The sequence below is a fragment of the Dendrobium catenatum genome, unplaced genomic scaffold (genome assembly GCF_001605985.2).
Source record: "Dendrobium catenatum unplaced genomic scaffold, ASM160598v2 fragScaff_scaffold_898, whole genome shotgun sequence".
Classification (NCBI taxonomy): domain Eukaryota; kingdom Viridiplantae; phylum Streptophyta; class Magnoliopsida; order Asparagales; family Orchidaceae; genus Dendrobium; species Dendrobium catenatum.
The window spans coordinates 666,147-780,342 of record NW_021319360.1 but is presented as its reverse complement, the minus strand read 5'-3'; the positions used below and the strand labels follow the sequence as shown (position 1 = coordinate 780,342).

Here is a 114,196-nt window from a genome sequence, read left to right as displayed (position 1 = left end):
AAAGCTAAATAGGAATTTTATTTAATGCCTGAAAGAAAACATGATCTCATTCAATCATATAATAAAGGGACCATATTGGATCATATTAGATGAATCAATGAAAAAATTGGAAGATAATAGAATGAGACTAAAATAGCCCATGTATTCCTAATGAATCGCAACATGCAGTAAGTTCTCCACTAAATAACAATCAAACAAATCTCAGTTGCAACCAAACAGCTTTCGAGTTATACTATCAAGGCAAAGAAACACACATTACTAGAACCATTGCAATTCAAAATCAGCTAAAGAAACACACACTTCCAACTTATAATAAGTGCAAGCATCACAAGTACATTACTAGAACCATTGCAATTCAAAATCATAACAACATAAGTTTAGAAATACATGAAATATTCATTACAATCCATACAACTCAAAGCATCAGAATAAAAACTACAGCTTATCAACAAAAGAAACATAAGCTTACAGAAGACTATCATGCATTGGATGAATCGTCATTGCCACCCTGAATATAAAATGAAATTAATGAGATATTAATAATCAATAAATATACAATTAATATTAAATTATTATTTTTTTCATACCATATCAGATCCTCCATGTGGTGGTTGATTCATTTGAAACTATTGCACAATTTGTTGCATCTCATCACGAAATGCACTGAACTCCTCTCGTAGACTTGTTATTTGACCAAAGTTACTAGCACTTCCACCACCTGCTTCATTTGTACTTTGAGGAAAGTATTGAGTTGGAGTAACACCAAATCCTTGTGTACGAACTCGCCCTGAATGTTCTGGACCCATTACTATGCTAAAAACTCTCTTGTTAGCTTCAATGTTTCCTTCTTCAGGTGTCAACCCTTCCTCAGCTAGAAGATTACATGCTTGTGTCTAAATTACAATAACATATAATTAAATCATTTGAAAAACTAATTATGAAAAATAATTTAGAATCACTATTTAAATTTACCCATCGTTGAATAGCATCTTCAGATGACCAGGTCCCATCTCTCTAAATACATGCAATCATACAACCCCAAAAATTTCAGCAAATGTGTAATCCATAATATGGGATAGAGCAAGAAATTCCTCAACATAACAACTAATTAACTGACCAGTTCAAGCAAATGCAATAGAACATTCACCAATTTATGTGAAGGTTTTCATGAAGCCCTACTACATAAGAATGAATTAAGAATGAATTCATCCAATAACTATCAACTCCATTGATATATTAAAGAACAATATATAAAGTGCAATATATTAAAGACTTATATTTACAAGCAACAAGAAATATTACAACCCTTTTTTCTAATTGCTAGAGAGATCATCAAAATCATAAAGGAGATTGAGCTTCCAGAATTGTTGTATAGACATTAACATTTGTATTATAAAATGGTGGCCAACCTTTTTTTTTTTTGGTGCAATCATGGATGAATTAAGAATTACAATTAAAATTTGACGAAGAAAGAGAGTTGTCTTACCTGAAGAACAGCGATGCTAAGAAGACATTGTCACATCCGCCCAAACTTCCCACTCCAAAACTAAGGCTCAGTCCCTAGCATACAAGCATTAAGGTCGTCCGTTTGTATAGATTTCTCTTTAGATATATCTCTAAGAAGCTAATTCAATCTTATTTATAGGCAATAAAATCAGACATATATTTCTCCTCTGAGAGATATTTGAATAGCATTTTTTTTATAAATAAAATTTACTGAATGCATACATCAAAATTAAATCCCAATAAATGCATATTTAAAAAAATAAATCATATACTCTAAGCAAGTTTTCATTTCAGAACAAATTATCAAAATTTAACCAAAGGAGAAAAAAAAGTTGAAGCTTCAACTATTAGGTCAATAAATTAAAATGATATAGTTGGTAGACGATTTTCAGTTCAATAAGATGATTTTAGTCAATAGGTTAGACGGCCAACGGCTAAGCTTCATTTGTGATTACCAAAACCCTAAGAAATACAAATGAAGAATATGAAGAAAAGGGAGAAGAATATGAAGAAAAAGAATGAGAAGAAAAAGAGAAGAAGAGGATGAAGGGGAAGAGACTCACAACGATGAGGATCGAAGGGCCGGCCGGCCAATATTCGCAAGAGGAGAAGATTTTGGTCGCAGCTCTCCGGATTCTATCTCTATCGCGCGAGCACAGAGAGAAGAGAGGAATTAGGGCTTCGGGTGTCTTAAAGGCACGGCTTGGCTTTGCCGGCGGTTTTAACCGGTGCAAGTTGCACCGGTTTTAACCGATGCAATTGTATTTCAAATATGATGCAAATAAGGGGTTTCAGCAGCAGTTTGTAAACCGCTGCAAAAAAATGATGCGATAGGGCATGTTTTTTGGTAGTGGCTATACACGTGTACATATATATCTTTATAAATACACTAGTACCTCCATGTAAGAATGACACAAGAGAATTATAGATGTTGCATTAAATACCCTGTAGCTTTCTTGATTTTCTCTTTTCTACTCTGTCTTCATGGTATCAGAGCAGGAAGATTCCAACAACAGGTAAATCCCTGAAAACTTCCCATGGCCCAATCCTCTTCATCTCAAATCGGCAATCTGCCATCAGATCCATCAGCAGAAACCTACATAATTCCTGCATCTCTGAAATTTGTTATTTCAAATATTAAAACCATAGTCCCCACCCAATTATCCAACGATAATTACTCCATATGGAGATCATAGGTTACTAAGTTACTTAGAGCTAGCATATTTGCTGCATTCATTGATCCCGTAACTCCACCACCCCACCTCCAGCAAACATCAGATGGCACGACCAGCACAAATCCTAAATACACAGAATGTGTTCTCATAGATCAGAACCTAGCTACAACCCTTTTCTCCACCATAACCCCCGCTATCCTCCCATATGTTCTTCACCTAGATTCCTCTTCAGCTATTTGGACAACCGTTGAATGACAGTTACAATCTTCCAACAGGTCAATAGTTATTCAACTCAAAAATGAACTCCATAATGTATCCATGAAGTAACACACAATGGTTGAATATCTCACTGAAATCAAGACCCTGGTATACAAAATAACAGCAACAAGAGCTACTATTGACAAGGAAAATATTATACTCTACACACTAAATGGTGTACCACCAGCATACCAATCATTCAAAAGTTCCATTCGCACCATGGTACATCCCCTCAGCCTAGATGACTTGTACTCATTTCTGATTAGTGAAGAAATTAACCTATAAGCCGAAGCAGCTAAACATTACACTCCTCTAGACCAGAACACATTCTACTCAACCAGAGGCAGAGGAAGAATAGGTAGAGGCCGCTTCACACTTCAAACTTCCCATCCCAGCACCCAACCGGCAACAATATGTCAAATTTGTAACAAGAAAGGCCATTCTGCCACAACTTGCTGGCATAGATTCAACATCAACTATACCCCTCCACCACAACAATTCACTACAGCTCTAGCAACCAACAATGATAACCCCAACCCGGATTGGTTCCTAGATTCTGGAGCAACCTCCCACCTCACTAATGGCATTAATAGTCTCACACTTGGTGACCCGATACCATACAACGGTACATACAACATCATGATTGGACATGGAAGCACACTCCCCATAGCTCATACGGGCGCGGGACTTCTTACCACACCCTCTAGTAAGCTTCAATTACCCCAACGTCTTCATATCCCAACATTATCTCACAATCTTTCTTTCTATTTACCATCTAACCAAAGACAATAACAACACCATTTTATTTGATGCTTTGGGTTTTATTGTTATGGATCTCACGATAAACAAAACATTACTCAAGGGCCCAAGTCGTAACGAGCTCTATCCGATCCCAGCTCCTCCACACATCACTCAACCATCAGCCTTCTCAGCCATCATAAGTCATTAAGCTGCAGCCATCTGGCACAATAGACTAGGGCATCCCTACACCTACACCATGAAAATCATCTCCAACACCAACAGACAGCTCAACATACCCACCTTATCATTTTTTTTCAGTATGCAAGTTCTCTAAAGGCGACAAACTCAAAATTTCAAGTTCTCTTTCCCATTTTAAAATGCCATTAGAACTTATTCATTTGGATGTATGGGGTCCCTTCCCAATCACTTATCATCAAAGCTTTTGTTATTATGTTACTTTTATATACAACTTTTGTTGTTTTACATGGATTTTCCCAATGATATGTAAATCAGAAGTCCCCTCCATTTTTATTACATTCAAAATTATGATAGAAAAATAAGTTCCCCACCACATCAAACATTTCAAGTCGGATAGAGACATAGAATATGTTAACGGAACACTACAAACATACCTACACAAACATGGCATTATACATCAGCTTTCATGCCCTTACACTTCCCAACAAAATGACATTGTAAAACGTAAACTCCGCCATGTTATTGAAACTACAAGAACCCTATTAAATACAACATCTGTACCATACTCATATTGGCTCGATGCAGTCATAAATGCATCTTATTTAATCAATAGGCTCTCATCTCATACAAACTAAAACAAATCCCCATAACATATCCTATACAACAAAACCTCAGATTATTCCATCATAAGAACTTTTGGATCTGCTTGCTTCCCATGGATCCCTCCCCACAACAGACACAAATTGGCTCCTAGAGACACTTCATGTATCATTCTAGGATACTCAAGCTCCCACAAAGGATACAAATTCCTTAACCCAACCACCAATCGCATAACCATCTCCAGACATGTAATCTTTCATGAGACCACATTCTCATTTGTACAACCAACAACATCACCACCACCTAATGCAACCACTCCATCCAACCCACTGCTCCTCACACCCACAACCCAAACCAATACTATCCCCTCAACACACATTCATTCCACCCTCATATTAAACCCCTCGCCTCAAAACCCATACCAACAACTTCTTCATCAGCACCTACTCCTTAACGCCATCTTCCTCCACTCACCACCCATCAACTATAACTCTCCCCAATCCCATACAAACCATACGACCCACAACCACCTCCAACCAACCCATGGCCACAAGATTAAAATAGGTTGCCTCAAACAAAAAATAATCCTCAACCTACTTCACAAGTATTCCCAAAATTAACCTTCTCAACCTCCATACCCAACCACATATACTGAGGCATCCAAACATCACCATTGGAGGCAAGCAATAGCAACCGAATTTCTTGCACTACAACAACATGCAACTTGGACTCTAGTCCCACCCCCACAAAATACACCCATACTTAGTTGCAAGTGGACATAAAAAACTAAACTCCATTCCAAGGGATCCATAGCCAAATACAAAGCACGATTGGTAGCTCAGGGGCACAAGCAAGAATATGGAATTAACTACCTAGAGAAATTTAGCCTAGTAGCCAAATTCCAAACCACCCGGATGTTACTCACTATTGCATTTAACAAACAATGGGAAGTCCGCCAACTAGATGTGGCCAATGCTTTTTTATACGGTAAATTAAAATACACCATTTACATGAAACAACCCCAAGGATACGAGGACTCCCAACACTCGAACTACATCTGCCGTCTTCACAAGGTGATATATGATCTCAAACATGCCTCAAGACATTGGTTCACCACATTTTCAGCATTTCTCCAATAAATAGGCTTCCACCCAAGCAAAGTTGACCCATCACTATTCATACTCCTCAAGATGACTCCCAGATTTATCAACTCATATACGTCAACGACATCTTACTCATATGTAATAACAATACTCTTATCTCTAACATCATCTTGCATCTACATCAAATATTTACCATGAAACATTTAGGTACAACCAACAACTTTCTTTGCATTAACATCACCACTCATAACCGCTCCCTCTTCCTATCCCAAACTCACTACGCCACATCCATTCTCACCACAGCAGGTCTCCACCAATGCAAATCTTAATTCAATCCCTCTTGTACCAAACCCCCACCAAATATACCACTTGACCCCCTCCTCAACAATCCCTAAACCTACAAACAACTAACAGAATCCCTTCAATACCTCACCATCACCAGACCGGACATAGCCTACCATGTCTACCTATTCTGTCAACACATACATAACCTACAACCATATCATGCATACCTCCTCAAACAATTACTCAGGTACATCAAAGACCACTGAACTACGACATCCCGATCTCCCGTGGACCACTGCAACTCCACTCATATTCAGATGCAGACTGGGAAAGTGATAAAGACACTAAAAAATCCACCTTGGGATACTGTTCCTTTCTCAGTAACACATTGATATCATGGAGTGTCAAAAAATAATATACTGTATAAGTTGTCCACAAACAAGCAAAGAAGCTTGTAATGAATGCAAATATTTGCAAGCAAATGAAGAAGATTTATTGGGGCACGATAGTCCACCTACATGAAATAGCAAATAACCTAAAATAAAATGTTATGACTCAACTGTAAGTAAAACCAGGGAATCAATAGTAAAAGTTGTGGGCCACTGATAAGACGAGGCATCAAATTTGTGATGTCAGGCTGTCACACTAGATAAATCAGCTCACTTGCGAGCGACGGGTTGAAGGTTCATGATGAGCCGTTTTGCAAGCTAAAATAGAATCTCACGGGTTGAATATATAAGAAAATGACAGCGACGTGCAGAACATGAAATTAGATAAACTACATTTTTGATACGCAATAAGTATAGTACCACGTCATGCCATCGGATCCACAATATTCATACAAGTGGACAGAAGGCGTCGAACGTGCACTACAACATACAAAATGCATACAAAATTATACAACCGCAGGGCCCCGATGCAAATATTCACCACAGGTCTATAAAGTACCTTTGGATGAAGAAAACCATGGCTGTCGACTGTGATCCTTTTGTTAGGTTGGGTTGACTACCTCCTTTGACTAAATAGACTAGAGACCATGATGGCTCTGGATGACGAAACCATGGAATCCTAATCGGGTTCATCATCATTCCCCCACCTTTCTCTTTAAGTACGAGGTGATGAATTTTTAATTTTAAATATTAAATTTCAATTACCAAATCATGTTGCTACTATACACCAGATACTATGTACCTCTACGTATCTGTTTTGACAACTAGCCTTAATCAAAAGTTATCTCTTGCTATTGGGAGGAGTAATTAACCATAGGGGCTTGCGCCTGTAAGAAACCTGAACTCAAATCATAAAGTCCTCGCAAAATCGGGGTGAAATCTTTTGGTAGTATCTTATTTAAAACTCAATATGCCTTCTGAAAATTTGCCTCGGATCCTACTCATTGAAACTCTCCTTGAGGACCCAAAAGAAAAGAAAAGGACTCTGATAGGCCGGGAAGCAAATTTTCATAGCCCACAATATAGCAGGATGGACATTAAATTATGTTCTTCTACGAGAAGAGGAGTTTGAGCAACCTTTACAATTTTACTTTATTAGGAGCCACTGAATTTAAATCTTTTAACTACATCAGAAATTTTTTTTTTATGAACAAGAGAATCAGTTAGCAGGATGTCAATCGCTGCCTTACCTCCATGCAAAAGTATTATAAAAAGAAAGATAAAAAGATATTATTTATGGTGATTCAATTGCAAGTTCAGAAGTTGGTTTTCATGTGTGGTACAGAGCACAAACATCACCTTTACTGAAAATGAAATGCCACAAAGAAGCAGATACTTCTACTCTAGTTTTAAACGCAAACCAGATCGTTGACAGTGGTTATGAAATTATATTTGAGGTTTCAATTCAATAAGAAAAAATATGGAACGAACAAAATTACACACAGAGAATAAATGGCTTAATAAATAAACATTTCTTTTACACCATGCTTCAGAGAAGAAAAATCATGGGGCATTTTTACAAGGGGAACCTTAAATCTGAAAAATAAAAGAACTGAACAAGCAAGCTCATAGTAACATGTATTCAACATGAAGATCTAAATCTTCTAACAAATACAGGTCCTGGTTCCTTCATGTGCTCTAATTTTCATTTTCCCTGACACAAAATGGTGGAAGAGAAGAGAGAACGCGCAGCTGCAAACATTTCAGAAAAAAAATTAGTATTTAGATGTCAGAGAAATTGAAAAAATGATGTTAAGAAATGAATCTTCTCTAGAATTGCAATGAGGACATTACCAAGTATTTATAAATATAAGATAAAACTATTGCTGGAAATAATCAATGTACCTTGTTCATAATGTGTCCCATCCGCATTGAAAGCAAAATTTTCTGAATCATGGCTATCTTCTTTGCCATTATTAATCTTAGCTCCTCTACTTCTGTTTCCAAATTTTAAAAACTTCTTAATCCCTTTTGTTACATCCATGATGGAATGAGTAGAGGCATCAACAGCTACAAAAGGTCTCTCTACACTTCCCCATTTCTTCCTTGCTCGAACAGTCTTACCTTCTAAATTTTGATTTATGTCGTGTGAGTCCCTTGTTGCTTGGTCTAAGCATAGAGAATCCATTGATGAATCAAAATCAGATGCCTTGTGCACGTCAAAAAGAAACTTTTCCATATGAGAATTCCTTGATTTCTGACTTTCATCAATATGACCGTTACTTTGAAATCTATGATATGCAGGATTCCAGGATTCTTCACTTATAGGTGCTTCAGAAGCCACAGAGATTCTCAGTTTAGTTGTTGGACCTGTACCATAGCTCTTCCTAAGTAATGGCTTTGGTGCACCATTCCTTGGAGGATTAGTATTCATTGGTGGTGTTAACGCATCAGGATCATAATTGAGATGCATAAAGTTTTTTGGCTCACCAAGACTCACAGAGTTTTTTCGCAAGGACTGTGACCTTCTGGCCTTGATATCCTTGACAATACTAAACCTGTCATTAGAGCTATGGCTTCGAGCAATGCTCTTTTGCAGGGTGGTCTCATTTCTGATTCCAGTTGATGCCTTAGTGTTTTCTTTTCTCAAGGAGGCTGAGTTGGAAGGTCTGATAGCAGAATTATTTGTGGCTGTTGCTGAGCTCCGAGAAGTGGAAGAACTATTACTACTGCTTGAGGAAAGCTTTCGTGAATTGCTCTGTCTACAATGATCATTCATGGGTTCTGTTTCCTATTAGAAAAAACTAGTTATTAGTAGAATGTGTAGTTGAGTAAGATCTTTGATATCTAAGATTACAGCACTTGAAATCACAACAGAAGGACAAAATACAAAGGCAGAAGTCCTCAACTTCCCATAATTGTCAATAAAGAAACAAAGTTGAGATAGTTTAGTACCTTTCCCTTGCTCATCATCGTGGAAGAAGTGCTATCTAGACTCTCCATCATTGCTCTCATCTCTGCTTTCTTCTCAGCTCCTCTAGCTCTCCATTCCTCTCTCAACTTCACTTCTCTTTTCCTCATGTAGATATCATAGAATTGGCCTCTCTGGTCCCCCAAAACATCTGTATTGACTTGATCGATCAACATACTCCCATAATTCAAAGAAGCCATCTCTTCACCGCACAGCTTGAGCTTGTATATTGCGACAAGCCTCTCGAGCTCCTCAGCCCTCATAAAAAGCTCATGCTTCAGTTCCTGTGCTCCTGTCAACGGTCTTGGTGAAATTAACTCCATCAATTTCTTTTCAGAGTATTGATAGTTCTATGGCTAGAAGAATTTGAATAAATAGAAGAATAAGAAGAATAAGAAGAAGAGGAAGAAGAGAAGAAAGGATTTGGTTTCGTTGCTTCAGCTTCAGCTAATACCGTTGCAACTACCATGGATGATGCAGGGTTTATTAAGAGCAGAAGAGCAAACGTGTGCTCGGTCGAAGAATTCGTTTTCCAACCCAACTTAATTATTAAGACTTGACTATTTCCAACAAGAACAGTCTTCTGGAATTCGTCCGCCTCCACTTGAGAACTTCGGGGTGGAAATTGGCTTCGTTGACTTGTATATGCAATTTGCACCCTTATAACCCATCATATTAGGATTCCTAAAAGCATATATCAATATTTATATTATTAATTAATGATAATAAACTCAAATTAGATATAAATAAGTTTTTTTTTTTATTATTTAAATTTTTATTAATTTAAATATTTTTAAATGCTTCATATATATAGTGTGATATATTTTAGTGAAAATACTCAAGATGATATTTTTTACACTGTCAATATACAAAACGATAGAAAGCAAGGAAGAGGAGGATGTCCTACCCAATAAAATTGTGATCAATTTGAGATGATATTGATGCAGGGCTCGACAGTGTCATGGATAGTGACAACGATAGGATAGGCATTTAAGCCTTTAAAGTTACTTTGAGATAGGTGCAACACATAAATAACTAGTAATGCCCTCTTCTCAAAGCACATCTGAGAGTTTTATGATGTTTTGTATTAGATATTGGAGTAATGCATTTTTTTTATTGATTTGAATGAATATGTTATAAGATACATGATTTGAATTTGATAGTTTAAATAATACTTTCAAAAATAAAATTTAGTCTAATTAAATGAATTATATATCAAATAATCATAGAAAATATGTGCAACTAATATAATTAAATAATTTTAACAAATGTTTTAGTTCTAATTAACATGCCCTTAGGGAGCTCCACTTGGAGAATTTATCCTTGATACTCAATGTAGAGAAACTAAAATGTGGATATAATTTGGTATGAAAAACGTGACACTTAAAAAGGATACTATTTTGAATTTGTTCATAGATAATTTGGATAAAATGAGAATCAAGAATAACTTATTTTGTCCATGAGTAAAAGACTAAATTCATAGATAAAATTGTGAAATTAACATTGTGAAAAAAATTAGAGGGGACTAAGGTGAATGTCAAATCTGATGCATACGAATTACTTACTATAGACTTGCCTATAATAACTTATAAGTAGTAAAATTAGAATGCACAAAGCAAACATGAAGGAGAGTATAGGTGAGGCAACAAGAGGTAGAGTTGCTTTCATCAACTAAGTGCAAACAAAAAGATTAAGGGTGCATCGACTCTAAAATAAGAGAAGTTCATGTTGGTGTGGAATAACTTCTATGTTGAAAAAATAATGTAGTAGCCCAAGTTACTCGATAGAAAATTATTAGGCAAGAAGAGTTACAAGAAAATTTGTAGGACATTGAGCCAAGTATATATGATATTAATGATGTTGTTGGGAAATAAGTAAAACTTATTCAAATATAAAGAGCAAAAATAGTAAAAAAAGAAAAAGAAGATTAAGACACTAATTTGGGTGATTTGTCTTATGAAGCGTAGGGTTAAACCATAATAATGTTCTAAGACATTAAAGAAAAAGAATTCTTGATGCTTAGTTGAAAAAGATAAAATTATCAACTGACATTTCATTGAGAATTAGTCATATAATGGCAAGTTTGACTACATGATAGTCAACTATCATCTATAGGTGAAAGCTTTTATCAATCTACAAAGCTTTTTTTACTTGTTAATAGAGTCATCAAAGTTATGTTTGCATGTTATGAAAAACTCATTTGCATCCAATCAATTTTTTAGTGTAGTTGGGTGGAGGGGGAAAATTTCACATGGTCCATTCTACATTAAATCATCATATTCATCTCACATGGCTTGATGCCATTTATGATCTTTGAGTGCTTTAATTATGATAGTAGGTTCATAGTGTAATAACTCAAAAATACGAAATGTGTTAAAAAATTAATTAAAATTGAATTTATGTTTAAACTAGCTAGCACTTTGGCACTATGCTGGTGAGCATTGCAGTGCTAGGTTTGAGAGCACAACGACGCTAGAAACTGTTGTTGCAGTGTTATTGTCTCTGTTCTATAGTAACTCTGAACTTTACATGCAGTGCTACGACGCTAGGTCACTAACAATGTTTTTCTAATATATATTACTATAAATATCCCTCCACCCCTCTCCCTCACCCATTTGGTTGGCTTGTGCGAGAAGAAGGAAAGGGAGAGGGAGAGGGAGAGGAAGGAAGAGAGGAGGAGAGAGAAAGTCCATATCTAGTCATTTTTATCTATTGTTTCTTTACTGAAGATTCTTCTAAGCATTATAAGTAATTATTCTCTTACTTTTGTTTTCGATAATCTTGATTTCTACAAATTTATCTCTCATAAATATGCTAAAAATGTATTATCTCTTGATTTTATAAGCTTTCACCTCATAACATTTGATATGTTAGAGATTTGATCATTCTAAATGATTTGATATGATTTTATTATATTTTTATCAGTTAAATACATGTATATGAATTTTGGAGTAAAATGAGTAGGAAAAAAAAAACATATAAAAATGGGTTGAAATGGTGTATTGTGATTAGCATGATAAAGTTGAAATGTTATATGGGATGAAATAATTGATGTGATATGTATGAAATGATGTATTGAAATGATATTGATGTGCTAAATGATGTCTGATCAACAATAAGAGTGCAGATGAATCTATTGACATCTCAACGATAAGAGTATATATAATATTGATGATATCTGATACATGATAAGAGTACTACTAGTATTGATATATTATAATTAATACTATTAGTATTGATATACATGATAAGAGTACTGTCATTGCTCATATATACTAATATTGACCATTAATACTAATTACTAATTGATTGCTCATTACTATTATTGATATTGTAGCTTATACTATATTGATATTGTGACTAGCACTGACACTGATTACTAGTATTAGTATGAATCATTATTACTAATATTATTACTGATGATATAATATATTGAGATGTGATATGATAGTACATATAACCCACATATATATATATATACAAATTTTATTACTTTACAGCATATTATTTCTCTTTTTATTATATTGATTTCAGTTATAAGATTTTAGTTATTATTGTGATTTAATGCTCATTACATAGTTTTACATGTTTCTAGGAAAGGGTAAAGGCCCTGCGATGTGAGACTCATGACAGCTTGTTTAGTTTTCTTTCTTTTTGACAATAGTAGTTCATTTTATAGTCATGATGTATTTATAATGATATAACTAATTTTTTGTATCATGATTATTGTATACATGACATTTTTGGGTTTGTAATTATTATGCATACTAATGAATATAAATGCAATCATATTTCTTTCTTTTGTGTATATAAAATACAAAATTTCTAGATTAAAGAAAAAAAAGTAAGCTAGATCCAATTCTTTCATTATATATTCTGGGTATGACAAATTGATATCAGAGCAATGATTATTGGAATAATTAAGATGTGACTAGAGATTATGAGCATAATAAAAATAAAAATATGTTTTACAATTTACATTCATGAATATTTGTTACATATATCTTTTCTTACATATCACATTTTAATATTTGATTAGTTATTCAGGCACATGAAAGAGAATCCAAATGAGAAAGAACATCCCATTGATAAGAATGCTGTGGAACCTTTAATAAGAATCCAATTTTATTACACCCGAGGGTGTATTAAAATTGGTTGATAATTGCTTTGTTAATCAGTAAAAACTTAGCCAAACAGTCCGAACAGAAACCTCCTCGAGTTATATAATGGGTGAAGGGAGTAAGAAAAAGATTATGAAAGTCTCTGTTCCACAGTGTGTTTAGTGTGGAAGAAAGAATGCATGTCGATATTATTGAGTGATCGGGCAATGTTTCAGGTGTGGTGGCCTTGGCCATAAGATGATGCATTGCATGGTATGTGGACCTAGGCAAAGGGTTATTCAGATTGGTGAAAGAACTATGAGATGTACTGCTCCATCTCAGTAGGAGTACATGATAGTTTTGTTAGTGTGCACAAGCATTTAACTGGTATGATTGCATTATTTGATAATTTTCAAGTTTTTTATGTAATGTTAGATCCAATTTTGATGTGATTTCTGATTTGTAGTTATTTGAATATCGAATAGTCATGAAATTTTATTTTAAGTATGTTCTCTCTTTCATACTGATATATAAATGTCGATGACAATATTTTTTTAAAGATGGGGATATTGTAATAACCCGACAAAAAGAAATGTGTTAAAAAAAATTAATTTTTATTTAAACTAGCCCTTCGACTTATACTAATGAGTGTTGTGGCTCTAGATTTGAGAGAACAATGGAGTTAGAAACTGTCGTTGTGGCATTAGCGTCTCTGCTCTATAGAAACTCTAAATTTGACATGCAGCATTGTTGTGTTGGGTTTAAGAGCTATTGTGCTAGGCCACTAATAATATTGTTTAATATATTTTATTTTAAATATCCCTCCACTGTCTCTCCCACACTCATTCGGCTAGCTTGCACTAGAAGAAAGAAAGGGAGAGGGAGATGGAGGAAGAGAGAACGATGAGAGAGAGAGTCCATTTCTAGTCATTTTTGTCAGATGTTTTCTTTAACAAAAATGGTTCTAAGCAGTATAATTAGCTATCCTCTCTCTTTTATTTTTGATGATTTTGATTTCTACAAATTTATCTCTCCTAAATCTGCTAAACTGTATCATCTCTTTATTTTATAAGCTTTTACATTATAACTTTTGATATATTATATATTTAACCATTCTGAATAAATTGATATGATTTTATAATATTTTTATCAGTTAAATATGTGTATAATAATTTTTTAGAAAACTGAGTAGGAAAAAGGCATATTGAAAATGGGTTGAAATGATATATTGTGATTAACATGATAATATTGAAGTGTGATACAAGTGATACGTATGGAGATGATGTACTAAAATGATAATATTGTGCTAATTAATGTCTGATCAATGATAAGAGTACGAATGGTCATGCTAATACCTCAATGATAAGAGTAGATGTAATATTAATGATATCTGATATATGATGAAAGTATTGCCAGTATTGATATACCTGGTAAGAGTACTACCAAAATTGATGTATTATGAATAGTACTTCCAATATTGATATATGCTGATTATTGACTATTTATACTGATTTCTAATCGATTACTCATTACTATTATTGATATTATAGCTTACACTACTGATATTGTGACTAATATTGATATTGATTACTATTATTGGTATGGATCACTATTACTTATACCAATAGTATTGATGATATATGATATATCACTAGCACTAATGATATCTAGTATATGATAATGATGTACCATTATTCATGATATAATATATTAAGATGTGATGTGATGGTACAAATAACTGGCATAGATATTGATTATTTATATAATTTATAGTATATTATTTCTCATTTCATTACATTCAGGTGTAAGATTTTAATTATTGCTGGGCTTTTATGCTCATTGCATTATTTTATATGTTTTCAGGAAAGGGTAAGGACCTTGCGATGTGAGACTCTATATAGCATGTTTAGTTTTCTTTCTTTTCACACATGTAGTTCATTTTATAATGGTGATGTATTTATAATGATATAGCTAGTTTTTGTATCATGAGTATTATATATATGACATTTTTGAGGTTTTAATAATTGTACATATTAATGAATATAAATTCAATCATGCTTCTTTCCACTGTGTGTATGAATTATGAAATCTCTAGATTAAAGAAAAGAAAGTAAGATAGATCAAATGTTTCAATATAGATTCTAGGGCGTGACACATGATTACATAGTTGATTTAATTTAGTTGCAAATGTGTGTTTTAAGATTGATTTTTGAATGTTAGTTTGGGGTCAAATGTTACTGAGATGGATATTGTCAGGGTGGGAAAGGATTTAGATAGGGGTGTTATTGTTGTGGAAAAAGACTTTGGGGAGTTTATGGAGGAAATTGGAATTTTATTATGCGAAATTTGATTTGGTGGTTGTAGAATGTGGACTAATTGAGGGGACAATATAGATGGAGAATATGAAGATGGACTATTAAAAGTACAAGATAGAAATGGTGCGATGACGCCATGCATGAGGAGATTATGTTTTCATGAATGTCATGAGATAAGGATATAGACACAGAGAAGGTTGGACTCATTAAATTATACAAGGAGACATATTTTTGATATGGTAGTGTTGAGGTAAAGATAAACACTTTAGGTGAGGGAGTAAATAATGATGATATGATATTTTTAATGAGATTCAAGTTTATTTATGATGCAAGAGAAACCATGGGCAATAGAGATAGCCAAACACTCAAAGTTTGGAGTACTTAGGAAGCATGTTGTAGAGCTTTCGTGTAGAGAAAGGAGATGAAAGATGACAGTGATCAAATAATTTACAAAGTGGAATGTTGTGGCAAGATGAAAGATGAGAGTGATCAAATAGTTTACAAAGTAGAATGTTGTGGCAAAAATATGAGTCTAACAAGAAATTGTAGACTATTATGTTGGTAGATGCCACTAATTATTATTATGAGAAGTTATGAATTGACATAAATTTAACATATGGGGCTATGATAATTGGGTTTGAATTACATTGATATAAATTTAACTATGAGTTAGTGGGAGGGTTTTAAAGTTATTAGAAATATTAGATTACTATATTAATACTATCAAAATATATTTAATATTTATTAAAATTTTATAGTATCAATTCTTATAACATATATGAGAAATATTTTTATGTATTATACTTTATTTATAGTTCTATTTTCTTGCTTTGTATAGAGAAATTTGTAATAAAATTATGTGTTAGTTTTTTTTCTAAAGTAACCATTACCATTTTGAATTAGTCAAAAGAATGGTTCAAGTGTTTCTCCATTAGGGCAAGATTGTGGAAACCATTTTGGACCACATTATAATAACCTATCATTTGATTTTATAAAACATTATGTGATTGACAGTATGTAGTGAATCAAGGAAAAAAACTTAAATTTATGAGACCCTAAGCTTTAATCTCAAGATTTATTTGGGATGGCTTTATTATTGTTTTTAAAGTAGCTTTCTAATACAAAATTTTTAATTTTGTATTAGAAATCTGCTTACAATAAAAAAAATGTCCCAAACGAAACCTCAATCTTTAAATAAACCATCTGTTTAGAGATCGGATAGGATTTATAAGTACTCTAAATCAGCCACAAATGATTCAAAAAAATGGTGAATGATATAAACATCAATGGCCATAGGCATATTAGTTTCGACTTTTTTATATCTGATTGATCATGGAATTTTGAAACATGCCTAAGGTTGGATTCATAATTTGCATAATGATCATTCAAATAAAGATGTAGAATTTTATAATATTTCTAACGCTTTCTAACTTACTTTTTTTTCTATTATATTTTATATTTTTTATCGCTTTCTAACTTACTTTTTCTATTATTTTTATTTTTTATTTTTTATTTTTTTTTAACTTACTTTATTTGGCATAATTTTATGGATTTAGGGTCATGGATTGAAGCTCTTACATTTGATAATTTCTTAAATTCTTATTGATGGCAGTCATAAAGACTATCATAAAATACATCAAGCCTTGAAAAGAAAGTGAGCTAAGGCTTTGTTTGGGAGAACATTGACCGTTACGTTTTTATTGCTTTCAGAAAAAATTGTACTAAAAAATTGTTATAGAAAGTAATAAAAAGATTGTTCCAAACAAAGCCTAAATAGATAATCTTAGTCTTATTTGTTCTAATACCTTGAATTAAACATAGATGTTGCTTCAACATTTCTACTTCTTTAATTTTATTTATACTCATTGATTTGTTTTCTATTCTCTAGTCTCCTGTAATCTCTACTTCCATGCATTCTTTGGTATTTTTTTTCTTTCAGCTAAATAAAATTAAGACTTCATTTGGTGTGACTTTCTTAATGCTTTATAAAGTATTTTTTTAGTATAAAATTTTATAGTTCAAAAAATTTTTACTTAAAAACTGATTTAGAAAGCAGGAAAAGAACCATCTTAAACCAAGCCTAAATAAATTTATTATTATTATTATTATTGCTTAATACTTATTCCTTAGCATGCCTACGTAGAAAGAAGTAGGGGTGTCAATTTCGGGTCACGGGTCGGGTTCGGGCCGAACTCGGAACTGACCCAGGTTCAAACGGGTCGACCCTAACCCGACCCGGGTAGATAAACAAGTCGGAAATCTGAATTCAGATCCGACCCAGTGGGTTGCCGGGTTGACCCGACCCGAAATGTGCGGACGCAGTCCGGCTAGAGCGGGCGCGCGCTGGAGCGCGCAGGCGGGTGTGTGGGTGTGCGGCGAGCGCGGGTGTGCGGGTGTCCGCGCGGGCAGCCTCGGTAGTGGGGCACCGGCACTGCAGGACACAGCGCTGTCGCTGGCAGCTTTTGCAACGCAGCAGCTTGACGGGCAGCACGTGCGCGTGCTGTGACAAGGCGGGCAGATTCGCGGGCCAAGCCTGAGCCAGCCCCGGCAGTTTCAAGTTAACGGGTTCGCGTTTGACTCCAAGGCAATCGACCTGTCGGATAACTCCAACCTCGACTTATTTTTCAACGGTCGAATCGAGAACTCGACACTCGAGAAGGCCCGTTTAGATCGGGTGAGTCGCAGACTCATGTTTCGGATCAAGGCCGCGTCGGTATTTTCGCTGTCTGGTCAAATATTGACACCCCTAAAAAAGAGAGACCAATAAAACAAATTGCAAGGACATACCGTCCATTAAAAGTAACTATTAAAATTCAGCATACAGTTGCCATTAATCATGTGCAAATTCAGCCACTGTCATCATAGTTCATTCCATCTGTTAAGAACATTCAGGAATTCTCAGCCCATCAGGTCAAAGAAGGCATGTAAATATAACAAGAGAGAAATATAAGGAAAAGGAGTAATAATTACAAAAATAGACGGGATTACGAGTCAGTTTTCTTATTGTTTGGCTCATTTTGATAGAGCCTGGCAATTTCTCAGTCCCAGCCAATAATGATAGGTTCCAAAGTCAAATGAATTGACTTTTCCAAATAATTACAAGAAGCAGCTTTATAAAAACTCTAATACTTATCATTTAGCTTTCTTTTTTAGATAATTTTTTTTTATTCTTAAAATAATTTTTTAATAAAAAAATTATTTTTTTATTAAAAAGTTACTTTAAAAAGTGATAAGAAAGTCGTCCCAAATAAAATCTTAGACTTCTTTTCTTACTGCTTGTTAAGCAGCTTTAAGAAGCAGTAAGAAAATTATCCTAAACAAAACCTTAAGCTTTATTTGATATAGCTTTTGATTACTAATTTTTTGTTGTTAAAAAAAAAAAAACTTTTTAAAATACTGTTTTAGAAAGCAATAAAAAAATGATTAAAAATGAAATCATAAATTTTGTTTGAGATGCCAAATTTGCCGTTTGTTGAATAGCAGAAGCGGAATTAGGTGCCTCGTTTGAAGTAGTTTTCAGCTAATTAACAACTTATAACTAAAAAATTGAGTGCGATGTCTCTGTCAGTTCTTAAATAATTTCATGTCCCATCGCATACCAAATTAACGTTATGCTGAACTTCGGTAAGCGATATGTTTGGTTATGATCAACAACTTAACAGCCCTTGTTTACTTACAAACCTGTCGCACCTACAAGTACGACTTCTTTGGAAAGTAATGGGGTTTCAATGCAGGTAAGGCTTCTCAACTTATGGGGAAAAAGGGCTTTTGCAACACTTTCTATCAGCTATTGTGTTAATCATCACAAAAAGACTTGAAGCAGTTTAAAATTGGTGTAAACCCACCGTTGCTTAGTTTGGTTGGTGAGCGAGTATAGTTGGGAACACTTCAACTCGTGCTCAATTCCCCTCGGTTTAAAATTTGTGTAAACCCACCGTTGCTTAGTTTGGTTGGTGAGCGAGTATAGTTGAGAACACCTCAACTCGTTCTCGATTCACCTCGAGTAGCAGTGCCTCTTAAGTGGCCCAATCAAGTGCGGATTAGGAGGTTTCTGAGGTGAGTGCCTCTTCTAGGTCAGTCGAGAATTAGTCACGCCACCAAGCGCCCTTTCAGGAGTGGCAGCAGGTTGATACCCGTTGCCAAAAAAAAAAATTTGTTGTAAGACTACTATTGTGGCCACTATCCGCATCAAACATCTTTCGCAATGGTTTTGCTATCAATGAGAAAGAAAAATTGCATTGCTAATTTTTGCAGCATTTTATACTGCCGCATATTTGAAAAGATTGGCGGTTTAACTAGTTGCAATTTTAAGCTTTGCGTAGAAAGGTTTTTTTTATTGCTTTTTGAAACAACTTTTTAGTATAAAAATTAAAATTTTCGTATTAAAAGTTGTTTTAAGAAACAGTAAAAAAATTCTTTCAAATGAAACCTTAATCTTATAATAAATTCATGGCAATTTATCCTCTTCTCTTCACATTTGACAATTAATTACGGTGAACAAAAAAAGCTTAAACTAACTTATAATTTTTTATATGTAACTAATTTAGTCTTTAAGCATCATATCATATTTTTTTTAAAATTTAATTTCTGAACTATATAAATATCATTGTACAATTTTAAGGGAGGACTATTTTGGACAAAATTTTAAGCTTTACCAAAGTTCAACATATAGTTAATATTGGCGTGCGATGGACATGAAATTATTCAAGAAAAAAGAAAGACGTGGCACTAAATTTTTTAGTATTATGGTGCTAATTAGTTGGGAACTACTTCGGCTGAGAACCCTAATTCGGCATCGGTTGATACAAATTATATTAAAATAGGCTTTAAAATTAATAATATAAATTTTCACTTGTTAAATTTAGAATTGTTCATGAATCACATAAAATTATATTGAGAATATTAAGAGAAAAAAGAGCAAAAAAGAGAAAATATTTCGGGGTGAAAATTTATGAGATTTCTCTAAAATAAATTTGAGTGTAGTTAAAATTTGAGTGTTACAGAATTGGCAACCTGTATCATTATAAGAAAAAAAAAATAATACAAGTATTGTGTAGCCCAATTAAAATATCTGACTTGTAGAAGTCGTTTGCTGGAGAAATTATTTTGTACGGAGACCGGACGAAGAACGTCGTCCGGAGACCAACTAAAATGTGTCACGTCAGCAGTATCGAGCAGTACTGAGCACAGTGGTGATGTGCCGCATTATGATTGGTCTCCGGACGACGTTCAGCATCCGCACATATTAATTAATCCTTTTGCGTAGCTAACAAGAAGATGTTGGCTTGGCATGCATAAGTGGACATATAGTTAATCAATAGTTTCCTATATGAAAGAAGTTGTCCACTTAAATAGTCTTATAGGTCAATTTAATAGGTCTTTTTTTTTTCAAAACAAAAACTATATTAAACCAAAATAGAATTACAAGAAGCTATGAAGCAAAAGAAAAACAGTGGAAGAAAATACAAAAAGAAACAATCAGAAGGCTCAGTAATTGGCCGAGGCTCCCAGCTTCCCCGAAGCCACGCACAGACCCTCCAAATTGGTGAAGAATGCCGCGAAGAAAAGAATCTAACTGACCAGCCAAGGCAACAAAAGATCAACACCAAAGGTTGCCATGAGCCATGACAACGAAGAAACGAGCCCCAGCCACATCATAGCCCATCACATCCACGACCAACGAAAAACTCGACCGAATCAGCAAGAAAAAAAACCAACCAGAGAGAAAAACATGGGGCAAAACAACTAACGACCCCGTCTTCCCCTCCCACAAGACGTCCCACGAGAACCGACAAAGATCGGTCGGTCACGAACCAATTTAAAATCATGTCCAGGATCTGAACCTCCACAATGCTCCGATGAGGAATCAAACTCAGCTTTCGACGAATAGTGAAGCCAATCAAGATGAAACCGCACATCCACCCCAGAATTATCACCCATATGATACACCATAGCTTGGGGTTCGATTAAGTTCACAGGCACTTCCACAAAAGAATTAGGAATAACCAAACCTTCACCCGAATCAACATCACTTCTAACAACATCACCACCAACAAAAGCCTCACAAGACACCAACTCAACATTAGGCAAAGGAGAACCAACAGAGTTCACACCACAAGGAACACCCTTATTCTTCACAGATATAGGATCCCCTCCCCCCATAACAGCAGGGACACAAGGAGAAAAACGAGTGCAACCCGAGGGGGCATCAGCATTAACCAAATTCAAATCTACCAACGAATTAACAGTCGCAGAAACGGGTAATATCACATCAGAAAAAGCACCGGTCTCCACACCAACATTATCATGAGAACCAACAGCCAAATCGGGAAAAACCCCAAAAACAGAAACACCACGGGCTAAACCAGAGTCCAAAGTGACATTGTTAACCCCCAAACTATCATCAACACCCCCAACAACATGATCAACAATACTTGAATTAATAGCAATAATAGACACCTCCTGACCATCCGGAGAAACACATACAGGATTAACACACCCAACGACAGGGACGGAGTCATCACAGATCGTAGGACAAGAGGGGTCGATTAGAGCTAGAGAAACAGAGTTCACTTTGGGATCAGAAATAGAAGCCACCGGCGGTTGAGCCGAATCCACAACCTGCCTCAAAAGAGGGAATAACTTAATACATTACGACTTCTTATGACCCATGGCTTTACAATGAGGACAGAAACTAGGCACTCCTTCGAAAACCACTTTCTGAATATACCCTAGATTATCCGGACCTAACCAAACAGAATCAGTGTAGGTTTTGAAAATGTCAATTTCTCGTTTGGGATAGATTTTTGTCACCATATTTTCTTGCTTTCAAGTCATTTTTATGAAAGAAAGTTGTTGTTGGAAGAAGAAAAAAATTATCACAAACAAAACCTTTATTGAGTGCCGTTTTTGGTGATAAATGTTTAGGCAATCAAATCAAACATATTTTGAATGCTCTACATTTAAGCTTAGCTTGAGACGGTCTTCTTAATGCTTCTTAAAGCAGCTTTTTAGTAAAAAAATTAAAATTTTTGTACTAAAAAATTACTTTAAGAAGCAGTAAGAAGTGAGAGTTATTTTGATTTAATTTTGTTTTAGTTTAAGGTGTACTTTCTCTATGCTCTTTCTATGTATAGCCTTTTAGTCTATAAATAAGTGTTAAAAGGCTTGCAATAGAGACTTCTAACGAAGCAATAAGATTAGATTTATGTTTTCTATCTCTCAGGATATCTCTCTCTTTATCTCTCAATCCAAGAAGAACAAGAAGCTCTCCTCCTCAGAAATCCCTATGAACTGGTATGAGAGATTGGTGGAGTTGGAGGAAGGTTCTTGTTATCAAGAGAGCATGGATGTTGGATCGATCTGACGGGCAGCACATGATATCGGACTGATTTTTGTTCTCTATCTCTCGCGATACTCCCTCCCTCTCTCTCTCTCTCTCTCTCTCTCTCTCTCTCTCTCTCTCTCTCAATCCAAGAAGAACAAGTAGCTCCCCTCTTCAAAAAATCCCAACAAAAAGCCATCCCAAATGAAGCCTTAATTATCATCTTCTTTTTCATAAGAACCACTATTATTTTCAAATACCAAAAAATTGAATAAAATTTTTCAAAAAATAATTCTAGGACTCGATTAGTTTTTATTTTCTTACGCATTTAGACAAAATGGCCATTTTGCCAAAATGATTTCAAGTATAACAATTACACCTATATCGAAGGCCAATTGACAAACACAAACTGATCAAAGTGGATTAATGCAAAATGGGCCACACTTTTCTCGTATTGCTTCTAGTGCTTCGGTGATTAGGATGGCCTTCCCCTTTTATATGAACCATCTTGATATATAAAAATCAAAGTTCATTAATGCTAAACTTTTATACTTAACTTTAATTCACCTTCATTGTTTTCCATTGATTAATGTTGACTCTCAATTTCACTTTGACATTGATTGGCAGCTGATATATATTATCGCCTGATGCATATTATTACCAATGCCCACCATCAGGCAAAATTAGCACAAACTTCAACATCTTTGAACTCCCACCACCAACATAGGTGTGTCATAACACCATGACCTTGGCATTCAAGATGACAATGTGACCCATAAGGTTCATTAGGATTAAACCCATTTATCAAGGATCACGGAAATACATAATAATTAACCTTTTATCTGAGGTACTTGGCTCCAAGGGTCATCGCCCCTAACCTCGCTCCATAATGACTAGTCATGTCAATGGTTAGCACCCAAATTTGACATCACAATCTTATCCCATTGCACGTATTTATCATAGATGGTACACAAGAAAATAAGAAGCAATGAAATAAGTATCCACAACGACAAAATAAATTAGTCCAATTGAAAGTAATTTCAAGTTGTTAGTACAACCCTAAAGATATTTTAATTGTTTTCTTTATTGATGATCACCCTTGTTAGTTGCTAGCCATTGTTATTGACTTCTCTTTACCCATGTTGTGTTGACTTGAAACTTAAAGAGAGAATAACTACAAGAAATATTTAGTGGAAGCCCAATGCGCAAAATGTAACAAGTATAAATATCATGGAATTCATAAAAAAATTTGTTATATGACATTAAAAATGTGATGGTTAGATAACAAGATTAAGATAAAATTATGGTCACCAAGGACCTCAAATTAGGGTCCTTGTGGCATTGAACCTATCAGTATAAGAATGATATCAACATGATTATTAACTCGATCAGCCATTTCTTTGTAGGTAGCTTTCTTATAAGTTCATGTATTGGGATTTATTAACCTCCTATAAAGCTTCGTTTGAGATGACTTTTTTACTGCTTCTTAGAGCAGTTTTTTAGTACAAGATTTTAAAGTTTGTACTAAAAAGTTGTTTTAAAAAAACAGTAAGAAAGTTCGTCCCAAATGAAGCCTAAGATATTCAAAGCCCAAATTGAAGCCAAGGCCACTTCAACATATATATATATATATATATATATATCATAAACATCAAATTATCCAAATTGCAAAATTGAATTCTCATAGAAAGGAGATGGCAAAGATAAATTTAATGTTAGCTCTGCAGACCTCATAAAAATATGACTCCCTTTACTATTAAATTTTCATATCTTGAGCTTTATCCCAACAACTTTGAGTTCCAATAAAAAAGAAAAAAAAATTGCATCATAATATTCAATAAAAAATGTATTCAAAATGAGCTTTAAAATTTTGTAAATTATTTTGAGATGAATACAATATATAAATAATTTATATCACATTATTTTTAAGTAAAATTTTAAATTTTAAGTTTATTCTAATAAAAAATTTAACTGGACATCCGGACTAGGGCTGCAAACGAACCGAGCCGAGCCGAGTATGTGAGTGTTCATGTTTGTGTTCATTTAATATCAGCTTATTTAAGTTTGGTTCATGTTTGTTCGAGCTTTATTGTTTGTGTTCATGTTTGGTTCATTTAAATTAACGAGTGTTCATGTTCGGTTCATGTTCTTTCATTTAGTGCTTATCGAGCTTGTTCGCGAACATATTTAATGAATTTTTTTTAACTATCAAACAAATACGTTCATGAACATATCTATGAACAAACACATTTATAATAAAAGCAATTGTCTATGTAACAAATGTAATGATTATTTATATTTATTAATATTATAGTCAAATATTAATTATTTTTATCTAGCTTATTCACGAGTTCAAAATCAAACACGAATCAAGCTTTTATCGAGCTTCTTATCAAGCTTAATGTCGAGCTTGTTCACGAACTTCAAATGATATTGTTCGCGAACATAAATGAGCCAAACACATTAGTGTTCAAGTTTGTTTATTTAAGAATCGAGTATTTAAAATATTGTTCAAGTATGTTTGTTTAGCTAATTAAGTGATCACAAACGAGCTTTAATCGAACCGAACAACGAGTAGCTCGTCGAACGTTTGGTTCGCTTGCAGCCCTAATCCTGACAGATATTTTTTTCTATTAAAAACCCGAAGAGAGTTTTTTATTATTGCGTAGTGCTACAATGTCCTGTCAAATCTACTAAAAGGAACCAACATTCACTCAGGACAATATGTTGGAAGCTTATCAAATATTATAAATGGGCCAGCCTGCATTGTGCTTGTCATGGACATTTCTAGTAAATGGGCTGGGTGAGGAAGCCGTATATGACAATTTGTGAAGGGCCATAAAAAATTCTCTGTTGTTATTTCTTACAATATTCTACTGGAAATTATGGAAGCTAAAAGATTAGTTTAGCAAAAGAAGTAAATGAGATCCACTTGCAGAAATTTTTTAGTTGATTCATCATTTTTTTAGAATATTAGGAAAATTTAAGCATAAATTCATATGCTACATATATTATATTTTAAATTCATAATTATATGAATTAAATAGAAGCTCCCAGTCATTTAGGAGTGTCAAAAATAGATGAAATGATGCAGCTCTTCCTGGTCTGTTGGTTGGATGCTTCGGCTAACCACCAAGATGTTTTGGGTTCGAGTTATGAGTATGTGATGTGTGTGAACCTGGGCATTGTCCTTTAATCCAGTCGATCCAAATTGATCCCATTTAATAAATTGGTAAATAAGGAAACTTGAAATTGACTCGCTAATAACCCGAATGACTTGAATCGGACTCGAAAACCCATTTTGATTTTTTAGAAGAATTGGTATGCTATCAATTAAGAATTTACTTGTAATAAATTAAAACTAAGAATAACATACCAACAAGTAAAAGAATTTAGGAAGAAAAATGTAAAATAGGTTTCTATCAAGTTATTATTAACTTCACGAGTCAACCAAAACCTAGCCCGCTAATTAAAATGGTCAGAATTCCAAACTAGACTCATTTATTAAATAGGTCAAGTCGAAACTAGATTTTTAAATTCAAGTTAGTGTTGGGTTATAAAGTTGATTCATTTATTGATGCCCCTACCGGCCTACCCTACAATCAATTATCATTAAAAAAAAAATCTTTAATATTGATTTGAAATAAGATTGAATGATAGATGGACTCACCTATCTAACATAGTTTGTAATCCATTTTCTAAATAGAAAGAATTAGGTTAGGCTATTAAGCATTTGAATTTAATTTGAGATTAGTTAACTCATTTAAGTTAAATTTATGAATATCATATTAACTTTCATTGTGTATTATCTTAAAAAGAATTTTAAAATTTTGTAATTAATCGTGTAAAATTTTAGCTACCCAACAAACTATGTTTTACACGATGAATTAATATATTTTTAATCTAACCACAAGGCAACCTCATCCTCTATAAAAAGTGAGGGCCCAAGGGTTTTTCTAAAACCTTGATTATATATCTCACTATTTCTTCTCCAGCTTTGCCCTCCTCTGCTACTCTTCTCATCTCTCGTCTTCTTACAATTCCGCTATGGTGAATTCTGCAGATTTGTCGCTTCTTATTTCATAGTAGAAGTCATGGATGGAGTCATGTTTCAGTGTACTTTCTTTTCATATATTCTCTTTCCATTTTCTCTGCGGATCTGCAACTAATCCAAGATTTATACCTTTCTCTTCTCTCCCCTTTACCTCTCGATAGATCTATGACTACCAAACTTCAAAAATTTTCTTCTTTTCAATGAGTTAAAATCTCGATCTTAGGTTAGCAGCCGGAGGGAGAAGCAATAAGATAGGTTTTCTTATCTCCTCTTAACCTATTCATTGTTGACAATGTAGAATTTTCTATTTTATCTTTTACAAATTTCTACATTTCATACACTCTTCTAGATTCTCCAATCTATCATTTTTCTTAAGAGAAGAAAGCTCGGATCGGAGAGGGCAGATTCCTTGCATTAAAAGTAGCCACCAAAAATGGAGTATGAATCGAGCCTTGGAGGGTCTTTCTAGTTCTTTTTAGTTTAAATTCGAAATATATTTGTTTTCTAAAGGCCAACAACTAGATGATGATCATGGTTTAATATAAAATCTTCTTATTTGCTCCATCCTTAAAGTTTTAGTTTGATTAGTTTTCTTCTCTTTTATTTTTTTCTCTTATGTATCCACCATATGATTATGTCTTCTTTGTTAACGGCGCGGCTAATGATTCCTAATGTATGTGTGAATCTACATATCTTATCTAACAACCTATTTGTGATCAATGATTCTGTATATTTGAATATTTTAGAACTCCTCTTCAGAAGAAAATATATAGAAACTTGTGTGTGTAGGTCCATAGGTCAAGCTAAGGCAATATTAAATTTTTCCTATAAAATACTTTTCATGCAATTTTGGTGTTTATTTGTCTGTGAAATTGTTACATAGTATTTGATTCTCTGAGCTACCTTTAGCTAAGTTTTATAATTCGAAGTAAATATTTTTTAGATTTTTACTTCCACATTATATTCTTTATAGGTTAATTTCCATGTAAAATTACACCAATCTCAAGGAAATACCACCTTCTCCTCTCAAGAAGAAAATCATCTTACCACTCATAACACTCACGCAAACCATTCACTGATATCTCACCTCACCACCTCAAAGTCATGTTGAATTTTTCCTTGTAAGGAATTTCATCTCATCAATCATTAGCGGTCACCTAACCTTTCAAAAATGCCTCAAATATTAGCTTAAAATAATCGTGCTCTATTCATCTCTAGAAAGAGGACAATACAATCACCTCCATTTATTTTGGTTATTATCTTACTTCAACAGCATCGATGATTCTTGTAATAGTTTACTTTCGCATGCTCTACATTGATGACTTCCCTAAGTGGAGGGATACAAGGACGTAGTTCACATTGTATAAGATAGTATCTTCTTTGACTAGTTCATCTCACATTAGGTTGAATCTCGGAATTTTATCATTCTTAGAATTAATTTCTAAGAGATCGTCCATCCTAAGAAGGCTTCATTATTAACACACTTAATTATGAGGTTTTTATTGAAACTCCATCCATGACTCCAAATAAATTATCAAATATTTGATATAACCCTTTACTTATATAGCTAGCATCCTTTTCTCATCTTTAGATCTCCAATTTTGTTCACTCATTTTTTTTTTCAATTTGGTTCACTCTTGCTCCTCTTTTCCTCCTAGAAGTTTGCTAGGAGCCTCTCCCTCTCCAACCTTTGGCCACGACAATCACTCTTCCTCTTCGAATTGTCCTTTTTAAATTTGAGATATTACATGCATGTTAGCATTTGTTGGGTTCATCTCTAAACTATATGTTATAATAAATGAGGCCTAACTCTGATACCAATTATGATAACCTACAGTACATTCTGCAAGTTATTTTTGATTTGGCCCAGTCCATCTTATCTTAAAGTAAATCTCAAGGTTTTATTTTTCTTAGTGTAAATTTCAAGAGGTCACACATTTAAAAAATGCTCCATTAGAAGCATTTTTAATAGTAACTTTTTAATGAAACTACACATGTTAACCTTAAGTGCTTCACATATCATCACATATTTTGCCTAATCCTTTATTTATATAACAAATAATCATACTTCATTTCTTTCTAAAATATGTATTCTAATTAGAAACATATTAGGATCTGCTCTTGAGCCTCAACACTGGTGATCATTCCTTGCTTTTTTGAATTTTAAGTATTAAGAAGGAAAGGTAACCTCGAATAACTCATATTTATTATCAGTGAAATTTGTTTCAACCATTCTAGATAATGTGATTTTTTTTCTTTTTCAAAATCATCTAAAAATATAATTATTTTATATCACATGCTCGCTTTTATACTAATATGTAGGGTATTGTTCAAAATTAAGATGATCGAAATCTCTCTCATATATTTAAGCCATTTAAAAATCTCTATATTTTAAAATGATTATTATATTATCATATAATAAGAGTACTTCCAACTGAAATTTCTTATCATTAAATTGATCATTATATTTCCAATAATTATGCTTTTCAATAAGTGTAATGATGTTAAATAGGTTGTACAATTTTGATATTTCATTTATAGATAATAACATCAAATAAGTGAAAAATAAAAATTATCCTGAGGAGAAAAATCTAACATAATACACTTGGAAATGATGGGTTGTTTTCATTTTCACAAGTAATTTGAGTATAAATTTTCTAAATGTGTATTCTATTTTGCTAAGATATTCGAATATATTTTGTATTATGATGGAGCTATTTTCAAGAGAGGATTGAACAAAAGAAATGAGAGGGCACATACTCTAAATATTAAGATATATAAGACACTTGGAAATGATGGGGACATCAACAGCGATTTCGACACATGTACCTCCAGGAGATGCCGGAGATCGACGGCCACGATCATGATCTGTATTTTCATCATTTTATGTAGTAATTTATTTTTATTTTATGTTTTTTCGTTTTTGCCCTTATGGGTATTTGGTAGCTATTGTAGCCCAAGGGGCATTTTAGTTTACTTTCTTTGTCATTTTGAGGCCTATTTATATGGCAATTTTCTCATGTAATAGTTTAGTTTTTTATGAATGAAAATTTGATATTTCATGTTCTCTTTGTGAGTGCAAACCTCCACGATCTCTTAGTGAGTTCGTAGGAGAAGCTAGATCTCTTTGTGAGTTCTAGGTTTTCTTGTTCTACAAATTTTCGTTCTTTATTTCTCGTGTTCGATTCGTCGTCGTGGAGATTGGATTGAAGCAATTGTGGAGAGTGGAATGGGAAGAGATGCATGAGGTTTGAATCCCCTTTGAATTACTCAAAGCTTTCTCCCCAATTCTCTGGCCGCCGCCTTCCTCTTCCCCAAGCCCCTTGCCGTCGGCCACCACCACCTGAAAATTTGTCCAAGCCGCCGCTCCCTCTTCCCCAATTTTCTTTCCCCACCACTCCACCCGTCGGCCCCTCTTAGAGTTTTGAATTTGAAATTCAAAACTCTCATGAAGCTTTGATACTTTACTAATTTAGCTCCTTAATTTGAGGTCTCCAAATTAATTAGATTTCAATTTGAATTTGAATTCAAATTGGTCTTAATTAATACCCTCTTATTAAGAAACTTCCCTAGCTTAAAAACCTGAAATATATTTCAGATTTTTTATTTAAAGCTTTGTTATCCAAGTGGTCCCCACCTACTTAAGTTAAACATTTTCTCCCTCTCTATGCTTGGCCGGCCTTCACCTTATTGTTTTCTATTTAATTGCCACATCACCACCTTTAAATGCCTCCTCTCACATAATTAATTCCATATTTCTTCAGTTTTAATTTTCAGATTTCAAAATATGAAAACTGAAATGGCTTCCCTCTCTCCTCAGGTAGTTCCCTCATCCCACTCTCACGGCTTTCCTGCATACCTAGGCAATTAATGTTATTTCCTAATACTAGAGTTGAGAATTAGGAAATATGAGCCCGTGGCTCTTTGCTGGAAATTCTTCTCAAAGCCTTCACTCCCTCTCAATCTAGTGAGCTCCTCTCCCACCTGTCTCCCTCCTCTTTATTTCTTTCCTTTTTTTTTATTTCCAATCATCTCCCCAAATCAATAATATATTTTGTATTACGATGGAGCTATTTTCAAGAGATGCTTGAACGAAAGAAATGAGAGGGCAGATACTCCCTCTAGAATATTAAGATATATTTATATATCATATTTTTTTTACTTGCTTAAATATAATTTTCAAGAAAATTTTCAAACTATGTGCCTCTAGAATTTTAGACTTTAGAATTATAAATATCTATAAAACAATATTTATGATTTTTTTTAACTAATGAATTTGTTCATGATGTATGGGCACAAACACATGAATAGTTGATTGGGTGCATGAAATAAAATATGCCTTGGGGTTAATTAATGCTTAGGTTTTCTTTGATATAGATTATCCATTAGATACGCAAGTATATATGTCGATCAAGTAATAAAGTGATTGAGAGAGTGTCGATCCCACGAAAAAGTGTTCTGCTATGTTGGAATCAAACTTTTTATTACATATGCAAGGTTTATTCTACTAAACAAAAATAAAGGGTTTTGAATTTCTCTCAATTTCAGAAAATGCAAAAGATGATAAATTATCAATATATAAAATACCTTTAAAATAACAAAGTTTTTCTAATGAGACTCTTAATTATTGATGTGGATCAAAGCATATGCGTTCCTAAATATCTGTGGAGCTTATAAGGGTGAGAGGTTTATGACCTTCCTACAATACTAATATCTCCATAGAACATAGAAGGTTTAACATCTTATGTTTAGGCATGCCAACATTTCATTCCAATACTCTTAATTATTCGATATTCCTCTATGGAGGTAGTATATTACACTAGATATCAACTACATATATGGTCATTGTATGCATTAAATTAAGAACGAGAGATATTTAAAATATTAATGATTCATTTAAGGCACAAGAGTCTATATTAGTAATTGCATTGTACTCGTATCATTAGCTCAAAACTCAAAAATTAGCAAGACATATAAAAACAAAAAACAAATGCATCCTCATTTCAATCATAGAAGAAAACATACAGTAGAAACAATAAGAAAAAAAAATCACAAAAATAATACAAATGAACTTCTCCACACCCCTTCCTCCTCCAATGGTAGGATTGCTTACACAAGATAGACTAAGATGTCTAATGAAAGTATCTTGCATTTCTTTAGCTTCTCTTAGACTTCATTTTAAGGGGCACTAAAGAACTATACTGAAAAATACATGACTCTACTGAAAGTGACAAAAAAACTATTTATAGTAAGTGCAACAATGACTTCAAGCATGTCGACACTTGAAATGGTGGCGCTGCAACATTTTAAGATGAATTAGTGCATCGATGCTATTGGGCTTGCTCTGTTGCGGCGCTGCACTAATTCAACGCATATATTGGCTGAATTGGTGTGTTTCTCAGCTGATTTGGTATGACTCCATCTTTCATCAACCTCTCTGCCTCGACGCTGCTAAAGTTGAGCACTATGACGCTTGAATGAGCAATATAATGTTGCGGCGTTTTAATGTTTAGTGCTCCGACGCTCAAATTCCTAAGACTCATGTGCTGCTGTGTCCAAGACACTGACCTTGACACGCTTGGGCATTAAATTAATTTTCATTTTTCTCGGGTCTCTAGTGCTGCAATTTCCTGATCTGGCCCCGATGCCTGTAGACGATTTGACGCCGATAGTTAGAGCGTTGCGTTGCTAGTTCAACACTTGTAAACTTTTTCTTCTTTTTTTGAGTATTTCTTGCATCGCATTTTTACTGAATTTAAAGATAAAAAACAGTATGAAGTTTACGCTTAACATTATCCTCATCAATTTTTTTCTCTATCAATTGTTAATTTTATTACACGTGTATTAATACAACTTAGCTAATAATAATTATATTATATCAGTAAATATTCTCAAAAAATTTATAATATAATATTATCTATAAATATATAATATTTTAACTATTCTTATCTAATAATTTAATTAAATTATTTAATAGTACAATTCTATTAAAGAATAGCATGAAACACTAGATTAAAAGAAACATGTAATAAATATAATCACATTTACACAAAATATATCAGGATTGTTTTTATTTCATAATAAATCCCGTAGAAAATAATTCGGGAGACCCTCATTATTATTTTTGAATAAAATTTGACTAATTATATTTTAATCATGATCTTAAGACTATCAAAATTATTTTAAGATAAATATAATAAATAAAAAATTTAATTACATATTCTCAAAATAATTTAAATTAAAGTTTCTTCTAACCAAAATATGATTAGATTTCTGACCCTTTTCCTTTTCCTACTCTATTTTAATCAAAGCAAATGGCGTCTCATAGGCCGCCCTGCACCAATTTATCTCTGTCAGAGGAGAAATCATGAATTTTCAGCAGAAGAGCAAAGAGCATTTAAAGAGATTCATCCACTAATATAGAAGATCAGATCTTCACCAGAACAATACATACAAAGCACTGAGCTTTAGCTAAATCAAGAAGAAAGGGGATAATTTTACAACAACCAGCTTAAAACAAAAGACATTCATCGAAGAAGAGACCTTCCACTCCCAGATTCACATCAATCCGCCCCCAAAGCTCTGATTCCCGTCATTATTACGGTTGGCCGGAGTTTGGTGTCCATGGCGGCGGCGGTGGTTATTGCCACCGCCGCCAGATCCAGAGGAAGGGCGACGGTGGCGCTTCAGCTGGGAGAGCTCGATCTGTGTCTTCATAAAGAAATGCATGCGCTGTTCCTCCAGTTCCCTCGAGAACTCCATCCGCTGACGCTCCATCTCCATTGATTGTTGCAGCTTCGAGCTCTCCACCCTCTGGTACACCTCCGCAAACCTCAGAATCGCCCGTGTGAGCTCCCGCATCTTCTCCGCGGGCAGCGCTTTCCGCCCTCCATTTGCCGCAGGGGGTAAGCTGTCGGAGGTAGACGAAGGCGAGGCCGCCGGAGTTGAAACCTTCCGTTTCGCAGACAAATTCGTCCTTTGCTTTTTGGGGATGGTGGCGGGAGAAGGCGACGGTTTCAGTGTTGGGCCGAGGAGAAGATCAAGGCGGTGGAAGAAGGGCCAAGACGAAGTCCCTATCTTCGATCTCTCCACCTTGTACTTCTTCTTCAAGGTATCGATGCGATTTTTGCACTGCGCGTCGGTTTTAGGGGTTTTGGAGTAATCGTCGCGGCTGCTCACGACATCGGCTACCTCTTGCCATTGCTTCTGCCGGAGGTTTCCGCGGCTGAGTTCGATGTATCGCTCGCCCCACGCATCGATGAGCACTGAGGTCGCGCCTTCGCTCCAGCAATCGTCGCGGCCGCCGCCGCCGCCAGCAGACCCCAGCGGGGGCTGGATGGGGAGGGCGAGGGTGAGGATTTGATGGGGAGAGGACGAGGCAACGGTGACTGGATTTGACGGCTGGGAGTTTGTCGGCGGGGTGGAGGATGGCCGTGCGATAGAGATGGGGAGCGGTAAAGGCAAGGGGGATGAAGAAGAAGGGGAAGGAGAGCGGGACGATACGTCGTACTCGTCGTCCATGGACGGCGCCGAACAGATCCTGCGGACGATCTTTTAGGGATTTGTGATCGGCGGCGGTATTATGGGGTGGATCGGGAAGAAAGGGGAGAAAAAATCGGCCGACGGCCTCTTGGGGATTGACGGGGCATCACCGAAGAAAAAGATATTTATTAATATATTTTAGCATGTTTTTTAGTTTTAGCTATTTTATATTTTATATTTTATTTTATAAATGGAAACTGTGGTGATGGAGTAGGGGAGTCACTATTTGACAAAACCTAAAAATTCAACTCGAATCCCACATGAAAAATTTGGATTTGGGATCTAATTTTTGACCCATTTCGAATTTCAGATAGGGTTCGGGTTGACTCGAAAACCTGATAATGACTTCAACTTAAACTCGACTTGGTTTTGACCCGATTTCAAACTAATTTACGGGATTTGGCCGAAGAAGCGCACGAAATGAAGAAAGGCAACTTCATAGCGAGCGAACTCCTATCGTTGCTTCCGATCAAAATGTTGTAACTTCTCATCCGATCGTAAGGGAATGTCGTCCGTGACGCCGAGTTGAAAAGCAAAGCAGCCGGCGACTCACGAACCCTGTTGGCACTTGGCGGGTCAGGTTCGAGTCAACCCAAACCCAATGCGGGTTGGGTTCGGGTCCAAAAACACCGACGGGTCAGGTCAAATAGTATTGGGTCAGTTCCGGGTTGGACCCAAACTAGACCTATGATCCAATTTTGACAGCTCTATGATTGAGGTTAACGACGTAGGAGGACGACTCGTAGAGGGAGAAATTATTTTGTACGGCATCCAAATGAGAAAATCATTTGGATATGTGAGTATAGATATTTTGTGCATATTTGTATATAGTATATATCAAATTAATGTAAATATTGTGTACATATAATATGTACACTCGCAATCTAGTTTATTCTTAACGTTCAGATGCCACATGGAATAATTTCTCAGAAAGAGGAGTTCAGAACTTATCTATTGGGAATTTATATTTTTTCAATATTCTTAAATCAATATGCCATCATTTTTACTTTTTTCTTTTTTTTTTTACTTTTAGGCCAATTAAATAAAATTCACACATATCATACAACTATTTAGTTGATGATCAAAACTCTCAACCAACAAACTAATGAGTGTTGTAATGTTGTGTGTTTTTATTTCATTTTAAGATGGAATATTTTCTAAGCAAAGAACCTCAAATCATATTGATTATACAAACTTATTATATATAAATATTAATTTTATATTTTTCAAAATACCAATATTTAGATAAATATATCTTTTTTTAGTGAGAGAAATAACTGAAACTCTATTTCATATCAAATTATTATTATGGTAACGATAATGCGCTGTGAATCTAACTGTAATTAATTTATTGACTAAATGTGGTACTGAATTGAATAATTAATTTAAATAGGTCTTTGTAAGTCTGTAAATAGTCCCAATTAGGGAGTGGAGATATAAGAAAAATAAATGAATATTTCCCATCTTATATTTTCTCTTTTTATTCTGTGAGTTTAGAGTAGTTCAAAATGATCTAAAGTAGGATCACGTTCCCATCATTGCTATTATTCTTAATAATTTCATTTTATTACCCCTGTTGATTTTTCATCAGATTTCACTCTATTCTCAACATAATCCCATCCAAGTAACTCCGCATTAGGAGTGTAAACAAGTAGAGCTGAGCTTAAGTCCCTCTTGATTTGAGCTTGATTAGCTAATAGAGTCCGAGCTTTATTTTACGAGTTCAAGTCGGCTGATCATACAACTTGTTTATTTAAAAAAAAAAAGATTATAATTCAAACAATTATTTTAATAAATTAATAATTATTATTATTATAAATTAGAAGAAAAATTAATAAACAATCACGTATCTAAAAAAGTAAGATATTATATTTAAATATTTTAAACATTTTTATATTAATATTTTTTAAACAAGCCGACTCGTGAGTGGACGAGTCAAATCAGTGCTAGCACAAATTTATAACGTTAGTTTATCGAATTCTACTCACAAGTCATTTATCGAGTCGAACTTGAGTTAGCTTCCACTTCTGCTAATCCTCCTCCCACAACCAGAGAATTTATTATGTGCGGACACCGAACTATGCAGAGGCGAATCAGAACACGCCACGTTACACAGTACATAACTGTACACTGCAAATGGGTGATGTGACGAGTTTTGATTCGCCTTCGAACAGCATCCGTCTGCGCACAAAATAATTTCACCCACAAACCTGCTATATTATTTCGCTCAACCAAGCTCCGCTCCCACATCCATAGTTATGTGATTTCATCGAGCCTTTTTTATACCGTTCCATTCTCGCAACCCAGATTCTTCGCGCCTTCCATCTCAAATTTTCGGCTTAAAAGATCGCTGACTCTATCTCCAATCAACATCACCCAAGGCATTGCTGCCACCTCTAATCACAGCTTCTTCTGGCATTCTTCAATATTACTATTGTCGATTAAGGCTTTGTTTGAGATAGTTTTCTTATTACTTCATAAAATAGCTTTGTAGTATAAAAATTTTTAAAAAAAAAAACTAAAAAACTGCTTTAAAAACAATAAGAAAATCATTGCTTCGTAAAATAGAGTTTTAGTATAAAAATTATATTTTTATACTAAAAAGCTGCTTTCTGAAGCATTAAGAAAGCCGTCACAAAGGAAGCCTAAGACCGCCATCTCCATCCCATCGCATTTAGATGAATCAAGGAACTGATTTCCTTGATCCAATCACAACATCTTTTGCCCTCTTCTATTTACAAATATCACCAATTCCATGCCACCTCCAGCTGTGTCTTGCGCACCATCTTGCAACTCTTCCAATACATTAAATCACTTAGGCTTCGTTTGGGACGGCTTTCTTACTGCTTCTTAAAATGATTTTATAGTACAAATTTTTTAATTTTTGTAATAAAAAGCTGCTTTAAGAAGCAGGAAGAAAATTGTCCCAAATAAAACCTTAGTCATCCAATATAACAACATAAATCTTTGCATCCACGCTCAGGAACTGTAGCCATCAACCAGGATCCAATGAACTCAACGTCGTAGCCACCACAATCCAGATTTTGTTAAGAGGTTAGTGGAAAGCTTAGAAAGGGAAAAAAATTATGAGTCTAATCCACTTCGAAAATTTACTATATAGCAAAAGATACACGAATTCTTTCATTTCTCACAATTGAAGAGGAGATGATTATTCAAGAACAAACTTCAATTTTTTTCTGAAGAAGTATTATAAAAATCTAGCTTCCATAAGCGGACAATTAAAACCAACAGTAGGTTTAGATCTTAGCAAGAGTTTGAAGAACATGATGGTTGATGGTGATGGTCATCGCTGGTGATCATAGGTAGCGATGAGCTTCGACGATAAGAGCTGGTGGTTATTGTCAACAGTGATAGCAAGAAAATGCTAGAAAACTCTTTAATTCTCACGGCTCTTGGACTTCTCTTTCTATAAAGAATGAAAATATATCTATAGGCTTTTTGACATGAGAACTTTGATTAATTTAGTCATAATCCACCATCGTACGGTTCATATGATTATCTGAATTGTAAATGTTTGCTTAACAATTGCCTTAATGATGTCAGAAGTAAGTGATTTTGGGCTCATTGGATTTTTTCTTGTCGAACCGTTCGATTCTACTATATGTATGTCAAATTTAATAATTATTTGATCATATAATTAATGTCTGAAGTTTTCAATTAGACGGCTCTAAAGAGTTAGTTGACTTTAACTGAATAGGTTTTGTATAAGATCTAAGTCATGGTTAGAGAGTCGGTGACTTTGGTGCTATCAAGTTTACACATGGGTGTAAAGTCGTGCAACACTTGAAATGAAAGGCGTGCATGGGCACATGCTATAACCAATGGGTATGAAATATGAATATTAGACCGGTGATGAAAACCCTAAACATCATTATAGAACTTAGACACATCAAAGTTTTGTTTGGGACGATTTTCTTACTGCTTTCTAAATCAACTTTTTAGTACATAAATTTTAAGTTCAAAAAAAATTCATGCAAAAAAACTATTTTAAAAAACAGTAAAAAAGCAATCCCAAATGAAACGTAAATCAATGAAAGACATCAAGAAGTTGGCTTAGAATGATGGGCTTATTTTGTAAGGCTATTGAAATCCAATGTATTGCATCTTACATAACCATGAGGTGTTAAGCGACATTAAGGTTTCGTTTGGGATGACTTTCTTACTGTTTTTAAAGTAACTTTCTAGTACAAAAATTTCTAAAATTAGAAATTTTTGTACTAGAAAGTTGCTTTAAAAAACAGTAAAAAAATTATCCCAAACGAAGTCCAAGTAATTTAAGGTTCTTATGAATAGAACTAGGACATCATCAAGTAACCTAAGTTGGTGTAGGGACCTGCCACCGAAGTTTAGGAAAATTTATCTATATGGAATACATAGTGGTAATTTTAATAATGTGCCACATCTTCTCTAGCCCATCTAGATGTTGAAGGCTTGTAGCTGAGAGAACGGCCACCAAGTTTAGAGCCCAGTGACAACCAAGACAGAAGGAGAGTTGACATATCATATAAGATATGAAAAGAATGTAATTATATGTTACTTCTATAATATCACATCGCCAAAAGGAGAAGGGAGGCATGACACTTTCAATCCAGGTAGACAAAAAGATGTTAGCTAAGCTGGCCCAGAGCCTTAGTTGGATAAATTATGCTCCTTCTGCTTTACTTGCAATGAATCTTTTTTTTCATATTTTTTTTGAATGTGAGTTTTTCTTCTCTGTGTTGCTCCGCCTTCTCCCTCAATGTCAAAACTTCCTCCTACGTCCTAATGTTTCTCAGACGTTTGAATACATTGGTGGCTTGCCGGGTGAAAAAAAACATAAAAAATGGAACAATGCTCATTTTGAATGCTATCATTTACCAAATTTGCTGGGAGCACAACAATAGGAAATTTGGTGGTTTGGCGGTCTGTGCAACAACTCTGGCAAAATTTATTGGGAAAGTTGTGAGATATAAACTATTAAGATGGGAAGATGTGGCATATGTGAAGGAGAAACTTTTTCCTGAGCTTGGCTGACGTTCTTTGCTCAGCTGTTGGTACAGAAAGTGGTCGTCTTCCTTATTATATCTCTGGGATGGCTGCTATCCGCTTGAGCTTGTTGTTTCAGATTTATGAACTGATTTATGTTGCCTTCTTGGGGACGGACAGGTCTGGCTGGTACTTTTTTTGGTTGGTTTTGGGTCTTGGACAATAATGATAACCTGTGTACTCCAGCCCCTTGAACAATCTTTGGGCAACCAGGAGTCCAAGCCGACTTTTCTGCCTTTTTCCTTGATCACGGTGTTTTGGTTATAGATTTTTTTGCTTTGAGGTTGTTCTTCTTCTTTAAGATGATTAAAAAAAAGTTTATTATTCTTCTTAATTTTTTCTTATAGATTTTTCTCACTCTCTCTTGCACATGTAATTCTTTTTTTATTATATTTAAAGGCAAATGCCAAATTTTAAAAAAAAAAAAAAAAAAAAAAAAAAAAACTGGCTAGAAGCCATCAACAAGGTGACAAGGAGTCGTTGGTCGAGAATCGAGATAGCGAGTTATCATAAAGATGATGTGCAGAACTGACCAGGGGCTATGTCTAGAAAGGAGTAAAAAAGAAGAACCTAACTAGCAAGGTGTTTAGTAGGATCCATATATTTTTTTATCATGAATATCATAGGCTCACCATCAAGATTAGATAGCTCTTTTTTCGAATTAGCAAGGGCATCTGCTTCAGCATTACAACAAATATGATAACATAATTATGATAGCATCAGATATATAACTCATTAGTGATAGAAAAGGAGATCAAGTTTGAGGACTCTGCAAACACTTATAACTAGATCAATGATCAATTGAGAATCATCAAACATTTTGGTTCTTTTGAACTAAGGATTAATTCAAAACTGATTATCAAAGCAGCATACTCTACGTCATTATTTATGTGTTGCTCTACTAAACAAAATCAAATTTATTTTTTGAATGGATTCAACTAGTGTTTGAATAGATTACAAGTATTTGATTTGTCCTTGAAATTGAGGACTATTATATTACAATAATCAACCTTCAGGATGACACCTAGTGAGATGAATGGAGATCGGACGAATGGTGATGTTCGGAGGTCAGGCGGAAATCCTGCTTTAGTTGGCAATCGGGTGAAAATCCGACGTTCGGCAAAAATCTGACATCAGTCGACAGTTGAGCGGAAGTCTGGCATCAGTCGGCTGTCGGGTGGAAGCCTAGCATCAATCGGTTTTCAGGTGGAAGACCGGCATCGGTCGATTGCCGGGTGGAAGTCCGACATTGATCGGTTGTCGAGTGGAAGTCCGGTGGTGGTCGAGGAGGAGTCTGGTGGCAAAAGAACTCTTCTCCTTCTTTTCTTTGCTTGGTCCCCATTCTATGAGGAATGAGGGGTCTATTTATATATTTCTGATAGTGGCATGGTAAATACATAAGAGAAAGATCAAGGATAAATTGAGATTAGTTTGAATGGACGGCCAATGTTTATTCCCTTGATCATGGACCATTTATTGGTCATTTGAATGTCTTAATGATATCAAAATTTAATGATATTGGGCTCGCTGGATTCTTCTCATCGAGCCGCTCAATTTTACTATAAGTATGTCACCTTTGAAAATCGATTGGTCATCCAATTTATGGTTTGAACTATCAAAATGAACTTCGGGTCTTCGATTTGGGCTCAGTTTGAGTCGGATTTGGTGTCGATGGGCTCGTACTTTCGAGATGTTTAGTTCGACTGTAAGTTTGTTGAAATTAGAGTTCATATCGTCCCAGATTTAATTTCAAAAATTTCCAATTTGATTTTGCCTCAAGATTCGTGCCCGAGCATGATAATTTTTTGATGATATATCAACAATGAAGAAAAAAAAATTCATGTAGCCGACCTCATATAATTGGATAACGGCTTTATATTATTGTCATTTTTTGTTTTAGAGTGTGTTATCAAGATTAATCAACTTTGTTGATAGATATTAACTGTCCTTAGAGTTATTTTAATAATATATAAACATCTCAGTCAAATTATTTCATTTTTAGCATTAGCCTTTTGACTATGATGCGATTACAATCGATTTGCTATTCGATTCATAGGGGAATTTAAGAGTTACAACTATTATTCATATATTTTACTTGTTTATTTGCTTTGAACTTAATAAATATTCTCAATTACCTTTCCATTACATTAGCAGTAGCTCATTGGTTCAATACTACAACTATTAAATATATTTTCAAAAACATGACATCACAACCGGATATGTTGATGATGCATTGATGCTAAAGGAAACAAAAAGGATGGAACTAGTTAATCTTTATTATTGATGTGGGTATTGTTTATGAATAGTAAAGTTCTCTAATTAGCGGATCGAGTTGTGACTTTTTCGATGATGGAAACATTCCGTCCTGCATGATTTGCATTTGATGCCCTCAACTACCGAAAAACAAAAACAAAATAAGTTTTCTAATTAAGATAGTAACTGAAAGGCAAGTTCTCCAATCCCAACCATCCAAAGTGAGCTTGATAGTTGGGATTGAAGAACTTTATTATCCAATTAATATGACATTTGAAGAGAATCTAAATCCTCAAAATAACGTTCACTAACTAATGAGTTAAATTGGGTCTATTTCTTTCCTTTTTAAAAAAAAAATTGGGTCTATTTCTCTTTTCATTTGAAGCTAAATTTAGGATATTTTTGGGACACCTTTTTCTTTGCTTTGCTTTTCAGACAGTAATTAGAATTTCATTTGGCTACTCATTACTTTTAAGAAATTTCTGCAATGAAAAGTTGTTTTTTGCAATCAAAGTAGCTAAATTATTTTCCTCATAGCAAATTAGCAATCAACTTTATAAAACACTGTAGCCATTCCGAACATGTCATTAGTTTATTATGCATCCAATGCACAACTACTTAAATATCAATGGGTAAATATCACTTTGATCTTTGAGGCTTGCATATGATATTTTTTGTTTCATCAATGTAAAATTATTAGCATAATTGATAATTCATCATGATAAAAATGCTTCTATATTTTCTTCTATTTTCTCTTATGATTATGTTGCAAAAATTGTATTTTTTTTACATGTTTCTTCAATGATGAAAATCATCTTTAATGTGAGTTTGTTGTAAATAGAGAACATATCACCAAAATAGTAGAATATAACTGCTAATTGAAGCCAGTAACAGTCTTTTTTAGTTCTCTTAGGGTTCATTTGGTACACCTTTATTATTGCTTTCTAAAGTAATTTTTTAATACTAAAATTTCAAATTCAACAAAATTTTTTACACTATAAAATTACTTTAGAAAGTAATAAAAAAATTATCTCAAACAAAATCTTCGTTACTATCAAAAACACTAACCTCTTTTGATAAGGGGGTCCGCTAACACAATAATCAAAACCACATCAAATGCCACCATTTTAAGACTACCTTATTGATGATGATGGATTTTCCATCTAAGTTTGAATGACTTGTTGACCCCCCTAATCAATGAATTTTTATTTGGTCTGGTGTCCTGACGTAGCTCTACATTCGGATACCAGTAAAATGGTGCCACGTGCCCTTACTCTTTACCGTGCGGCCCGATGACCAACCCGGACCCGGGATTGTTATGCATTGGTTGATCTGTGCAAACGGGGGTGTTGCTAGATATTGCTCGGTATTGCTAGGTATTGGTCTTGATAGAGCAGTATTTCTCGTTATTGTCAAGCAATACCTAGTAATACTGAGCAATACCTAGTAATACGCGAATATAGCAATACCAGGTTCTAGTCCGGGTTGGATCGTCGGGCCGCGCGGTAAAGAGTAAGAGCACGTGGCGATATGTTATTGGCCTCCAGATGTAGAGCTACGTCCAGTATCTGGATTTGCAAGAATGAATCCCTTTGACTTCGATATCTCTGAATCATTTCTATCTAGCCAAATGATTCTAAGGAATCCCTTCAAGTTCTTCTAATCAATAGCTCCAGTGAAGTTGCCGATGAAAAGGGACGACATAAAAAAGAAACCATGTGCATATCACAGGAAGCTAAGAACATAATTAGATTTTAGCCTTTTGGGCACATGCTTGGATCTTAATTCATTAAATGCGTTCACACCACAACTGCATTGAGGTTTCATTTGAGCTAGCTTTAGATCTCTATTCTTTTTCTATTTAAAAAAAAAATTTAACAAAAAATTAATTTTACAAAACATAACAAAACCATCCTAAAGAAAATCTAAGATAAAGAACTTACATAGATTTACAAGTTATAAGGAACTATGAAATAGAAGGCTTATAATTTATCTTAGGACTAAAACTGACCCGACCCCACGTAGTGGGATAAAGGCTTGATGTTGTTGTTGTTGTTGTACTAAAACTGACGTATAAATAAGGAAGATTTAGCCGTACAATTATATGCCATTCAAATTTCATTAAAAGTTATCACATTAGTTAAATTAACAAGAGAACTAATGTTAAAATATTGTAGAAACTGTCATTTATCCTCAAGGATTAGTTTGTAAATTACTATTATGCACAAACGACACAGACACAAGATGTCAATTATTAAAAATATAAGACTCAAGATTATAATTTTTATATTTTAAAAATAATGCATAAAATTTAAATAAGTATAATATTAAAAAAAATAAAAAAAATATCATTTAATTAAAATTTGAGGTTAAAATGATTAATATCAAGATGTTTAGAGTCGAGCGTGATGCCATGTATCAAACATAGAGAGAGAAGGAAACAATGCTGTCAAGAATCAAGCATCAATGTTATACAATATCGGCCGTCGATGTCAAGAGGGCGTCTGTCTTTGATGTTGAGAGGACATTGATCGTCAATGTTAAGACGATGTCATACAAACATGAGCTATCAAGTAATGAGTGTAGAAATTGTTCGCACCAAGTATTAATGTCAAGATAGTGTTAGATTTTGATGTTGAGATGATTTTGAAATATTGATGATATAATAACGTTGGACATCGATGTTGAGATAACATCAGACATTGTTGTGAAACCAAAGTCATGACCCGCCAAAGAAAAAATGAAAATGAGAATATTCAATGAATGAGATATTGAATGCAGCTAATTTGATTTAGTGTTGTGAAACAAAAAATAAGAAATTTAATTTAATATTTCAAATAAATAAAAATTTTAAATACAAGAAATAATATTTAAGACACGTATGTCCAATTTGTATTTAATATTTTTAATCGGACATTTTTTCGGCATGCCCGACACATCAAATGCATGTCGCAAAACATGACATAGATCTAAGATAGAGATTCTTTTTTTGTGAATGTATTTTCACCAATCATCTATCTTTAGTAATCATAGAGCTAGCATCTTCTAGACTAAAGATCACATACAAACCTACATTGATATATTGATGTAGTTATGTTTCAGATAAAGATTATTTTCCTGTGAAAAGAATGGTTTCAACTCATAAAATCTGTTGTTCAATTTGTGTGTTTCGTATCAATTTTGTAGCACAGGGATGCCAGAAAGTAAATAATCAAATCCTTTTTAATATTGTGACGATGCAACACACCTGTAGCAGGGATTCTCAGGACATCAAAGGTTTGAACCAAAAGTGAACGGAGCTCCTTTCCCAACAAAATCAGAATTCAGATTAACGTACACAAGGCTCCCTTTTAGGGCATCTCCAATGGAACTCCAAACGCTTGAATGGTGTCACTCGTCAGCTCCAGCCGAACGGTAAAACTTCCGCTATTTAGCTGCGGATGAACAGGGGGACGCCAATATTGGCGTTGTACTGTTCATCTCCGTCATTTTTATGTCTCTACCGAACTTGCCGCGCGAAAGAAGAGACGACCGTTACCTGCAAAAGGGGGAAAAATGGAGTTCGATTGGAGATGAATCACGGCATTTTTTAGTTTCACGGCATTTTTGGAGTGCAAAATGAGATTTTCGATTGGATATGCTCTTATGTGATTCGAACCTGCAAGCAACAAGCTGCTGTTCCAAGACCTGCCCTCTAAACATTTCAACCCAGCATTTGGTAAATACACAGCTTAGAAATGAGATATATATATATATGAGAAGACACCAAAAAATTTGAGATTCAGGGCAGTGTAAGAAATGTGAATCAGAGACCTACAAAGTTTGAAGGGCAAATATCAGATTAAATGACACTATAATACGTTTCTTAATATTCTATTAGCGAGTGTATAGTAATTAAATTGTTCGTCAAAGTAAAAAAGCTGGGTATAGTCAAAAGACTGGGTTATCGAAACATACATCATTATCAAAACCTTCATCGGAATTAACCAACTAAATCACTTATAAGAATCTTGTCTCCATCTCCTTGTAGAGGATTGGGTTTTATACAGAAATTGAGAAGCTCTGCAAAAGGATTCAGGACAACAAGCAAACTATATTTTTAACAGCTTATGTTAAATATTTTAAGAAACATGACAAACCAAAAGTTTGATAACAGTTAATGCAATATGTTTCCAAAATTACCTCACCTGATCTAGTAGAGAACTGTGATTAACTCAACCTGTAGCCTGCATATTATAAGGAAAAAAAAAACCTCAGAAACTTGAGGTGAAATATTTGTCAATAACGCTGATCTTACTGATAAATAAAAAAATAAAGGGATTTTTACATACATAACATCAAAAACTATTGAAAATACATATTTAATACATAAACTTCTATATTTACTAATATACCACCTAAAATCTCATTTTCCTTCTATCCTACAACTCCATTGAAGCGATAAGATACTTGTATTCACTGTGAAAGAATGCCATTGATGGAGAAGATAGTCGTTGATAGTGATTTTTGACAAAAGGTTTAAACGGAATGTTAGAATTGATTAAAAGAAGGGTTTTATGTAGTATATTAGTAAATATAGAAGTTTAGGTGTTAAATATGTATTTTCAATAGTCTTAGGTGTTATGTATGTAAAAATCCCAAAAAAAATAAAATAACCGTGATCTTACAAATATTACCTGACCCAGCTGACACCCTTGATGGGGATCTGGAGGAACCTGTCCGCTTGCCAAGGATACTGTGGGAGACTTTGGTTCTGCATCAATCGCAAGTTTGGCATCTCTTTTCCACCTCTTAAGGTAATACCGGAACGGTAGCTCTTTTATGTTTCTGACATCAAGCACCTTTATTACATGGCCGCAATGAATCCCTGTGAATTCAAACTTCTTGCAACTACAAGCAACTGAGAAATCAGTAGAGTCTAAACGAACATAATATTCCTTGGCATTGTCACCAACTGTAATCCTGTATTCTGTTACTCTTCCATACTCTCCAGAATTATATAACATACAATCCATGAATACGTCAAACTCCTTCCTGAACATTTCAAATACTGCAGGTGTATACATGCTCGCTGCTTGCCTCAACATCTTTGAAGGAGGTATCCTAGGAAAAGATTGGCTTGCATGGAAATCAGCCTGAAGTTCTGCATAACGACACTCAGATACTACTTTCTCATAATTCTTGAAGAAGGATGGAAGATCATGTTGTGGAGTTAAATACTTTTTTAGCTCGCTGCTTAAGCTTTCATTTTGAAGTGTGCTCTTTATATCAGCACAAAAAGTTTGCCGCCCATAAGCCAAAGCCCAATTCTCTCTGCACTCAAATAATTTTGAAATCCACTCATTGCTTCTAAGATCATACTTCTCCAGGAGAGATCTCCATCCTAGCACCAACTGATCCTCATCCTCAGAACTGTAGATGCATCTACTAAAATCTTTTGCAAAAGTTTTTGAACTTTGGAAAACATGACTAAGGTGCTTCATGGAACTGTGATAAATTTGCCATACACAAAGGCGATGCATTGTTTCTGGCCACACTGTAGCCAATGCACTACTTATTGCAACAGATTCATCTGTCAGAATAGTCTTTGGTAGTTTCCCATGCATTGCAATCCCAAAAGTGTTCAATAGCCATTTAAAAGATTCTACCGTCTCATCATACAGAAATGCTGCCCCAAAGAGGGTAATTTGCTTATGGTGATTCACACCAAGAAAAAGTACGAAAGGTCTACAGTGTCCATTAAATTTATATGTGGTATCCAAGCAAACCACATCACCAAAGTAGTTGAAATCCTCTAGTGACTTTGAATCAGCCCAGAAAATGTTTGTAAGCTTATCATCCTCATCGAGCTGAATGGCGTAGAAAAATGCTGTATTTTGTAGTTGCATGCTTTGGAGATATTTTAGAAGAGCTTCAGCATCACCAGACTGCATGGACTTCATTCTTTTTGAGCGAAGACAAGCATTATAATCTGATGGTAGAATGTACACATCTGGTCTAGTGATAGTGGGCTCACCAGAAGATCTTAGAGCAGCCACAGCATCATCTGATAAGTCTGCATCAGTGGATTGAAACTCAGATGTGACCCTCTGTGATCTCAACAAGTGTTTTGATGAAGGAGGAGCAGGTTGATGGTTATGTTCTGCAATGAATTTTGTAATACGATACCTTCCACTTGGCATAAGTTTGATTTTCATGCGTGCAAGACAACCAATTCTTGTTTCTGGCCGTGGACGCTTTGCTTCATTTCCTGCTTTCCTCTCCTGGCGAAAACCTTCCCGGGAGCACACCAATGTCCTCGATCTCGTAGTTTTATCCGAAACTCTTTTGTCCAGCCAGCCTTTTCTCACACTGAACCCTGCCATTCCAGCATAGTTGTTGTAGAATTCATATGCCTTATTCTCATTTTCAAACTCCATACCAAGTTTTGGCACCATGTCTGCACCGAAAGCATCTTCCCCAGAAGCATCAAGGTAAGTTACTTTTTTTAGCGTCTTCTGTATCATCATACTAAAAAATGAGGGGCTATATCAAAAAGAAGCTAAAACTGCATAGCTGGCTATGAAGTAATAAGAAATGAAGATAGTCAACTGACAGATGCCAGAACGAGAGAAACTGTATATGTTTTTCTCAAAGCATGTTAAATAAGAACCAAAAATTCCATCTTCTAAACCACAACTGAAGTGGGTCCTTACGATCAACAGGAAAAAATAAGAATAAAAAAATAGAACACAACACTAAAATATTTAGTACCTTTCTCCATGCAAGGCCACATGCATTGCATAAAGTCCTCGGCCCCTCTGGGCCACGGCGCATATGCGGCGTGGACCTAGCACCAACTCCACAATGAATACACCTAAACATTCAAAATAAGATGATTAATCTTCAATCTATAGGATGTAATGTATTCAAATAAACTCTACAATCTAAAAATTTAAATACCAAAATAAACTCGGTAAAATCTTGATGCAATAGAGCACTCAATAAGAATGCTACTCCATAGAAGGGTAATGTAAGTTATAGAATATGGTAGAAAAAGTTAGCACATAATGTATCGGTTATATTCATGGTGTATCAAAAGTTCATGCAGGAAAAAGTGTAGGAACGTGAAGCTTCTTTGAACTGAAAGACAGTTTCTATTTAGTGGATACAACTTTAATTTGCAAAGCCTCGAACAAGTAACTCTTTTTCCTCTTGGTGAGAGTGTGAGACTTTAAATATGACACTAAAATCAAACAAATATTTCATATGGTGAATCCACGAAACGCTGCATATTTAAACTTTAAACAACACAAACTGTGTATGCCCTTCACCACCTTATATCAGTTAGTTATGACAGCTTCGATAGCAAGAATGTTTACAGTATAAGGATGGTTTAAGTGAATATTACCAGCAATCATAAACCAGACTTTTGATGAACACTGACAAATTGAATGTGATTCAAGTTGGCATACAGACATGGAAGGCTTGCACCACCTAATTATAACATACCATCGTCATTTAAGACAGAAATATATATATATATATATCTGTGTGTGTGAAAAGAGGGGGGGGGGGGGGGGGGGGGGGGGGGGGGGGGGGGGGGCACAAACAAGAATGACTGGTAATCAAAATCTAAAATCAATAGGAAACATCAATGAAAGAAATCAATGGTATAAAAAAGAGCAGTTTTCTGAAGATAAAGAAGACATAGAACTACTAAAATCATATCAAATGGCTTGATACATGTATCACACAAGCCACGATTTCATGATTAATAATTTTAATTTGGAATACAAAAGAGTTTATTCTCACAAGTGACCAGATACTAAATAAACTGGGGCATCTACAAAATATTAAAAAACTAGAATAAAAATAAAGTGACAGTACCAAACATGATAAATTACCCGTGAAATGTACTGAGCTCCATCTACATTGTCTAAAAAACTGTTACCCAAATGCTACATTGGCATTAAACTGATTTCAGCAAGTTAAATTCCACTCCACATTGTTGATCTATAGAATAAATTTCAACAAACTTGTAGTTCTTTTCTTGTTCTCTCTCCACTGAACTCTCAATTTGCCATCACAGACTTGCTGACACAAAATCACTAGCACTGAGATTTATGACAAAGAAAGCTAATTAATCAAGCCAAAAGTTGGAGCTTTCCTATAGAATTTTTAGTTATAGACAACATACTGGCCAAGATTCTATGCCCTATAATTTATCTTGTTAAGCAATTCAAATGGCGAATCCTGTTGGCCCCGATTATTTAGCCTATAATATAGTCTGATAAACTGTTTGCGGGAAGTATCATGGCGCATTAGAAGAAGCCTAGTTCCAAATCTTCAAATCAATGGTCAAGGTTAAGAGTTTTTATTGTTAATTATTTGTTTTGTCATGTTAAGGCCTGCCTTCCTCATCTTAATTTTGTCAGTTTGTTTTCTTTTTAGGAGGGGATGTCTGCAAATGTTTATTTTGAATATAAGTGTGATTGTATCACTGTTAATAGGTTTAAATGTTCATGAACTGATGGCTACTATCACAAAAAAAAGAACCTTATTAATTGAGGATGGAATAAAATTTTTATTAGAAAAAATGCACCTCACTTTCATGCAGGAGCAAATATAATGAACCATAAAGCAAAACAAAGAAAAAGAAGTATTATAAAAGAGACATCAAAAGTCATATAGTTGGGCTTACCAAGCCTATATCCACGACTACACAAAGTGATGGAGTTTTATCATTTCAGCATACAGCACAAATTTTGATCTGAATGATTACTCAAGTCTTTTATACCTCTTGTTCTCTAGATTTTTTTTTTTCCTTAAGCATAAGGCAGCAATGACAAAGGGAATCCAACAACAACATTATCAAGCCTTTATCCCACTATATAGGGTTGGCTACATAAATCATTTTTCTCTGTTGTATCCTATTATGAATCATATTCTCATTTACATCTAATAAAAAAAATGTCATTTCTAATATTTTCTAATCAAGTCTTTTTAAGTCAACCTCTATCTTTCTTAACATTGGTCAAATCTAATACATCTACTCTTCTAACCAGGTTATCAGAAAGGGCCAACGTTTTATGACCAAAAATCATCCAAGGTGACTCTCTCTAATCTTATCTACCACTAGAGTTACTCCAACCTTTCATGTATATACTCGTTTCGCATTTTGCCCCTAAGAGTGAAACCACTCATCCACCTAGGCATCCTCATCTCTGTAACACTTAATTTTATGCTTCTCTTTTAATGGCCAACATTGTGTCATAAAGCATTGTCGTTGCCATGTCTCAAGCCCTGGATGAGAAAAGTTGATGGTTGCATTAGGTAGTCGATAATCAGCGTAAAACTTGTCTAATAATCATGACGTGAATGCTAAGAGAATCTAAGGAAAATAAATCAGGTATTTAATATTATATAAGTATATAACTATACGTGTATATATATAATCATTCTTCCATTTTCTTCTTGTAGCCACAAGACAGAAGCTCTTTCTCTTCAGATTAAACCCAATCACGACCAAGCAATGATGCAGAATTGCTAGGCCATGCAACTTTTACATGTTTATTTGTCCATATCTTGATTTATGGATTGAAGTGGCTTTCCCATATCCTGATTTATGGATTAGAGAGTTGATTCTTTATCTTTGGGAGGTGGAAATTCGAATGGCTTCGGATGGGTAAATTTGGCTAGCTCATATGTTTGGTTGGGTAGTGGGTTCTTGAAGCTATTCTTTTTATTGTTATGAATTGTTAAGCTCTGTCTCTTCAGATTAAACCCAATCACGACCTCAAAATGATGCAGAAATGTTAGGCAATGCATCTTTGGCATTATCTATTTGTCGATATCTTCATTTAAGGATTAAATTAGTGATTTTCTATCTTTGGGAGGTGGAAATTGGTATGGCTTCGGCAGCGGAAATTTGGCAAGCTCATGTGGTTGGTTGGGCAGTGGATTCTTGAAGCTATTCTTTTGCGATTTTTGAATTGTTGCTGGTTTTTTCCATTTGGGCAGTCCTTAAAGTGGCTTCCAGAATTGGCTTATATTGCAGAGAGTTTTTTTGGTCCAATGTATTTCCAGAATTTACATATCCTCCTTTCTCTATATTTATTTTTTTTTGGGAATTTTCTCTATATTTCTCCATCAAACCTCTCAACAAATATATAACTTACATAGTAGACCTACCCGACATGAATCCAAACTAATTTTGAAAACATTGTTATCACATCGTAACCTATGCTTAATTACTCTCTCCCATAATTTTAATGTATGACACATTAACTTAATTCAAAGATAATTTGTACACTCTTATGCATTATCTTTATTTTTAAAAATAGAAACCAACACACTAAAACTATGATAATTGGGAAAGATATAAAAAGGCACATAAGGAGTATAAGAAAGCAATATGCGATGTAAAGATTTTAGCTTTTAATAAATTATATAATAAATTAGATACTAAGGAGGGTGAAAGATATATGCATAAGTTAAACATACAAAAAGGTAGGAGTAGTAAGGATTTAGTGCAAGTGAAGTGCATTAAGGATAAAAATCAAAAAGTATTTTTATTTGAAGAAAATATTCAACAAAGGTAAATGAGATATTTTGCTAAATTTTCCAATGAAGATTGTGAGATACGATTGACTTTAGTGACCTTAACATCCTAAATGAAAATAAAGATTTTTGTTTTCATCGGCGTATTAGTAAAATTGAAGTTAGAGAGGCTTTAAAGAAAATGAATATGGAGAAGCTGTTAGACCTGATGATATTCCAATAGATGTGTGGAAATGCTCATGAGATGAAGGAATTTATTGGCTTACTAAATTTTTTAATATTATTTTGAAGACTAAAAAGATGCTAGATGAGTGGAGAATAAATGTGTTGATTACTTTTTTTAAGAATAAAGGTGATGCACAAGATTGTGCGAAATATAGAGGAATTAAGTTAATGTGTCATACTTTAAAACTTTGGGAGAGAGTTATGGAACATAGCTTACGACGTGATACTAATGTTTCTCAAAATCAATTTGGATTCATGTCAGGTAAGTCTACTATAGAAATTATACATTTATTGAGAGGTTTGATGGAGAAGCATAGAGAGAATAAGGAGGGTCTTCATATGATATTTATTGGTTCAAAGAAAGCATATGATGAAGTTCCAAGAGAAGTGCTATGAAAAGTTCTAGAAAAGAAAAGAGTCAATAATGTTTATATTAAAGTCATTACTCATTAGGAATATGTATGCAAGTGTTGTTACTTGTGTTCAAAAACAAGGTGGTTTGATCAAGTATTTTCCTATTTTTGTTGGATTACATCAAGGATCAACCTTAAGTCCATATCATTTTGCTTTAGTCATGGATGTTCTCATTAGACATTTGAAAGAGGTTGTACATTGGTGTAAGCTTTTTGCTGATGATATACTTCTTGTTCATAAAAATAGAGAGGGAGTTGAAGGTAAACTTGAATTATGGAAGTCAACCTTATAATCTAAAGGTTTTCGTTTAAGTAGATCTAAAATTGAATATATGTAGTGTAATTTTAATAGTAACAGATCTAGTGGAGGGTTTGTGACTTTGGACGATCAAGTTATTAATAAGAGCACACGTTTTAGATATATTGGGTATATTGTTCAGAGTAATGGTGAAATAGATGGGGATATTATTAACAAAATTCAAGTTGGATGGTTGAAGTGGAGGAATGCATCAGGCTTGTTGTGTGAGAGAAAAGTTCTCATCAAACTAAAGGGAAAATTTTATAAGATGGTGGTGAGACTTGCAATGATTTATGGTGCAGAATATTAGCCATTAAAAGAGAAGCATAATATCAAGTTAAGTGTTGCAGAGACGAGGATGAACAGGTGGATGAGTGGCTTTACTCTTAGAGATAAAATATGAAATAATCGTATACGTGAAAAGGTTGGAGCAGCTCCAGTGGGAGATAAGATAAGAGAGAGTCGCTTTATATGGTTTGGTCACATAAAACGGCTGCCTTCCGATGACGCAGTTAGGAAGGTATATTATTAGATTTGTGGCTTATGTTAAGAAAGATAAAGGTAGACCTAAAAAAACTTGGTTAAAAAATATTAGAAATGACATTTCATTATTTGATTTCAATGAGAATTTGACTCTTAACAGGACAATAAAGAAAAAAGATTCATGTAGTAGACCCCATGGAGTCTGATAAAGGCTTGTTGTTGTTGTTGTATTTAGGGTGCTAAGACACTGAACTCAATTGTATTATCACAATCTTCATTAAAATTTTATCAAAATATCTTAGCTAGATATGTTGAATATCTTCTTCTAAGAAAAACACTTTTGATCTTCATCTTTAATGCACATCACTTGAACTAAATTTTTACTTCTCATATTTCTTTGCTTGGCTAACTTAAATATACATCTTTCACCCTATTTAGTATCTAATCTAATATATAAATCACTAAAAACTAAATCCTTTGCATCACATATTATTTTCTTAGAGTTCCTATGGGCCCCTTTATTTTTTTTTCAATTTTCTGAGTTTTGCATCGAAATTAATTTTTATGAAAAAGCTTCTTATTATTTTTCTTTTATTGCACAAATTGATTCCACCACCTATTTTTACTATTAATTTTTTCTTTTGATTCTCCAAACACATATATTACAAGATTATTAATATCACTAGCTACTTTTTCCCACATAATATTAGCTTTCTCATGAATCCGAATCTTAAAATCTTAAATCTTACTCTCAAAAATATTTTTATTATCGTTTTTTAAAAACTCTCATCTATTCATAAGATGAAATTTTGCCTTTTTTTTACCCCTTCATCTTAAAGTCTAAAACTAATAAATAATGCTATGTACATAAATTTTTTACTTGAAATAACTTTATAATCTTTACAATATAAATGAATTTCTTTTTATTAAAAAAATAATAATTAATTTGAGTTTTACTCTTCATTCTTAGAAGTAATGAGATGCTCTTCTCTTTTATTAAATGAAATATTAGCAATTATAAAATCATTAGCTATAGCAAAATCGAACATGATCAAGCTACATTCATTAGTCACTCAAGCCCATAGCCACTATGAATGCTTTTAAAATCTTTTATCATTTTACTAACATATCTATTTAAATCTCCTTTAATAAAAACTCCTTCAAAATGTATCCTTAGTATTAATTTGTCTAATTCATTGCAAATTTTCTTTTTGAGCACATATAAAGTTACTTGGATAGCATAAGCACTTGTAATATTAATAATATTAGTGTCAACAACAATCTTTCAAGCTATAATTTTACTCCAATTCTATTAATTTTTACATCTTATCCTTTAAATTCTTATTTATAATCACACCTACGCCTTTTCTAGTATGACTCCTACATGAATACCAAAGTTTAAATTTAAAACTATTAATCTCCTTAACCTTTTTCACAGCCCATTTAGTTTCCTGTATACACAGAATATTTCTCTTTCTATCAATATATATATATATTCCATTAATTTACCTATAAGAATACATATATCTCAAGTTTCTTTCCCAATTCTAATTTCATATACTAGCTTCTTTGCCCACATCCGTTCATGAGGTTAGAACCCTTGCTTAACACTGTAATCAAGCATTGATGCAGTAGTCCTTACACACTTTATGTTGACAAGCCTAGTGTTAACACAATATCTTAAATGATTCATATAATGACTGTTTGATAAGTTTTATGTTGGCTGTCAATTAATTAATACAAACCTCTACTTTTCTCATCCAAAGCTAGAGACCTAGCAATAATAGTGTTGTCTAAGTCACTAAGATTATGATTTTGGAATTCAAAAATCTCCGACACTCATCACTTAGTGAATCTTCATAATAATTGTTGTTATAACGAGTTACTTTCTCTCCTCCCTCATCCTCAATTTGAGCTACAAATGTAAAGATGTTAGGTGTGAGTGCAAAGTGCACAATGTATCTTAGATTCAAGGATATGTGCTTAATTCCAATTCTTGGTTCTATTTTTTTTTTTTAAACTTAGGTGTAGAAAATAACAAAATGTGATTTATTGTATATATTAGAATTTTTAAATCACCAAAACTGTGCACATCATACAAATAGCTTAGAGACACGCAGTTAAGGCATATGCCTCATCAACCCAAGGTGAGGCATACGCCTCATGGCCTTTTTTTTAATATTGCACTAAAACAAAACTTGAGGTGCACCTCTTATTATGCAATTTTAAATAGTAGAACAAACTAGTTTATGATTGTCAAATATAATGCATCTACAATCAATAATTAATCTAATAAAGCATTATAATTTTTCATCCATTAAAAGTGGAGAAACAAATCATATCAATATGGACATCATCATATCATGAATATTAATATACTCTATTTTTTCCCATCCTCAGGGAATAAATAAGCTTACGTTTACCAACGGAGTACTAAAATTTAAAGGATATGTTCGTGCTCAAGTTGATAGTATGCGTTTTGGTTAGACTTAATAATAAATACATATAGCACGTCTGATAAGAATGACTAGCAGGATTTTGATGTTATGCCGATATGCTCAAATAAATATGTTAACAATAAAATGAACTGGCATGCACAATTTAAGTTTTATAAACTATGAAGTAAGTTTATGCAAATGTCAGAACTTTAATAAAGCTATCTAGATCCTAATTATATTACATGGTTAGTAGAATATTTAACTTCCTAAAAAATGCTCAGTAGAAATAAAAACAGTTTTTTATAAAAAATAGGCTTCAAACCATTCCAGTGGCAATTCCCAAAACATAATTGTATACATTATACAATATTTGCTAATTGACATAAAACTAAATCTGTTTTTCAATCAAATTGAAGACAAATACCTTAATTTCAGAGCAATATCGAATGTTTGACATGAAATTAATGGTTTTGAGGGGATACCTAAAACAGATTAAAGGATCTACGAAGGATGGATTTCCTTATAGACGAACTAGCCAGCTTGTTTGAAAATAAACAGATTGCACCTTAATACTCTTGCTCCTCTTTTTTCCTCAATTTTCACTCCTTGTTTTCTTAATAAGAAACGCTTGCCTACATTCATCTAAACTGTTTGACCCCTGTATACACTTTGGGAATTGGGATAGTTGCATAATAGAAGAGAAGAACCAATTACATGATATAATATTTGAATTTTGTGTTGGATGGTTATCATGAGGTCTAAGAGTTTTTCAATTGGATTGAAGATTATTTTTGGTCCGTTAAGAGGTGAATTTGTATTCGAATTGAAGGGTAAGAAGAGAACAAACTTTAGGAAGTCTAAACGATAATGAAATGAGCGTCTAAGCACCAATCTCTATCTTGCACTAATATCCATGTCAAGGCTCAAAGAGCTTACCATCTGCTATGAAAAGTATGCTAAAGTAAAAATGCACCTTAAATGGTGGGCTATCGAGAAAGCCTTATTAACAGTGAAATGCATGTTGGAGCTATAATGTCTCCACTAGCCTTGATAGGTGAGGAAACATGCTAGCGTATACCAAAATTAAGTGAGAGTGTTTGGCTCCTTAACCCCAATATTCAACAACAGGTCACCTGAATCCACAAAGTCCATCCTACTACGTCATAAAAAAATAACTGTCACAAGAAATATGCATATCAATTCCGTTGAGCTTGACACAATTGAGACACCATCCATGTAATGCACACTTTTTAGGTCAAGATTCTCCCGGAAACTTAGGATCATCTCAATGTGAATGAACTTCCCGAGATATTAAGCTTTTGACTCATTGACAATCATGTTATTTGTAATATCTGTCATCAAATCTACATAATTTTTTGTAACTAATCATCAATTTTAAATTAATTAGTACTTATGAATCTTAGAATGTCGAATGGAGTAGAAAGCAACCAAAGGTTTGGATTAAAAAGGTGAAAATCCAAGTTTGGATTTTTATTTTGTGGTCGCCGTGGCATAGGGTATACGTCGACCCAATACTAAGCTCTCTAATTTATGGAAAGAATAGGCAAGTGAGGCGGCGCAGGGAAGCGTTGCTGCGGCATTGGGTCTCAGATGAGTATATTCTTGGAGCATCTAGAAGATTCTTTGGAGTGCTGCGAAGCCGAAAAAGTTGGCCCCTGTGGCGCTAGGACAAAATAGTGAAAAATTTAATATTAAAATATCTCAACTCACTTGCTCATTTCACTTACCATCCTAGCCTTGTCAGAGAAGAAAGGAGGAGGAGAAGAGAGAAAAAGGAAGGGAGAGATTTCGGAGGCCAAATTCAATGATTTGTTCGTCAGGCTAGTTCAGAAAATTGTAGAGCTGGAGGTAGACTCCTAAACCCCTGTCTGATTTCAATTACAGTAAGTTTATAAAAAAGTATGAACAAAAATGTTCTTTTCTCAAATTTTACAAAAAAATTCACCGTATTATTTTTTATATGTTATTGTGTTCCTTATTATGAACATTTTGAATGCATGAAATTGAGTTTTCGATGATTGATTTTTTCTCATATAAAATTTTTAGCATATTATGGAATGGAGGATTTTCTGAAAAATACAATAGTTATATAAAAAAGTTAAAATGTTCATGTGAATATTCCTTAGAAGTTATAAAAAAAAAAGTTCAATGAGTATCTTGTTTTACAAATATTGAGACTTTTACTGAAATTTTTTGCAACATCTAAATATTGCATTGAATGTTTAATTTAATTACTGTTACATTGCATTTGTATTCTACATTATGTGGCATTAGAGAGGTTCTGTTCTAAAACAAGGAAAAGTGCACTCTTTGTTATGTTGTAAGAGCCCTACATATACTCTTATGCCCCATCTGTTTGATGCAGATGTGGGAGAGATAATGCCCCACTTGTCAAAAGTAGGTGTGGGAGATTAAATAACACTAAAAGTGAATCGTCTGGACTCTGGCACATCTTCCTAATACATATATGGGAGAAAATATGACCCCACTTACTAAATGCAGGTGTGGGAGGTAAAAAATGGACATAAGTGAAAGTGGAGATATAAAGAAGCATCGGGACATGTTCATATTAAGCATTGTATTTCATATGTTAATAACTTAATGAATTAAGTTCAAGAAATATTCAAAGAGATTTACAGTAAACTCTGAGTTCATGTATGAATTACGTCGGAAAAATGAAAGTGAAAGTGAAATACAAGTAAACTCCTGAAAAATAAGTATTATGTACGGCATCTAGAAACTTCTGTGAAAATGACTATGTGATTAAGAAAGTAAGAGTTAGCCCCAAGATTAGGTATACATGCTAGAATATGGTAAATCCTTGTTTTTCTTATGCTTTATGTATTTTGAAAGTCTTTCTGTTTTTCTTTGATTAACTGCTTTTAACATATATGAACTGAGTTTTGATATCTAAGAGGGGTGAAGGAGGAGTCTACTAAGTAATTAAGCTTACTTTGTTCTTTTAGGGGCTGTTTGGTTGCCTGAATTAGGAGTGTAAAGTAAAACAATTACATGTATTTACTAAATTTGGTTGTTTGGTTAAATTTGAGCGGAACAAAAGAAAATCATCCGAAGTATTAGGCGTGTATTAGAGAGTCTGTTTTGCGTGAATTAGAAACCCGCTCATATTGAGCGGGTTATAAATTCATCGGAAGAAAACTTGGCATCGTCGCCAGTGCTGTTCGACTTCATTGCATGAGAGGCTTCTTCGGCTCCTTCGTTCTTGTTCGACTTCGCTCCGATCTCTCATCCATGGAGAAGCCGGATCAAACAGAAACCGATCATCTCATCCCCCTCCTCTGCGGCCTCCGCCATGCTTTCCTTTCTTCGCTGACCGCAGTCTCCAATCCTCCACCTGTCGCTACAGCTGCCTCTCACTACTTTCCCCCTCCTCCCTTCTCTTCGTCGCTGTCACTGTATCCTTCCTCGGCACAGTCGCAGCCACGGTTCTGTACAAATCCCTCCCAAGGACCGATTTTGCCGCTCTGTATGTTCTGATCGATCTTTCTCCATGGCGGAAATCTCCAGGCTCCACGAGATCCTTAGCAAGACGAGGCCCCCAAGGTTTTCTCTGAAGTTGCTCTCTGGTGCTGCGCGGCCAGGCCTGAAATCAATCCTTTCTATACTGGAAGAGGGCATCAGAGTCGCCAATCAAGGTAGTTTGGTCTTGCAGAGCTGGAGTCGGCCACAGATCGAAGCCGTCATCTTGGTGGCCGAGGTGATCGTTGCCGCAAGGCTTTCCATCTCAGGTGTGGCTTCGCCAATGTTACCTGAAATATTTGGTTCTAAGCTTAGTGAAATTTACTAAAGGTATTTTCATTAGCTTTTGAACAGTTGAGCAACAGGATTTGTTGCTTGTAGCGATCGCCCAGAAATCTTTAGAGCTATGCCTTTGTTCTCTGGAGAAGTTTTCATTTGATGGAGGTGATTTCAGTTTGCAGGTTTGAGGCTTACTTCTATATGTTTCAATTTACGTTATTCTGTTTTTTCTTAGAATTCTATAGTCTATCATTGTTCAGACATGACAACTCCTTTCTTAAACCAGAGTCGGCCATCTGCTTATAGATTATATTCCATTCACGCAAAGCATTGCTACGGATCAATCTCCGCCAAACTTCCATTTATGTATGTTTCCAGGGAGGTATTAATGGCTTTGTGGTGGCATAATATGCTCGAAATCAAACTCATACAAGTATTTTGGAGCTAGAGCATACCTTCTAAGATATGTAGCAATTTGCTTATATTTACGGTACTACGAATAATGGGTTTTTATTTATCTTTTTATTTTTTAATTGTACATTTTCATTAATGGTGTTTACATGTTATAATTGAGAATCATGTTATTTATTGATTGCTAATAGAAAATAATTATTTTTATCGCTAAATTAAACAAAGAAATCGGTTTGAAAATTTAGTATTTCTACAATTTTTTTTGTAAAAAAATTACTTGAAATAATATAAATTTAAAAATTAAAAAAGAATTGAAAATTAAAATTTCTCTCCATTACATGTATATTTTTGTCTATTGCAGCTGTTTCTTAAAGAATTACTATTTTAAATTAATTAGGTAAGCGAATTTTGAAATAATTTTCTTGTTAAAAAATAATGACAAAAAACTATCTTATAGCCCTAGCCATGATTATATTGAATAAGTAATACAACCACACCAATATTTTCATGTCATACATTGAACAAAGTGATAATAACTGCAAGTGCAATGGTGTTCACCGATGGTAGTTCTCTTCCCTGTAAAAAATAATTAAAAAAAGTTAATTTTACTTTACTCTGGATATACCTAACCAAACAAGGGAAACAAATCTCCTGCGTTTCTTTTGTAGACAACCAAACAGAGCAAAGCATTCGAAATGCATTACATTTACTTTACACTGCATTTACTTTACACTGCATTTCTTTTTCAGGCAACCAAACAGCCCCTTAATGTTTCAAGAAAAGGTAAAAGTCATGTCGAGTAGATCAGTTGTAAAGGCAAGGTTTTGCAATTCGAATTTCTAAGTTAAGAGTTTCTAATACAACATTTAATTATTTAATGTATAGATTTCTATGATATGGATTATTGTAATTACGTTTTTAGAAAATTTAATAGCTCTAATTATTGTTATTAGTAGATGAGGTAATTAATTATACGTTTAAGTAAATCAAATTCTTTCATTACTTAGAGCATTACATTATTCATCTAAATAACTATTCACACTAAGCTCCCATGCCATTTCACGTTTAGTCAAGTCATACAGCCCAATGGTCATAGCAAAAGTACCCTAACTCGTAGAAATATGATACTCTATGATCCTAAATAACAAAAGCGTGAGATCCTAACAAGATGCAGTCAAACACATACAAATTTCTCAAAACGGGAAGCAAGATATTATAAATAGAATTATTGCATAACATTTTCATGATGAGGGTAAATTCATGTACATCCATTCAATTACTAAATAAGTAATTGTGACTTTTTAAATTGATAGTATCATACATCTCAGTGAGATAATTAACTACAGAGGCTTCAGCTGATGAAGAGTCTTGATCACAAAGACATAAAGCCCTAAAAACAAGGTGAAATATCAAAAAATTTAATACTTTCAACGTGTCTACTAAAAGCCACAAATCTTTTAACTACAACACTCTTAATTTAGAGCATGAGCATGAAAGAGCCCACAACATACGAAACAAAAAATTTATGAACTTGATCTCATTCAGTCTAGATCATCTTTTGCAGGATATATCATGTGTTGAATGCATGATCAAGTCATCGTTAAATACATAAATCTATTACTCCTATATTTTATAAAAGAGTATGAATAATTTTGATCATGCATTTGAAGTTTATGGACTTCAAAATTATTTATTACTTATTAGTAGACCATGCTTTCTCATCTTGAGAGGAGCAGCATGGAAAACAAGTATGTATAATTATGTTTTTTTTTTTCTATTGTTACATATAGACTCAAGCAAATCCATAAATAAGACAAATATTCTGAAATTTATTGGTTGCATAAAACAAATTGAGTATCCTACAAGGTGGTCTTACAATCTCCTTATAGTTGTGATAAGAAGCATCCATTTTTCGTAATAACTAACAGTAATGATGAAGCATATATAAGACGAGGGCACAAAAACAACAAAAGCGGGAACAAATAAGTCCCATATATCTTTATTGTTAGTTAACGGATTTTAAGAAAGCTCAGAATCGGGGACATTAGAAACGAGAATCCAGGAAGCCATGTATGTTAATTGTTCAACAAATAGTGAGTTGAAGCAGAAGAGAGAATGAAGGTAACGAGGTCCTTTACAACAAGCACAGCTGCAGCATTCATAATACATAGAATGGTTGATGGTGCTGACATTGGGAAATGGGAACTAATGAAAAATAGGCAAAGTAAAGATCATCTACTCTAGTTTTATTTTCCAATGCATTTTTGTTAAAAGAGCCTGAGAACATCGAGTGAAAGCTTATTACCTACGAAGGTCCTCTGGCCCTTCATCTCCGCCGGCCTCAAGTTGTTCGTTATCATCCTCAAATTGCAACAACAGCGAGCCGCCGATAGCGGCGCTTTCCCCTGGCATGTGCATGCCGTATTTTCACCGCGAAACTCGCGTACTCATGAGATAGGGCTTTTCATTTCTCCTTTTCCTCCCACACTCTCTTATTTTCTTCAGATCGGAATCTACGAGAATCTACTTCTTCACCAATTAACTATGTAAGAAGTGATCAAATACTTCGCAGAAGAGGGCGATTCCTGCTATGTCTAAAAACATCGGCCCGAAAGCTCGTAAAACCCTAGTTTCGTTCCTCCGCCGCTAGTGAGCGAGGGCAGCAGAAGGTTACCAGATAGGAGACTGATCCGATATGGTGAAACCGAAACCATAGCTGAAGCTTATACGCCGCCAAAGCCATAGAATTTTTTTTATACTCCATTTTTTACTTCATTTCGAGTAATTTAGTTGAGAAATGCCTAACATATTTTATGAATTCACTAATATGACTCGCTTAAAACTTAAGATATCTGATTTAATTATTATTAAGTATTACAAGTATTTTTGGTTGTAAGAAAGCCAATCAAATAAACATTTAGTGGTGTTGTAACCAATAAACAACAATAGTAATATCAAATATTTATACTTTTATGTGAGGTCAGCCAAATGAATTATTTTTCTCCATTATGTCTCATTAAGTATCAAATTCTCATTTAAATCTCATTAAAGAAAAAAAAAAGATCACTTCTAATATTTTATAATCAAGTCTTTATAGGTCTACCTCTACCGTTCTTAATATAGCCCACATCTAATAATTCTATTCTCCTAACAGGGTCATGGGAAGGAAGGAAAAACTATTATGTGCAAACATCGAACGTCGTTCGGAGACCAACTAGATTATGTCTCACCATTTTTTTCTATGCTCGGTACTGTTGTGTACCGGATGATGTCGCACGTTCTAGTTGGTCTATGGACCATCCAATATCCGCACAAAATAATTTCTCCATTGGAAGGCCAACGTTTTCATGACCAAATCATTAAAAACGGCTCTCTCTAAACTTATCTATCATTGGAACTACTACAACCTCTTTCCAGGTATACTTGTTTTGTATCATGTCTCTAAGAGTAAGTCCACTTATCAATCTGAGCATCCTCATCTCAACAACATTTAAATCCTGAATTTAAAGAATTGATATGTGTTGTAACCAGTTAAATCTTTTAAATTTAAATCTAGTAAATTTTGTAATATTTAAATTCTGAAAATTATTTAATATATCAGAGATTAAATTCAATTAAAGTTTAATCATGATAATGAGAGTTTCAGTGTTTAGCCGTAATTTATGGCATATATCTATAGGGAGTGGAACCAATTTTTTTTAGGATAGACAATTTTAAATAATTAAATATTAAGATGATGATAATAATAATAATAATAATTAAAGGAATAAAAAATGTATAAATTTAATATTTTTAGACAAAAAAACGTAAATAACTAACATGATAATACCATTGAATTTATAAAAGAAAAATAAAAATAGACAAAAATGTGGAAACTAATTCTTTTTATTTCAATTATTAACAAGCCTATTGAGAGAAAGAAATTAAGCTCAGCATTTTTAGGTGAGAACTAGACAATATTATAAATTGAGAGCAGACAAACTATACAATTCTTTTTGGTCTATTAGTTGGGAGCTTAAGTTATCAACTAAGATATTTTGGATTCTAGTCTTGCGTATGTGATGTGTGTGTGAGTGCCTAAATGCCCGCCCAAAAAAAAAAAAAAAGAGCGGACAAACTCTTAAAAACTAGCAACTTCATAAGAAAAATTTTTTCATGGTTTCACAACTTATTCTATGCAAAATTGTTAGGCTTATGCATTTGCAAAGTAGCATATCATACATGTTCAATTCCCATATTAGTCATATGAGGATCAAATAATACTTTTGAATTTTAATTTGAAATATTTTTTTAATTATAAAAAACTAAATAGATTCCTTAGATATAAGTAAATAAATGATATTTGGCCTTCAAATCACTGATGAGGATAAAAATATGAGGCATCTCTACTGTGTTATTTGTGTGAATTTGTTTTTAATTGACTCAAAAGTCTAAAAAAATTTATCAGCCAAAGAGATGAGTTCAATTTTTCTCTTGGAAGTGTTTGCATGGTCATAGAATTTGGAGGAGCATTTTATTTTAATAGAGATAAACTTACGAAAGAAAGTTGCATGGTTCCTATAAGCAATGAGATTCAATATAAAGTGTTTTAATTAGTTTGAGTTAACTAACAAAAGATAGAGTTATCTTTCTAACCGTCGGAGCGATTGCAACATTCGACTTCCATACAAAGGAAAAATTATTAGGTCCGGACATCTGACATAGCTCTACATCCGGACGTCAATAATATGTCGCCACGTGCTCTTACTCTTTACCGCGCGACTCGATGACCCGAACCCGGTATTGCTATGTATTTGTTGATTTGTGTATTGCTAGGTATTGATGGGTATTGCTCGGTATTGGTCGGCAATAATGATAAATACCATTCCGTTAAGTCCAATACCTAGCAATACCCCGATTTTGCTAGGTATTGCTCGGTTTTGCTAGGTATTGGTCTTTAAAAAGCAATATTTCTCATTATTGTCAAGCAATACCTAGCAATACCTAGTAATTCCCAAACAGAGCAATACCGAGTTTCGTTCTGGGTCGAGTCGTCGGGCCGCACGGTAAAAAATAAGAGCACTTGGCGACATATTATTGGCATCCGGATATAGAGCTACGTCAGGTGTCCGAACCTAATAATTTTTCCATACAAAGGGAGTTCTCGGGTTGCTAACAAATCCAACAGGAAAGTTGGAGTCCAAGTAGTTACCAAAGCTTCAAATTTAGACTTCGTTTAAGATATCTTTCTTAATGTTTTTTAAAACAACTTTTTACTATAAAATTTTCAAGTTCAATTAATTATTGTACTAAACAGCTGCTTTAAAAAAACTATCACTAAAGAATCCTTAGTTGTGCATTTTAAGAATATGGTAGAGCACTCGTTGGGTTTAATATAGAAACAAGATAAAGTAGAGAAATTCTCCATGCAAGTAAATACTTAGTTAATATTTTATTTGGGAAGCTTTACAAAAAATTAATAGGTCAATTAAGTATAAAAGGTGAGTGATATTGAGACATTCATTGCAAAGTTTCTCAAATATATAGGAGAGGTAATCCATGAAATGCAAAAGTTTCTCAATGAACTCTTCCCATTAGAAAGTTACTTAGCCTTAGGTTTCTTTTGAGACGGCTTTCTTACTACTTGAGGCAACGTTTTAGTACAAAAAATAAAATTTTTGTACAAAAAAACTACTTTAAGAAGCAGTGAGAAACCCGTTCCAAATGAAGCTTTAGCTAGGCCTTTAGATGGTCAAAAAAGCTTGGATAAAGGAAAGGCAAGAAAACTGCTCATTGTTAACAATACCTTCAACTATCAAGGCTTGGTCATCATGAAGAGTCTAAAAAAGAGTGGGTTTTGAGTTGGTTGTCTTTGATCTTTTGAATTTCCCCATTAATATTAGTGAAGGGATAACAAATAGGATCTCATTGAATATACTTGATCCAAATAGTATTGGCGATGGTATTGAAGTTGTTGCATTTCAGGCAAAAGTTCTTGAATATGAATCTATGAGGATTAGAGCCATGAATATCAATGAATTTCATGTTAGGTGAGTGATCAGATCAAAGGAGAGGACATTATTGCAAGAGATTGGGAATTGTTCAATCTAGCTAGAATTGGCAAAGCCCATACCAGTTTAATTTTAATGGGATTGTGAGGTTGGTCATTGTACCAAATATAAGAAAGCTTGATTGATGGAAATTGAGAAAGATTAGTAGCAAAATCAGGCATTAAAAGTAGAAACTTTGCATAATTGGTTAGGATTGACAAGAAGTTTATAATTAGAAATATCCAAGTCCTAAATCTTGTTATTGTTAGGTCCCAAATATTGGATGAGGAAAATAAAAATAAAAACACAAATTTTTAAAATAAAAAATTTTTAAAAAACAAAGTTCTAAATGAGAAAAATAGACGGTTGTGTTAGATAGTCGACAGCCAGCGTAAAACTTGTTCAATAATCATGACATGAATCTTTTAGTCATTGTGTTATTGCTAGGGTGTTCTCTGGAAGCAACACGTTGTATGGCATGAATACAACGACAAGTGTGGTGCCCTGATGTAGTGTTAAATAGGTAAGGGTTCTCACATCATGGATGGATGTGGATAAAGAAGTCAGTTCATGAAACTAAAATTATGATATGAACTTAAAATATAGGTACCCTTATAGGTAAATTAATAAAACTAATAGATATTATAATTCATAGAAAAATAAATATTCTATGCATTCTGGACATTAAATAAGTTGGAGAAAAGGCTAAAGGGAATGATAGTTTATGATTTAAGGTAAGAGTTGTACTAGAAATGATGTATTGTGATTATAGATAAGAGTTTTAAAAATAATATTGTAAAAACTAATATAATTGGATATAGAATTATAGTTTTTAAGATTATTGTTGATACTAAGATTATTGATAGCATAAATGCTTATGCTCCTCAAGTATGTTTGAATATGAGTTCAAAATTAAAATTTTGGAATGACTTAAAAAAAAATTAATACAAAAGATATCTTTTGAAGAAAAAAAATTTATTGGAAGAGATTTAAATGGATATGTTGATTGAGAGGTAGATGATTTTAAAAGTATTTATGGTGGCTATGGGCTTGGAGCGATTAATGAAGGTGATAAGATCATATTAGATTTTTATTTAGCTTCTGATTTGTAATTGTTAAAACATTTTTAAAGAAAATATATGAGCATCTCATTACTTATAAGAATTGATATAATAATACTCAGATTGATTATTTTCTTATAAAAAAAATAGATTATCTAGATTGTGAAGACTATAAAGTTATTCCAAGTAAAAGTTTATCTACACAATATTATTTTTTTTAGTTTTAGACTTTAAGATGAAAGGGCAAAAAATAACAAATAAAACAAAACGTTGTTCTAGGATTAAATAAGGGCATTTAAAGAATATTAATAAAAATATTTTTGAGAATAAGATACTAGATCTTAATATTTTTGTTGTGCATGAGAAAGATAATGTTATGTGAGAAAAAGTAGTTTGTGATATTAAGCATATTACAAAAGATGTGTTTGGATTATCAAATGAAAAAACTTTTAATAGTAAAAATAATTGGTTGTGGAATCAAAACGTTTAAGAAAAGATAAAAAATAAGAAGATTTATTATCAAAATTGGTTTAGATATAAAAATCTTATAATTGTGAAAGATATAAAGAGGTCCGTAAAGAGTCTAAGCAAGTAATATGTGATGCAAATATTTTAGCTTTTAATGATTTATATAATATATTATATACTAAGGAGGGTGAAAGATATATGTATAAGTTAATTAAACAAAAATATGATAGTAACGATTTAGTTCAAGTTAAGTGTATTAAGAATAAATATCAAAAAGTTCTTTTATTAAAAAAAGATATTCATCAAAGGTGGATGACATATTTTTATAAACTCTTCAATGAAGATTATGAGAATATGATTGACTTTAGTGATCTTAGAATCCTAATTGAAAATAAAGATTTTTTGTTTTTATCGGCATATTATTAGAACCGAAGTTAGAGAGGCTTTAAAAAAATGAAACGTGGAAAAGTTGTTGGACCTGATGATATCCCACTAGAGGTGTGGAAATGCTTAGGAGAAGAAGGAATTTCTTAGCTTACTAAAATTTTTAATATTATTTTTAAGACTAAAAAGATGACAGAAAAGTGGAGAATGAGTGTGTTAATTCCTATTTTTAAGAATAAATGAGATGCACAAAATTACGTGAATTATAAAGAAATTAAGTTAATGGGTCATACCTTAAAACTATGGGAGATAGTTATGGAGCATAGGTTGTGGCGTGATAATAACATTTCTCATAATCAATTTGGATTCATGTCGTGTAGGTCTACTATGGAAGCTATATATTTATTGAGAGGTTTGATGGAGAAGTATAGAGAGAATATGGAGGATCTACATATGATATTTATTGATTTAGAGAAAGCATATGATAAAGTTCCAAGAGAAGTATTGTGGAGAGTTCTAGAAAAAAAAAAAAAGAGGGTTAATAATGCTTATATTCAAGTCATTAAAGATATGTATGCTAGAGTTATTACTTATGTCCAGACACAAGATGGGTTGGCTAAGTATTTTCCTATTTTAGTTGGATTACATCAAGGATCATCCTTAAGCCCATATCTTTTTGCTTTAGTCATAAATGTTCTCACTAGACATTTGCAAGATGTTGTACCCTGGTGTATTCTTTTTGCTGATGATATTCTTCCTGTTGGTAAAACTAGAGAGTGAGTTGAAGGTAAACTTGAATTATGGATGTCAACCTTAGAGTCTAAAGGCTTTCATTTGAATAGATCTAAAACTGAATATTTGGAGTGTAATTTTAGTAATAATAGATCTAGTTTGGGGATTGTAACTTTGGGTGATCAAGTCATTAATAAGAACGCACATTTTAGATATATTAGATCAATTGTTCAGAGTGATGGTGAAATAGATGGGGGTATTATTAATAGAATTCAAGTTGGATGGTTGAAGTGGAGGAATGAATCAGGCTTGTTGTGTGATAGAAAAGTTTCGCTCAAACTTAAGGAGAAATTATATAAGATGGTGCTTAGACCTACAATGCTTTATGGTGCATAATATTGACCATTAAAAGAGAAAAATAATGTTAAATTAAGTGTTGCAGAGATGAGGATTCTTAGGTGACTGAGGAGCATTACTCTTAGAGATAGGATATGAAATGAGCATATACGTTAAAAGGTTGAAGTACCTCCCGTGGAAGATAAAATTAGAGAGAGTTGCCTTAAATGATTTGGTCACATAAAACGGTAGTCTTTCAATGACCCGATTAGGAAAGTAGATGTATTAAATTTGACTTATGTTAAAAAAGGTAGAGATAGACCTAAAAAGACTTGGTTAAAAAAATTTAGAAATGACCTTTCTTTATTATATTTAAATGAAAATTTAATTTTTATCATGGCACAATGGAGGAAAAGGATTCATGTACCCAATCCCACAGTGCGATAAAGGCTTGATATAGTTATTGTTGTTGTATGAATATCCAAGCCCTATGGATGTTACCAATTTCTAAAATACCCACAGTAGATATTCCTTTAAGAGTGAGAGTTAGCATCATAACCCATAATAAGGAAGATGAATCTCATAATAGTGGGCATCATAACCTATGACTAAACTTGTCATCGACAAGGATGGGCATGTTGGAGACTTTCATGGCATTCCATTTTATCTAAATTCTTTTGCAATTAAATAGGGAGAAATGGGTACAAATCTCTATTTAGTAGCTGTTATGAGATCTTAAGAAATTGATTATATAGAGATTTGTAAGGTTGGTTTTGGTTTGATTGTGCTTGGTGTATGTTTGTACCTAAAATGTTAGTGCACATCAAAAATATATGAAATAATAACAAGTAGGAGAAACTAAGTAAACTCAATTAAGATTTCTAATCATCAAAACAAAAGCTTAGGCTCCTAAATTGTAATAATCTTTTTCTTTTTATGATGACAAATATTGTTAGTTGAATTAAAAGTAAATTTTATTTTTCTCCTAAACTCTCCCCCTTACTAAGTGATAGCTTAAAAAATATGGAGAATAATTAAATTTTTATTTATTTATTTATTGTAAATGGATAAGCACAATAAATACTGAATGCAAGAACAATTTCACTAATGATGAAAACAGAACGTACACATCAATAACTTCCTACTCCCCCTTTTAACATCACCAAAAAGAGATCTAAAAACTAACATATACACAAAATAACATAATAAAGCAAATTCAATAAAAAAAAAACAAATAAGAAGAGAAAAATAGCATACAATGATATACACTACTCATAAGAGGAACCTTGATTAGGTGGAGGTGGTAGCTGGAAATAACTATGGATCCTGGTAAATTAATCACCAAACCAGATCATATCGGCCTCGTATTGCTGCCGTTGTTGTTGAATTTATCAAAGTGTGCCTCTAATCAATTGAATCTCTCAATCAACATCTCATAGTAATGTGGCAGAAATACAGGTGCAAGTGCTGGTGTTGGTGCTTGAGCAAGTGCCTCTGCCAATACACCTTCCTCTTGTTTGGAGTCTGATACATAACGTCCCGCTCGATGTCTATCACTATAGAGTAGGTAGGAGCTATCGGAGTAGTAAATCAGGAGGTGATCGGATGGTGCAGGCTATGTCAACCTGTATTTTCTCTCTAGAACATAGGTTATAAGATGTCATAATGCTAGATTTTTCTTGTGATGGGCCTTAGGATCTCTAATGCTGGTAAGATTTTTAATGTAATGGATAATCAAGTCTGCTCCATTGAATGCATTGTACGTCATATTAACGTAGGTGACGATGGATAAAAGAGGATTGAAGTTGACCCTATCACTTGCTTTTGGGGATAATTGTGTTCCTAAGAATGTGTTGAATAATGCATGTGTTTTGGATAATTGTGCACACTAACGGAAGGTGAAAGTTCATGGGTATTTCTAAGGGTGACACTGACTTCGTTCCAATTGTAGTCAACTATAGAGAGGACGGTGTGAGCTTTTTGGCCAGGGGTGGAATGATGTAAGAATTGGTTAAAGTCCTGATAAGTGCTTTCTACAGGGTCTCTATAAACATAGGATTGCAATGCAATGCCCTTGTTGATTTTAAATAGGCAAAAAAAATAAAAAAAGAAGTTAAGAATTGAATGGAAAGGCTAATGTAAGTAGAAACTGAAGTGTAATGCCTATGAACAGATGTATTACCTGAGAGTTTAGAATGTCTTGATTTAGAACTCTAGGAGTGATGGTTGCCGCTTCATAGCAATGATAGGCCTCCTTGTATGTTGCTTCAACGAACAGTCGTTGACAGGTCATCGGGAGGAACCCCCCGCCGTAGCTCTAGCACACTTTTCTCTAGCCATCTTAAATATCGTACAGGATGATTGGTATCGTACTATACGAATATACCAACTTTCAAGTTTTTAAAATATTGCCTAAATATGATTGGTGGCGCTGTTTCTTGATTACAAATGATAGTCTAGTATGAAGTGATGTTCGTACTATACTATTAGTTATATTTCAATATAATATTTTTTTTATTTAAATAAAACATTTTAATTTATTTCTATTTCAATAGATTATACAATGTTGATGCAAAAATAACAAGTGCGAGAAACTAGTAAACTCCACTAATGTTTGTAATCATAAAAACAAAAACTCGGTCTTCCAGATTGCAATAGTTGATGTTGATGGTGTGTATCAACATGTTGATGATAGTGAGCGACATAGTTAGTAAGGCATTGACATCGAGATCAATGACATTTATCAACCTTATAATTAAGTGATGTTTACATTGATGTTATTGGCGATAAAAAAACTACATCATTAGTGGATAAGGACATTTTTATCCATAATATTCATTAATGTTATAGCTGTGACATACGTTGATATTTTTGGTGAAAGCGAGTTATTAAGTGGATGGGTGTTAGCATTTATGTTTATAATGTGCATCAATGTTATTAGTGATGGAGTGCATCAATGTTATTAGAGATAATATGCAATAAAATTGGGGGGGCATCATTAGTTGGGCGATGGAGGTTAGAGATAATAGTTAGACAACAATTGTTAAGAGATTGCAGTTAGATAACGATTGTGGTCGGCCAACTTAAATTAAATGATGGTCGTCAGGCAACAAGACATGGATGATAATGGACAAAAAACTTTAAGTTAATGATGATTGAGCAATAATAAGTGTTCATTGTCATTAAATGTCAGACATAACTCTAGTGTTCCTCAGACCACCAAACTCTTTTCAATTTCTAGTCAAGGTTTAAGACCCCTTTATGTGAATAATGTGAATTTATTTCTAGTTTTTTGTAGTAAAATTTTAATAAATTTAGCTAAAATTCCTAGAAATTCTATTGGGCAACTCTTCTTGATTATTTTGATCATATAATATTCTTTTAATATTAAAGTGCCTTAAGGATCATGAAATTGAGTGAGATTGAGCTCAACCACCCATTTGAGCAATCTCCCAAAATGGTTGGGTGTAACAAGTATGGCCTTGAGTGGATGGTTTGTAACAATGTGAATTGGACGAGCTTGAAAGTATAGTCGCAATCTTCTTGCTGAGCAGATTAGTGACCACGCGAGCTTTTCCATGCTCGGATATCATGGTTCCAACCCCGTAAGTGTTTTGCTTACATAGTACACGGGTTAGTGTTTCCTTCTTTCTTCTTTAACAAGAACAAAGCCGATCGCATCCTCGTCGCCCAAGATATAGTAGCAAGGTTTCTCCTGGTAACAATCTTTGGAGGAGGGGCAGCGACGTAAGAAAGAGTTTCAACTATTGAAATGCCGCTTCATAGTCCTCGTTCCAAGAGAACCACTTTGTGTTCCACAACACTTTAAAGAACGACGAGCATCTTCCACCAAGTTTGGAGATAAAACAACTTAACCCAACGATTCGCCCAATACATTGTTGTACCTCTTTGGGGGTTAGAGGCAATTTCATGTCTAAGATGGCTCCCACTTTGTTAGGGTTGACTTTGACACCTTCTATTGTGAGTTAAAAAAGCTATAAATTTTCATTATCATGCACTAAAAGTACATTTCAATGGGTTTAGATGCATGTTATACCTTTTGAGTGTGACGAATATCTCCTTCAGGACTTTGATGTGTTGGTCAAGCAACTTCCTTTTCACCAAGAGATCATCTATATGGACTTCAATGTTTTTTACCTTTTCTGCTCTTTAAGGATTTTATCCATCATCCTTTGATATGTCGCCCCGCATTTTTTTAATCTGAAGAGCATGACCCTATAGCAATATAATCATTCCGCCGTAATGAAGGCAATCTTTTCGTAGTCACCTAGGTGCATTCAGATCTAATGGTAGCCATAGAAAATGTCTAGAAAATTCATTACTAAGTATCCTACTGCCAAGTCAACTAGGGCGTCAATTCTTTAGACATGCCGAGTTCAAATTCATGAAATCTAAGCACATCTTCCATTTTTTTGTCACCTAGTCTGGGTGCTAAACTTTGCGAATGAAATATGCGGTTCTAAGTTTCTCAACTTCATCAATGATTGGTCCCGCGAGTATGGAGAACATCTTTCTTATTTTTTTGCTTAATGGGGCGAGCATCTTTTTTCACATTAAGTTGATGACATGTGATTTCTTCGTTGATGCTTGGCATCTCTGAAGATGTCCATGCAAATACATCAACGTCGGTCATCAAGGCCTGAATGAGATCTTCTTGATGTTCCTTGCTAAAGGAGGTGTTCATTTTGAGGGTTCAATCTTATTCTCCTTCTACCACTACTACTTCTTCGATTTCTTCAGAGGTTTCCAACACTGGACCCCTTTTTATGTCCAAGTAGAGGAACTCTTCTGAGGTTGTTGCTACCTCGCCAACTTCCTTCAGGTAGTAGGTCCGTGACTGGGTGAGGTCCCCTCTCACAATTATCTCCTTTCCTTCTACCAAGAATTTTACGGCGATGTCGTAAATGGAAACCACTTCCCTGAAGGTGTTTAATAGAGGTATGTTAAATATAACGTTATAGGTTGATGGTGCATTGATTATGATGAAGTATACCATGGCAGTGTATTGGTTATCACCCTCCCCCTAGGTGATTGGCAAGGTGAGTATTGCTTTGGTGTTTTGACGCTCACCGGAGAATACATATAGAGGTCCCATAACAGGGACGACCTGGGAAGCAAACATGTTCATTTTGTTGAAGACGGATTTAAAAATGGTATTGATCGAACTACATGTATATATTGAGATGTTGTCGATCTAGTAATTGGCAATAGGTGCATTGACGATAATCGCATCATTGTGAGGATTTCCTCCGACTAGTTTATCTTTTTAACAAAAAGTGATGGGGACAACATCGGTTATTGCCGCTCAGCAAGGTAATGTTGGGTGGACTTCTCTTGCTTGTGCTTTTTTTTGGAATTTGCATGGAGGTCGTTCCGGCAGGTACCATGCTAGCTATATGTACTGAGCAGGTCCGTATTGGCTTGTTGGCACCGTCTTCCATAGAATTATTCCTTGGCTTTAATTTTGCATTTTCTATTAGTTCTTCCACGGGACCCCGAAGATGGCTACATTCCTTCGTATCGTGGCCATGATCTTTATGGAAGGCACAGAGTCTCAAGGGTTGACGGTGCTTTTCATTGGCGGTGAACGTATGAAGAACTTCTTATTTTGAATGGATTCTACGAGTTTTGTCTTTGATGCCCTCAATGGGGTGCAAGTAGGATGGATGGGAGATTCATGATGAATCTCCTCATGGTAAGGGCGAACGGCCCAAGGAAGTTCCCTTGTTCTGGGTGTTGGCAATTCTATTATCCTTAAGTGTTTTTGTTGAGAAGGGGTCCTCTATAATAAGGGCGTCGGTGGTCATGTGGTCGACTGGTTTGTCTATCCATTCTATCTTTGGGGAGAACTCTATTTCCCTCCCTTCCATAGCGGAGCTCTTCAAGGGCTTTTGGGCACTGGCGAATTGTGTTATGAGCATTCGTTTGAACTAGGAGAATGAGGTGATCACTCCCACTGAAGGTGAGTGAACCACATGAGTGTCCATTTTTTGAGTGTGGCAAAAAAAAAAAGACACTTAAGTGCATCGTCCACAAAGACACTTAAGTGCATCGTCCACATCCAATGGGGAAATCATAAATTCGAATGTAGCCACATGCTTAGAGGGATCAGTCTTGCCCTTATATGCCTCTAAGTGAGGTACTTTGAATTCATGGGGTGGCTTCACTTAGATGATTGTTCTTAAGAAGCATTGGCTAGCTCTATTTTTTCTCTTCTAGCTCGCCTAGCCAACAGGATATATTCTTCATCACTCGTCCATGTGCGAGTGGGATTAGTTATAGATGCAGAGGCGAGTACTTGGTGTGAACGTCTTTCTCGGGCTGCTAAGTCGGATGATCCCTCGGGCATGTCTTCCGATTACATTCTTCTCGTGTGGCTGCTTAAGGCCCCCCTGATTGTTTTCAAGAGTACTCCATATCCCTCAGGTTCTGTAGGGTAGTGAATTATGTGTTATTCATATTCTCAGGGGTTCTTGTTGTGGTCGCTTGAGTCTAGGGCATCAATCCAGGTTCACCACACTTAAGAGGATGTTAGATCCAAATTTGTCTGATGGATGATATCGAGTATTACTAGTAAATTTACTTGGTAAGCTAATGGTCAACTTGCCAGTAAATAATGGGTGAAAAGAAAATAGGGGGAAGGAATAGAGAAGAATAAGTTAGTAAGATCTTAGATTATCTTAATCAAGATTACAAATTAATGATTCTAGGAAAAATCTGTAGCAAGATGTGGATCCCTTTGTTGTTATCATCACTCTACATTTATAAGGGTTTGAGGGCCACAGAAAAGGCTACATGAGGAGACAAAAAGTTTGGGATAGAAATTGACACATGTACAACACTACACACTAGTCCCATGGCAAGTGGCATCTCATAACAAATCATTTGAGAAATCATCCTCAATGTCATACCGTGCAGTTGCTCGTCAAGCGAGCTCAATGGAGGATGAGTAATCATAGGACGAATTCAAGGATTTGGTTTCGTTTACTAATGGAGCAAGCTAAGCGGTAAGCTTGGACGATGCATTCTCGAACCTGGGGTAAGTCGTGTCAAGGGCGAGGTTGGGGAAACAAACCTTTTCTTGTTAGGATCATCCTGCGACTCGAAGAGCCCCGAATAATGATATACTTCTTAAATCTAGGGCCCCCTGGTCACTAAAAAGGGCGAACTTTTGCGAGCGAGTGATGTCTTTTTCTGGGACAGATTTTCTGGGACAGATATTCTTGCCATAATCTGGCTGATACCTGTAAGATAGCTTGCCTAGAAAATTCAGGATATACAGTTATATAGAAGTGAAAATCCCTCCCTCCCTCTTTGTTACATATATCAAGCTGTCATTTGTAAAACTTAACTGAATATTTACTAGCCAGTCACTGAATGAATAAAATGTACAACAATGATCAAAGAAGGGTTTGGCAGCAGGCTAAACATCAAGCGATCTTAACTACCTTCTATATTCTAGCAATTGTATGTATTTCATACAAAATCTAAATTGAGGAATACACTAAGGGCAGCCGCCACTGACATATACAGAGATTGAATGGTTTACATACCTTTAATAAACTTGGTGAGCTATGATTGACCATCAGGTATACGATTGCAGACTATGATTGCATTTCAGTTGTCCTTCCTTTGAGCCAATCAGCAATCGTTCTAGCGAGCACTCTAATTTCATTAAGGGATAGGGACTTCAAGCTCTGAGCAAGAGCATCGGCTGGGGTGTAATGGTATCCCACTTGCCATTTAACATCCTATGCAGGTGAGGAGACATCATATCTCAAAATAAGTTCGAGGAAGAAAAGTCAGCAGAAGAAGGTTTATAGAAGTTGTAAAACATTCAAGATGGAAATCATATAGTTCGCTAATCAGAACGTCTAAAACTTTAATAACCTTTAAACTCTGTTTGGGAATGCTTTTTAGTTGCTTTCACTAAGGAAAATGCGCTATTACCGGCGGATTCCATCCGCCGGTAACAATCAAAATAGGCCGGACATATCACCTTTCCGGCTCATTTCCGACGCAAATTTTTCCGACGGCCGACGGCAATTCGCGCATTAAACATTCCGCCGGAAAGTCTGACGATAATGACGCATTTTCTTATAGTGTTTGCTTTTCACAATACTTCTTATATCACAATATTTTTAGTACGAAGAGAAGAATGCGTGACAGTGCATGTTTCCCTCCCTAATGACCACGCAATCATGGAATGTACTTGCTGAGCAGCTGATCCATCTCTATGGCATGATAAAATATGTCTCATCATTACTTGTTTTAGGAGAGCTAGAGTGCAACTACTGCATATTAGTTTCATTAGAACCATAGATTTCTGAGGACTAAATAAGTGCAATGCATTTATGTTCGCATTGAGCATAAAGAAGTACCTGTATGCATGGGGTAAGATGATTTCCAGATAAGGTGATCTTTTCTAAAGTCCCGCCAAAGGACTCAGTACGAGGCCTCAAGATGTCCTCCAGAACGTCACTTTCATCAATGGCATCAACATTGAACTTGACCTGAAATGAACGTCCTAATGGCAACAATGACAAGAAAAGCAAGAATTCAAGTTTATTTTGGGAAAAGAATTGTATCAGGCTGTCCTAATTAAAAAAAGATCAAGATGAATTTAAAGCCCTTAGATTTATTTTGAGATGATTGTGACACATAAATAATTTGTATTGTACTCATCTCAAAAAATATTCAAGGGCTTGAACCTATCCGATCAAAATTTTTATCAGGGAATCCTAACACAATCCTTTTTCCTTTGTTTTAGTTGAAAGACCCTACCAGAAGCGTGTGAGGTACTCGGTACGACTTCTTGAAGAATTCACGGTTCTCAAGGGGAGTAGGCCTGAATTCTGATATGCCTTCATTTACCTGAAAATATTAAGTTCTTTCAAATGATTCATGGAAAAAAAAAACAGGCAAAGATAAAATATTATTTAGATGTTGCAGATCTGGGAACATCAAGGTAATTCAATTTAACAGATATGAATATCTTCACCCAGACCTGTCCTATTACTGATGGTAGCTGATCAACAAATTTTGTAAGAGATGCCATGATTTCCTGGTCCAATTCCTGTGCAAATGCTCCCGCACTATCCAGTAGGGCTTTCCAAACATCTCCTATGAAATCAAGTTTGACCATTTAATCAGCAGAGCATTAGATCTTTATTAGCTTCAAATACCTGTGTTACCTTCAGATTATATTCCAGATGAAGAATGGAAGAATGGGGCTTCTTCGAGGATCCGTCAAATGCAGCTCCTAAGTTAACCTAATTAATCATTCTTACAGGACCATAAAACAAAATTACTTATTTGGTTAGGAGGAAATTTTTAATTAATATTTCTTGCAGGAAACTTTGTTTCAAGTTTCAAATAACCAATGATTATGAAAATACACATTCCTAATGTCTTGACCTGAGAAATGCACAATATTAACTATGAAAAGCCATTTAAAAACCAACTTCAAGGTATCAACCACCTTATCTGTACATCCATATTCGTATGTGTCAGGTTAGTTAAATCTTCATATAAGATTAAGCCGAGCTCAGTAAGTCATCAATCTTGAACCACCCTCGGTGCTTCTTAAGGTTGGAATCGCTCAAAGCCTTGAAAGTCGCTTCTTGTCAAGTCCTTACTATAGAGATCAGCATACCTGAGGCACCTATTCACCAAAATGGCTTTTCAAAAGATTTCAACAACTCGTTCGAGATTACTCACATGTTAAACAAGAGATCTCACCAACAGAAAGAGAATTCATCCCGTAGAACTCAACTTCAACTTAGAATTCAACAAAAATCATCGAACTCTTACACATTCATCAAAAACCCAGACTTATCTAACCAATGTTATTAAGTTGTTTTAGGTAAACTTTCTTATAATTCTTGATTATAGTCATTCCTATAATGCTAAACCTAAACCAATAAATAAGGGATAAAAAGGCAAACCCAACATATGGCCATCTCACATCAGCTTTGTATTTTCTAACTCTTAAATCTAAGATTTCATAGCTTCTCTTTTTATATTTCTCTCTCTCTTAGGGTTGAACTTAACTTGCTAGTAAGGCCCTAATGTCGCAATCGGACAAATTAGAATCCAACATATTAAAATAGATACCAAGTATAAATGATGTTGAGAACAAGAAGCCAAGCCATAGATAACCCAGGAGAACGAGAGATTCCACAAATCGAACAAGAAGATTAAGTAACTTCCGAACAATTTGATCAATGGAATATCGAGGATGATTCATGGAATCCTTTAGCAATTTTTATGAATTACACATCGTGTTGAGTCTCCTCAAAACAAGGATCTATTGACTCTCTGATTCATCAGCATCAACAAAGCATTAAAGAAATCACCTCCACTCCAATTGTTAAAGAAACTTATGTCCCAGCATAAGCCAAAACACCTCTTCCTCATTTACCCATGAATCATCCACCTCAACCTACCAGCATAATTTATGTGGAAGTCAAAGAGGCTCAACCTCTGCCCAAGTTAAAAAGTACCCCATCTTGATTTATAAAGATAAAAGATGAATCAAACATATTATATTGCTTATATTGAGTTAACTATTTCTCTTCACAACATTACCAATGTGCTTAAATGTCAATTATTCTTCGCCACTTTTAAAGAGGCACCACTATGATGATTTTCTCACATCCTCCCACTAGAGAGTATCTCTTCATTCTCCAACTTCAAGCGATAGTTTGTAGCTCAATTTTCTAGTGCCCCAAAACCATTGAAGAATTCACAAGCTCTTTTGAACACTAAACAATAGTCGGGCAAGTCACTTTAAAAATTCATAGTTTGTTTCAATATGAGATGTTGGAAGTCCAAAACTTGGAGTCAGTAGAAGATCAAATCACGGTCATCAAGAAGATCCTTTTAATATGTACTCGGCCTACAATAGCTGATAATGTTTGTTGGGTTGCTTAACCTAGCAAACATATCAACTCAAAAGAATATAATCATGCATCTACAACTTTATCATCTAAGCCACATAACTATAGCTAAATGAAAAACTAATAGTGCCATCCCTATGACGAATGAAGACAACCCAAAATAATTAGGCGAGTTGTCTATAAAACCACATCTTCTCGCTAGCAGCACCAGCAACAAAGATTATAGCAACATGATTCCACCTTGAGGAATTAAATTAGGGTATAAGAACATATGGCAATGCAAACCGAGAGAGGTCTCCCCAACTTCATCCATATTCGACTTTCAATCCTCTCTGAGATTCATTCAAATAGATCATAGACGTCATCCTCAATACCGACAAACATTGACATGCACAAATCTTCATGCTAGGGACCCAATGAAGTATGATATATTCCATGAGGACCATAAGTATGATACGAAGTATTGTCACCATCTTCTTAACTTCGTTGAAGAATTTTCACACTATGAAATTGAATGAGTTTATTATTGTTGACCTGGGATATCCCAAGAAGATGCCAATTGAGAAATAGAAAAATGAGCCTATCCTAGCATAGGTGATCCATATTGGACTCAAGGCAGCAATTCTCGGGTAAGGTTGGGCAGATGTGTCATGGCAAGATAGCCCCAAGCAACTTCAGTTGGGAGAGGTGCATGCCACCTTAACTTGAAGATCTTTTTTTTATTGGAGGAGATACCAATTAGCTCACCAACAATGACCGACCAACAAACGACAACTCCTAACATGAACTGCTTATTCTCATGGTGTTAATCCTAAATTATCAAAATGGAAGCATTCTAATCAACACAAGAAGTTATGAAAAAATATTTTTTTTTATATAACTTTGATCCAATGCATCTTAATCCTTCCACATTGGCGCCTCCTGCTAGGCCCCTTTATGATTTCTCTAATGAGCACAAAAGAACTGAAAGTATGAGTATGCTACCAATCACCTAAGGGGAAGGAGATCAACAATTCATTTTCAAGGATGACTTCAAAACAGCTAAAGCACCGACAACCTACAACACCGCATTTGTTTAACTACGCCTTAAATTTTCGCATAAACATGTTATAAGTCCAAGCATGTTACTTGAAGGATGTAGGATGCGTGAAAGAGGTGTTACAACTCAACGTTCAACGAGGAGCTTAACTCAAGACATAAAGCGATTGCAGAGGTAACTAACTCTAAAGATGACCCAAGTTATACCATCCATGTCAATGCATTCTTCGATCCAGAGAACAAGCCGGCAGTAACACTCTATGACCAAATATTGAAATTTTTGCTTAGTCTATTACATAGATGTTAGGGGTCGACATATATGTCACATGTTATTGCCTCAATGTCGATAAGTCATTCAGGCAAACTGAGCAACAAAGGCATTGTTAATATAGTAGAACTTATTTACTTCGAGGTCTAGAAGATACTAGAGGTTAGCTTCACTCGAGAAATATGATGCTCGGATATGATCTCTAATGTCGTAATTATAAAAAATCAAATGAGAGGTGGAGATCATGAATTTCCTAAATTTAAATTCAAATTGTTCAAAGAATAGTTATTCTCCTGCAAATAGACACATTGATTTACTTGACAATTGGCTGCCCAATAATGAGCTTTCTTGACACATTTCAAGGTGCATCCCACCAATTATGAGACAACTTTCATTACAAGCGACGGATCAACATCACGCCATTTAAACTAAAGGATGTGTTAAGATGACTTACCTGAGAATGATGGACTACATTTTCAAATATCAGAAATGTTGAAATATCGAAACATATATTGATGACCTACTCGTTAAAAATAAAACTCTAACAACACATATTTGAACTCCTCGATACTTTTGCAACTATAAAGAAACGTAACTTGTCCCAATCCTCTGAAGCATACCTTTGAAATTCATTCAAGAAAATGTACAGGGTTCCTACTCCTAAAAACATCAAGATGAATATAGATAATGTTAGAACAATCCCAGAGATATCACTACAAAACTAGCCAAATAACTTTAACAACTAGCAAGGCAAATTACAATATTACGTAGTATTATTTGCAAATATGGAGAATAACATTCTTCTTTCTTGAAGATACTTACAACAACAACAACATCAAGCCATTCTCCCACAACGTGTGGTCAGCTACATGAATCTTTTTTCTCCATTGTGTCATGTTAAGAGTCAAATTCTCATTTAAATCTAATAAAGAAATGTCATTTCTAGTATTTTCCAACCAAGTCTATCTCTATCTTTCATAACATAGGCCAAATCTAATACATATGCTCTCCTAATAGGGTCATCAAAAGGCCAACATTTTACTTTACCAAACCATCTAAGGCGACTCGCTCTAATCTTATATGTCACTGGAACTACTCCAACCTTTTCCTAGATATGTTAATTTCGCATCCTATCTCTAAGAGTAAGTCCACTTATCCACCTGAGCATTCTCATCTCAACAACACTTAACTTAATATTATGCTTTTCTTTTAATGGCCAACATTATGCATCATAAAGCATGTCTCACTACCATCTTATAAATTTTCTTCTTAAGATTGAGTGGTACTTTTCTATCACACAACAAGCCCGAAGCATTCCTCCACTTCAACCATCCAACTTAAATTCTACTAATAATATCCTCATCTATTTCACCATCACTCTGAATAATCCCAAAATATCTAAAACGAGTACACTTATTAATGACTTGATCGCTCAAAGTCACAAATCCCCATTAAATCTATGACTACTAAAATTACACTCCATGTATTCGGTTTTAGATCTACTCAAACGAAAACTTTTAGACTCTAAGGTTAACCTCCATAATTCGAGTACACCTTCAACTCCCTCTCTAGTCTTATCAACAAGAAGAATATCATCAGCAAAAAGCAAACACCAGTGTTCAACTACTTGCAAATATATGTTACTCAACATATAAAATTTTAAGACAAGAATTATTCCAACATTCATTAACAACATTAAAAGAGCAAATTTTGAGGAAATCCCTCTTGTATTTAAATTTTGGGAAAAAGGCCAACTTCAATAATTTTCATTCTTAGATGGCATAATTGCTCTTACCATCTTCATCCTTTTCTTCATTCAAACTACAACAAAAATGCTAAACAAATGAGAATTTGTGAAATCATCATATAAATAATAGATATCATTCCATTTAATATTAATTATGTCATCCTTTATCAAGAATTTCAGACAAAATTGAATGATTTGCTCATATTTATCAGCGGGCCCAATAGCATATTCTTCAAAATGGATAAAATCATTTGGTAAGCCACATTCAGATCTTGCTAATGATTCGCCCTTCCAAGCTCTTAGAATCTTCACTAATTTTCTAGCCCGATTAAATGTTTCTTACAAATTTCATTTTCCTTTTGGAGGCTTCTAATTCAGCCAAAATTTGCTTAAGTTATAAAACTATTTAGATAAGTTTCTGGTTCAGAAATTTTCTTGCATTTGCAAATTCCTGTTGGGCGACTTCCAAAATTTATCGAGCTTTATAAGCTTGGATTATTGGATAGTTACTATCATGGGAGATGCTTGTTTCTCTATTAGGTCCTTATTTAAGGTTAAAAAAACTCTTGGACTCTGCTCTTCTTCTCACCTTCGCCAAATTTGATTAAGTATCTTATTTGTTTTTTTCAAATTCTTTCAGCCATTTAAACTTTTATAGAGCTTCTACTACATTCTCTCATGGTTTATAGATAACAAAAAAACAAGTCTGCCTACGCTAAGTGTGTACTCATATTATTCTTATATGGATATTATAACACCAAGATTATTAGCAATTATCATCAATTTGGGCCTCAACAATTGCATATGAACGTTATAATCAATAAGCAACCCTTCAAAATATTTGTTCCAACAAAAAGTAAATCTCCTCTCGCTATTAAAATAAGAAGAATGAAATTGTGGAGAGGATGAACTAAAGGTTCCTAGCATTTACCACTGAACCATTCGCAGTAGCTTTTGTCATACTTGTTGTTGCCACTCTCTTTGTCATGATGGCTTCATTTTTAACAATACCAACTAGCCAATAAGGAATCGATTTTGCATTTTTTTTTTTTTGGGCGTCATATCAATAATCACTTCTCCAAAAGTAAGTATAATATAAGGATTAGTAGAAGTTGCAAAAAAATTAGGATCAATAGTGGTGACTTCGTCAAAAACTTCAGCGAAAATAGCTTGTGAGGCAGCAGTACTACTTCGGTATTCCTCTTCAATGGCTCTTCTTCAGAGGAAATCTCACATTCATTGGCTACTTAGAAAGTCAACATATTAGGATTAGATCTCACTATAGGGTTAGCATCAAAATTCTTGCAAAAACTTGTCAAAATAATCCCTTCTACAAAAAATAGAAATTTATAAGGATTCAAATTCTAAAAGAAAAATATGTGCAACAAGTACTGAGCATACTCGGCCACACCTCCGGATACAAACGCAAATTTGATCATTTGTTCAATTATGTATTAGTAGCAGTCCAACATGTGGTTTCTTCATTTGCACGAACTAAGCATAAAAGACTACAAGAAGCACAAGTGGCGTCAACTTATATGCTTTAAAAGTTTTTTTGGTCTCATCAACCATCTTTTTTCCTACTTCAAAAAGAAAAAAATTATCTTTCACTTAACCTTGTTGTCCAAGTATAGAATCTTGATATAGTTGGAAGAGAATAAAACATAATCAGCTTTGAAAGCTTTACTATATCTACCTGAAGAAGTCGACAATCCATCTTGCCTTCCGCTATAGAAGAAAAATAATAAATAAGACTATGCTAGCAAAAGAATTTGGCATAACATATGCCGAGATCAAACCATAAAAAATTCAAGATTTGAGTGATCTACGAAAAGAAAGAAAACTCACAATCCAAGTCAAAAGTGATCACACAATTAAAACACAACTCATAATCATAGAGTAAGTTAGGGTATTCATCAGACTTTATAGCTCTAATCATGTAGATTTCAACAGCTAAACCATACGAAATCTCAAAGAACTATATGTTGTTCTTAGTTATAAAATGGCAAACTTCAAATCCTCCACTGCAAAGACATCAATGCTCTTAATCAAGTCCGCTACAATCCATTCGAGAGAGAATGAGAAAAAAGTATAAGAAGAAAAAGGTTGCAATAACTGCTCACCATATTCATAGGAAAAAATTCAAAGCCTTTAAATTACATGGTCAAATTCACTGTCACTTTATTGCATCAACATCAAAACAAATGTTAAAAAAATTATATTTTTATCATATTATTTTCACCATTGTAAGAAGCTCAAATGGCGCTTCATCCTTCGACCAAACAAATCTTAGTAAGAACAAGTTCACAATAAAGAACAACTCATGACTAACGAGGTATTTCATAATAAATTTTAACTTCATATAATATGGCCTAATACAAAAATAACAAAAAACAAAATGATATCAAAACTCAAAACAATATTTCAAATACAAATGACAAGATAGGACGATATGCTTTTAACAAAATACTTAATTACAATAAACCAAATAAAAAAGAAGACAAGAAAAACTAAATACATGTTCTCATAAGCTTATTAAAGATTAATTTTCTAAAAGACAACTTAAAGAAGCCATTGCATTTCTGAACTCTTTATTCCAAAGCAGCCCAGCTCCTTCAAAACAAAAAATGAGTTGGATAAAAGCAATCTCTCAAGGAACAGTATTGCATTATATCAAATGGTGGCTTAACCTAGAAGATTCAATAAACTTCCTTGTTAAGATGACCTTAATATTCATTTCATTAACCTCTTAGAGCATTGCCCTACCAACTTCATCTAGCAAAATGGCAGGAAAACTGCTCATTATATCAAGTTTTCCTAACAAGTTGTTGAGCCATCTTCTCTTCACTTCTCTAGAAACTTTGAGCTCATTTTCTCTCAATAATCTTAGCTTCTTGGCCTCAAAATGAACTTGAAGAGAGAAAATACTATCCTTTAGTGATTTGATGCCCGCAAGGAATTTCGAAAATATCCTGATTGAGAACATTATTACTGCCTCATTTCATAAGTGAATCCGCACATTGTTATTTGCCATAGAACTTCTTGCCTGCGCAATGTTATGAGCTTGAAGTTCCTCGTCCTAGGCATCAATGATGATTCTTAAAATTTTAACCAGATTATCATCCTAAAAGACCATATCAATCTCCCTCCCAACCAACTCGAAGATTCCCTGGTAATTCATCCCCAATGAAAGCATCCTTAACAATAACTTCATCAGCAGTTTTTTAACTACTCAATTGTAGAAAGAGTTATCCTGATTTTCTTCTCCAATACTATGGGCCCTCTCAGACGCACCTCTTTGTCGTAACTTGTATGTAAGAGTGAAGTACTTTTAGAAGTTGAACAATTATAGAATGCTCAAAAATCAAAACTTATCATGAGGATCTCCTATTTTAGAATCACTAAGTCAATTATTCAATTCAGAAAACCATGAATTGGAAATATACGAGCAAGCCACCCATTATCCCTTTGGGGGGCAAGAATTGCATTCATTCTTGCCTAGTGGTGCCCAAAACTCATTCATTGTAAATTTTATGACAATATATCCAGATAAAGAAACGAGCATCTTAACCTCTTTAGCTAAGGCGGTGTTGACCTGCGAATAAAAAAAAAGAAGAAAAGAAATCTCTGGGTAGTGTCTTATCTACAAACCCATCTGCCTTCCAAAATTTACCTCGGAACTTCGTTCGTTAAAACTCCCTCGCCGAATAAGAAAAGCGAGCGGAGGCCGGGGCCGAATTTTCGGAGCCCACAGGCGGCCAACAACCTCCTTAAAAGAAATATTTAGCAACAACCACCACAACATTTTTCCTAGAAACATTCTCAAGATTAATCTTCTAGGATTAGAGAGACTAGTATTAGTTGTAGAATCAACTCAAGTACCCTGATCAATAACCTCTTTGGCTGCCTTTGTTGGATCTATCTTTACTTTATTTGGAGGCGTCTTTGGTAATAGCATATCAGATTTGTAATCTTGGAGCTTACAAGTCTATGCTTTCTTATGCTTTCTCAAAAGCATGGCAATCATTTTGGAATTGAAGAAGAACAAAGATAAAGGATATATTCATTGAACTAAATCCCTGAGTAAATGTTTTTAACACCCTTTGATATGGATGTGTCTGACAAGAATAACTAAATACACGTGATTAATCACATTCAATGTGCCAACTCACCGGGATGAGTTAGATCTTGAAGATTTATTCTCTTACTCTATTCAGGATCTCAATTGAGATAAGAGAATTGAGAAACTAACACACTCATATTATTCTAAATTTGGTTAATAAAGCATCATGCAAGCTTGAATCAAGTTCATCAAGTCTTGAACCTTGATTGAACTTAGCACTTGCTAAGGCTGAAATCGTCTAAAGCTATAAGTCACCAAAAAATCAGATCTCATCAAGTAGACAACAAAAGACACTACTAGTCTATAGAGATCAATATACCGAAGTCTTATATTCACCAAATAACCTTCCGAAATTATCTAGGCTTCTATTCCAAGAGTACTCACCCGCTAATCAATAGATCTTACAAGAACTTGACAAAGGCATTTGTCCTATAGAACTTGCCTTCGACTTAGAACTAAAAATAAGTCATCACACTCTTAGGCAACTGTAAACCAATTAAACTTTTTCACTTCACAACCTGCTTCATTAAGTTGTTTTATGTAAGCCTTCTAGTACATCTTAATTATAGTCATTCTTGTAGCATTGAACATTGACCTAAATATATGAATGGGAGGTCAAAGGATGAACTGAGCGCATGGTCATGCCACATTAGTCTTGAACTTTCTGATACTAGAAAATATAAGAAGATCCTAGAGCATATCTCCATTGATTCTCTTTCTCTATCTTCAAGGATCGAACCTCATTTGCTAACAAAGTCCTAGAGTCACCCATAGAAAGATTTAGATCCAACATCATGAGAAATGCTTCTAAATTATTGTGCAAATCTCAAATGCATTTTAATAACTAAACGATGGAAGAAACTAACATGAAGTACGTTTGTAATAACAGTTCAATAGATATGGAATGAAAAACGTAATAATAATCATCTAAAGTTCTAATGACAAAAGTTAAGAAATCATCTTACAGATTTACAATCCATCAAACCACATCTTTCACAATTTGACACTAGCATGCCTAACAAAATGTCGAGGATAGCATATGCAATTAGTGCAACATGCGTAAGTTCCATTACTTTCTCAAATGATTCCCATCAAGTAAAGACAATGCGAATAAAAGTACCTGAGGCAGTTCGGGCCATAGAGTAGATGGGAGATGCTTCCACCAAAGGCATTAATTGCCTAGTAATAGGTCCTATCTGCACAGGAGCATTTCAATAGCATAGTCAGCATTTAAATAATAGCAAAATAGTTTAATATAAATGGAATACCAAATGCATAAGACACCCACATTTTCCATGGAAGAGCAGGGAGGTTTACTTAAGACCTCTAGACCATAATAAAGGAATTGTAAGTAGTTAAATGTATATGATGAAATTCTAAACAACGTAAGAACCAATAAGCTTGAGGCTGATGACAAAAAAAAGCACAACATGGCATCAAATCATATTTATCAATATTAATTTTACAAATTAAACATAAGAAAAAGAAAGCAATGTCAGCTAATCAAGTCATTGGTGACATTTTAATGATTACTGTAAGAAAATAGTACTTTGTGAACCTTTTTATGTGAAAGAAACATAAACGCAGTATATGTGCCAGTTTTGTACTTGAGTTTATGCCAAAAAAACAATCAAATACTAAAAACAGTTTCAAGCAAGGAGAAGCAATAGGAAATAATACGTTCTACATCAATATGCCAATGTCAGTTGGAGTTATGGGAGGATAATCAACTGCACAAAAAATAATCCAGATTAAAAGCCTTCAAGGTGTAAAATGTTAAAAATATGTGTATGTCTTAATGCTTGTAAAAGTGTTAGGTCTCCATAATACAACCATCAAATCTGAAACCTATCACGAAGCATTTATGGTATAGCAAAGTTTACAATGATATATAGATGTTATAGCCTGGTGGTGCATCAAATAATTAAACTGCACGTAAAAAAGTAGTCAGATATACAAAATCAGAAAGAACCTGGGATAGAAAATTGATAAAGTAAACCATTGAACAAAAAGGTAGAATACATCTGATTACACAAATTATAGGTAATTCAAAAAAAATAAAATCTTTCACATACTACACTAGCTCAAGCCTTTATCCCACTGTGGGGTCGGCTACATGAATTTTTTTTTCCATTGTGCCCTATTAAAAGTTAAATTCTCAAATAAATCTAATAAAGAAAGGTCATTTCTAATATTTTCTAACCAAGTCTTTTTAGGTCTACCTCTGCCCTTCTTAACATAAGTCAAATCTAATACATCTACTTTCCTAACCGGGTCATCAGAAGACCGGCATTTTATGTGACCAAACCATCTAAGATGACTCACTAATCTTATCTTCCACTGGAGATATTCCAACATTTTCTTATATGCTCATTTTGTACCCTATCACAAAGAATAAAGCCACTCATCCACCTGAGCATCCTCATCTCTGCAATACTTAACTTAATATTATACTTCTCTTTAAATGGCCAACGTTCTGCACTATAAAGCATTGCAGGTCTAACCATCATCTTATAGAAGTTTTCCTTAAGTTTGAGGTAAACTTTTCTAACACACAACAAGCCCAATGCAATCCTCCACTTCATCCATCCAACTTGAATTCTACTAATAAAATCCCAATGTATTTCACAATCACTCTGAATAATAGACCCAAGATATCTAAAACGTGTACTCTTATTAATGACTTGATCACCCAAAGTCACAATCCCCCAACTAGAACTATTATTACTAAAATCACATTCCATATATTCAATTTTAGATCTACTCAAACGAAAGCCTTTAGACTCTAAGGTTGACCTCCATAATTAAAGTTAACCTTCAACTTCCTCTCTAGTCTTATCAACAAGAAAAATATCATCAGTAAAAAGCATACACTAGGGTACAACCTCTTGCAAATGTCTAGTGAGAACATTCATGATCAAAGCAAAAAAATATGGACTTAAGGCTGATCCTTAATGTAATACAACTAAAATAGGAAAATGCTTGGTCAAACCACCTTGTGTCGGACAAAAGTGATAGCTCCTGCATACACATCCTTAATGACTTGAGTATAAGCATTATTAACCCCTTTATTTTCTAGAAGTTTCCATAGCACTTCTCTTGGAACATTATTATATGTTGTCTCTAAATCAATAAATATCATATGTAGATCCTCCTTATTTTCTCTATACTTCTCCATTAAACCTCTCAATAAATGTATAGCTTCCATAGTAGACCAACCTGGCATGAATCCAAATTGATTTTGAGAAACGTTAATTTCACGCTGCAACCTATGCTCTATAACTCTCTCCCATATTTTTAAAGTATGACACATTAACTTAATTCCCCTATAATTCGCACAATCTTGTACATCACCTTTATTCTTAAAAATAAGAATTAACACACTCATTCTCCACTCATCTGACATCTTTTAAATCTTCAAAATAATATTAAAAAATATTAGTAAGCGAAGAAATTCCTTCTTCTCCTAAGCATTTTCACACCTCTATTAGGATATCACCAGGTCCAACAGCTTTTCTAAACTTCATTTTCTTTAAAGTCTGTCTAACTTCGATTTTACAAATAGGCCGATAAAAATTAAAATCTTAATTTTCATTTAGGATGCTAAGGTCACTAAAGTCGATCGCATTCTCATAATATTCATTGAAGAGTTTATAAAAATATCTCATCCATCTCTGTTGAATATCTTTTTCTAATAAAAGCACTTTTTATCATCATTTTTAATACACTTCACTGGAACTAAATCCTTAGTACTCTTAGCTCATTATTTGGATAACTTATGCATATATCTTTCGCCCTACTAAATATCTAATATAGAATATAAACCATTAAAAGCTAAAATCTTTGCATAGCATATTGCTTTCTTAGACTCCTTACGAGCATCTTTATATATTTCACAATTATTAGAATTTTTACATCTAAATCAAATTTTATAACAAATCTTTTTATTTTTTATCTTTTCTTAAACATTTTGATTCCACCACCAATTCTTTTTACTATTAGGAGATTTTTCCTTTAATAATCCAAGCATATATTTTGCAACATTCTTAATATCATTGATTACTTTTTCCCAATAACATTAGCTTCCTCATGCACAGACAAAATTTTAAGATCTAATATCTTATTCTCAAAAATAATTTTGTTAATATTCTTTAAATATCCCGATTTAATCCTAGAACAATATTTTACTTTATTTGTTATTTTTTGCCCCTTCATCATAAAATCTAAAACTAATTAGCGATGTTGAATACATAAACTTTCACTAAAAATAACTTTATAATCTTTGCATTCTAAACGATCTATTTTTCTTATAAGAAAATAATCAATCTGAGTTTTAATATATACATTATTATAAGAGATGAGATGATGATGAGGACATCAGAGATCAGTGGCTATGATCTGAAGTTTTTTTTGTATTTTATGTACTAGTTTATTTTATATTTCTGTTTTTTTCATTACCCCTAGGAGTGGTCATGTGGTGTTGTAGCCCGAACGACATCTTAGTCATTGTTTCTTTTCTTTTCATTGGGCCTATTTATAGGCTAGTTCTTTTGTATTTTGAGTTAATGATGAATATGAATAAAAATTTCAGCTTTCTTGTTCTTGATCTCTTTGTGAGTTCTTGTCTTGCCTCTTTCCAAAAGTGGAGCATGAAGATTAGGAGGGAGCTCCAACTCAAAATCTGATTTCAAATTCATATTTTGAATTCTTTTCTAAATTGACATAATCCATATTAGGAAAGTGCTCAATTTGTGGATCTAATTACCTAGCCCAAGCCCTTGGCCGCCGGCTTGAAACCTCCACCCGTCGGCCCTTGCTCCACCACCTAAAGCCGCCGGCCACATCCTTCTCCCACACAATAGCCGCCAGCCACATAATTCCCTCCAAACTTTTAAATTCGAATATACCATAAATGCTTTCTTAATTTAGCCCACTAATTTAGGACGAAAATTAAATTCAAATTCAAAATATTTGAATTTCAAAACTCTTCTTAAATTATCCTCCTTTAATTTAGGAAAACCCACCAATTAACTTAAATCTGAAATTAATTTTAGATTTAAGTATTCAATCCTCTTAATTGCTTGGGCCCACCTCCTTAATGCCCAACCCCTCTCTCTCTCCTCTCTCCTTGGCCGGCCCCTTCCCCCTCCTCTCTCTAATTAATTATGTCCCATAAATTAAGGATCTAATTAATTCAATCACATCCCCACTTTCCTTCCTAATTCCCACTCGTTTCAAATTCAGATTTCAAGGAAATTACTCTCTAATTACTCACAAGATCTGAAATTATTTTCAGATTTCCCTTCTTCCCCTTTGCCTGGCCGAACCTACCTAATCCTTTCCCCCTCTCACACTCTACTTTCTCTCTTAGACAATCATGCATGACAGACCCGGATGTTGATCATGGGTTCGTAGATGATTCTCTGGATCGGACCGACATTCTTCGATTTCAATTTGGTCAACATCTCCGTGGAAAGCTATATTGAACACATCATCTTCAGGTTGGCACCGTCAATTGAGGAACACCTCCCAACCGGATCGTGGATGATCGTGGGACATCAACCAATCCATCCGTCGCCAGCTACCTTCGGTGAACTCTTTCCCTCACTCTTTATTTTCCTCGTTACTTTCAATTGTTGAATTTAATAAATTCACTGAGATCATTTTAGTCCTCCGCTAAAGTCTAGTACATTATAGAGTTGTGTGAGGGATCCTTCATAGCATTAATCTCATTGTTAGTCTAGGAATTTCTTATTGAAACTTTCCATGTATGCAATGTTAAACTATTGATTGTTTTACGGGCTTAACTCCACATGTGATTTAGCCTAAGCTTATGTCACCGCTCTTTGTGTTTTATGTTGTCGTTCGAAATTACTATAAATACATAATTATTATGCTCTAAATATTAAACATGCAAATTCATTAATCTGATCATCCTTGCATGTTTGGTTTCACACCAGATGATCATCTCTATTCTTAAAAAATGTATTAGCAATTAAAAAATTGTAAGCTAAAAAGAAATCTAATATGGTCTTACCGCCTTCATTAGTCGCTCCAAATTCATAACCATCATGAATGCTTTTAAAATCATATATCTATCTACCAACATGTCCATTTAACTCTTCTCCAATAAATTTTTTTCTTCAAGAGGTATAATTTGTATTAATTTTCTAAGTTATTCCAAAATTTTAATTTTGAAATCATATTCAAACCTACTAGAAGAGTATAAGCACTTATAATATTAATAATCTTAGTATCAACAACAATCTTTAAAGTTAAAATTCTATCTCCAATTCAATTAATTTTTACAACATTATCCTTTAAATTCTTATCTATAATCACACCTATGCCATTTCTATTACGACTCTTACCATAATACCAACGTTTAAATCTTAAACTATCAATCTCCTTAGTCTTTTCTCCAACCCATTTAATTTCTTGAATGCATAGAATATTTATTTTCTTATGAATCATAATATTAATTAATTCCATTAATTTACCTGTAAGGGTACCTATATTCCAAGTTCATATCCAAATTTTAATTTCATGGACTAGCTTCTTTGCCAACATCCGTCCATGCTGTGGGAACCCTTGACTATTTAACACTACATTCGGGTGTCGATGCAACGGCCTTTGCACACTTGTCGTTGTATTCAGGCTATGGCGCGTCACTTTCAGGGAACGCCCTAGCATTAACACAATGTATTAAATGATTCATGTCATGATTATTTAATAACTTTTACGCTGATTATCGACCAACTAACACAACCCTTCACTTTTATCATCCAGGACTTAGGAACTAGTAACAACTATCAAAGACCGCCAGTGTTTTAGGTTGTGGGTCATCATTATCTTACCCATCCACTCATAACGCTAGAAAGCAATCTCAGAACTTGGCATTAAAGCAAAAGCCACCCTCTATAAAGCCACCGTACCCAATGAAGGCTATCAAAGACCTACGGTGATAACATTAGCTTTATGGAAATATGAATAAATTATAGCTTGCATGCTATCTCCTCTTTTTATTCATAGTATGTGTCTTCACCTCTTTTTTTCTTAGTATCAGAGACCCTCCATTGCAGCACCTACCTTTCTCCCCATTCTCAATATGGACTCACCCAATGCCTCCAGCACAACCACAACCTCCTCCTTCTAATGGGCAAAATACCCCTCCCCCCACAACTTAAATTTTTTATTTCCAACATCAAAAATATTATCAACTTCCAACTCACAACAGAGATTCATCCCACCTAAAAACCCAAACTCCACAAAATCTTCAAGGCCAATGCTTTACTGGCTTTCTAGATGGAACCATACATGCCAACCTAAATACATCACCCACGACAATGGATCAATCTCCCCAAACCCACATTACAGAACGGATATTCTCATCGACCAAAACCTCATCGTAGCTCTTTATTCCATCAGCTCACAACCACTTCTTCCTTACAATTGCACACTTCACACATGCACCCAAATATGGAGAACCATCTACTGATGACTGCAATTGTCCAATTATTCTTGCATTATACATATCAAGAACGAGCTTCATAATCTCATCATCAACGACCAAATGGGGACCACTTCACCAATCTTCCACAATCCTACCAAGCATATAAGACTACCATCAAAACCAACCTTCAATCACACAACCTCGACACCCTATTCCTCTGCACTGAGAAAACTAACATCGACATCAAAGCTGCATGTGAGCTTTCTTCATTCCAAAACATAGAGTCGCCAAATACCTTTGCAATCACACATGATAGGGGTCATGGGGACCACATCACCAATCAAGGGCATCCTACCTACAACATTATGAAATCAACTTGCACCCAATCAAGCACCAAGGTGGAAACACCTCTCACCTACCCTTTCATGCTAAATCTACCGAAACAAGCCTAGCCACTTCACCGCACACTGTTGATATCGTGTGATCCTCAATATGGCTTCGAAAAATAGACTATCTTTGTGGGATCACACACCACATCGCCAAATGGTATTCGGATATAAGTGTGACGACTCACCAAACTATAAATCCCACGCAACAACATCCTAAGCAATACTATGGACAGCAATAGGGCATGCTTGGCAATGGCCAATCTCTCCCCATCTCAACAACCAAACAATGCCTACTCTTAACCCCTACCAAGAAATCATTTTATATAAAATACTTCACAATCTTGATGCTTCCTTCAACCTTCTCTCTGTTTACCGCCCAACTAGTGACAATTCTTGCTCTATCACATTCAATGTGGCCGGTTGTCAGATCAAGTATTCAAGGACCAACCAACTTCTACTTAAGGGTGCACCCTCTCACTCATACTTGTCAATGACGAATGACATACCATTGCGCAAAGTTTCACATTGAACCAGAGCGTATAACGCATGCTACAACACTCAACATATTAAACATGATGCATAATATTAAATAATTATAAATAAAAATATGCATTGATATGAAATGCTATTAAATAGAAAGATAAATCATCATGATAATAAAAACATCCAAAGTATATTTAAGTTCAAGTAATCAACACCTCAATCACTCAAAATTCGAAGCATTGTAACCATTTTTTCAAATATATTTATTTGCTAAGAGTTGTCATCATTATCATCAAAGGTTAAAAACACATCATTTACTTCATCAACATCATCTCCTAATTAATAATCTTATTCATTTGCCACAAAAATACATGGCCTATAATTAACATCACCTTCATGTGCTAAAATTATATATTTCCATGCAATATCTTTTTATGTGGTTTGATTTATATCCAACATTCTTTTGAATACCTATAAGCAAAGCATGTTTTCAAATATTTGTACCTTCCTTTTAAATATGTGAATGAAATAATGAATAACAAATAATACAAATATGGCATCAATTGATTCAATGAATCATAAAAAAATATTTCATAAATAACTTATACCCTCTTTCTTAGAAATTAAGGAACATTTACATGTAATGGAGGCACTATTAAGTTATGAGAAAAGGACCAAAATGATCCCTTGACCTTTTTATGATGGACCAAAATGATCTCCAATTATATTAAAAGGTCATTTTGGTCCCTCAAGTCTTTAAAGAATAAGTTGGACTATTTTGGTTCCTTTTTAAGGTATTATGGAACAAAAATAATCATTTAATATAATTGAGGAATTATTTTGGTCTTTCATAAAGAGTCAAGAGACCATTTTGATCTTTTTGTAATTAAGTTATTAAATAAATGATAAAATTCATATGTTAATTTTAATTTTAAAACAAACAATAATGCATGCCATATGAATTTTGTGTCATGCGCTATTGCTTCCATCTAGTGCAAATAGCACGCGCTATTTTGAACATATATGTGGTGCCAAGCAAATGATACCAAGGGTGCGCTGCACCGCATCAAGTGTTATGGTGAGCGCTATTTGGCACCATTGGCATGTAAGTTCGCACTCATCTCAACAAACTATTAGAGACTTATAGCATAGAAAGCTCGACCACCCTAATTTTTCTACTATTTCTATGCCAGCAAAATATGACCCAAATCATGGTTTAAAATTGCACAATATGAGGCTCGCCTTGAGGCCCGCCTTTACGCAATTCCAGTAAAAAACGCCTCGATGCATACGCCTCGAGTTTTTTTTATGAAGCTTGCGCCTTAACTTGGTTGAGGCCCGCCTCGCCTCACTGGCATGAGGCTTACGCCTCACGCTATATATATTAAAACTTACATAAATTTTGAAGTAAATGCCCGACATTGGACTCTATAGGAGAGGAGGAAGGGGAGAGAGAAGTTCATCATAATGATGATTCAAATGAAGAACCCCTTAGTGATGACAATGCTAATGACTTATGAGTTCTTATGAGATATGTCATTGCTATTTATTTTTGGAAATTGGAATTATATGTTAATGAAAAGAATATAGGGATTTGGAAAAGATAGAATATTGAGTTGAACTATATTTCATGTTGTCTTATTATTGTGATATTTTGATTTCACTTCATATCTTATGTTTTTTTATGTTTTATATTATTCACTCATTAGTATATAAAAAATTTATCATTTTATATTTACGCAATCTTTTGACTTTGAGGCTTACGCCTCAAAATGCCTTGAGGCTTACGCCTCGCCTCACGAATGAAAAATGCCTCAATACTCAAATATGCAATTTTAAACATTGACCCAAACATATACAATTCCAATCAAACACAATTATGTACTGCCTACTCTCTAGAGAAAAGTCATAAACTATCATTTTCTCCATCTCGCTCATAATTATAAAATGAGTGAACGTATTCACTCAGACATATGGGGTACTTCCCCCACAACTACAATGCGTGGTTATGGATATTACATCTTGTTTATGAACAATCACTCACGTTATGTGTGGGTCCTTCCCATGCAATTAAAATTTGATGCAACCTCAAAATTTGTTTAATTCAAAAACCAGTTAGAAAAATAATTCAATTGCACGATAAAAATCCTTCACATTGAAGGTGGTGGTGAACAAATAAATTCCACTCTCAATAGGTTACTCGCTAATTTGAGCATCCAATATGAATACATTTGCACATATACACCATTACACCTGAGCAAAATGGAGTTGTTGAATGCAAATATAGCGACCCTCTTGAGACTACATTGACTTGTACTCAACGCTCAAATATCCCATGAGTTAATTAGGGTTGAAGATCTTCTCACCATGGCCAACCTCATTAATAGATTATCCTCCACCACCACCCAAAAAACTATCACCATTTCAACTATTACACAACAAAAAAATCAAGTTACTCTCACTTGAAAATCTATAAATGGTAAACTCTACACTGGCTTCATTTCACAGCTAATGACAAATTATCGCCAAGTCATTTGGCTACAGTTTCTTGGAATATGCCAACTCCCAAAAAGGGCATCATTACTATGACTCAACTTTGGGAAAAAAATTAACCTCACAATATGTGATATTCAATGAAAACTACCACCCTCTTAATCTTTCCCTCGCCTTTCCAAATCAATCACACCCACCACAGCCTGCTTACCTACCTCAAAACCACCCCAACTATACGCATGCAGTCCTACCAAACAAACCAATCTCACAGCTCACCACAGCATTTCTACATGACTATAGTCCTCCAGATCAAACCACAATAACTAAGAAGTCTTCCACCTAACAACACTCTAGTTAGCCTAACAACTTCCTCCATCAGCAAGTCACCAAATGGTCACGAAATTCAAATCCGACCATCTCACGCCAAAAACCATTCCCATCCTTTAGTAAACCAATGCCTCAAGCAAATCCATTTGCAACTCTGCAATAGAGTTTCAAGCCCTTCCAGAACAAAGCACATGGATTCTAGTACCTTCCTCACTAATACAAAATCTACTACAAATGGACATTCAAAATCAAATACAACTCCGCCGACTCGATCCCTAGGTACAAAGCTAGGTTGATCATGCAAGGATAAAAGCATGAGCATGGTCTTAACCTTACAGAAATTTTCAATCCAATGGCCAACCATAAGAATCATTCTCTTGGTTGCTCTCACCCATAGCTAGTAGATTACTCGACATAGCATTTCTAACTCATTCTTACACCGCTGACTCCACAAAATCATGCACATGGCTTAATCATCAAGTTTCAAAGATTCACAAGTCACAACATCCTGCCCATGTATGCCGCAATTTATGGGTTCAAATAAACACCTTGACAATAATTCTCAATATTCACCAGCCACCTACAAAGTCGTTCTAGTTTACCTTCAACACAGTTAATCCTTCATTCGACATATACGCAGCCATTCCGTCACGATCTACATTCTCATCTAGGTCAATGATGTCCTCTTCACCATAAATAACCCCAAAGGTAACACTGATCTACTTTACAATTTATCTGAGTCCTTTAACAAGTGAAACCTTAGTCAACTATCAAGTTTTTCAATCTTCATGCAATGCCAACAAAGTATAGCATTTATCTAAACCAATCTTAATACAGAATAAACTTGCTCCATCACTCAGGCATGCAAAACCAGAAACCAATTATAAATCCCTCTATAGCCAAAAGAACTCTCACTGTTAGCTCCCAAACTGAATTCAAAAAATTCTATCTTCTTTAGCCAACTGGTAGGAACTCATCAATATCATACAATTATGAGGCTCAACATATATTTTGCATTCAACCGTCTATGTCAACACATGCACAAACCATTTCACATCCATTTTAAACATCTCAAGCCCAATTCCACTACCTAAAAGGAATACTATATCAGATCTTCCAATCTACTACAGTCAGTTAAATCTGCATATCTACACCAACTTCAACAAGGATGTCAATACTCATGAATGAAAATCTACCACAAGCTATTGCGTCTTCCTCAGCAACACACTCATCTACTAGTTTGTAATGAAACAAAATACTAAGGCCGAGTTCAGAGCACTCGCTACCTCTCCACCGGCATCATCTAGATTCGCCATCTTCTACAAGAGCTTGATATCTCGCTTTCCTCACATACACTCCGCTATTGGCTCAACATATATGCTCTTGTGCTCGACAAAATATATTTCCACTTACTCAAAGACCACATCAAAGAGCACAAAATTACACTCCATCATGTAGCTTTAGAAGACCAGCTCACAAACTTCATCACTAAGGCATTATCTACCAGAAAATTCACTCAAGGGACAAATCAATGAACATATACAGCTCCATCAAATTAAGGGAAGGTAATAACAACAAAAAATTTAAATATTGTGCCTCGATTAGTGTTGCAGCAAGCAATCTCAATCAATGGCACTCAACTGAAAGCTATCTCTTTGCAAAGCCACCCCAATGAAAACTGTAATAGCATAGGTTTATGAAAAAAAGAATAAACTATTACCCATCGTACTATCTCTTTTTTAGTAATAGTATATGCCTTGATCACTTTTTTCTTAGTTAACGAGAGGTTAAATGGTGCAAATTGCCCGTGTGCCAACTTCTTGCCAAATGGGAAAGGTGCCAAAAAAAGATGGAAACTTGCTTGCATGTTTGAAAAATATACATATATATGAAAAAAAAACTAAGCAATGTTGAAAGCATGGTTGGAGATAAAGCTGAGATTTTGTTAAATCAACCCTTCGTAATTAATTTTTCAAATGGTAGAACTCAATACCTAAATTTCTATGATTCTATCCTAAATAAATTTCAGCAAGTAATCTTAAGGTGAATGAAAATCTTTCATGAACATGCTCTGCAAACCTTCAGTTCTATCTCCCTTATCCTATAATTTGGTATTTGTGTCATGTACCATGTAGCTAACACATTTTTTTCGTTCCACATCTAACATACATTTTTAATCAATATAAGCAAGCATAGAAAGTATAAAAACCTGTTCAAAATAAGGAACTGCCTCTGAAGCTGGTTTGTTGTTGAAGGAGATTACAGCATTGGCCTTGATAAGAAAAGAGTATTTCTTTTGAGACATCATTTGAAAGCTTGATGTTGTGCAAAAATTGATTTCATATCCAATTGGAAACTATTTTTATCTGTGCATTACAATGAAAAATAAAAAAGTTGAATCCTTACCTTGGGTATCTTTTCAGGAAAATAGCTCCCAACAAGCATCTGAAGCAAAGCTCCGTTGCTGTAAAATCCAATTAGAAACATATACTTAAGGATTTCCATGTAATATATAGTTTTTCAAGCATTAGAATGGCAGTTTAACAGCCTTTACCAAACAAACCAATGAAAGTTTATCCGTTAGTCACTATGACAACTATACTAAACACCTAAGATGAATTAAAATTAAAACTTAGAATGGTACTCACTTCTTGTTGATTACGAACCAGATTGAATGCTAGATAACAAGCTAAAACATGCTTGCCAGAGTTAAAAGCAATCACCCAAAGATCTAGCTATATAGATTCACTGAAATTTTTCCAAACATTCATATTCATAATGAGTAAACGAACCATAAATTAATTGAACCAAATCCTATCTCCTCAAAACATAACATAAATATAAACCTTCCAACAACAACATAAAAACAGTCAAACTGAGCTCCACAAACCTATGCCCAACGGAACAGAGAGGCAGATCACAAAGCTCAGATCCAGTGAGATTAGAATCAGGTACTCCAGAAGAAACCAATCGATCCAAGCACGAATGAAACCTCTCGTACACTTCCCTTGCAACGGTGGTATGATCGAAAGTCACGCCATATGGAACAGACACAATTAGGAACCCCTCATTAGCCAGGAGTTCCATCAGATAGCTTCCAGCAAATGAAAATGTCTCAATGTTCAATTTCTCAAATACACTTCTAGGGCGATTGAATTCGAAAGAGAGAAGAGAGTTCGATACCTGTAGGTAAGCTCGGGGGCCGCGCCGATGAAGGCGCCTCCAAGGAACTTCACGATTGCGACGGGCCGGCGGCCAGCCGGAGGTGGAACAACGAGGCAAGAATCGAGCCGGCGGTAGATTTTATCGGGATTGCGGAGCGATTGGCGGCCACCAGTAAAGTAGCCATTGGAAGACAGAAAAGCAAGGGGTACTCGGGGAGTGGATGGCAAGAGGAAAACGGAGGGTGAGAAGGTCGATCGTAGACGATGAGATAAGGGAGGTGGCAGTGCCATTTTAGAAGATTAGAGCAAGAGAAGGATGAGAGGGAAAACAAGGAGACTGAAGTTTGCCGCTTCGACCACGATTTCCTTTCGGCTGACACTCACAGGGCCTGTTTCTTATGCATATGGGCCTAGATATACAACTATTCTTTGGGCCTCCTTATATAAGGGCAATATTTGGAAATGTGAAAGACTGAACCTGAAAATGATGGTGTGAAAGAAATTAAATTAAATTTTTATTTTTATGAGATGGGGCATATGAATCTCTGTTTGGTTTGAACAAATTGAAAAAACAATGAAAAAATAATGAAATCAAAAGGGTTAAATTAATTGAGTGGTATTGTTTTTTTTTTTTTGGATAAAATTAATTTTTAAAATTTTTATTAGGAGTTGCATATAACTATCAACGATTATTTAATATATTTAATTCTAATTTTCACTAAAGTTGAGAAAGAAATTATTAAGTAGAAAAATTATCCATAGTTTTTAGAGAAATATAATTATCCAAAAATTACAATAAAATCAAACAAATAATATGAAATTATCAAACAAATTAAATTTACATTATCTCTAATTCTTTCAACTTAAATAATGCCTGAAAATTTAGAATTCACAATAACATGTGATGTGAATTATAATAGTGAAGCACAATAAACTATTTATAATCTTCTAAAAATCATTATGAGTGAAATGTCATAGATTATTATAGTAAAAAGGCAAGAAGATACAAAGGCTTATAATTCAAAATGCCCAATATTGGAATTAAAAAAAAAATTGTAATATGATTGATCAATCATAATGGCAAAGAATGAAAAACTCATATGCAAATAAAAATAAATAAAGCTGCACATATTTGGACAATAAAGATTTTTTACATGAAAAATATGAAGAGGGATGAATCATATGGCCTTATCTAGACAACTGATCCACTAGCCTTCATTTGAAATTCATATTTGCTTGTGATTTGAGAATGTGATATAAAGAGAAAAATAATTAGAACTTCAGAATTCTATACCCAAAGAGAAAGTTTATATAAAGAGAAAAATAAACTTCAAGAAAAGAGAAATAGAAAATCCAGAGTTTAGAATAGTCCCCTCGCAATGTACGTGAATAATCAAAAAACCAACAACTCTATATTGCTCGTGAGCAAGCAACCAACATATAATAATTCCTTATCCATATCATCATTTCAAAGACAAAGAAATTCGCCATCCAAAAACTCTATACTTCATAACATCCAATGGTTGGGCTATCTAAAAGGCTCGTCATTACAAATAGCTCATGTTTGGCTAGCTACAAAGCTTGTATTTTAATTTTTTGATAAGACGTAAGCGAGTTGAACAAGAACATATTAGTTGTGCTCGATTTATAAAGAAGTCAAAACACATGCTTTTTTTCGCCTTTACTCAACATGTTTTAAACTGAAAATTAAGAAGTAAATAAACAAATAATATTTGTACTATACTATTGATTTAATAAATACAATTTTTTAAAGTAGCACAAGAAAATTGAATTAAGTCAATTCATTTTCTCTCCCATCATTTTAAAGTTAAGAAAATTGCTATTCATTAACATTAAAGGACAAAACTCTTTATTGCTTAATTAAGTTCCATGAGTAGCTAAGCATATAAAAATAGATCATGTAGGATATTGAGGGTTGCATCATGTGGGAATATTTTGATCATCTTAAGAATATTTTTTTGTGTTTTTGAACCTTTTTTGGCAAAGTTATAATCCCTAATTGTGAATGCTCCATCTATATCATTAAAAAAAAATCAAGCTTGCTCATGAATAATTCCAAATACGAGTCGGCTTCAAGTAAATATAAATTCAAATGAGCTAAACACGAACAATCACCACTAAAAATCCCAACAATTAAGAGAGATGTATTATAAACCATGGGATTTAAGTGGCAACCCATAGCATATTGAAGAACTTGAGCAATAGAGGCCTCAAAAAGAAAAAAAATTCAAAGGAAAACAGCTAATAATAAGCTACATTAAGCAAGAGCATTAAACAGAGAGAATTATTACTTTCTTTCCCACAAGAGTGAGAAATTATTCGGTGCGGAGTTCGGACGTAACTCTGTGTTCGAACTCTAATAAAATCATGACACGTATATTGTATACATGCATAATCATTTCTATTTCGAATTTAATTTTTTTCTTGCCAACCTGACCGACTTGGCCTAGAAATTTACAGAAGCCAGCGTTCTCAACTAGGGCATATAAACACTGCGCTTTTACAATAGTAAATCATGGAGTACAAACGACTTACAAGCTTTAAAAACAAGCAGGACTTCAGAATTACTCTTAAAATTTGTTCCGGGTTGGCAAGAAAAAAAAAACTAAATAAGAAATATAAATGAATATCAACGTCTATGGTACATGTGTTGCAATTTTATTGAAGTCCGGACGCAGAGCTACGACCGAACTCCGCACAGAATAAAGTCATAGCAAGATCGAACTTGTGCTGAAAACTTAACCCCTTCGATATTTACACAAATTTGTGATAATTTTAAAACGACAAGAAAAGTTGTTCACATGTAAACAGACTATTTCAAAGAATATTTTTATGCCAAACAGAATTATACCAATCCACATTCTAAAATTTGGAAAGAAGATGATACGTCGCATCAGACAAAGAAAAACTCTCCTTGCCTTCCCAAAAGAACTCGTGGGCATCATCCAACCTCTAAATATTCACAATTCTCAGAAATTCAGTTTTAGTTTGGGATAATTTTCTTATTATTATTTAAAGTAACTCTCTAGTACAAAAATTACTTTAAGAAGAAGTAAAAAAATAGTCCCGAACCAAGCCTAAAGCAGGAATTATGAAGACACCAAGTGCCACCAGGAATAATGCTATGAAGATGAGCATTTAAGGAAAAAAAATCACCAAGTACGTATCACCGAGAACTCTCAGCAATCCAATGATCGAAAACAAAGAGATTTTGGTTTCTTTTGGGACTGCTTTATTCCTACTTCTTAAAGCACTTTCAAGTACAAAAATTAAAACTTTTGTACTAAAAAACTGCTTTAAGAAGCAGTAAGAAAGCCGTCCCAAACCAAATCTTCATCAATATTATGAACGATGAAGTTAGGATATTTTTTTAATAGTAAGAGTAGAAGTAGTCCAGATGGCCTTCTCATTGATGCCATTATCAAATAAAGAATTCATTTATTATGTTGTGAGCCTTCTTGTTAATTTTAAAAAGAAGATTTTATTGTTAGAAAATTTAATCTCGATACATAAGTTTCTCAAATTCAACAACATTTTTTCAATTCGAGATAAATTTATAAAATATAGAATCGACTGAATAAAGATGCGGAAGCCAATTCATAAACAAATTTTACTTAGCTCAGGCCATTGAAATTTGATTGTGTTTTTCACTAATTTTGAATTCTTCTAAACAATTTTTCTCTCCCAAAATTGTGTATGTTTATTCTTCTTAGAAGTGGTTAGAGAGAAAGTCTTAGAGATCCGAAATATATAAAAATTCTGAATTAATTACTACCCATCGTAGCAATAAATGAAATTTAAGTTTTAAGAGCTGAATTGAAACTTAGAAACTGTCGGTATTAGGAGTAACTGTGATTTTAAAATGGAAAATGATTAATTAATTAAAAATAATTTGAATCATTAATGATAGTTATTTTAACATTTATAAGCTGTAGCCTATCATCAAATGGCAAGAATTTTTTTTTCCAACCTGCAATCCAGTAATTTGGTTTACAGTAGAACTTAAAAAGATAAACAACATATAATGGATGGCATGTGCTAGGAATTGGTATAGTTTATTCGTAGGTTTATTTTATCCTGATAAAACTATAAATATAGATAGATTGTAATAGACTTTTGTAGAGCAAGGCAAGGGAATAAAATATATTTTTCTTCTGATTTGCTCTCTCTCTCTCTCTCTTCCAAGCTTAGTTTCTTCTTCTTTCTCCTCAAGAAATCTCAACAAATTGGTATCATAGTTGATAGCTAGATGGAGGTGGATGAAGGATCTTGTCCAAAGAAAGAAAGAGAGGAGGCAAGTTGTCTGCATGTGAGGGACGGACATGTGTTGGAGGTATGCGGTAGATCGTGTGTGCGAGGCTAAGAACGGAGGTCGGTGCCATCGGCGTGGAAGTTAGGGGAAGCCGCTGGGTGATCATGGGAGCTGGTGGCGCTTAAGTTAAAGCGGCAAGCAGGGTCGTCCTCACAAGTTGGGGATCATACATGAAAGAGAAGGTTTGGTTGTGTGGTCTTGGGGTCGGACACTAGCACATGAAGCACAGATGTGTAAGTCTGGGATCACGAGAAGGTTGTTACATGCGTGGAAGTGGGTAGGAGTTCAGGCCTGGGGAGTTCGGTCCGGCCGATGTCACGCAAGTAGGGTGCAAGGCGAGAACATTGGAGTTGTGGGAGAAGGGACAAAGACGGGCACTGGTTTGGATCGCGAGTTCAGTCATGTGAGAGAAGGAGGGGTGGCGATTTTGCGGTTCATGTATGGTTCTTTCGGTCGAATTTGGATTCCAGATGAACGAGGCGTGGCTCAGGTGCTAACATATTGTAAGAACACTACAAAAATTATTGATTAAAGATCTATTTAGATCTTTGAGCTAGGTCAAAGTATAATCAACTATGATTTAGGATCATATCGATGCAAAGATTCGAAATCGATAAATATATTGGGGCAAACTTTTTCAGTTTATGGAAAATCAAATGGAGGCTCTTCTTGTTCATCAAATAATTTTTTGAGGTGATTTTGAGGGAAGATCTTGCTTCCATAACCGACAGTACAAGAGTTAGGCAAACCTAATTGAAGGCTCATAATGTGATTCTTTTATCACTCGGTGATGAAGTGTTGAGAGTAGCCAAATAGGATTTGGCTATATAAGTCTGGGAGAAATCAAATCGTTGTATCTAAAGAGATCATTGACCAATTGGTTGTATCTAAAGAAATCTTTATGCACATTGCAGATGAATGAAAGCAAAGACTTGAAAAAGCACACTGATGAATTTAACAAAATTACTATTGATCTCAAGAATGTATATGTCAAGATTGAGAAGGAAAATCATGACATCATTCTCCAAAGCTCGTTTGCCGAAATCATATGAGAATATAATGGATACATTACTATATGGTAAGCAGACATTGATTATGGCCGAAATAAAGTCAATTTTGATGTCCAATCAACTTTAACGAAGAACTCATAATAAAGAAGAAAAAATTGGCAATGTTCTGATTGCAAGAGGAAGACCAGTTCAACAAGAAGTGCTTTTATTGTCATAAAAAGGGGCACTTAAATAGAAATTATCCATATTTACTGAAATGACAAGGAGCTAGGCTCAAAGAAGACGACAACTTAACAGTGGCGATAGATTTGAGAGATGTATGGATTGATTCAAATGTATTGTAAAATTTGGACAAAAGTGGTGATTATTAGGAATTGATCTAGTTTTAGAATAGTTGATTCCTAGATTCATTTTATCCTAATAAGACTATATATAGAGAGGTTGTAATAGACCTTTATAGAGCAAACCAAGGGAAAAAAATTCTTCTAATTTGCACTCTCCCATTCTTCAATCACTCTCTCTCTCTCTCTCTCTCTCTCTCTCTCTCTCTTCCAATAAGCTCAAGATTCTTTCTTCTTTCTCCTCAAAAAATCCCAATAGCATTGAAAATTGACGAAGTAATGATGAAACAAAATATTTACATAGAATGAGGCAAAAACTATTGGGAGTAGACGATTTCGTTAGCAACGATTATAGTGGAATGTATATAATATATTAAGGGGTGCGCGACATCATGGAATCATAGAAAGAGTGGATAATTTAGGATTTGATAGTCGACTTGTGCTTCTTAAAGAAAATAATACACTCACCTCAACATTATAGTTAAAATTATATCATCTTTAATAAGATTTTCTTTGAATTTTGTTAAATATGATAGATTCTCGTAAAATAAATTGAAGAGATGTTCATAAATAATTTGTTAAGACTTTATAAAAAATTCTGCAGAAAACTTTCATCCATAAGTAAGATGAAGTTTCTAATTGGATTCTACTAATAAAAAATCAAAAGATTCACTATCACAAAAATATTTTCATTGATGAAATGTCATTGAAAATAAAAATAATCAAAACTAAATTTGTGTTTACAAAACAGAATTTTTAATGAGAAAATTTAGTAAAAGTCCTTGATACATTATCAAATACTAATTTGATCGAGCATGAGTTTCAATAGATATTTAGATTAAAACTTTTGAAAGTAAATTATGGGTCGTTTGAATTCTAATTTAATAAATTTATAGTCAAACTGAATGACTAGAGGGAACGAACCCAATGGCAAAAAATTGGGTCGTTTGAATCTGAATGAGCCTAGATCAAGCACTTGAAGCATCATTAAAAGCTTCATGAAATTAATTGGGGGACAGAATGATCTCCAAATTTAGTATGCTTATAGTCAAATCGAGTGCCTCAACGAGAGAAATTTTACAAGCCCAAAATTTTTTATTCTGACTATGGTTATTTGGATCACCATCATCCGATTAGTATCCTCCAAACATCATAATCGGACTACCATTCTCCGACCGTTGTCATCCTACTACATTCCTCCAACCTACAATCTCCAATGTAGTGTCGTCTGACTATTCTAATGCCTGCTAGCTTCATCACCCACCATCACCAAAAATCCCAACGCAGCTTGTCGCTTATAAGATCAACACATGCCATTAATATCAACTTTGAATCTCAACGTCGACACTAGGACTTATGTTAGATTTCATGGTTTCTGATCTTTTTTTCTCAAGGGAGTAGAATCAAAATGATAAGCAAACTACCTATTAAATATATCTCCCTAGCCATTAAGCTCTTCTAACTTTAGCCATTTAATATGTTATTTACATTGTAATAATGCCTTCTCAAGGAAGGGTATCATTTGCGATCGATTACAAACACTAGTGGAGCCATTTTAATATAGTCAAGTCCCGTGATTTTTCTCTTTCCTGAGTTTCCGTGTAAAACATTTTTATCTTTTATAAATATTGCACTACTCTCTTATTTGTATGTGTGTCAGGTCTTCGTACACGGTTAAGAAGTTAAACTCTTCATCTCTCTACCATAGTGAATATTCTAACACATCACTCCTAGGGTTGCAAATAAATCGAGTCGAGCCGAGTAGATGTTTGTTCATGTTTGAGCTTGTTTATTATTAGCTTGTTCAAGCTTGGTTTTAACTTGATTCCAGATTTTTTTTTGTTCAAGATTGGTTCTTTTAAAAGAGTAGATGTTCATGTTTAGATTGTGTTTGATTCATGTTTGGTTCGTTTGTGCTTACCGAACTTTAAAGAAATAAATATTATCGAGCCTATTAACAAACAATCAATCTTGTTCGTGAATATATATAAAAAGTTTTTTTGACCTTTCAAACGAGCTCTTTCACGAACAAACATGCTCATAAAAATATTCTTCTTATAAACAACTTTGTTTATGAACACTTCAAACAATAAAAAATACTGCAAACATGAATAAAAATCTCTTGCTTATGAACAAATTCAATTTATTGAAACTGTATAACATTAAAAAATATAATTAATATTTTATAAAATAAGAATTATTTATTATAATAAAACTAAAAAAATATGAAACTATATAAAATAAAGATTTAATCAAGCTGATCGGCCCGGTAGAATCGTTATAGAAAATACTCAATCAACAACCCGATAATTATCAATTCGATCAAAATCACGTAGAACCCAAAATAATCTGTAGAATCGTTACAGAAAATACTCAAAATGTGTAGAATAATCATATCAATAACATATCAAAAGTTGTGCGGTGAAAGTTTCGTCAATACAAAACGGTGCGTGTTTTTCGGTAACGAAAACACAAATCTGTGCCCAAAATGACCAAAACTCAACATCTTCGAAAACAGAAACAGGATTCGGAGTCCTTACCACGAGATAAACACTTTTCCCAACAGCGGCGTCGGACGAAAAGCGCTCTGCGGCCTCCGAAATCCGGCTTTTCCTTTGCTTTTCTTCTCTTTCTCTCTCCTCAGATATTTTGATTTTATAAAAAGTTTTTCTCTCTCCTCAAATCGAGCTGATTTCCTTATAACATCAGTCTGATCGGCCCGGCCGATTGCCACATCGTCCAGGACGATGTGAACAAAATCCAATCGTCCAGGACGATATTGCAGGACGATAATTAATTTGCCAAAAACCCTTGCTCTCGGGATTTTGCCATGCACTGATCGTCCCAGGACGATCCCAAATAGGCCTGGACGATCATGGGAGGAAAAATAAGATCCAGAAAAGAGAAAAACAAAGGAACGAGCTCTCACACATGACTAGTAAATATGAAGAAGATTAAAAGTAGGTTGTGAGTGTTCTATCAGACAACTGCTATCAGTTCCATTGATCATAGCTAGAGGATTTATTGAGCATTTGAGCACTTTAATGATGCCATAATATAGTGATCTTGGGCTCGTTGGATTCGTCTCGTCGAACCGCTCGATTTGACTTTAAGCATGTCATATTTGGATATCATTTGATTAATCAATTGATGTTCTAAAACTTTTAAGTTGGCTTTGATCTTCCACTTGATTAATTAGATCTTTTAAGTTGGCTTTGATCTTTTAATTTGGATATTTGGATATCATTTGGGCTCGAATTTGACTGATTTTGATGTCGTTGAGTTCATCTCCTTGAGATATTTCAATTGACTATAAGCTTGCTGAAAACATAGCTTGGAAGAACATAAATTTATTTTTGATTACATATCAATTTTAATCATCAGATATGCATCATTATATCCTCACATTTAGAGTTGATAGGATATTCTCTTATAAAACTATTGTCCTGAAATCGGTACAAAAATATTTAAAAAATATTATGCTTTCTCTTTATTTTCTTAAGTTAGATAGTTTCAACAACATAATGATTTAGAATAAAAGAGTGAGAAGCGTAGTTGGCCATCACTTGCCAGCCTGAGGCACACAAGTTAGTGGTTTGAGAGAGAGAGGGTTAGAGAATTTTCTAATTAGAGCTTAGCTAAGAACTTTATTCTCGTGTTCATCTTAATTATGATCAAGTGGAAGAAAGAGAAGATTCATTTATGATATTGCTTTCTACTTTTCTAGACCAAGCAGGTAAGGGGCATTTATTAATGCCATTGAACTAGATTTTTTTCTTAATGGACACAGATTAATTAAGATAAGCCTAATAATATTTGGGGGACATTTAGATTAGATAAATCAAAATCACACACACATTACATACGTAAACTTCTTAATCGATAGTCAAAACTTTCGACCAATATATCAAATAGAGCTCCATAGCCCAATAATATTTTATAATAAAGTGTTTCAAACTTAATTTGACTTTTATTAACAATAAATTTAAGATTATGAGGTCACATGTCAATTCCATTATTCTTGGTTCAATATTATTCTACTTAAATAATGTGATATTGTTTATATTAATCAAATTTTAATTCATCATTAATTTAATTTAGTCATTCAATTATCTAGCATATATATGCGCATAATCTTGATGACATCATTTATATAAATTTAAACGTATTATGTAACTTAGAAAATTTTCAGGATATATCTTACAAAAATTTAATTTATTTTAAGATTAACACAATAATAATAATATAAATAAATAAATAAACACAATGCAAACTCTTCATAGAGCAAATAATAATAATAATAATAATAATATAAATAAATAAACAAACACAATGCAAACTCTTCCTAGAGCAAATTGTGTCAAAAAATTCACGGCGGCAGACTAAGACTATTCTGCATCATAGCTTTGCATGAAGATCTAACAACAATGATCTCATAGTGGTGCTCGGGTAAAGCTATGGGATTCTTCGACCCTAAAGGCTTTTTTAAATCTTCGACCAAGGGCCCGCTTTATGTAAAGAGGGGATGTAGAGAGGAGAATGACCGTCATGCCCCAGAATTAAATTTGAAAAAATTATTATATTTATCTCTTAATACAACAACAACTGCCAACATAACTATTTAGTTTCTTTTGTCAATAATAATGTCAGCATAAACAAATCTCGTAATCAAATATTCATTGTTTCAAAAATCATATACAATACTCATAAATCATATAAATACAACACATCATTTAGTCATGATTACAAAAAAATAACAAAAATAAAAGAAGCTAAACCTTAGGAATCTCTAACAATCTTACACTCATAATCCACTACCCAAGCCTGAAATTATTTAAATAGCATTTATTGAGCTAAAAAGCAGAGCGGGTCACTAAATCGTATCAGTGAACTTATAGCACAATAAATAAGTAATATGCATATCGTCAATCAATTCATAGCATTAGTAATCAATATGATTATAAATCTTGGTAGAAACAATAAACATATGTAGTATCAGTAAAATCCGTAAAACAATATAACAATATGGTATAGAAATCAGTATGGAAGCAAGTAAAACTTTTTGGTACATAAGCAGCAGAATCAATGAACAGCAAGCTAGTAAATCCATAAATTCATATATAGGTAAATTAATACGAATGTTGAATCAAATAAGGAAAAACAATCATCTCTAAATCATATATCATAGAAATAAGAAAATCATATAAATCAATAAACCAGAAATATCTATGAAAACTATCAAAATCTATAGCAATGCAGTACAATCAAACCAACATACACATAAGGCTCAATTATTTTATATCACTATCCAACAAAGTATCTTATAACAGGTACTCAATATAGGAATCACATCTTCAATAATAATAAATCAATAAATACTAAATTAATCATAGTAACAGTAATAGTATTGATATCAATATCAATAAGATTATCAATATCAGTAGTACCAGTAACAGTATCAATAATGTTAGTCTTAGTATCTGTATATATAAAATATGTGGAAATAACAGTCACTATAGGAAAATCATCAATTATCGGGGGTATGAAAAATTTTCTGTGGTTTTTCGAAGGTTTTTAAATCACCAAAATAAATAGCATAGGAAATGCATATCGACAGTCAATTTCAGACCGCAAAATTTTTTGGCGGTTTTCCGGCGTCTCAAACAACCGGAAAGTAATAAACCTAAAATCGCATGTAAACCACTGAAAAATTCTGACACAAAAATTGCTCTAGTCTTATCAACAAAAAGAATATCAACAGCAAAAAAGTTTAAATTAATAAAGGTACATCATCTTGCAAATGTGAATTGAGAACATCCATGACTAGGGCAGTCAAAAGCGAGTGAGGGCATCGGGGTGTGGGTGTGGGTAGAGTTCGACCGGGTGAAGTTCTCTTGATGAAACGAACGAGAACAGTTCGGCGAGGGCGCGGGCATTTGGACAAAAGAAAATGAGCCACTCGAAAAAATGAGGAAGAAGGGAGGTGTTCAATTTTAGGGCACTTTCTGGAGGTTAAACATTTTACTTAGAAATGACGGCTAAACCATCGATAAAAGCTGCCACGAAAATTAATGAAAAGAAAATACTGGCAGTATTTATGGCAGTCAGTGACCGCCGGATGTTCCTATGATTTAGCGTTTAATATCGGCGGTTGAACCGCCAGTATTCATCAAATTTCCTGTAGTGAGTAAATTAACACTGTAATAGTAAACTAGTAATGAGTAAAATAGTATAGTAACAGTAGTGTATATATCACATTACCATAATTACACTAAACAAGTAAAGAGTTATGACTTTTACGGTGTTTTTCTAGTTATTAAAAATCAATAATCATTAACACTTAGCTCAGCAAATAGAGTCGTCATTCCTTACCCATCGGTACAATAATAACTTTTTATAACTCCTAATTAGTGAACCATTAGAGGATATCATCAAACTATAGTATTTAAAAGAATGACTGTCAACCCACCATCCTGAATAGGTCGGTCAGTTCTACCAATGTCAGTAAAATCAACTTTTACTTGTCCCCATGCATACTATTATCATAGTACGATAATAGTAATAATAACCACTTATTACCCAATCACTTGCTCATATTGATTCATAATACTTGTATTAATAATATACTTAAATAAAAAAACTCAA

At 34.2% G+C, this 114,196-nt stretch overlaps 4 protein-coding genes across 11 annotated transcripts; all 4 read right to left on the bottom strand.

The window, feature by feature from the left end:
• Positions 1-7,772: 7,772 nt before the first annotated feature.
• On the bottom strand, positions 7,773-9,805 carry LOC110110533. Its single transcript, XM_020842056.2, has 3 exons — positions 9,211-9,805; positions 8,161-9,046; positions 7,773-8,007 (listed from the first exon to the last, which is right to left on the bottom strand). Exons 1-3 carry the CDS (start codon positions 9,547-9,549, stop codon positions 7,961-7,963), a joined length of 1,272 nt encoding a protein of 423 aa, XP_020697715.1. The 5' UTR covers positions 9,550-9,805; the 3' UTR covers positions 7,773-7,960.
• A 23,605-nt stretch (positions 9,806-33,410) lies between these two features.
• Positions 33,411-34,680, bottom strand: LOC110110492 (trihelix transcription factor ASIL2). Its single transcript, XM_020841996.2, has one exon. It carries the CDS (start codon positions 34,538-34,540, stop codon positions 33,578-33,580), a length of 963 nt encoding a protein of 320 aa, XP_020697655.1. The 5' UTR covers positions 34,541-34,680; the 3' UTR covers positions 33,411-33,577.
• Positions 34,681-44,972: 10,292 nt separating this feature from the next.
• Positions 44,973-63,192, bottom strand: LOC110110525 (protein FAR1-RELATED SEQUENCE 5-like). 7 transcript variants are annotated; one of them, XM_020842040.2, is made up of 7 exons: positions 62,756-63,192; positions 49,251-49,336; positions 48,614-48,716; positions 46,537-48,370; positions 46,043-46,086; positions 45,818-45,922; positions 44,973-45,398 (listed from the first exon to the last, which is right to left on the bottom strand). In XM_020842040.2, the coding sequence occupies exons 1-5, from the start codon at positions 62,866-62,868 to the stop codon at positions 46,075-46,077; spliced, it is 2,148 nt and encodes a 715-aa protein (XP_020697699.1). In that variant the 5' UTR covers positions 62,869-63,192; the 3' UTR covers positions 44,973-45,398; positions 45,818-45,922; positions 46,043-46,074. The 7 variants fall into 7 exon arrangements, with proteins under 7 accessions (XP_020697699.1, XP_028553041.1, XP_028553042.1 ...); XM_028697208.1 differs by having other exon boundaries at positions 46,048-46,086; XM_028697209.1 differs by lacking the exon at positions 45,818-45,922 and adding an exon at positions 45,519-45,568 and having other exon boundaries at positions 46,048-46,086.
• Positions 63,193-76,818: 13,626 nt separating this feature from the next.
• LOC110110567 lies at positions 76,819-102,261 on the bottom strand. 2 transcript variants are annotated; one of them, XM_020842096.2, is made up of 9 exons: positions 101,887-102,260; positions 101,594-101,797; positions 101,110-101,167; positions 100,913-100,975; positions 88,679-88,754; positions 78,489-78,604; positions 78,266-78,355; positions 77,863-77,994; positions 76,819-77,232 (listed from the first exon to the last, which is right to left on the bottom strand). In XM_020842096.2, the coding sequence occupies exons 1-9, from the start codon at positions 102,156-102,158 to the stop codon at positions 77,086-77,088; spliced, it is 1,158 nt and encodes a 385-aa protein (XP_020697755.1). In that variant the 5' UTR covers positions 102,159-102,260; the 3' UTR covers positions 76,819-77,085. The 2 variants fall into 2 exon arrangements, with proteins under 2 accessions (XP_020697755.1, XP_028553040.1); XM_028697207.1 differs by lacking the exon at positions 100,913-100,975 and having other exon boundaries at positions 101,887-102,261.
• Between the last annotated feature and the right edge of the window lie 11,935 nt (positions 102,262-114,196).

Coding starts and splice junctions, on each gene's coding strand:
- LOC110110492 (XM_020841996.2), bottom strand. CDS start 34,540: ATGGACGACGAGTACGACGTATCGTCCCGCTCTCCTTCCCCTTCTTCT.
- LOC110110525 (XM_020842040.2), bottom strand. CDS start 62,868: ATGCACATGCCAGGGGAAAGCGCCGCTATCGGCGGCTCGCTGTTGTTG. Junction 49,337..62,755: donor GGGCCAGAGGACCTTCGTAG/GTAATAAGCTTT, acceptor TGTTATAATTAG/GTGGTGCAAGCCTTCCATGT. Junction 48,717..49,250: donor AGTCTGGTTTATGATTGCTG/GTAATATTCACT, acceptor TTGAATGTTTAG/GTGTATTCATTGTGGAGTTG.
- LOC110110567 (XM_020842096.2), bottom strand. CDS start 102,158: ATGGCACTGCCACCTCCCTTATCTCATCGTCTACGATCGACCTTCTCA. Junction 101,168..101,593: donor CTCTGTTCCGTTGGGCATAG/GTTTGTGGAGCT, acceptor TGGATTTTACAG/CAACGGAGCTTTGCTTCAGA. Junction 100,976..101,109: donor TTCCTGAAAAGATACCCAAG/GTAAGGATTCAA, acceptor TTTCTTATCAAG/GCCAATGCTGTAATCTCCTT.
- LOC110110533 (XM_020842056.2), bottom strand. CDS start 9,549: ATGGAGTTAATTTCACCAAGACCGTTGACAGGAGCACAGGAACTGAAG. Junction 9,047..9,210: donor CGATGATGAGCAAGGGAAAG/GTACTAAACTAT, acceptor TTTTTCTAATAG/GAAACAGAACCCATGAATGA. Junction 8,008..8,160: donor TGGGACACATTATGAACAAG/GTACATTGATTA, acceptor AAATGTTTGCAG/CTGCGCGTTCTCTCTTCTCT.